The following is a 144,179-nucleotide window of genomic DNA, read 5'->3' as shown; positions in this document are numbered from 1 at the left end:
TTTACACCTTCAGTCTGCATGGATGGAGTTCAGATCTTACAGCATGGTCATTTCAAGGAGGGCTTGTGCCCCAAAGCAGTGCAGCCCTGGAGTCAAAAGCATCTCTCCCAGCCAGCCTGCAGCCAACCTGCCCAAGATGGATCCCTGTCTTCTTCTCCCCTTTCTTCTTCCAAGCATACCTTGCTCTAAAGTCTCTCTTTTCCTGATCAGTTAAACACCCCCCACATCACCATGGCATCCTCTGTCTGTCCAGGCCCAATAATTCCTCTTAGATGGGCCACCAATACCTTTTGTCATGTTAATTCCTCTATCCCAGGTGAGGACCTGACTTGGAAAGGAAGCTTAGCCTGTATTTTTCCACTGGTCTGCAATCTTCCCTTCAATGGTCCAAGTAATCCAAACCCTACCATTTATTAATTTCTATGGGGGTTTTTTTGGTGGTGGTGGTGGTGGTGGGGTTTCCCCAGATCTATAACAATACCCTTACACTGGTAGTACCTTCCAGCTGTAGGCCTTATCTGATTGCTCTGTTTCTAGGAAAGTATTTTGAGTAGTGTAACAGTGTTCTTGGATATGGGTGTGCAATCTCATGTAACTGCTGTAATCAAAGTCTTTTGAGATGTCTTCTGGTGATACTTTTGAAAGACTATTGTGAGACTGTCCTTAGACATCTGTTTTGAACACACGGCTCGACGGTCCTCACTACCGCTCTGTTATATTGCATATATGAACTTTGATTGGCTTACTCCTACAATTTGAATGCTATCATTATTCTATTATATATTTTCTACTAACTATTAGCCTACGTGGTGTGTTTGTTCCTGTGTTGTGAGCATTTGGGGCAGATGTACGTGGGAAAGGACCATACAAATTGAAACAGTATATGGTAAAATAAAAGAATAAATTGTAGCTGATAACTTTCAAAATTTTGCTATATTTGGATGCCCACTTTTCTTTAAAAAAAGCAAAACAAACAATCCTGGCTGTCTTTCGATGGAAGAGCCCCTTCATTTACAAAGTTGTCACTTGCAATCTTTTTTTCTTTAAAGCCAAACACTTGGAAGGAATTCCTAGATAAGGTAGGTGTGGACCAAAATAGTCGTTGACAGCCCCACAATTCACTCATTTCCTAACATAGCTGGCTGTGCACTGTATTTTAGCCTAAACAATAAGGTCATTGTTCGGACAAGAAAACATGCCCAGTTTATTTAAAGGTTAGCAAGACTCGAAAGCTATAGGCACTAGCCAGGTCTTGGCATGCTCGGTTTTTTGTCGTCGCAGGTAAAATGTTCCCCAAATGTCCACAGCTATGTGCAATTGATAGAAATATCATCAGAATCCTACCACACATTCTCAACCCTGAACAAGGCATGGGTTGCTAGCATTTGCACGCACACATGCAAATTGTTGCCAGTGGTCTAGTTCTGACTGTAAGCAGGATGTTGACTTGGTTTGTACATTTTCCCCACTAAGGTCAAGTCTAAAAATACTCCAGAATAGCTTCTTTTTGCACTTCACGAACTGTTTAGCATCCAAGGAGTCTCAGTCTCCCTACAGAAGACATTTCCATGTATTATGGAAAACTTAACAAGGGGCTTTAAATCTGGAGGACATCTGCATTCTTCTCTCCTCTGTAAATCTTTCCAAAGATGTATGCACCTGAATCAAAATAGGATTGAATTAGAACACATTTGGGGAGGGAAGAGAATGTCTTATAATGAATCATGTTCCTGAAGGTAAGAACAAAATTATTTTCTCTATCATGAGATGAAGGCTCTAGTACAATCATAAAAAAGAAAAAGAAAAAGGTAAAGGACCCCTGGATGGTTAAGGCCAGTCAAAGGCGACTAAGGGGTTGTGGCCCTCATCTTGCTTCAGTCTGAGGGAGCCTGTGTTTGTCCACAGACAGCTTTCTGCATCATGTGGCCAGCATGACTAAACTTCTGGTGCAATGCGACAGCATGACAGAAGCCAGAGTGCACGGAAACGCCATTTACCTTCCTGCCGCAGCGGTACCTATTTATCTACTTGCACTGGTGTGCTTTTGAACTGCTAGGTTGGCAGGAGCTGAGACAGAGCAATGGAAGCTCACCCCGTTGTGGGAATTCGAACCGCTGGCCTTCTGATTGGGAAGCTCAAGAGCCATAGTGGTTTAGACCACGGTGCTACCCACATCCCTACTCATCATCTGGAATGGAGCATGCCCTCGTAGTCCTCTGCATGTGCTCTTCAAATACAGAGCACTCGCATAAGGAGTGGAGCCATGAAACTAGCCCTGTCCCAGACAGTTCATGGATGGCCTAGTCCCATTCCTGATATCCTCACTCAGTGCCTTTTTATTTGGCACCTGATGATTCTGTGTCTCCATGCTGAAACCACAAAGAACTTATCAAAAGCATCCTAGCTCTCAGGAGAGGCTGTGCAAGCTCTTGATCAGTGCCTTGACTATTTGGTGGTCTGGATGAGGGCAAGAAGTTTGGCTTGAATCTTGGCGAGACAAGAAGCACTGTGGGCGAGTGGTTTCTGGGTCTGGATGAGGTTACATTCCCTATAAAGGAGCAAGTTAGTGGTCTGGGGTACTCCAACACAGTCACTGGAAGCTCAGATAGCTTCAGTGTCCTTTTAATAGCCTTGGCTGGTGAGACAGCTACAGCCATTGTGTGGCGAGGCCCTACAACCACCCTATTCCATAAGGTGCAAATAACTAGACAACGCACAGCTTATTGGGATTTTGGGATCAAAGAAGGCCACAACTTTATTGGTTACAGATGTGAAAGGTTTGGACATAGGCATTAAGGTAAGCAACGGCACACGTTACTCCTGCCTGTCTGCCAGGAGTGTTTCTAAGGGTGAAGCCAGCGGGGGTGGGGGGTGGGGGGATGCCCTATGACCTACAGTATGTCAAATTGGGGCATCCCCCAAGTGGTCCCTGTTGGAGGAGTGGTATGGCCATAGCCCCCATGTGGGCATCAGACAGGAGTCACTCCTCCTGGATCCTTTTAACAGGATACCCTTACCCATGGAGGGGCAGGCAGGGGCTACAAGCTCCCCTGCAACCAAGACTAGGCTAACCCAATGCCTTAGAAAGTTGTGACTATTGCTATGAGGCGGGAGAAAACCCAAATGGCGGTGCCAATTTGCCAGATGGGAAAAATTCCTGACCGGCACCTGAATCCGGCAACCAGCATTGTCCATAACAAGGTCGTACCATTGCTAAAGGACCCTAATCTGAGGGATGGTGGGTTGGAGAACTGGCGCAGTGAGGGAGAGGCTGAAAGGCCCAGCTGGCCAGGTATTTATCCTTCCCCTGGGTGCGGTGCCAAGCACCGCTATTAGTGGACTGGCACCGCGCCCAAGTTATGCCCCCTGAATGCCTGCCGCCATTCGCCAATTTGGCAGTAGGAGTACTATCCGGCTGGCAATAGGCCGGTTCATAGGGGAGACACGGTGCTCACCCATAAAGCCGCCCCCCCAACCAGAGAGCAAACGGACTTCCTTGACCAGGAGAAGTTACTCATAGTTGTCCGTCCAGTGGTTGTATGGCTTGATTACTGTCATAGGCTTTATGTGGTGCTACCCTTTTCTGACCTGGAAGCTTCAGCTGGTATAGAATGTAAGCAGCCCAACTACTTGTGGGACAACTTTCTGACAGCAAATAACACCTGCACTGGCCAGCCTAGGGTCAAGGTTTGGGACGCGGGTGGCACTGTGTCTAAACCACTGAGCCTCTTGGGCTTGCCGGTCGGAAGGTTGGCAGTTCGAATCCCTACAACGGAGTGAGCTCCTGTTGCACTGTCCCAGCTCCTGCCAACCTAGCAGTTGGAAAGCATGCCAGTGCAAATAGATAAATAGCTACTGCTGCGACGGGAAGGTAAACGGCGTTTCCGTGTGCTCTGGTTTCCATCATGGTGTTCCGTTGTGCAGAAGCGGTTTAGTCCTACTGGCCACATGACCCGGAAAGCTGTCTGTGGACAAACGCTGGCTCCAATTGGCCTGAAAGCAAGATGAGCACCTCAACCCCATAGTGACCTTTGACTGGACTTAACCATCCAGGGTTCCTTTACCTTTTTTTTTTTAAACCAAGATTTGGTACCAGTTTACAAAGCCCTAAACAACCTGGGTCCAGGGTCCTTAAAGACTGCCTCACTCCCTATAGGCCAGATAGACAGCAGATATTGCTGGGGCAGAGCTTCTGGAGTTGCCTCATGCCCCAGAAACCAAATTCCTGTATACTCAGAAGAGAACATTCCATAGTAGCCTCTTGCAGTAGGGAACACTCCCTCAATGGAGCTGAGGAAGATGTTGACACTGTATGGATTTCGGCATTTTTTTTACTTTACCCAGCATTTGTTGAATGTTAATCTTATCTGATTGCCTTTAAGACTTTAATGTTTTACTTGGGATATATGCTGTTCTGAAATTGTTTCCGTTCTAAATCATTTAGCGATCCGTGCACATAATCGATTCATAAATATTTAAAATAGATAAATAAAACAAAACCAGAATCAGTTTAATTGCCGCTGCCGAGAGAGGAGAGATGGCTCAAGAGATATTGACTAATTCTCACGAATTAAAGGATATAAACAAAGGACACTTTTGTACTCACACCATCTTTTCAAGATGCCACACAAAAATGAATGCTTCCAGGTTTTTAAAATTGCATAACTAGCAAGGAAGACATCTGGAAGACTCATCGGCTACATATAATTAATTTTTTAAAAAATGGTCTCAACTGGATAAGCTTCTTCTATTTTAAATTAGATTTATTCTTAAGAAATGAAATGCTGTGTTTGTTTTTAACAGCACCACTGCATCTTGCCTAATGACAGTGATCTTTCCCTCATTTTTTTTAAAAAAATGTTAATGTTGCGTTTGCTAAGTGCATGGTTAGGAGCTTGGAGCACTGTGCCCTCTTTTCTCTCTCTGCTTCTCCTCTCAAAGAAAATTTCACTTTGCCTTTGATTCCTATGTTATGAAACACCTCTTCCCTCCCAATTCCATGAGAAGAGGGATTGGCTGTTAAGCCACTCTGGGAATTGTAGCTCTGGGAGGGGAAGAAGGGTCTCCTAACAACTCTCAGCACCCCTAACAAACTACACCTCCCAGGGAAGCCATGGCTATTTAAAATGGTATGAAGATGCTTAAAATATATGGTGCGAATGTGGCCTATAATTGCACTCAGGGCCGTCTTTACCCAGGGGTGCAAGGGGTGCGGGGCACCTGGGCGCCAAATTCTGGGGGGCGCCAGGCACCCACTGCTGAAGCCACCTAAGCTCTTAACTATCTACCTGTTATGAAATAATAAATAATTTTGATCAAGCTGACATTCAAATCTGGCCACCGCTGCCGTCTCCACCCTGGTCGCTTTCCCCCCGGAGTCCTACCCTGTTTTGCTCTCTCGCCTGCTGTTGGCATGGCTGCTGTGACCCTCTTCTTCTCCTTCCTCCTGCTGAGGAGCTTTTAAAAGCACCCGGATGTGAAGCTGTGCACCTTTGCAGAGCTTGGGTGCCTGGTTCTTGAGGGGCGACGGCAGCAAGACTCAGAAGAGCAGGTCACTGGCGATGCCGCCATGGCCTTGCCTGCAACCGCAGAGAAGTACATCTTGGGTGTAGACATGGGCAGCACTAAATTTGTGGGCACTGGGCGGATCTTTGCACCCTGGCAGCACATATGCTAAAGATAGCCCTGATTTCACTACATGAATTTGCTGGGGTATGATAATAGTAGTGATAATAATTGTATTATTTATACCCCACCCACCCAGCTAGGTTGCCCCAGCCACTCTAGATGGCTTCTAACACATATAAAGACATATATAGTGAAAATAGTGGCAGTCTAGAAGCACCCGTTGTCATTTTTAGCTGCTTGCCACAAAAGCAGCGAAAGATTTCTCCCAGAGAATCACAGGTACTGCAAATAAGCATCACAACGGTTCAAAGTTTCAAATCAGCAAAAGAAATCCGATCTCCCTGTTGCGCGTAGAAATGCCTTAAGAAGTTGCAAGAAAATTCATTAAAATTGTAATAAAGCAACACTGCTAGGGGACACTATTAAGGGGCATAAGATGCCCATGCAAAGTTGGGTTCATATAGGTTTGTTCATTTTAGATGTTAATACCTATTATTACTTCAATAATAGCAAACTAATTGCAAGAAAATGTTAATGATTGGCTTTTTAAAGGGGGGCATAAGAGTGCTAATTACTAACCGTAATCTCTGTGGAAGAGAAGAATTAAGCATGAATAAAATTTGAAGACGTTGCTTTTATTAAGCTGAGTATTGTTCACTGTTGGCCATCGCTGCACAATCAATAAATCCCTGCAATAGTTGCACTGCCTACCTAGAATTGTAGGGCTGGAAGGAACCCTGAGAATTATCTAGTCCAACCTGTGGCAATGCAGGAATCTTAACTAGATCATACATGGCAGATAGCCATTCAACCTCTGCTAAAAACAAACCTTCAAGGAAAGAGAGTCCACCACCTCTTGAGGTAGTCTATTCCACTGTTACAAAGCATGTACAGTCAGAAAGTTCTTCCCGATGTTTTGTTAGAATCACCATTCTTGTAACTTGGATCCATTGGTTTGGGTCCTATCCTCAGCAACATCTTTGGGAGAGTCCTCCAGCAACATCATTGGGAGAGTCACAAAATCCTTTATAGGAGCTTTACACTGTATGGAGACCTTGGTCTGAGTTAGGTAGGTGTAAAGGTAAAGGTAAAGGGACCCCTGACCGTTAGGTCCAGTCGGGAATGACTCTGGGGCTGCGGCGCTCATCTCACTTTACTGGCTGAGGGACCCGGCATACAGCTTCCGGGTCATGTGGCCAGCATGACTAAGCTGCTTCTGGCGAACCAGAGCAGTGCATGGAAACGCCGTTTACCTTCCCGCTGGAGCTGTACCTATTTATCTACTTAAACTTAGACGTGCTTTCAAACTTAGACGTGCTTTCCCTATTTATCTACTTGCACTTGATGTGCTTTCAAACTGCTAGGTTGGCAGAAGCAGGGACTGAGCAATGGGAGCTCACCCCATCACGGGGATTCGAATCGCCGACCTTCTGATCAGCAAGCCCTAGGCTCTGTGGTTTAGACCACAACATCACCCACGTCCCTTTAGTTAGGTGTATGGGTGCTTAAAAACACAACAGTTCACTTCCATTCCAGTGAATAGGGTTGAAGTCATTTCTTGGGTTAGGAATGTAGAGGGGAGGGGAGCTTGGACTTTCGTTTGCTCACTAAGGCACAGAGATCTGTCTGCCCGATCAACTTGCCCATTTAGAAGAAGAATAAAAAAAGGCTGCTAACAAAGCCACATTAGATGTTTTAGCAGGATTACACACACTTGCATTTAACCAATAGACCATAATTATAAAGGCAAGTTCACCTGATTAGTATCAACTTTACATCTTGTTTTCAAACCAAAGCCAAATATAATTAATAGGTATAAAAAAGTGGGAAGGAAAGCACCATCACATTGCCTACAGTGGTTTTCTTCTAATGGGAGCAGATGGAAAATCTTAAGGAACAGGCTTCATTTATATATAAATAAAACAAATCAGGACTAGTGAGCCAGTTGTAATTAAACTATGAAGTTAGCAATCATGTAGGGATACTGCTCCCTCCCAACCCCCAGCCCTACAGGGTTCCTGTGTGTGTCAGGCAGAATTCAGTAAGAGAAAACTTATTCATCAATCGTGGGGAGGAAGAAGAAGAAGAAGAAGAAGAAGAAGAAGAAGAAGAAGAAGACGTAGTGTTTGGATTTGATATCCCGCTTTATCACTACCTGAAGGAGTCTCAAAGTGGCTATCATTCTCCTTTCCCTTCCTCCTCCACAACAAACACTCTGTGAGGTGAGTGGGGCTAAGAGACTTCAAAGAAGTGTGACTAGCCCAAGGTCACCCAGCAGCTGCATGTGGAGGAGCGGAGACATGAATGCGGTTCACCAGATTACGAGTCTACCGCTCTTAACCACTACACCACACTGGCTCTCAAGCTTCTGATGTGTGATTGTTAGGGGCCAGTGGGTCTCCCCCAAAAAGGTGCTCATGGAGAAATCTTGGAATTGCTCTTATCTGAGCATAGTAGTGACTACTGTTCACTGAAAGAACTTCTGATTGCTCATCAGTCTCTCAGCTCCACTCACCTCACAGAGTGTTTGTTGTGGGGGAGGAAGGGAAAGGAGAGCGTTAGCCGCTTTGAGAGTCCTTCGGGTAGTGATAAAGCGGGATATCAAATCCAAACTCTTCTTCTTTTTCTACCTACACTTGTGCTTGTATCTCACAAAGTATATTTCAACAGATCACATGGCCTAATTAGAAGTGGAAGCAACACGTGTCATTTGCATATTCTGCAACAAAGAGACTATTAACATGCAAGGTTTTGTACAAGGTTTATTTTTGCAACTTAGATCGCACACACACACACACAAACACCAGCTCATTTTTGTGTGTATGACCCCTTTGTCTAGGTTATGTGTAAAAACTAAAACTAAATAACTATGTGATTTTAAAAGGCAATAAGAAAATATTGTGATCTAAAATAAAAGTAACTTTAAAAAAAGAGGGTGCCAAAGCAGGACCATGTAAGGAATGGTCTATTTCCCATTTGGGAAAAAGGTTCCCACTGGAAACTGTTTAGAGTGCAATAATGAGTCAGTGCCTAAGGAATCTTATCCCTGCATTATATAAATCATTGTTCATTCTGGAAAATAACACCACCAGCACATGGCATACAAATGCATTTATCGAAAACATGCCAAAACAATTTGTATAATTAGATTCAATTCAGTGAGAAATTTTGCCATTGAATTTGATATACTTTAATACTTGTGGCTTCCTCTCCCTCCGATCATTAATTAGCTGAGAAATTCCTGCAATGGCAACAAATTAAACTCCAGACAGCTAATTCTCATTGATTATTAGCAGCTGTTGAGCTGGTTGCCTCCCCCGCCCCCGTTTAAAAACTTAACATTTGTGTGACACAGAGTGGTCAGCTTTCGCGTCAAGAATGAAAGAAACACTGGATCTTCATTACAATGTTCGAAGAAGTGTTCAACATCCTATGCACATCACCCTTTTAGTCCTTCCTTTGAGCAAATGAACTTTAAAATCCTTCCAATGTGCCGACTCCAACTCTCCCTCCCTTTACACACATTCACGCTAATTCCATTCTGTACAAGTTCAGCTCGTTCCTCAGTTCTTATGCTGTGTGCGTTGGACATGGCCACTAGGAGAGAGTCCATGCACAATGTTCATCACCAGACAGATGTGCCTGCCTCATGCATCTGTACCAATGGGAGAGTGGCTTTGGTGCATGAATTTAAGATGGAACTCTGCCTCTCCAGCTCAATCTGACTGAGTGCAACAGAACCCTCTTTCCCTGATTTCAGTATAGGGCCATGTAGGTTCTCCCACACACCCCAACCTTCATAAACCATATGGATGAGGGCTCTTTCACCTCTACCATTGGTCTTCAAAAGGTGAATATGGATGCAATATGAGGTTGCAACTTAATCTAATATGGGTGGCACCAATAGCACTGCCATCATGCAAACATATGATTTAAAAATTAAGAAATGCATGCTTTGGTTAAGAGTTCTGGATGTGAAAATATTGACTGATCTATGTCGTACGATGTAGTAGGGACCCTTCACTGGTATTTGTTGTCTCAGTACACAGTCAGCCAGATTACAACTGGTAGCAACATTAAGGATTAAGAGAAGAACAGGTTGTAGGGTTACTGGCAAGTATTAACCACTCTCAATTCCAACCTGATAATTGCCACCTGTCCAGATTTTAACTTCCCTGAATTAATTTTAAGATGTATTTTAATTAATTGATGTCTGTTTTTATGCATATTGTGTTGTTTTTAAGATCTTAGCCGCACTGAGCCCAGCCTCGCCTGGGGATGGCGGGATACAAATAAATTATTATTATTATTATTATTATTATTATTATTATTATTATTATTATTAGTGAGTAACATGAGATGACATTTGGAAGGTGAAGAGCAGAACCCCTTATGGCAGGGATGAGTAACCTGTAGTTTTCCATATGTTACTGGACTACAACTCCCAACATTCATGGCTGTTGGCCATGGTGACTGGGGCTGGTGGAGGTTGGAGCCCAACATAACCTGGAGGACCACAGGTCTCCATCCTTGCTTCAGAGAAATTCCTAGATCACCAACCAAAGCTAATAGGGTTGGGGTGTGACTGGGCAGGCCTCCTGTAACACTTCCTTGGACGTCTGATGGTGAAGCAGCTGGGATCATTTGTAGGAACTCCTATGCCTGGGCTTAGAGCCAAGGTGGGGCTCAAACTATTTGGAGCCAAGACAGTGTTTCCAATACTATTCAGATGGCCAATCCTAGAGAACCAGAGGCCATAAAACAAACACTCTTTGTGACCCTTTCCAGCAATCTCTTGAAAAACACCAAAAGAGAGGACTCCTTCAAATGTGTGTAGTTTTTGTGAAATGGGGGTTCACCAAGTTACTCACTCCTATACAGTAATTCCATGGGTTCCATCTTTGGGGTTTGGAGCTAATTATGTCAAGCCATGCAACTTTTGCCACTCTGTATGCTTTCTTTCTCTGTTTGGCACTTATGCTCTCAAGCACAGTAAACTTAACTAAGTCAACATGGTTATAATTTTGATTAAAATATGGTAAATCTCTTGGCAATGTTGTGCAGACACTTGTGCTGTGCAGTGATACAAGCAAATCCTGTCATTGTTCCAAGCTCGGTGGGAAAACTACATTTCATACTTAATTTAAAATCAGGTTGAGAACAATAATCAAAAGCACCAAGATTAGTTTCCACGGAATAAGGCAATATATCTTTTGGGATCATAATCATAATTGTGTTCTCATGAAGCATTTATTATTCTGAAAACCACTATGACATTTATTTACTACCTCCAAATCTAGTAAAATGGAACTTGACACAAAAACTGCAAGAAAGAATACAATAGTTTCCTAATTTAAACCACAGGAATTCAAAGCAGAAAGAGTTTTAATTGTATTCCAATCCTGGTGGGCAATTTTTAAAATAGTTGTTAATCTTTGAAATCTTCTCACATTTTTTTCACAGGCAAGCCATGTTTGTAATATTATACTCTGAATGGTGGTTCCCCCAAGGGAGTGGGGCAGAGGAGATGTTCCCATCCTTGTTTTTGTTCACTCTTGCCCCCCACCATGGATCTTTGCTGCAGCCACCCAGCTCCAGCACTTGTTCCTTGTGAAAATGACTGGATGATTTCCCACCCATTACAGCAGCCATCACTGAATGAGAACTTTTAGAACTCAGACCTAGCACTGAAGCCCTGGCCCCCCATCTGAGATCCATGGGGACTATATATGATTAGTCCAGCAGGCAGGAGGACCCATAGCTCACATGCTTTGTGTGCTGAAGTTTCCAGCCACAGTCCTTGGCATCTCCAGTTCATGCACAGGAACAGGGACCAGTGAAGCCAGCAGAAATCAAAACAGTCGTCAGCAAAAACAAAAGGAACGATACGCAAGGGTATTGACTACATTGACTGGTAGCAGCATGCCAGTGTTTCAGGCAGAAGTATTTCCCAGCCCTACCTGGAGATGCCAGGGATTGAATCTGGGACATTTTGGGCACAAAACTGATGTTCCACCACTGCCATGTTTCAAGTGTGTGTGTGTTTGTTTGTGTGTTGCAGTGGCCACTGAATGTATGACTGCAAACAGCAGCAACGGTAGTACTAAATATGAAGTGGATATACCTGAAGGTGATAAAATACCAGTTTGTATTCTGAGCTAAATAAAAGCTTGCCTTAATCAACACACCCTTAAACAAGAAAATAAGTGTAGCTCCTCCTATTTGAATATGCAAATTTATACTAGCTCTTACTGATTTATTTATTTACCGGTATTTTACTAGCAAGTTAATAATCACATGACACATTTATATACTCTCCATAATTGAGTTCACCTGCTTGGGGTGAAGCTGCCTTATCAGTTTACTGATTTTGTAGGCAAACAGTTTAGTTTTGCTGTTCTGATAGGGAAAGTGGGTCCACGCCTGTTTTTAATTCCCACACCTTTCCTAGGAAGTTGGTGATGGAGTTCTCTGGGAAAGAGCTTCCCCAGTCCTTAGTACGATTCCACTCAGAACAGTGAAACCCATCAAAAGGAACAGAACCCATAAAATAAGCTTAATGATATAGTAAGGATCCCTTTGGCACGAAGCTTAATTAATAGTGTTACTATAAATAACAGCGGATGGCGCTGTAGGTTAAACCACAGAGCCTAGGGTTTGTTGATCAGAAGGTCGGCGGTTCTAATCCCTGAGACAGGGTGAGCTCCCATTGCTCCGTCCCAGCTCTTGCCCACCTAGCAGTTCGAAAGCACGTCTAAGTGCAAGTAGATAATTAGGTACTGCTCCGGTGGGAAGGTAAATGGTGTTTCCATGCGCTGCTCTGGTTCGCCAGAAGCGGTTTAGTCATGTTGGCCACATGACCCAGAAGCTGTACGTCGGCTCCCTCGGGTAGTAAAGCGAGATGAGCGCTGCAACCCCAGAGTTGTCCACGACTGGACCTAATGGTCAGGGGTCCCTTTACCTTTACCTATAAATAACATGCTGGTGAATTTGCCCAAATAAATCTTCTCCCTTACATAGAATAAAGTAAAGGTAAAGGACCCCTGGAGGGTTAAGTCCAGTCAAAGGAGACTATGGGGTTGTGGCGCTCATCTCGCTTTCAGACCAAGCGAGTTGGTGTTTGTCCACAGACAGCTTTATGGGCAGCATGACTAAACTGCTTCTGGCTTGATGGGACACCATGACGAGTGCCAGAGCACATGGAAAAGCTGTACATAGAATAACTATATAAGAGTGTTGTCATGCTGCAATTTCTATGGCTGCCAACAGATGGACCACAGTGTAACAGCAATCTGGGCTTTCAGAGTTGCTGGATCATTGCAGCAACATCAGAGTTGAGAAAAAGGGTACCAGGGTGGCCGAGATATTTGGAGGTTTGGTAAGGTATAAGGGGAGGGGGAGGGTGGCTTTGAATAGGAGTAAGGGGATGCATAGTTTTGACAAATTATAGGAGGATTAGCAATTTGTAAAGGGAGGAGGTGGTGGCTTTTTGCAAGGAGTGAATAGAGGGGGGGCATGTTTAATTTTCCCCAAGGACTTCAACATGTTCTCCCGCTCCCCATTTAATTCTCACAACAAACCATTGAAGTAGGTTAGGATTTGACTGGCCCAAGGTCAGCCTTGGCTTCATGGCTGAGCAAGGATTTCAACCGGGGTCTCCAGGCCCTAGTCCAACCCTCTAGCTGTTAATCTTTTGCATGTCAACAGGACTTAGGTTCTCTAAATCAAACCTTCATATGAACACAAGAGCAAAGTTAATCTCCAGAAATGTGTTTATAGTGGAATAAAAACATCCCAAAATACAGAAGAGCTTTCACTTTTGCAAGATTGAATATACTGCCTTCAGCTGTGCTTGAGGGTCGATTTCAAAAAATCCCGCTGGAAAAATGGTTATGACCATGTGGAGATGGTGGTATTGTTTCAGTGGCTCATGTGCTTCTGGCTTGCACTTTTTATAAAGATTTGAGGAGTGAGGAGTGAGGTTATTACTCCTCTATTATTGTCCATGCCAGGTCGCTCAACCATTGCTACTGTGTCCTTTCTTCTAGCAGATCAAGATGACCAGGTGACAGGAAAAATTGCAAGGTTTTTAGTGGGGGCAATTAGAATAAGATCTATTATTTGATTATTGTTGTAAACATCCCAAATGTATTTTGTATAGTTAAGTGTTTACCTCCATCTTCAGTACATTTTATTTTATTTTATTATTATAGTTAGTGGCTAATGCAAATAAAGATTCCTCTGAGCTGGATAAAAACATAAAGACCCTGATAAGTGTATCTTAACATCCTAACAAGAGCATACGTAGCAGCCTTCTGTTGAGTTGTACTGTTGGCCCCTCACACAACCAGTTATTCTAATTCCAACTGGCAGCAGAACTACAAGATCTTAGGGAAAGCTTTTTCCTTGTCATATTACCCAAGAACCACTTAACTGGAGATGAGGGATGGGGAAATATGTCAGTTTTGGCATCTCTGTTTCCCCTTATCCCAGTCTTCAATGAAGTATTCCATTTCACCCATCAGTTTGCGAAAAGGCGTTTTCGAAAGTCCTCATGAAATGTATTCTCCTACTACGTGCATTGATTGCAAGCATTTTTCTCAAATACAAAGCATTTTGTATGTTGTTTTCATGAGCACATGCCTTTTTATGCACACTCTATCCTAATATATGCATTTTCGCTCACATACCTGGCCAGAGAACTGCATTGCAAAATTCAAAGAAATGCAGATTTCAAATGCCGGCTGAACTTGGTTTTGCATATCAGTTCAGGAAGTGTGTTCTGGTAGGTTTGCCTTTAAATGTGAACTGAACTGAATTTCTCCCCCAACAGTATTTGGGCAGAAATCCTAACTCCATTTACTTGGGAGTAAGTCCTTTTTAAAAGATTTTTTTTAAATTAATTTTCAATTTTTTTTGACAATATTATAACATTGTATCACCTTTCACAAATTTTTAGCTCTTCTGAGCTTTTGACTTCCCTCCATTCCGTCATCTGATTTTTATAAAACACATCTTAGAACCACACATTTATACCGTCTACATTTAACTTAAATGATTTAAAACTTAAAGCAGAAGCAGAAAGTTTCTTCTTTTAAACATTGTGAACTTTACCGCAGCCCAGCTAGTATCTTTATATGTTTACAATGATTATCTATATATTCAATAGATTTACTCCATTCTCCCTGGAACACTTGGTCACTCTGGTTTCGGATTCCCCCCGTCAGCTTTGCCAATTCTGCATAGTCCATCATCTTCGTCTGCCATTCCTCTACTGTCGGTAATTCTTGCTGTTTCCACTTTTGGGCTAATAAAGTTCTAGCTGCTGTAGTAGCATACATAAACAGTTTCTGGTCAGCTTTTGATATTTCCACTTGGGAGTAAGTCCTGTTGAATTCAATAGAGGGTCAATACTAAAGGAAAAACTCAGCCTCCATGGTGACCTTGCATGAAAAGACACATGCAATTGATTGCAAAGATGCAAATTGCTACATTTGATATGCTTGCTAAATATTGGCAAAGCTAAGGCAGGGTGGCCACTCCCCAAATACAACAATCCCATTCACGAAGCTATATGTGTAAATAAATGTGACTCAATCATTCTACACCACGAGAAGGATGATAACCTGCTCCACTCCAGCCCAAGGTGTTTATTAAGGCACGCCAAGATGTAAGTGGGCTGTTGTTGTAGGGTAAAGGGCATTGCGATCCTATGACGTAGCGATGTACTCTTAATTCCCCGCAGCAAATATACAAACCACAGCCTTATATAAAACAGCTCAATAGAGGTAAGGCGGAAACAAGTCCTTCGTTTACAGCAGTCTTACGGATGAAGCTCAACTTTGATTTTTTTTTACTGTGGGAAAATTCCCTGCTGTATTAATAGCTTTCCCTTTTATAGATCCCTCATGCTTAACAAATTGAAAGGCACACTATTAATAGCGATTGCCATGGAAATGGAGGCACCTCTGGGACACAGCATGAGTTGCACTTGGCAGCAGACAGAAGAAGCACCACACAAATGTTTGTGCAACGGAGCCACAGCTTGCTTGGGCACAAACTTTGCAAATGTTTCTCATGTGATGACTACAATTATCATGTGATAGCCTGCTTTGATTATTAAGAAATGATGGCTCTTGATATACAATAACTTTAGATTTTTCATTATAGTATTTTGATCTGATGTATCCAGTCCAGGGACGCGGGTGGCGCTGTGGGTTAAACCACTGAGCCTAGGGCTTGCTGATCAGAAGATCGGCGGTTCGAATCCGAGCGATGTGGTGAGCTCCTGTTGCTCGGTCCCAGCTCCTGCCCACCTAGCAGTTTGAAAGCACGTCAAACTGCAAGTAGATAAATAGGTACCGCTCTGGCGGGAAGGTAAACGGCATTTTCGTGTGCTGCTCTGGTTTGCCAGAAGCGGCTTTGTCATGCTGGCCACATGACCCGGAAGCTGTACGCCAGCTCCCTCGGGCAGTAACGCGAGATGTGCGCCGCAACCCCAGAGTCAGACACGACTGGACCTAATGGTCAGGGGTCTCTTTACCTTTACCTTTATCCAGTGAGACAAAGGGTTTTGTGAATCCATGATTATGCTTAGCTTAAATGAAACTATTCAAATGGCTGATATCTATCTATCTATCTATCTATCTATCTATCTATCTATCTATCTATTTATTCTATCTAATTTTTTATTTAAATTTTCTGTTTTTCAATTTAAAGTACTCATTTTTACATCCTTAAAAGAACAATGACTTCCCTTCTTCTCCTTCCATGTTTCATTTTACATATCATAGGTAAAGGTAAAGGACCCCTGACAGTTAAGTCCAGTTGCAGTCGACTCTGTAGTTGCAGCGCTCATCTTGCTTTCAAGCCAAGGGAGCCAGCGTTTGTCCACAGACAGTTTTTCAGGGTCATGTGGCCAGCATGACTAAACCGCTTCTGGTGAAACCAGAGCAGCGCACAGAAACGTCCTTTTTTTGGGTGTGCTTTCAAACTGCTGGGTTGGCAGGAGCTGGCACAGAGCGACAGGAACTCACCCCGTTGTGGGGATTCGAACCGCTGACCTTCTGATTGGCAAGCCCAAGAGGCTCAGTAGTTTAGACCACAGCGCCACCCACGTCCCTTTACATATCATTGATCCCTGCATATTTTACAGAAGCCATACCATTCAGTTTTCCATTATTACATCCATCACAACTTATTTACACTGTTGAATTTATCTTAATGCTGCCAGCCTTTTCAGCTGTACACACAGTTATTTCTCATATATTCAATAAACATTTTCCATACTTCTCCAAACGTATGTCCTTCTCTTCTTCTGTATGTTAAATCTGCAAGCTGTGCATATTCTGTCAATTTAAGTTGCCACTCTTCTTTGGTTGGAACCTTGCTTCTTTTCCATTTGGGGGCTAACAAAACACAGGCCGCAGTAGTAGCATACATAACAAATGGTTGCTATTATCCATTAGTTGAGCTCTAAGAGAGTAAGAACTCTTTGTCGTTTTTGTACTTACTATAACAAGATGTAAATTTGAATCTTTAATATAGAAAATTATGTCCCGTGCCACCATACAACTTGAAACTGTTTGCTTGAAAGAATAACAGAGTTCTAGGTGTTGAAAAATTCCACTTGAAGATAGTTGAATATTTATTTATTTGGGATATTCATAACATACCCACCATACTAAGCAAAATCATCGAAGCAGCAAACAGAGGGAGGAATATATCACTGCACTAAGGCTATCGTTCCATCAGGGATGATATAATCTTCACACTTCTCCCCCCAACATGCTGTTCTAGGGGATTGCTCAACTCCCCATGAGCCAATTTCAGAGGCATAGGGTGGGGTGGGGAGGACTCAGAACCCCGTCCACTGGGTTGCATTCAACTAAGTTCTATCCAGAGTAGAAATTAATGAACCTAAGACAAATAAGGGCCATTAACTTCATTGGCTCTGCTCTCAGTATGTCTAGCACCGAGTACCACTGACTGTATTTAAGGGTGCGGGGAAGCCCTTTATATGTTCCTCCTATTCTCCAGATGTTTGAACTGCCACCCTGTATTGAATCTCCTGGCCTCAAAATGCAGTAATGGCATGAGAGATTGGGGGGTGGGGCGGATAGTGACCTCCCACTGCTGGCTCTGTGCTACCAGGGTCAAGGTTGGTGAGGTCCGATAGGAATGAGGTTTGGAGCACTCTGGTTTGGCACTGGTGCCGCACGCTGCCCCACACCCATCCTGGCGAAAGAGGACACTGCTTCCACTCCTTCACTTCACTGATTTGTGTTTCAAGTGCCTTTGATTTCAGAAAGCTTTATTGCATCTACTTATATACTGTTTTTTTATTGCATATATATGCTATGTTGTGAAATACCCTCTGTTCCTATCTTGGAGGGCAGCTTGGGGGGTCTGAAAACCATGTAAATAAATATATATACAGGTATATTATATAAGAATATGGATGCAAACTCAAATTATGATGCTTCTCGGTTCGCACTGCCAATCAAACCAAGGTTCCCTGATGCGGATATCCCTATGCAGGCTGACGCGGACACCGAAACCCTGAGTAAGTTAGCTTCTTGGTGCAATTTAGTTCAGTGGCAGACACAGCTCCCCCCTATATGATTCCTTTTGGGGATACAGAGCTTCTCATTCTATAGAAGTAGATGGGGTACACTGGCATGTGGGTTGACACTGGGAGCTCTCACTGTTGCTTGAAATGTAACAGGAAACACAGTGGAGATTGGCCCATATGGGCATGCCCCATCAAACTTACTCTGGTCTACGTCAGCTCCACCTGCCTGCCTTCTTACTTACAGCCAGTCCGGGGGGGGGGGGCAGCTCCCTTCTCCTTACTCTCAGTCCTGCCTTTGTAGAAGTGAGCAGGGTAGAGGATGGATCCAAACCAGAATTACTTGTCTTAACCTGTCATTGGGTCTGGCTCCACCTTCTTTGGGCATCCTTACCTTGTGCCCCACAAATCCCCAAAGAGACCGGTTCCCACTGAGTATACATGAGAATAAAACCACAGGGTGGGATTCCCATTAGTAGAAGCCCGTTGCAAGGACTTCTGCTTGTACAATGGGGCTCCCGCTCCCTCCTCCTCCAGCCATGCACCCTGTGCTAGTGAAATGGACTCAGGGCAATCAGGAGAACCCCAAAAGACAGGGTATGGAGTGAGGGAAGAGGAGGTCATTCCACCCAGCAAGCTGAAACCCCTGCCCAGATGGAACAATTGCCGTAGCATGTCAAGTTCTTCCCATGTTCCCTTCCATGCAATCTCAGGAAGTTCCCTAGCATGGGTTTGTTCAGGTGCAATGCAACATTAAAACATTTTTATTTGTCCAGTTCTTTAGGAAATAGTTTGGTATGGCACTCTGTACTGAAGGTATGAACTGCTGCAATTTGAATGCGGGTTTGATTGGTGTGTTTAATGTGTTATATTTTATTGAAGGAGCATCTCCACCCCCATCATTCTACCCAGACACTGAGGTACTGTGCCGAGGGCCTTCTGGCAGTTCCCTCATTGCGAGAAGCAAAGTTACTGGGAAGCAGGCAGGGGGCCTTCTTGGTAGTGGCACCCGCCCCATGGAACGACCTCCCACCAGATGTCAAAGAGAACAACAACTTCCAGACTTTTAGAAGACATCTGAAGGCAGCCCTGTTTAGGGAAGCTTTTAATATTTGATGAATATTTTGCTGGAAGCTGACCAGATGGGTGGGGTATGAATAAATAAATAAATAAATTTACATTGTTAGTCCCTCTGAACTATCTTGTGGGAGGAAGGTTGGGCTCTAACTAATCAAGACAAGGGCCCATGGGAGAAAAGAGCACCACTCCTCTAAAACCAGATTTAATGAGAAGTGCTTGTTCTTTGGATCAAAACTTAAGTTTTTATGTTATTTCAATATCTAACTTAATTAGTTGACATTTAGAAGAAGAAGAAACCTTCTATAATTGTTATAATTCTGCCTTTAAATCTGTAGAACAACCAGATCAGTTCAAGCAAAAAGCAGATTTATTATGCATTATGTATCCTGGACGCCTTCCTTCTGTTTCATAGTTGATTGAAAATGCAATGTTAATGCCTGTGGCAAACCAATAGATTTTTTTTTTATCAAGCATTACTGCCGTGTAACAAATATACATCTGAAGGGCTAGGGCTGAGGCAGGAATAAAAGGCCCATGCAAACTTCGCTGGCAAAGCATGCATTTTAAATAAAGCCTCAGTGAAGAGTAACAGAGACAGTCTCCATTCTGATTCTGAGTAATGTCTGCCTTTATTCAGCACAACAGCCCACGAGGAAAGTAACAGACAAAGACATACCAGATGAAAAACATCACACTAACAAAATCCTTGTATGCAGGGCAAAAAAATCTTATAATTGCCGACTGATGATATTTGCCTCTGAAAGTATTGGGGGGGGGGAAGACAGTGGGAATGGGTAAGGGTTTTTTGTTTTGTTTTTAAAAAGAAAAAAAAAGTGTGAAAGAGAAAATATACAAAATAATGAGTGGGTGATGATGCTGTGCTTTGAAAATTTTATTCTAATCAAAATATAAGTGCTGTGGTTTGGGTTGTGGAGCCTCGTTCGGTTTCCCCGACTCAGCTCTGAAATGCTTAATCCAGTATCAAACAGCAAATACCGCTTGGCACTGATCCTCCTAAACCCAGACTGAGACCTTTGCCAACATTTCTTGATGAGGAGTGAAATTTGCCCGCATGTTCAAGATGGAATATGGCCCACGCTTATGATGTCAGAATGAGTCTTCCACTTTGGGTTCAGGCAGACTGATGAAGTTAGTCAACCTATGCATCTTTTCATGGCTGTTGTTGTTTTGTTGTTTTTTAAACCAATATGCCTGTTGTCTTTGTCCATGGAGTTTTCTTGGCAGGGATACTGGAGTGGCTTGCCAGTTCCTTCTCCAGGTGGATCACATTTAGTCTAAACTCTCCACTATGACCTGTCCATCTTGGGTGGCCCTGCATGGCATAGCTCACAGCTTCCCTGAGTTATTCAAGCCCCTTCACCACAACAATGAAGGAGCACGCTAGCAAGGTTATGCTTAAAGTTCTACAAGGCAGGCTTAAGCAGTATGTGGGCCGAGAACTCCCAGAAGTGCAAGCTGGATTTTGAAGGGGCAGAGGAACCAGAGACCAAATTGCAAACATGCGCTGGATTATGGAGAAAGCTAGAGAGTTCCAGAAAAAACATCTACTTCTGCTTCATTGACTACGCAAAAGCATTTGACTGTGTCGACCACAGCAAACTATGGCAAGTTCTTAAAGAAATGGGAGTGCCGGATCACCTCATTTGTCTCCTGAGAAATCTTTATGTGGGACAAGAAGCTACAGTTAGAACTGGATATGGAACAACTGATTGGTTCAAAATTGGGAAAGGAGTACGACAAGGCTGTATATTGTCTCCCTGCTTATTTAACTTATATGCAGAATTCATCATGTGAAAGGCTGGACTGGATGAATCCCAAGCCGGAATTAAGATTGCCGGAAGAAATATCAACAACCTCAGATATGCTGATGACACAACCTTGATGGCAGAAAGTGAGGAGGAATTAAAGAACCTCTTAATGAGGGTGAAAGAGGAGAGCACAAAATATGGTCTGAAGCTCAACATCAAAAAAACTAAGATCATGGCCACTGGTCCCATCACCTCCTGGCAAATAGAAGGGGAAGAAATGGAGACAGTGAGAGATTTTACTTTCTTGGGCTCCATGATCACTGCAGATGGCGACAGCAGTCACGAAATTAGAAGACGCCTGCTTCTTGGGAGAAAAGCAATGACAAACCTAGACAGCATCTTAAAAAGCAGAGACATCACTTTGCCGACAGGTCCCTATAGTTAAAGCTATGGTTTTCCCAGTAGTAATGTATGGAAGTGAGAGCTGGACCATAAAGAAGGTTGATCGCCGAAAAATTGATGCTTTTGAATTATGGTGCTGGGGGAGACTCTTGAGAGTCCCATGGACTGCAAAAAGATCAAACCTATCCATCCTTAAAGAAATCAGCCCTGAGTGCTCACTGGAAGGGCAGATCCTGAAGTTGAGGCTCCAATACTTTGGCCACCTCATGAGAAGAGAAGACTCCCTGGAAAAGACCCTGATGTTGGGAAAGATGGAGGGCACAAGGAGAAGGGGACGACAGAGGATGAGATGGTTGGACAGTGTTCTCGAAGCGACTGGCATGAGTTTGGCCAAACTGCGGGAGGCAGTGGAGGATAGGGGTGCCTGGCGTGCTCTGGTCATGGGGTCATGAAGAGTCGGACACGACTGAACGACTGAACAACAACAAACCAATATGATAAAAATGTGCCCCTTTCTACCAAAACATCATGCTGTTATATGTATTAATTAAAAGACTATTGAGCTCAATTGAAAGACATCAATGGGCCTCAATTGACTAATGTGTTTGTTTATGTAGAGATTACAATCCTACTCCACAAATGCCTATGCACTAGTTACAGTGCATAAAGAGCCTGATCCATACCTTTTTCGGAGCATGAGGTAGCTTCTAAAGAAGGAGCAGAAGAGCAGTAGGAGAAGGGAGATAATGAGAGAGAAACATAACTATACAATAGTATGCACCAGATGTACATTTAACAATAGGAAAAGAGCCTGCTGGATCAGGCTAATGGCCCATCTAGTACAACATCCTATTTTCACTGTGGCCAACCAGCTCATGGGTAGCCTGCAAGCAGGGGTTGAACACAAGAGCAATCTCCCCTCCTATAGTTCCCAGCCACTGGTATTCAGAAGTCTACAAACATAGTGGCCTAGAAAAGCCAGAACAGACCTATCAACTTCTCCAACCTAACCATGAAAAGAGGCCCACAAGGCAGCACCATGGAGAGCTCCAACAAAGCAACTTGCTCTGACAGTGTCCACTACCATCTAACTCTCGGGGTGTTCAACTGCCAAGTCTCCTCCTTTCCTCTGCCCATATGGTGATGCCCCTTTCAGTGAGAGAGGGGCTGGTGGCCACTCTTCTCACACACTCCTGCTGCTTCTGCCCTCCACAGTGAGACAAAGAGAGATTATGCCCACCTACCTCTGGGTGACTCTGTTTACACTACATACGCTGCAGCTGTGGAGAGGCAGGAGGTTGAATTTGCTAGCTGGCAAATGAAGTGAACGATGTGTCTTCCCTACTGATGCTGCTTGCCTGAAAAGGAGACACTGGCCATTGTGACCTCATGATGATGACACCTGCCTGAAGGAGTGTCATGGCAACCTGTTTTATGTAACATCTTGCCCGATGAAGCATCATGAAGAGCTTGAAAGCTTGCCACATTTTTGTGACTTTTTGATTGGTCCTAGGTATTGCCCAACTAGCCGATGGACAACAAACATGGATTCTGTGAGGTGTTATGGTGTCTAAGAGACTTATACTGCTAGACTAGAAAGACAAACTTTCTCCATGTTTCAGTCAGCGGTTTGAAGAGCTCACTGCCCGTTTAACATTTGAATGCATGCCATATAACCATTCATTTCTTTTAGAAACCTATTTCAACTGCTTAAATTAATGTATATGTTTCAAACAGAGTTAATGGGATATTTTTAGTTTCAATGTCAGCTGGCAATAGATTGTTTCAATCACTGTTGGTTGGTTGTTTAGTTATTTTCTGTTACAATTGCAAATAAAAAAACTGAAAGGGAGGCAGTATTGCCCAACTAAGAGTTGCAGTCATTCCTATAACAGGGAACAAACTAAATTCAAAATTAAGATGAAATTTAAACATTTAGAACAAAAATCTAAACTAATGGTAAATAAGAGCTGAAATACCAAATGTATATTTTGCACACTAAAAAACTAACAGCTGTGAATATTATTAATGTGGAATGCATAAATTATCCATAATCAGTTCAAGCCTTCTGGGTTATCTGGATCAGTGAGATTATTTCTGTACTGAAAATAAATAGTTACAGGTAGGTAGCTGTGTTGGTCTGCCATAGTAAAAACAAAATTAAAAAAATTAAAAAATTCCTTCCAGTAGAACCTTAGAGACCAACTAAGTTTGTTCTTGGTATGAGCTTTCGTGTGCTTTCAAGGTCTTCATGATGCTTCATCGGGCAAGATGTTACATAAAACAGGTTGCCATGACACTCCTTCAGGCAGGTGTCATCATCATGAGGTCACAATGGCCAGTGTCTCCTTTTCAGGCAAGCAATAGTTTACCGTTATTTCTTGAAGTGAGTTGCTTCTTGAGCCAAAAGAGGGTTAAGTTTTCTTTTGCTGTCTACAGCAAGAATATTGATTTTCATTAAAAGCCATTCTATTAAACATCGGATCTGTAAGATACAGAATATTCTGCTTTTGCTCAAATTTAATATATTTTATTAGATATATGGAAGGAAAACTCAGTTTCCTATTATATGGAAGAAATGATGGATTGCTGTGATAAAATGAATCAGGCAAGGAAAAATGTAGATAAAGGGCATAGCTCAGTGGTAGAACATTTGTTTTGTATGCAGAAAATCCCAGGTTCCATCCTCAGGTAAGACTTTGAATGTTCCTTGCCTGAAAGTGGGTCTGTATTGTTCTCCTCACCTTCCCAATGCTGCAGGTTGCTACTACTTAGCTCATCATAGTGTGGCAGAGCCAATCTGACACTCCCCCCGCCCTCATGCTGGCCTTGCCCCATTCTCTCTCTTTCTCAGTAAGCAACAGAGATGTTCAGGACTGGGAAGTCAGGATAGCACAGCAGCCCCACACCTGTGTAGCACCACTGGTCACTTCTGAGTGTAGACAATATTGAGCTAGGTGGACTAATGTCCTAACAGTAGAAGGCAACTTCCTAAGTTCTTATGAAAATCTGCCACAACATTTCATCATACTCTTTTCTCATGGTTTGATCCTCCAGGCCCCATTGAAATCACGTGATATCTTCCAACTTTGACTTGGAAGCACTTCAAGTAAGGATAGTGATATGCGACATGGCATCAAAACACAAGAGCCAACTTCTGAGGTGAGTGAATTTGTTCCCTAAATATCATTTTGTGCCTCATGTTGCTGAATATATTGAAAATGTAAACAGATGTTGGAGAACTCGTCTAGCTTCTTTGGCTTTGGAAAGAGCAAATGGAATTATTTCTATTTTTTCATGCAGTTCATGTTTTTTGTTTTTGTTTTTTGGATGAAGTTAAAGTGAACCAAATTAATTTTGCCACAATGCTTTAGGCTCTCTTATATGATGCCACCAACTGAGAGCAGATTGAAACATTAAGGGTGAAGGTGAAGGATTTTAAAGAACTGGTACGATGGTGGAAAGGAGTTTCCCTTTCAAATGTTCTTTTCTTGGGAGTTGGGTTTTCTAAACTCAGGCCACCCATAAAACAAGCCATATGATTTTGTTATCATTGGAACCTGACTGTCAGAAGCACAGCTAATATGTTCTGTGGTATCTGGATGCCTCTACATGGCATGATAAGAGTATTATGCAGCAACAAAAAACTTTGACACACTATCCGTAAGAACTAGTTCAGATTCAGGATCCCACAGAACACTCCCTTCCTTACCCACCCTCTGTGGCACTCAGATAAGGGCTACTCAAGGCTTTCAAAATAGGGTTTGAGATTGTGTGTAAGTTTAACCTAAACTTCAAAAAATGTGATCCAACAAGTGCTTTAAATCCATTTTTTTGCTGTAAATCCCATTCCAGCACCAAAATCATTGGGATTAAAAATGCTTAAATTGGTCTGAATTTCACCACTGTGTAAAAATATCAGGGACATGAGCGGCACTGTGGTCTAAACCACTGCGCCTCTTTGGGCTATATCTGGTATACCTGGTACAGAATGTAAGCAGCCCAACTACTTGTGGGACAACTTTCTGACAGCAAATAACACCTGCACTGGCCAGCCTAGGGTCAAGGTTTGGGACGCGGGTGGCACTGTGTCTAAACCACTGAGCTTCTTGGGCTTCACAGTCGGAAGGTTGGCAGTTCAAATCCACATGATGGGGTGAGCTCCTGTTGCTCTGTCCTAGCTCCTGACAACCTAGCAGTTGGAAAGCATGCTGGTGCAAGTAGATAAATAGGTATCACTGTGGCAGGAAGGTAAATGGCATTTCCATGAGCTTTGGCTTCCATTACGGTGTTCTGTTGCACCAGAAGCGGTTTAGCCATGCTGGCCACATGATCCGGAAAGCTGTCTGTGGACGAATGCTGGCTCCCTCGGCCTGAAAGCAAGATGAGCACCTCAACCCCATAGTCGCCTTTGACTGGACTTAACTGTCCAGGGGTTCTTTATCTTTACCTTTATCGGGGGGTGATGACTAGCAAGCTTCTCTCTTTCCTTCTGTTACATCCCGATAGTCTTGGACATAGTACCCGCTCTGGCAGAAAAACCTTTATCTGGCCTGTCCCACTTCAGAATGCAGTGACAATGGAAGTAGTGCATTCTTGAGTGCACCCCAAAGTTCTTCCTATTAAGTGAATGGATGCCTTCATTCCTTTGGGGGAAAAGTAATACCTTGTAGTTGGGAACAACATTGTGGCAGATGAAGTCCAATCTTGTCCTCTGCTCCTAACTCTGGGTGGGGCAGTCTTTGCTTGTAGAGGAGGAGTTGCACCCATACAACACCCTTGCTGTTCACAAATCCTCTTTCTACACACATTACTGCCACCACAATAAACCTTTGCCTTATAATTTAAGAATAACCCAAGAGTCTTCTTTTTCACTAAACCTTGGGAAGGAGGAGACATTGAGGCGATATGATAGCTATCTTCAAATATCTAAAGTGCTGTCACATGGAATATGTTTTCTGCTGCTCTGGAGGGTAGGACCTGTACCTATGAATTCAAGTCACAAGAAAGGAGATTCCAACTAAACATCAGGAAGAAGCTTCTGGCAGTAAGAGCTGTTAGACAGTGGAATGGACTCCCTCGGGAGGTTATGGACTCTCCTTCAAATGGTTGGATGGCCATCTGCCATGGATGCTTTAGCTGATATTCCTGCACTGCAGGGAGTTGAGCTAGATGACCCTCATGGTCCCTTCCAACTCTACAATCATATGGTTCTATAATTCTATTATTGGGGGAGCCAGTTGGCTGAGTGTACACCTGTAACTTGGGGTCTGACACTGGTGTTGCATTCCCAGATGGGATACAGCAGGGTGGCAGTGAGGGTGGGGCTGTGCAGACACACCAATGGAGCTAATCCTTACCATCACCCTGCCGCTTCCAGGTAAGCTGCAGCAACACTTTTACTTAGGCAGAGATCAGTAGTGGATCACATGATGGGGTGGACCCATAGAGCCATCCCATCACATGAGCCACTACTGATGCCTGTGTCATGAATTAGCAACTGTTGCTCATATCTTGGGGGATTTTATCTGCATGTCTTCCCTTGCTCTGGAAATGTGTGTAAAGAAACAGCAGGGAAATAACTGCAGAAGAGCTTTTTTTCTCCTGCACAAAAGTGAACTTGGATATAAGAATGAGATGTCCCTAGTAAAGTCTGGGAAGATTCTGCGCCATCCGTGATTAATCTATCCTACACCAGTCTGCATGATGACCCCTTTTAGATGTTCCCATTGGCCAATTCCCAGAGTTCCAGACATGCCACAAAGTTTTGGCTGGCCAGGAGATTCCAAGCATCGCCAGACTTCTTGGTTTTAGATGAAAGTTGGATTTCCCCTCTCCGCTTTAAAAGTTGGTGGCATAACCCGATGAATACATTTCATTTTCAGCTAGCTGCATGTTTTGAAAATAAAAGGACAAGAAAACAGTGTGGGAAAAATCAGGCTACAGGACGACAAGAGGGGATTAAAACAAACACCCTCTATAGTTCCCATAGCTCAACAGAGCATGTTGTTAGGGTAACTCATAGGCCAGTGCCTCTGAGGGATCCAATCACTGTTTGGCAGAATTAGATTCTGATTCATGCTTTCTTAACTCATACACGTGCCAACGAGGGATGAGAACATTCCATGGGAACTTTATGACCAGTCTCCTCCTTATCAGCTCTGAACCAGCTGCCAGACTTGAAGGTTGTTCGATAATTGAATTCTCCACATTGCACATTAATTTCTAGATCCCGTCTTATCCATCCATGGGCTAAGATTCAAGGCCCAACGCAGAGTAGCATTTTCCTATCCACGCCCGCCCTTCCTGTCTCTGAACTTCCTTCCTTAAGATTTACCCAGAGATCATTGTGCTAAGTGAATTCCTGTCCTCAGCTTGTAAACCTCATCCCCTTGGAACTTGTTCACAAGCTTTGCTACGGCACTAGGGATTTTTATCAATGCTTCCCTACAAGCAAGGTCTGCAACAAAAAGTTGTGTTGTATTCCCAGTCTCTCTTACATGAGTGCTCTCTAGAGGAGAGTTATAGTCCTACTCAGGTAGCCTCAGGAGGAAGGAAGGAAGGGGGGGAAGCTATCACCAACAACATATCACCAGGTGATTGACAGGAGGGTTATCCCATCCACCTGTCTAAGTTGGCCCATGGAGGTGGGAGGAGATGGCAACCAAGGAGGATCAAACTCCTTGCCCATCAGATAATGGGTTGGGAGTCCAGTTCTGCTGTCAGCAGGGAACAACTGCATAATCAGTCGTGTACTTACCTAGCCCCACACCTGATGCCATATAAGACATGCAATGTGGGACAGGTGGGTGCAGCCTCAAATTACACATCTTTGTAAAACACTCTCCCCTAATATATTTTGCATGCTATTTTCATAAATATATGCATAATATTTAGTATGTATTTTTTCACTAATGTTGGGATTTTTTATGCACACTATACCCCAGTATAAGTAGAACTCATTTTACACGCATAAAGTTACAATCACATAAGTGAATAAGTGTAATATGCAAGTTACTTTTATATGTGTTTACTTTTACATAGTACTTGGTGTCTATATGATTATCTTTAAAGGTAAAGGGACCCCTGACCATTAGGTCCAGTCGTGGATGACTCTGGGGTTGCGGCGCTCATCTTTCTTTACTGGCCGAGGGAGCCGTCGTACAGCTTCCAGGTCATGTGGCCAGCATGACTAAGCCGCTTCTGGGGAACCAGGCCAGTGCACGGAAATGCCGTTTACCTTCCCGCCGGAGTGGTACCTATTTATCTACTTGCACTTTGATGTGCTTTGAACTGCTAGGTTGGCAGGAGCAGGGACTGAGCAACAGGAGCTCACCCTGTCATGGGGATTCAAACTGCCGACCTTCTGATTGGCAAGCCCTAGGCTCTGTGGTTTAACCCACAGCACCACCCGCGTCCCTATGATTATCTTTAGAGAGGAGCAAAAATCAATGGAAATCCACCCATGTGCTTCCACTAAAAGTGGGTTGTGGATTAGGCTGAGAACGTGTTAGTGCTGAAGCTGCCTTTTACTGAGTCATCACTGCTTACCCAGTCCATCAGTGGTTCTTCAAGGTCACAAACATGAGATCTTCTGCAGCTCATTGAAATTCTTGTAACTGGAAATGCCAAGGATAGAACCTGAAACCTTATTCACACAAAGGCCCATACGAACTGATCCGGACCATATGATCATCATCGGAGGCCCTTCATCGTGTGCCTCCTCCACTAAAAAAAAAAAGTATACTTAAAAAAGGAGAAGAAGGGGTGACGATGTGGAATGCTCTGTAGAGTTAAATACAGTGATCCATCCAGTCCTACATGCTGTCTCCAGTAATGACAAGAGATTCAGATGTCTCAGAAGATAGGCAGCTAGAGCATGCTTAATTCCCACACTGATCAAAGCTCATACCTACTTTGCTACACTAGTTATACCAAGGTCGGAAGCCACAAAGAACATAGGCACCATTTTTCATAGCAAGTTATTTGTGTGATATGGCTTCCACCTGTTCCTGGCCAGTTTTAACCACACCAAAGAAACTCTCTGAAAAAGTGGAGTGGTTATTTGTGGCCACACTCTGGGTTGTATTCATAGAATCATAGCACCAGCCTTTACTCAGAGAAGACCCACTTAAATTAACAGCCAATATCTCTTGAGTTAGTTGAATATAGCCCCATGTGACTGGAACAGCCACCAACTCCACCTGATGAAAAAGACTCAGACCTTTGTGTCTGATGGACCCTTGGTGACTGCCATTCTTGTTTTGAGGCAGCTAGAATACTGCAATTTTACTTCACATGGGGCAGCCTCTTGTAAATTGCTTGGAAGTGCCGGTCACTGCAGAATGTATTGTACAGTCACTGTGCAGGGGATTTTAGGAGAGCAATGCACAGGAAGACCTTCCTATGTGCACACTGATCTAAGCTCGAATCCTAATCCCTATGCATAAGCCTGGTAGATATTACCTGCTAATCAGTCTGCGGGGGTATAATATCTCTACTTGTAGTTGGTCAAAATGACTGTGCTGCTGTTTGACAGTGGAAATGCCAGGTATTTCACCCTTAATACAGCTACTGGTTTGTGCCAACTCTCTTTTCATGTGCCAACTCTCTTTTCAAATACAGACAAAGGAAGGTTATGTCTAAGCATGCAAATCCTCCAAAATGTACAATGAGAAACAGCAAACCGATACAAATAACTTGCAGTCTACGGAGGTGACCTGATGATATGATGTCAATCCAGCAGATCAGTGGTGGAAATGGAAATTGACTTTAGTTTCCCAGACACCCCATTACTATCCATTCCTTATAAAGTCACAGTACTCTTCTGTAGGGCTCTCATGCTAACAGTCTATAATGTCTGGTATAAGCAAATCTCTGAAACATCATAAGCCTTTGATACAAAAGACATGCTAACATATCCCCCTCAATTTCCTTATTGTTTTCAATACTGGGTGTTCTAAGAATTGGAGAGGATTTGAGTTTATTTAACTTCTACAAATAGATTATCCTGAGATATTTATTTAAAACTTTGGGGTTTATAATCAGCCATGCCCACTGCAATTTGGACATTGTTGACTGTTGGCAACTCCCTATGGCTATTTACTCCAAATCTCCATTAGGCCACAGAGGCACAAATCAAGTAATTTAATGGAACTTGCAGTTCTTGACTAAAAATTTTTGAGAAGACTTTGCTTATAACTTGTCTTGCATTGTGAATTTAGGAAATGGAAAAGCCCCCTAAATGTAATCACAGCTAGAGTAGCCAGCCTTCTTCAACCCCAGTTGTTCTTGGACTCCAGCTCCCATCAGCCCCAACCTTCACGGTCAGTGGTTAGCAATGACAGGAGTTGGAGTGCAACCCCATCTGGAGGGCACCAGATTGGGGGAAACTGAGCAAAGCTGTTGGTTAGGTTGGAAGGGAACATAGATTTAATTCATCATTGAATCTGTGCAGATTAATTTATCTTGCCTCCATGCAAGATTTCTGTGTGGCTAAAATGTAGTTCTGAGCTCCTGAAAAGAAGCAAGTGACACTTAATTGAACATAGCCCTGGTTAAAACAGCACTGATGGGTTTCATTGTTTAAAAACTATATTCTGGAGATGATGGACATTGTGAGGTTTTGGCAGTATCACTGAGTTCCATCTAGTGGCTTGATACCTCTCCTAGCAGTCTATGGACCCAAGCAGGTAAGTAAAGGAATGACAACACAGTGTTGCAGAAAAAGGGCTAGGATTGGTCATCGGTTGGCAATTGGTTATAGGTTGGCAATATGTTCAGGACAAATCAGGGCGGGCTTCATGAAAATTACATTACAGGTGAAACTTGAAAAATTAGAATATCGTGGAAAAGTCCATTTATGTAAGCAATTGTTTTCATTAGCTACTGGAGTTTAATATATGAGATAGACTCATGGCATGCAAAGCGAGATATGTCAAGCCTTTATTTGTTATAGTTGTTTAACCCACAGTGCCACCCACTGCATATTACCTGCCAATTGAGGATTATGCATCTGATAAAGTGGGTTTCAGTCTATGAAAGTTACATCACAAAAAAGTTATTAGTCATTAGGAAGTCAAAGATTCTTTGACTTCTATTTTTGCAGCAGACGTAATGCAGTTACCTTTCTGGGATGTGTCAGGTGCTTTGAGCACTTTAGAATAGAGTTAAAATTTAAGCACAGGACATTGGGAAAGTGATTTGAAAGAGCAAATTGGAGAGAAGGGGATTTCCAAAGATGACGACACTTCTGGAAAAAAACTGTTCAGGACCAGCTTAAACAAATATGGCATCAAGCCTTGTTGATGGGAGCCAAGGAACACAGGGCCATTTCTGTGCTGTCAAATGTCATGACACAAAGTTTCATGAGAAAATGCCTTCTAGCTCCCGGGAAATCTCCCTGTCAGAGCACACCCTCCTAGTTCGACACATCTGCTATACTTCGTGCAGGAATTCATCGGGCACAAAACATAGATGGATTTCTTGGGAATGAGCAAGAGACTTCATATAGATGCTTTTTTTGGGATGGGGAGGGAAGCAAGAAGAACCTTACATGCAACTATTTTTATTTTTGCATATTTCTGAAGCATTCTAAAGAGGGTGATAGATAAGTCTTTTACCACACACCATATCACATCCTCCTCAAAATGATTGAGAAATGTGGATGAAGAGAATCTATTAGAATAGAGAGATAGATGAGCTTTGTACAGGTGAAGGTTTAACATTAGTTTAGCAGAAAACCAACATTTGTCAAGGATCCTTATGGTGGAAGAAGGTAGCACAGCTTTCATTTTATGGAGTAAGCTGAAACGCGTCCTCGCCTATCTAAAAGCCCATTCCTATGAGAGGCTGCATTACTGTAATATCAAATAATGTTTGCAGACTTTTCAAGTGGTGCTGGCAGAGATAGGAATCAATTACAGAATGATGAATTTTAATGTTGTTGATATGAGTTCATCTTAATGGAGGGGGGGGGATATCTCACACAAGACCAGGAAACAGAAGGGGCAGATGGAGCAATGCTCTAAAACTGTGAAGACAGGGGCTACACAACCCAGAGGAAAATGGGGTTACACCTCCACTCAAGACAGGAGGGAGATAAGTGCTGTTAGTGAGGAAGAGTGCCAAGAGGTAAGGAAAGCTGACTTTCACATACTGATTCAATTTAACCGGCCAGTTTTCTGACTGTGGGCTTCCAGTGAACTTATGATTCAGCAACACATGCATATTTAGTCTGCGGGACACTGCCACAAATTATTAATGTGGCAAATAGTTTAAATATCTCTATCCAAAAGACGGTCAGATTTCTAGTTGGAGCTTAAGATTGTTTGGCACTGAATGTGTAATTCTGCGACAGCTCAAAGCATGTTCACTGCTAACGCAGCTCAGATATATCCGCGGACAGATTTTGGCCTTTTGGTCTGTAGAGTAAAAATGGTTTTAAGGACTGCAGAAGTAAATAGTAGATGCTAATATGGTGTTCATCCTAGATCTGTCATTGGAAAGGCTCCATCATCTCACAATCTCAGAGTGCAAACATCTCTGTATATTTGATATCCTTGACGTTAAAAGAGTGATCTGGTTTGTTTAATGGCTCCAAAAGCATCTCTGAGTCTCTGAAGCTAATAGCCCCCATTTTAATTTGTAGTGCCTGCTCTGAGCAGCACCAAGTGAAAAGTTCCAGACCCAGCCATTTGAAAAACTCCTGGCACTGATGTTTAGATCTTGACCCCCTGACTATATTTTGGTTCACAGTTAGCAGCTAGGATACCAAAGAGGATGGCAGTGTTTAGGCATCCCTGCAGCTTCATTCTTCATTAAGGGTCTCCTTTGACAATATACTCCAACAGGCCTGATGTTTCTCCAAACTGCATTCCTGGGCTGAAGAACTATACAGAGGGAGAGCCTCTCTGGAGTAGCTTCTGGCAGGAGAGGTCGGTGAGAAGGGCTGTCACCAGGCACCGAACCTCCAAGTCGTGCAAGTTTTACCCCTCACTGGGAGGTAGGTAGCTGCATGGATGTTTGGGCAGGAGTGCCATATTGACCCCATCAATGCCTCCAACATGTGGGATATAATCCATTGGAGCAGTCAAATACAACATTCCTTGTTTCCCTAGAGTGGGCACAGGCAGGAGGATGTTAATCCAGTCAGTATAACTTCCTGTTCCACTGGTCTGGAGTGTCCTCCCCCTGCATGTGACCAGGGAGATGGGTGTGACCCTGGCTGACTCCATAAAAGAGCCGAGTCACTCAGCCATCTTCTCTCTTGATGCCATGCTGCTCTCCTGCTGCCATTTTGTTCTCTTGATGCTGCTCACTTAATGTATTCTGCTGTCTGCTTGCTCTCAGCCAGCAGCACATGGGCTCAGTTCCCATAAGGGATGAACTCACACTATGTTCTGTAACTACTAGCCAAAGCCTGCCTTCAGGGATGATACTGTGAACTGAATGTGAGTAAACCTCTTCTTACTTTTAAGGAAAGACTCTTGTGTCTTTATTCTTTTAATAGTGATAAAAGGGGACACCAGGAATAATCCATTCTGATCAAGCCAGACTGGATTGCTTAACTAAAGAAATTCAAATGAATCTGCAAACTAGCTTCCTGCTGAATTGAGTGGAATCAGCTCTGCTACATGACTCACTAGTTTGAGTGAAGGAAGGATAATATTTAATTAATATATCATCTCCTACTATCTTTAACATTCCCAACAACAGAGTGCCAACCTCCTCGTTGCCTTGTCCTTTCCCTTCTCCCTCCCTGTAAGTGGCCGTGACTTTGTTGTCTGGAAGCCAGGTACCCACCACTGCCCCTACTCATGGACTGCTAGAAAGGATAATCTGCTGTCTTTGATTTGAGCTTTATGGAAGTCTGAAACTCTGCCTGGTTGGCATGGAATGTAATACAGACTGTACCCGAAGAGTTCCACTCAACTCACCGACTTGGAAGGCAGAGATGGGTGCTTTATCAGAGTAGATTGCAAAATGTTCTTCTTCAGATTGTAGCTAAGGTGCTGAGCATCAAATTTTGGGGAAATGTGTAAATGTTTTGGGCATGACCCACTCCAATTGTGGAGTTCTGCGTGTCACCTCTGCCCTGCAAAGGAGATCTACAGGTGAGTCACATTTTGGATATGGAATCAAAGGCATAAATCTGTGTTTCAAACAAAAGGAAATTAGAATGTGCATCTGGGTGTTGATGTTGTCCATCTGCATTGCATTGCTTTCAGCTGAATGCACATTTAACACATCCATATTCTGATGCAGCTAGTCTTACAGAAACAGCTTTATAAAGTGTAGCTCAAGCGGATTCAGAGCAATCATATATTATATACAATGTCTCATGTGCTATTAGATAACACAAGCATCTGGGGAAGAGGATATGTTTTACTGTTGCATAAGAGATATCACCATTGATATACACTTGAGATTGTGAGAAATGGGTGTGTTCTTTTGGAATATGCCTGCTGGAGAATCTAACTGCTTTCCAGTGCAAGTGCCAAACAATCGGAGCCAAAATCACAGCCATTAAATATTGAAGTCATTGTAGCCATCCAAGAAAAGGGGTCACAAATTCTCTATTGTTCTGTCTGACTTTATAGAAAGAAACTTGGGAATGTCAAACACTGATTACAATTCAAAGAAGAAGAAAAACAATCATAAAAATGATGCCAAATAACACTGTTTTAAAGTCCAGCTTAGTGCTCTTAAATTACAAAGCAGAACTCTTTCTTCTAATGTTTGGCATGCCCACATTCTAATTTTGACTTCTTCTGAAAGGTGGCGATAGCATCTGATGAGTCACCATTGAAATGTGTGAGACCAAATCCCCCCCCCCCCCGTATAGCTGAAACAATCAGAACTCTTGGTTTGTTGTGCATGGCTTGCTTTCGTTGGGCAATAGTGGCATGGTGTTACACTTCCTGAACCATGTGATTGGGGCATTCTATTGGGGAACTTAGATTGAACTCTACATTCCCTCTCAGACCCAGGCTGATGCCCCTGGCACCCAACTCTCCTACTCTCGACATGAACTTCATTTCATTCACCTTTGGCCCTTGGCCCCACCCCTGAGCCTAGAATTCAGCATTTTTAAAATCTGATCTAATACAATGTGTGCTGGGCTGGAGTCTGCACTGTAAGAAATGACAGGCACCGGCACCATTGGTGACAGATGCCCATTGGGAGGAAAATAGGAATACAGGAAGTGGTTTTACATCACGTCAGGCTATGTGTCCATCTGTCAGGGACTGTGCTGAGGAGGGCTGAACTGAGGAGGAATGGTGGAAGCCTCTCCCTCCCCCTGCTCCTGATCTGGATCCTGAATCTTCCCAGGAGCAGGAGGACAGTATAGATTTGGAACAGTGGTTTGCAGAGGGGCATAGTTCAGAAGGCAGAAGCTGGGAAATACTGGATGGGGAACAGCTAGGAGAAGAAACACGGGAAGAGAGAAGGTTAACAGATTAACAGTCTCTGGACAGCATTCACCCCCCCCTTCTCCAAAGCCATGAAGAGCTCAGAAAGTAGCAGAACAGAAACCACAGAGGGTACAAGCTCAAATTACAAGACATAGAAGTGATGTAGATTAATAGGGACGGCAGGGGGTGGATTCCTTAATTGGGAGCACCGCCATTTCGAGATGTGTTCTTTGTTCTCTTGCTGTGATTATTAAAGTTTCTAAATGGTAAGAAGACTCATTTTCCTTTGTTCTGCTTATCTACTGCCAAAGGGGGGGGGGGGAGGAAGCCGATTCCCTGAAGCCTGACATCATCCAGCCCATTCCTGTTTATTGTGACTGGCATTTAGGGCAGACGTGTTTTTCATCACCTACCAAGGATTGAATCCTGGACATTCTGTATGTGAAGCCACCATGGCTTTTGCTTATTAAATTGGAGCACTTCCGAGCCACATGCTTTACAAACCTGCCATTCGCCTTGTTGAGAGTCACCTTCACAGAACTTCGCTTCCAATCGATGCCCTCAGCAGTTCTAGACGGATGGTCTAATAAAATACCCTATGAAGAAAGGCTCTGTCTGTGTTGGCAACCATATGTGGAAGACACATGCCAATACTTTCTGCAATGTCCATTGTATACAGAACCAAGAAATTGATTTATACAACCTCTATTTGCGGAGGAAACCAATTTAACCAGGGTAGAGAGGGTAAAATGGCTGCTAAGCAATGCCAAAGACTTTGTAGCTTATAAAGTAGCTCTCTATGCCTTGGCTAGCTAGGAATATCATGGTAAAGGAACCAGGTAAACTAGCGGTCAACTGCGAAGAGGACTTGGAATTTTCATTTGTACATTTATATGAGAACTACCTTTAATTCTATGTAACAAAGAATTTTAGTCAATTTATCTGTGTTTTTTCTGTATATGCAGTGACTGTTGATGCTTTTGGATGATGCCATGGCCTTTGGTTAGTGCAATAAAAGTTTATGATGGTGGTTGTGGTATGTTTCAACACTGAGATACGCCCCTCTTCAAATAGTGGCATGCCTCAGCAACCAGTAAGTGCAGTGAACAGCATTTCATACATAAAAGTGCTATATAAATGGCAGTTATTTTTTTCTGAAGCTAATTTCGATTACATTCATATGATGGAAAGACAATTCTTCCATGGAGGTGTATAGAAGGCTATTGCCATATCTGGACACAGAGACTGAGTCACACAAACCTTTGTTGCACATGCAATCCAATAAAAATTGTCCCAGGGAAAGGAGTTTTGTTGATTGCCTTGTGTCCCTTAGGACAATTCTGCTTGTACCCACATGCTTTAAACCAGCTTACTAAAATTAAAATTCATCCCCAGCGCAAGTATCTTGGGATGTGTTGTTTTGTGTGCTTGATTGTTATATCCTGTTAGAAATCCTTAAACCCCAACCAAAGAGCAGGTCTCAGAGTTCTGATGGGGGAAGAATGGAAGAATATTCAATTGGTTCCTGTTTGAAGGAAGGATGTGCCTTCAGTAATATAGATGAACATGTCAACAGTCTAAATAAGGGATCCAAACCCTCTTAGGAAAGGGGGGGGGGAATCTTGTTTTTATTTCTGGAAAGGAAAGAGAGATACATTTCACAAAAAGCCTGTTTTCTTTTTGTAAGTCAGCTTCCCTTTAGCTCTCACATCTGGAAAGCATGAAAGGAGGAGGACAGCCTTCTGCCAGGCCAAGAAGTGTAGAGGTGTTTGGAAAACTTCAACCATCCCAAAATGCTTAAATCAGCCAAAGCGAAAGGCAGAACCTGGAATCTAGTCATTCTTGCTGCGGTGTGTGTATGCGTTGCTACAGCTTCCTTTTGAAAGTTAAAATAAAAGATCAGCTCCCCCATAGGACTTTTTTTTTTTTTTTGAGCACATCATCAAGGAAGCGATGATTTTGGCACACAGCAGTTGCTGCCTCTCCTCTCCAGACATCAAATAGCCCCACCACATTGCGCTGGGTGAAGAAACAGGAAGGAGCAAGAACACACAGCTTGCGCTCCTTGTCTCCAATGAGTCAGGAGAGCCGCCTCTGCTGAGGATGGAAATCCTCCACTCTTCCTGTGGTGCAGGAAATACCTGTAAACATCTCGGGGTGTATTCAGCTCCAACAGACAGTAAACAAGACTATGTCATCCACTCCCATTTACCAGAGCCATGTAAGGCAAAAGCAACAATGCGACCTTGAATTCAACCTGAAGGAAAATAACAGTGAAGGAACTGACTCATACGTATCCCCCCCAAAAATCCAAGTAGGGTCAGTCAGGAAGAAGGAAGGAAGGAAGGAAGGAAGGACACCTTGAGCCTACACAAGTCAAGAACATGTGAGAACCAGGAACCAAATTGATTCAGTGGGCCACCCAGTTCAATATCCTGTTAATAACGGTAGCCCGTCCAGGACGCTTTCAAGGAAATGTGTAAGAAATAGTACAGATACAAAAGAAGCTGTGCATATTGCTTCCAGCTTTTGAAGGTCAGAGAGCAAGGGGTGTCCTGTTTATAAAGTTTCTCAGGATGTCCAGCTTGGTCCTGAATGGGTTGACCAAGAGCTGATGCCTATGCACCTATGACAGTTGAAACATGAGGTGGCAAACAGAGGAGGATGGAAAGGATACTGTGAAGTTATGAGACCATTCTCATGACAGTAACACTGGAGGCTGCCTTCTACTGAGTCTGACTGAACCTGAGACCTTCTGCATGCAATGTAGATGCTCTACCACTGAACTATGATCAGCAGCTCCTTATGAGGTGGGCTTCTGCCTTCCCACATTGCTTTGCAAATGTTCATGCATGGGACCAGAATGCTGAAGACAGGGTGGGAGACAGCCATTCACCCAGCAGGGCTAATGTCTAATGTTGCGTAGAAGCCTAGTACGAACGGAGGACCTAAAATACTAAAATAACAGTTCATTTAACAGTCGAGAGAACATTCCCCACAGAAAGTGTGGCAATAAAAATGTAGCCTTTACACTGTAGAATTTTATGGCCTCATAAAACTACAGATTGAATATGATTCTTAGATCATAACATTCAACCATTGTCTAGAATTCTGTTGCCTTTTTGGAGTATAGAATGGCACTGAACAAAGCAAACTAAAATCTAACTGGGGGGCATTTCACGAGCAGGAAGGAAATGTGCAAGTGAGTTAATATTGAGCAGTGCAAAATTACTTTTCTTCTTTTCTTTTAGAAACATGAATTTCAATTAGAGTATCTTAGATAAGATGGGAGGCAAAATGGCCGCCCACACTACGTGTTGACAATTGCCCTAGCCATTCAAAATATCCTCATGGTTATATTTACACATTAATTAAAAGGGGACTGGATGTGTGAGTGAGACAACTAGTCTACAAAGTGTGTGCTGCATATCGCTTCAAGTGTGTGATAAAATACAGAGGACTCAAAAGTGTGGAAGAACATGTACAAGGACCTAGGTTTTGGTAGAATCAAGGCGGTGACTGGAGCTCTTCTGATTTACTTTATATTATGGTTCTCATTTTTGTGAATGGACATTAATGGATATTTCCATCATTTAAAACAAATAGCACCTGGTAGAATTGGGTGTGATTGTGAAGATGCTCTGTTTTTGAAACCTAGCACCTCTTCTTGTACATGAATAGCGTGTAGCACCCGTTGCAGATGATAAAGAATGCTTTTGGCTGTGGCAGTGAGGAGCCCTTTGGCATGTTGGATATCTGAGAAGACTCAGAAGCACACCTTGGTGGATGCCCCAAATTCTCGAGCAAATACACGGAAGCACTCCTTTTCCAAGCTCATCTGAGAACCCACAGAGACAGTAAAGTCCATGCAACAGGCGTATGGTGAGTGGAGATCTGATCATTGGAGGAGGAGGACTATCTGCCTTCCAGAGGCACCAGGAGAAGAATAATCTCTTTCTGCTCTGTCACTGTTAAGATGACTGGTGTTCTACTTCTGTTTTATATTAAGAAGCCGTGTCTGTTCTTATTGGAAACCTGAGAACACAGATGGCGGTATCCCACTGCACATTGCAATCTCTTCTCTCCGATAATTCAATTTGAATCTCTATCCATTTCACTGCCTTATAACATTGTCAAGCTGCTCTTACTGCTAAAACATTTCTCCTGGTGTTCAGCTGAAATCTACCCTCCTATAACTTTAGCTAATTAGTTACAGGTAGGTAGCCGTGTTGGTCTGCCATAGTCAAAACAAAATAATAAATAATAAATAATAATTCCAGTAGCACCTTAGAGACCAACTAAGTTTGTTCTTGGTATGAGCTTTCATGTGCATGCATACCAAGAGCAAGCTTAGTTGGTCTCTAAGGTGCTACTGGAAGGAATTTTTTTTATTTTTTATTTTGTTTTGACTTTAGCTAATTAGATCTACTCTGGCAGCAGAGGACATGTCTTGACACTGTGTTCCACGTGACAACACTTCAGGTCTTTGGAAAGTGGCATCACTCCCACCCACCTCCCAGTTTTATCCAAGCTAAAAGTTCCTGGTCCCTGCCATTTTTCCTCATAGGATTTGTTTTCTGTTGTCCTGGCCATCTTCATCCATCTCCTTATCAATCCATTTAGCACTCCAGACGAAGTCTGAGTAGTGTAGAATAAAGCAATATATATACAGTGGTACCTCTAGTTCCGAACTTAATTCTTTCTGGAGGTCCGTTCTTAACCTGAAACTGTTCTTAACCAGAGGCGTGCTTTCGCTAATGGGACCTCTTGCTGCTGCTGTGCCGCCAGCACACGATTTCCGTTCTCATCCTGGGGCAAAGTTCTCAACTCTAGGTAACTCTTCCAGGTTAGCGGAGTTTGTAACCTGAAGCGTTTGTAACCTGAGGCGTTTGTAACTCAAGGTACCTCTCTCTCTCTCTCTCTCTCTCTCTCTCTCTCTCTCTCTCTCTCTCTGTGTGTGTGTGTGTGTGTGTGTGTATTTCTTGTGCCCTGGAACCTGTGGTTCTGTTAATGAAACCTAAAACCACTTTAGCCTTTTTCACAGCTGCATCACACTGCTGACTCATGTCACTGCTGACTCATGTCCAGTTTGCAGTTGTCCTGGATATAGGAAAAGCAAAAGCCAAGTTTTTGCATTGACTTCTATAATAAAAACAACTAAAAATCCTATAGACGACTGCACATAAACACTTTTCTCAGGTCAGGTTTATAAAACCACCTATTTGTGAACTGTGCCTACTCTCCAACGCTTTGAAGCCAAAATCCAAGACACCATCTTCCCAGATGCCATCTTCCCATTTTGTATCACAAAAGCATGGCAGCCATTTTGGTTGCCGTGATCTCACACATTTTTGCACCGTGGTGCCCCCCTAAAAAAAACAAAAACAAAAAAACTTTTTCAGGTGCATTGTCCAAAAACACACATTTTAGGGCACCAAGCAAAATCACAGCCCTGAAAGTAGCACTCTCTTTTGGGGGGGGGGCAGATCACACTGAGAAATCATGCAATATCATGGCAACCAATTGACTGTTCTCTCGTGGTAAAAATTGGGATGTCCTGGTTTTCCTGGGACACTTATAGGTTATGAGCTAGATCTTGTGACAAGAATTGACATATGAAATGGAAGAATGGTATAAAAGAGGTGTGGGATATAGCTATTAATGATAAATAAACAAGTGCTATTAAGGTAAGATGGGGAATATGCAGGAGAAATGATTTTGAGGTGATACGGAAGGTCTTTGTAGAATTTCTACTTTTAAAATGGAAAGGGGTCAAACCATTGCAAGAGGTGTTGAGATTTTGGGAGGTTGGATAGTTACAATGAAATGGTCTCGGGGGTGGGGGTGCACATTTTTCTTTATTTATTATTATTTTGTTAAAATAATAGTAATAATAATAATAATAAACTTGTGAAGGAGGAAAAAAAAGAATTGACATAGATTGCATTGTTGTCATCATCAGTATTTTGATTTTTTTACCTTGCCTTCACCATACAGGGAACCAGGCAGAGGGCCTTCTCGGTAGTGGCCCACCCCCTGTGGAACGCCCTCCCATCAGATATCAAGGAAATAAACAACAATCTGACTTTTAGAAGACATCTGAAGGCAGCCCTGTTTTAAGGAAGTTTTTAATGTTTGATGTTTTATCGTGTTTTTAATATTCTGTTGGGTTTGGAGCCAGCCAGAGTGGGTGGTGTGTGTGTGTGTGTGTGTGTGTGTGTGTGTATCTGTATCTATAGGTAGGTAGGTAGGTAGGTCCCAGGGTGGGTCACAACAATTAAAAAATACAATATTAAAACAGTTTAAAACTAGTAGAGTTAAGAGAATAGAAGGGGCCCTAAAAACATCTCTCTCAGGTGTCAGAGACCAGGACTGCCACCCATTGAACTTCTGAGGGCAGTGGAACTACCAAGATGGTACCATCTGCCACCAGAGAGGAGCTATAGGGAAAAGGCGCACTTTCAGATGTTTCAGGCCTAAGTCATACAGGGCTTTAAACATGAAGATGGCTTGCCATTCTTTAGGAGATGGGAAACCAAGATGTATTCAAACCTTTCACAAAAGAAGTGTTGGATCTCACCACTGTGTGACCAGAAAAAGGAAAAAGAGTCCAACAGGAGTCACAGATCTGCTGATCTGCTGGGAAAAAAAGGAGGCTTCAGTTCTCTTGTCAGCTGACCCAAGGGAGGGATATAAAGGAGTGGAAATCAAGAGAAGCATCTTTAGATGAGGGTGCAGAGGGAAGAAGTTGGGTATGCTGACCTAGGATTTGGCTTCTGATCTGAAGCATTTCTAAAAAACGTAAGTGGTTTAATAAAAACACCCTGTAACCACAGAGTCAGGAAGAAGCTCCTTAGAGAGCTCTTTGGTGCTTTCCAAGGGTTGGGAAATGCAATGTACCTCCTGTTTATACTTGCCACCAGGCAGTTGATACTGATACCTTTGAAGCTGGTTCAAGGAGAGGAGGATTCGGTGCTGAGAAAGTGACCCGGTGATTTCTCATGTGATCTAAAGGGAGCTGGTCTTCAACCAGTTAGTCAGGACTCATAATTGGATGCTGTTCCAACCTAAGGTGGATCACAAATTTGTTGTTGTTGTTGTTGTTGTTGTTGTTGTTGTTGTTGTTGTTGTTGTTGTTGTTGTTGTTCTTCTTCTTCTTCTTCTTCTTCTTCTTCTTCTTCTTCTTCTTCTTCTTCTTCTTCTTCTCCTCCTCCTCCTCCTCCTCCTCCTCCTCCTCCTCCTCCTCCTCGTTTGCTTGTTTGGCTTTCCTTTTCATAGGGCAAATGTATTTTTTTAATATTAAAAAGTTGTTATTCTCCAGATCATGAGACTAGTTTATTTGAAGTATTAAAACATATAAACATGGAGGGAGGGAACAATCACACAGCCTATGTTTGTTTCTTTTTTTAAAATAGTAACTACTTTCCATTAAGACTTTTCAATTGCAAAACAGCAGTACATTAATCAACATTTCCTACTCTCTTTTCAGAGCCAACAACCAATTTTCACTTACCAACTTTCTTTTCAGAGTTGCCAAAGATTGCAGATTCACCCAGAGCTTTACAAAATATTGAGAATTGCTATTGACTTTCTCCAACAGCAGAAGAAAAAATTGCTATGTTTATATATCTATTTCATTTCATTTCATTTCATTTAAAAAGAAGTGTTGCAATCTGGGATGAAAGGTTGGTGCTGGATCTTAAAAGATGGCATATACAGGTCTGGCTTCCCTATGCACTGAAACCCTGACCCAAAGTTCTTGCAGTTTAAAATTGCCTAGTGAATTCAGGGACTAATGCAAGTATTAAAAAATATCAGAATATCAGAAAATTACAGGTACTCTGACAGCTACTGCAGTACAATCAATACGGTTTATTAATCTTTGCTATTGCAGGCACAGGAGCTTTGAAGGATTTTTATTATTATTATTTTTCTCCTTTTTGTTTTGAAGTTTCATTCCCTGCCTTTAAATTGAATTATCCTCAAGGTGGCTTAGTTTGCAATAATTGCAATCATACAACCTTCACCTGTCAGAGGGGGCAGGTCCCTGAGTTAGGGTTGCCATATTTCAAACAGTGAAAACGGAAAAGTTGTTGAGCTCCTTTTGCCGTTTTTGAGCTATTTTTATGGGAAATCGGCAGTTGCTAGGAATCACAAGAGTTGTATTGTTCATGTCCTGCTTGCAGACTTCCAACAAGCCACCATGAGAACAAGAGAGGCATAGCTTCCCCAGCCTTGGCCAGAGGGTGGACTTTGGTTTTTCAAATTTCAGCTGTGCCCTGTGCAAGCCCAAAATTCAGCAAACACCTCTCCCCCAACACCTCTCACCTTCTGTTCTATTCAATTCACTACTTCATAGTTGTATCCATTGCTAGGGAACCAGTTGCCTCTGCCTAGGCCTAGGGGCAGAAGGGGCTCCTATAGGTGGAAAGGGGGATTAATTTCATATTTTCTACTCACCCCTTTGGCAAAATGTTTCTCTGTGTGAGTTAAATTGTTTTACAAATCCCATGATTTAAAGACCAAACATAGATACTTTTTTAAAAAAAGAAAAGAAAAACTGGAGACTGGCAGTGTTGGGTGGGAGATAGACTCAACTAAAGCTTTGTAATAAATAAACCAATAACGTCCTTAATCAGAGACACATGGAGAGAAAATGGATGACATCAGCAAGGCTGGAACTGCTGCTAGCAGGAAAATAAGGTACTGTAATACCATCTGAATGGTTTGAGATCTATTTGTGGTGATTCAGCATCAAAGCCAGTAGATTATGTAGCAAATATTGAGATTCAGGCTGCAATTCTATACTAACTTGCTCGGGAGTAAGCCCTATTTAGTGCTGTGCTTTTAGTTCTGAGTAGACATGTATAGGCTTGCACCGTCAGTTGTTTGCTTGATAGAACTTTCTTGAATGTGTGTAGTAGAGGGCATAAGCTGTCAACCAACTGAGAGTCTGAGCTGCTATGGGTTTGTCACAGTTTAGGAAAATAAGGGATAGATCTCTGCAGATATTCCCATTCTCAAGAAGAAACTGAAATAAAAACTGTCCAAGTCAGACATTGATTATGCATCTGTTTTATGATGTTGTGCAAGAGCTTACAACAGACTAGGCTATCCGTAAAGAGGTCTGGGGCCTATCTGACTTCCCTATCCCATAAAATTGTCTAGATAAATGCATCCATGCAAGCAACAAATCAACGACTCATATTTTTAATATGTAATTGGCTGATTGTGTTGTGCCAAAAGAACAATAAGTCATAAAACAAGCACAATATATTTACATGCCCATCAGATACAGTCTCCCTTTCCATCTCTGCTACTTTCCATCAGACTACATATCTGGAGCATTTTAATTATAGAGACCCACAAGAAAGGCAGATTTTCCTGACCAACCCAGCACATAAAACTTTCATCTAATCCATTTTTATGTCCTAGAAGAAGAAGAGAAGATGGGCAATCACAGTGCAACAAATAAATATGAAATGAATTTTGATGTTTCCCCAGAAATTCCAAGGCTTTCTTGGTATTGGGGTGAGCAATTCAGAGCAATTAGTAGCCATCCTCTTGTTTCTCCTATATTTTACAAAATGATAATTGTGATGAGACTTTTAGGACTGTTTCCAACAGTGCCCAATCAGTGAGTGGGGGGTGAGGGCTCAGGGTGGCCACTTACGCATCACGAAAGAAGAGAGCATCTGCATAAATTTTGCGTATGCTAATATATAGACATAGCTTATGCTGTGTGGGTTATTTCTCCTGGTTTTTTAAAATATATATAATTTTTATTGAGTTTTCATTTTTCTACTTATCAAATTAAACATTTTACAAACCCAATGACTTCCCTTCTTCTGCTTCCATGGTTCATATTACATATCATAGTTTCCTGCATATTTTACTATAACCATTCAAATCAATATTTTCCACTTTTACATCAATCAACTATTCATTTCTTCTGTTTTTATGATATGTGTTTGAATTGTGTATTTATGTTTATGGTGGCAAAATTAGTGTCTGTACATTTACATTCCCTCAGAACTGTTCCCTCACAACTGTCTACGAAGTGTCATAAAATTCCCCACACTGGTTCCGACTGGTTATAACAAAGAAAATTAATCTTGAAGAGCTAGCTTTTGCTAGCCGTTGTTGCCTGAAATGAATGTGTTGCTAAGAAAATCATGAAGGGTATAGATTTTATACGATTGCACAGCTTTGCATATCCTGCATTTTTTTTAAAAGAGACTCCAGATCCCTACATGGTGATCTAAGATGTGGGATACCTATGTAAACTCTACTCCTACGTGTGGTCCTGAAAGGAAAGCTAATATTTTGCGGTATTAATTGGTCCCCACTGAGATGCCATCATTTGATCCCTCTATGGAAAGTACTACTACTACTTAGGTCAAAACCACAGACCCACTTTAGCAGCCAAGCAAGAATGTCTGTGGTTTTGCTTTAGGAACATGATGAAGCTTGCAACAGCCTTCAAGCAGGTGAATAATCTGACTAAGTCACTGGGTCTACATGCAGCTAGGGGAACAAACCTACTGTGGTTCAGTGCTGAATCAGGACCCAAATTCCTCTTGTATTTCTGCTTACAGACGGAATGACAGAATGAGGATAATTACTTAATTGCTCCTCCCCCTTAATATTCCCCAGGCACCATACAAACTGCCTACACAATTCTCAACAGTGTGGGTCTGTATGATAGCTCTACCCATTCTTCATTCATCTGCTTTCACTGAAGAACCTGCATTCAGATTTCCAGCAATTTTAAATTCATTGGGACCTTGTTTGAGTACCTAAAAGAACGGCACCTTTGTGGTTTCAAGGAGAAAGTCCACATTTTGTCATCCTTTGACAAATCTTCCAGTTGGTGTGGCTCCTCTTCCTAAGGATTATCGATCTCATATTATTACATGTGTATGGTATCACTGCAAGTTTAGATATTAGAGCCAGTATTTAGAGTCCCTTTTTAGCACAAGGAGAAGGGGACGACAGAGGATGAGATGGTTGGACAGTGTTCTCGAAGCGACTAGCATGAGTTTGGCCAAACTGCGGGAGGCAGTGAAAGATTGGTCCATGGGGTCACGAAGAGTCGGACATGACTGAACAACTGAACAACAACAACAAATAGCTTTTTATCATCATGAAAACAAGTTTTAAAATCTACAGGCTGTGCCTATACATTGTTCACATGTATAGCAGGGAATTGTATAGCAAGCCATCCCTTACGGCTTTTCAGTGCCTGCTCAGACAACAACATCCACCATCCCAAACCTCTTACAGGCACCTCCAGAATAATAGTATTTTGCAAGAGGGATTCAAGTGCATATCACAATTAAAGTAGATTAATTGTGTCGTCCTGGTGCAACAACTCCACTTTTAAAAAAGTAAGCAGACTTCTTGCAGTTAGGAAAATGAAAGCATTGAAAAGTGTGGCATGAACAAATGACTAACATTAAGATGTCAAAACACCCGAAAAGCAAATCATGATGAATGTTTGTTGTCATATAGCTGCCCCACAAACAAATCAGAACAAATGCATAGCGCAACCATAGAATCTTTACACAAGCAAATGAGGATGAATGCTCAATAAATAAAGTCATCTGGATGATCACTCTGTCTGCCTCATGTCTATGGCTGATTTTGGTCAACATAATAAAAGAGGAAACCCTTCCAGACTGAATAGATATTGTGATGCAACTTTTATGAGCCTTAGTAATTAAGACTTGAGGTTAGCCAGAGACACGCTGAGATAAGCCATAGAAGAGCTCTCTTCAGAAATGCATGTATGGTTCTAGAATTAAATCTGCAGCAGCTGACTCCAGAACATTCTAACATAGAAAGAGACAAGGCCTTAGCACTGGCTCCTCACGCAGAAACTTCCTCTACCCAGGGCTTTTATTCATCCAGAACTCACTGGAACTCAGTTCTGGCACCTCTCAGGCGGGTGCCATTGCCATTCTAAGAGAACGGGGGAACTGTTCATGGTGAGTTCTGGCACCTCTTTTTCTACAAAAATGGCACAGCCTCTACCAATGCTTCTTCTTCTTTTCTTTTTTTAATGGACTTCATTTTAAGGAAGAGTTCTGCGTAACTCCAAAGCTTATCTACCACATTTTGAAAATTGGTTGGTCTTAGCAGAGATATTTCCCCCCACACTAACTAAAGTTTAAATGTGTGCCCACACACCCGCTGCTGCATTAAGGCTGAAGTGTAAAGAGTGCAGTCCTAACTGTGGGGTATCTGTTCTGGCTGGGATGGGTAGGGGCTTGCGTTTGTGTAGACTTTCCTTTTCTCTTTACTGCACGGATGTTTAGTTTTAAAAATACCCCTTCATTGCTTATAGTGGGATGGGGAGAGAAGCTATATTATATTCCATCTCCAGGCTGTAGATAGGTCCCTCTAAAAATGAATGGGCCTTGGATTCAGTAGACCCAGGACAACCTCTGCAATGGTTCTCTGAAGACGGTTCAGAAACTTCAGCTACTGCAGAATTCAGTGGCCAGGTTGCTCACCGGAGCGACTGCACTGGCTACCAATTAGTTTCCAGGCACAATTCAAAGTGCTGGTTTTGACCTATGAAGCCTTAGACATCTCAAGACTGCAATACCTCAAGGACCACCTCTTTCCTGAGATCATCTTCTGAAGCCCTCCTTCGTGTGCCTCCTCTTTGAGAGGTCTAGAGGGTGGCAACACGAGAATGGGCCTTCTTTGTAGTGGCTCCCCATCTGTGGAATGCTCTCCCCAGAGAAGTTCGCCTGGCGCCTTCATTATACACTTTTAGGTGCCAGGTAAAAACGTTCCTTTTTAGTACCTCAGGTTAAGAACTTTGCTTCAGGATGAGAACAGAAATTGGGCAGCGGCGGCACAGCGGCAGTGGGAGGCCCCATTAGCTAAAGTGGTGCTTCAGGTTAAGAATGATTTCAGGTTAAGAACAGACCTCTGGAATGAATTAAGTATGTAACCAGAGGTACCACAGTATATATATTGTGGTTTGTGTGTTGATCTTTTCTGTGAACCTCCCTGAGACCTCCGGGTGTAGGGCGGTATATAAATTCAATTTGTTGTTGTTCAGTTGTTCAGTCGTGTCCGACTCTTCGTGACCCCATGGACCAGAGCACGCCAGACACACGTGTCTTTCACTGCCTCCCGCACTTTGGTCAGACTCATGTTGGTAGCCTCGAGAACACCGTCCAACCATCTCGTCTTCTGTCATCCCCTTCTCCTTGTGCCCTCAATCTTTCCCAGCATCAGGGTCTTTTTCCAGGGAGTCTTCTCTTCTCATGAGGTGGCCAAAGTATTGGAGTCTCAGCTTCAGGATCAGTCCTTCCAGTGAGCACTCAGGGCTGATTTCCTTAAGAATGGATAGGTTTGGTCTTCTTGCAGTCCATGGGACTCTCAAGAGTCTCCTCCAGCACCATAATTCTAATAATAATAATAATAATAATAATAATAATAATAATAATAATAATGCCTCATTTTGGGGCCTAATGGTGACTATTGCCTCCAAAGAACTAGCAAAAGTAGCTCTATGCCTGGGGAGATACTCATGGGTATAGCAGGGTCTTCTGTTGCAGATGTGCCCCTTCATGGAAGCAGCTCTTCTGTACCAGAGGTAAGGCACTTCCATGCCTTTCCAGTGCCCTCCGGCCATCTGATCTGTGGATTAGTTAAGTAAAACAATAATAAGTAGCATGTTCTCTGCATATATTTTAAATATGGCATGACTTCTCCAAACGTTACATACAATATTCCCTTTCTATGTATGCACTATATTGTGTGTCTGATGTAGAGCATATAGGGAGAGGGGATATGGAATTAACTGTCAGGAAACTTACTCTGAACAAAATATATATCTAGCATCTATATGTTGAATTCTGTTTGGTAAATAGGGACTATTGTTTTGAGAGGAATGTAACCAGCATTCATTATATTTTGACTCAACATGCTTCATGGGGAGTACAGGAAGTGGCGCAGACTGAAATATTCCCCTATGTTATCTGACCTGTAAAAACTTGGCCGCGGTCCAAAGCTGCAGTTTTTAATCACACAACACTCACATTGACTAGGGGCTTGGACCCTAACATCACCTTTTGATTCGGTAGATGTTCCATGTGAATTATGGCAGCAAATAAACGCGGAATATCATTTATCTGTACGTCTGCCTGGAAAGTAAGAAGACTGCTGATATGTTAAGATCCTTTTATTAGCGAACCTCTGCCTATAAGAGTTTTAAAAAGGTGTTTCCCATCTGACCTCTATGTTTTGGAGGAATGGGGTGTAACCAAGAGGGGCTATTTGATGCAGTTAACATCATATATAGAGCAACATTCCTCAGCCTAGTGACTTGCAGATGTTGTTAGACTCCAACTCCCATCAGCCCCAGCCAGCATGTTCAACAGTCAAGGATGATGGGAGAAGTAGTCTGGCAACATCTGGAGGGCATCAGGCTGTGGAGAGAGAGAGAGAGAGAGAGAGAGAGAGAGAGAGAGAGAGAGAGAGAGGGAGAGGGAGAGAGAGAGCTCACAATGAAGTCATTGCTCATGGCAGGAATAGATGGAAGGTTTTATCAGAGCTAGTTCTGAAGTTCTGTTTCCTTCTTTGCATCTCAAAAACACAGAAATGGAAGAGGTAAATGGCATGTCTGTCATTTTGATTAGATGCATGAGACAGGCCTGAACATTCTGCATATCCTGTTCACATCTGACACCATTCAGATACGATGAAAACTTGTGTCTGCTGTCAATTAGCCGTCCACTCCCCACCCCACAAATTCCCTGTTCAGAGGTGAGAGATGTAAGTAGTGGAGAAATACCAGTCACTACACTCATGGCCAATACTCATGTATTTAGAGCATTTATAGCCTGCTTTCCAAATTATGTTAAATTCCCAGGGCGGGGAACAACAGAACAACATATAAAAATACAAGGAAAAAGTACAAACTCATAAAACCGCAAGAGCTCAAAGCCGTCAAATAAAATAGCAAACCACTAAAAGGCACAAAGACACTATGTAAACTGATATGGATGAAACAGGGGATTAAGACCATTCCATCTAAAAACTAGGGGTGCGCATTGGATGAGGATGAATTCTTAGCTAAAGTGGGCTGCCTTGGGAGGACGTAGAGCTTGTCAGAGTTGCAATGAGATGTGTATGAGGCAGTTTGAGTGAAAGGGGTACCTCTGAAGTGTTTCTTGAACCTCTAGTGATCCAGATCATTTTTTTAAAATCCTGGAAATATGTCTGATAAAATCAAAGGCACTACTCCTTATCTCGGACCATAAAAATAATCCCAGGTTAAGTATAGGATTGCAGTCTTAATGCTGTATGAGTGCTGCAGAGAAGCTTCCAGAGAAGAAACAATATCTACGCTGCAATCCTCTGTTTATCCCACAGTAAGCTCTATTGCTCAATGGGCCTTACTTTTGAGTAGAATTGCTTAGAATTCCACGGTTATAGCCATAAATGTTCAGTTGCAACTTATGGAGTTAAACAGTGGAACAAACAGTATATACAGTATAACCAAAAACATACATTTGTGTTCCCTGTCTGAAATGTATTCATTTGGAGTTACATCACGGAGATTTTAATTTGAATTTCTAAGCAGCTATGCTTAGGACTGTGGCACAATCTTATCCTTGTTTACTGAGAAGTGATCCTTGGTATCTGAAGAAGTGTGCATGCACACAAAAGCTCACACCAAGAACAAACTTAGTTGGTCTCTAAGGTGCTACTGGAAGGAATTTTTTTTATTTTTCATTTTGTTTTGACTATGGCAGACCAACACGGCTACCTACCTGTAACTGAGAAGTGAGGTTGCAACATGTTTACTTTAGAGTAACTCTTGCTGAACTCATTTAGCCTTAACATTTGAGTAAACCTGCATAGGATTATGATGTAAGGCCCATTGAATTCCTAGGATCTGCAGCCTTAGACTCGCAACTGCCCTGATTTTCATTTGATATTTGTGTTCAAAGGTGATTTCATGGATAGAGGTCCATTGCTTTATGAAGTACAGCCCTGTCCTTTTGCATATGTATTCAGGGGCAAGGCAGCATTCAATGTAGCTGCAGCCTTATGCACACACAGCCCCCTTTAAATGTAGCTTTTAAGGCCCTGTGTCCAATTCTAGACGTCACCAATTAAAAGGAACTCGGGTAGGTGGAACCAGTAAAAGGTCCTGAAATCCTGGAAAGAGCTGGGCAGAGCACACCATAATGGGTTAAATCAATCAATAACCTGACTCAGAAGTATAAGGCATTTGTGCTGTGCAAGCCTACCCTGTCACTTTCAATGCAAATAAAAACAGGCCAGTTTTGCATGTTTGGCTTTGCATGGCAGAAATGAGTGGGAAAGTTCCCCTCATCTTGAAACCAGCTCTGTTCTTGCAAGCTTTCTTGGAGAGCATTTGGGGGAAAGCCTATGTTTTCCCTGGAAGTTCTCATTCCTGGCTTGTCAACGTCGCTGGCTGCATTCTGACGGTTTTGCGTTTCTGTGCGCTGCAGACAGGGAACAGTATTTTGCTTTGGCTCCGCAAGCACGGCTGAAGTGACGGGGAATGCAAGATGATGTGATGCCCTTTGTTCATGCAGCAGGATGTTATAAACTGCATTGATGAAATTCATACAATTTCGCAGCAATCAATGAGAGGTCCGCTCACCTTCCCTGGTGGGCGGTGTTGCAGCCGGGCATCCAGGACCTCTCAGTGATCCGGCTGGGGGAGGAGGGATGCTGCCCTCATCACGCTTACTCCCGGCCGCATCATGTGCCCAGCTGTCCAATCAGCACGGCCAGGGCAATGAGGCATTGGGTAAGCTTTTGTTTAAGGGAGGAGAGGTTGTAGCCTCTGCCTGCCCCTACTCAATAAGGGTATCCTGTTAAAGGGATCAGGGGGTGTGGATCCTGTCTGAAGCCTGGATGTGGGCTAGGGCCATGCCATCACCTCAACGGGTACCCTGCGGGGTGCCCCGGTTTGACGTATGTCATAGGGCTCCCCCTATTGGTGGTTTACCCTTAGTTAGACTCCCTGCAGATGGGCAGGAGTTGGGATATGGCCTGGTTTTCACCCAATGCCTAAGCCAAACACATCAGTAACCAATAAAGTTGTGGCCTAGTTTATCCCACAAACCTACGTATTCGTCTCCGTGTGTTTATTATCTAAGTGAACTGTGGGGCCCAGGGCCTTGGCACATGATTTCATCAAGATTGAGGGGTTAATGCTAAAGAGCTTCTGCCCATAAGCCTGATATTCTGCAATTGCGTGTCAGAAATCTTAGAGGCTCAGGTCCTGTTCACGTGGTGCTCTTGCTATGATATCTTTCCTTCCATTCCATTGTGCAGATTGCACCAAGCAAACTTCAGCAAACTTCAACTGACTGCCTGGTAATACAAGTCCCAACCTATTCTCATCTCATCCTTCAGGAGGATTTGCCTGTAAATTTTAGCCCCTGCTTTAGTGATATAATGTGGGAAATCCTTTCAGTGGGATTCCTCTGGAGTAAGCATCATGCAGGTGCCTGCCTTGATCACACCTTTAGCTCATGTACGAATTCTCTAAGCCTACCAAGTCCAATATGTGAAAAAAATATTACTGTTTAACCCACATAATTAATGATTCCTGGATCAGAAATGCCAAGGTTGGCACAAATGATGGGATTAGCTCAGTTGTCAAACATTCAAATGCACCTGGTTTGTCTTTTAAAACACTGGAAGGAGCAAACTTGCTGCACTCGTCCTTTTACCTTTTACCGTCAGGTAGGGGATTTCCATTTCTGTTAAATCCTTCCTTTGGCACAGCCAGTGTTGCTCATGCTAGGAATTATTTTCTTTGTCTTTTATCCAGTGTGGGTCTTGATTTCCTCAATGCCATATGAGTCATTCCACCTTCCTTTCTCAGGAAAGTGGAACTCCCTTTTCTGGTGTCAGCGAAAAGAAAAACAAAACAAAACTGGCCAGCCACATGCTACAGGGTTGCCCCCCCCCATTTTCTTCAAGAGGAATTTGGAACAATCTTCTTGAATTTTATGTATTGAGAATTGAATATTATTTCCCCTGGAAGAATTTATCTTAGAGTTGCCATATTTCAAAAAGTGAAAATCCAGAAACAAAAGTTGTTGAGGTTCGTTCTTTCTTTCTTTCTTTCTTTCTTTCTTTCTTTCTTTCTTTGGCAAAGTTGTTAAGCTTTTGAGTTTTTGAGCTATCTTTCATGAAATTTGAAATTTGTCAAAATCTACACTACTGACATGGGCTGCCATACGTCTGGATTTCCCCAGGCATTTCAGTGACGCTGTTTGCGAGGGCTGAATGCTGGTTATGTCTGGGAAAATCTGGATGTATGTGTCAGGTCTGCGTTGGGTTTCTCACGAGTAAGCAGGCATGAGTCCGAACTGTCTTTTAACAGTTTTATTGCCCAAAGCTATTTACAGCGCAGAGTGCTGAAAAACATGACTGTATCAGTCGCTAGCAGAATTCGGCAGTGCCGGTTTCCAGCTGTGACCCCAACATAGGAATTTAGGCACCCCAAAGCTCCGCCTCCCGCCTCCTTTTGACCCCTCTGTGCAACTGGGGCGATGGAAGTGGCGTGCTCCCCTCAGAGCGAATCTCATGAGGCGTGTTGGGGTTCTCAGCAGCATCTCCAAGCCCCTGCCTCGCCTGGCTGCCTCCAGCTTGCCCCTCCCCACTGGAGGAGGCACCGCTCTGCCCACTGGAAGAGGTTTCGCTACTCAGAAGAAGCTCCTGGTACATCTCCTTCCTCTCCCCCCCCCCCCCGGGGCTGAGGGCAGTTCCCTGACAGTATGGTAACCCTATCTTATCTGGTCCAGAATTTGCAGTCAACTGCAGGCTGGCTAACTAGGCTGCATTACAGGCTCATGCACACTGCTGTAGCTTCAGCCACTTGCCTCTTGCCATCTGGTCTCCCTTTCCTAATCCATCCCTTGGCAGGGGGCACATGCATTTAAGATGCCATGCCAACGTTGCCTGCTGTTCTTCTGTTCACCTGTAGCCTGCCGGTTTGCTGCTCAAAGTGTGCTCATCTGTGCCAGACTCAGCAAGCTGTCATTCTGGGATGCTGCCAGTAGCAGATGGTGCGGAGAGGCTGTGTCGCTTACCTGACCTCTCTCTGGTTGAGTCACTGCTGCATACCAAGATGAAGAGAGGTAGGGGGTAAGGCACCAGGGATGTCAGTGCAGTGCAAATGCATCAGCAGGAGCATGGGACTGGCTTTGCCATCTTGTTTGGAGATTATTTTCAAACACTGATAAACAAAGTTGTTGGTTTTTTTTTTAATAGGAGACTGCGGTCATCCAATAAAGTTGAATGGCAGAAAATTTAGTCTAGACAAAAAGAAATACTTCTTCGCTCAGCGACAGAATAATTTGGCCAGAATAAGGAAATTTTGTCCATGGTATGATTATTTCCCACCTAGTCATTTTGACACTTTGGCATCCTATTTGCAAAATTTAACAATTCCAAAATACAGACGCACTTTCACTCTTGCAGGATTGAATATACTGCCTTCGGCTGTACTTGAGGGTCGATTTCAAAAAATTCTGCTGGGAAAAATGTTAGGTCCATGTGGAAATGGTGGTATTGTATCAGTGGCTCATGTGCTTCTGGCTTGCACTCTTTGTAAAGATTTGAGGAGTGAGGTTATTACCCCTCTACTATTGTCCATGCTGGGTCACTGAGCCATTGCTACAGTGACCTTTCTTCTAGCAGATCAAGATGACCAGGTGATAGCCAAAATCTCAAGGTTTTTGACAGGGGCAATTAGAATAAGATCTATTATTTGATTATTGATGTAAACTCCCAAATGTATTTTGTATAGTTAAGTTTTTGCCTCTATCATCAGTATATTTTATTTTATTTTATTTTATTGCTATGGCTAGTGACTGATGCAAATTTAGACTCTTCTGATCTGATCTTCTTCGCACAGCATATAAAGAGTTTGGTACCTCAGGATGCTGGCTGCCTCCCTGGAAAATTGATTCAGAAGCAATGCATTGGATTGTTTGTCTGCATCTCCAGCTATGTTCAACCTGTGTATTTGTAAATAAACTACGGTAAATATTACAATTTCCAGAGGGGTAGCCAGGTTTCCCAGGCAGGCAAAATCTGAGGCCCTGCAAGAGAGGTGAAATAACTGAGATAGGACACAGGTGTTGGGTAAAACCAAGCCAAAACTTTATTAACTACAGCAGAAATTTGGGTTACCATGGCAGTAGGGCAAGGATCCAGTTCCTCATTCCACTCAGCCCTTGCTGTTGGAATGACACTCTGTCATGATTGAGATGTGCCCAAACCCCTTCCATGGGAATCCCCCAGAGTTGAGCCCTGGCATGGTGCAGGCCAACTATCCAGGGTCTCACTGGGTGACCATGTTGAAAGATTCCAGTTGGGCAGAGGCCCTAAGCTGTACTTCTTCCTTTCCCCACCATTCCTAGAGGTGGTGCAATACCAGGTCGATGCATAGTAAGGCCCCTTAGCATCCAAATATCAACCCATATCGGTTCACACCCTTGCAAGAGAAGTGGAGGTAAAGCAGAAGAATCGCTATAAGATTCGCTTAAGAATCGCTTAAGCAAGTACAGATTAGCTGTCAAGGATCACCTCTCCTATCAGTTGTGACAATAACCTCACAGTGGCAGGCAAACTAGGAGAAGCCCATCAAGTGCTTGCTGTCATTAGAACTGATTACGTGAACTCAGCCTTACCCTAAGACTGGTCTATCAGCAACTGCAGTTTAAAGAAAAGGTGAGGTTGGGGCAGACTGGATTTTGGTTGAAAAGTCAGTTTATTTTTTTCCAGATCCATATGAATTTGTGCATCAGCAGCTGTATTTTCCACATTTTCCAATATCTACTTCAGAGGGTTTTCTGCCCTCCTCCCTACATGCTAGATTTTTCATTCTTAGCTTGATCTCCAGTCTTTTCCCACACACAAATATCATTGTAACTTTTTCTAGATGGTCTTCTCTGTAATCTTTACAACTAGGGTTGAGACTGCCAGGAATTCTTGGAACCATGTTTCTTCAAAGGTTCTTTGTTCCTTATTTCTGACTCATCAATTCTTGGCCTGCCGAATACAATGAGATCAGGATCAGGATCCCAGTGAGGTAGCGTCTTAGATGTGTGAGTCAGACTGTGCCACTCTAACACTCATGTGAATAAAATGCCAACCTTCTGAACATCTGTGCCCTGTCTCAATAATTTTTCAATTGCAGACGTCAATAAAAGCTGAAACATCTTTCCATTTGTCTGATGAAGAGGGGTGACAGCCATAGGAAATCCGCAGGGACATTTTTCTACTCCTCCACATATTTTGGGGTTAGAAGTGTTATTGAAATGGAAAGAACAAAAGCAGTTGGCGATGCCAGCCAGCAGACCAAGAGCCTCAGGGTTGAAATGATAAAGGTAGAGAAGCTAAAAACTGGTAAGTGGATTGGACACAGACTTTGTTCAAATCTTAATTTAGCAGTACATTTCCTACTTAACTGGCCATCAAACACAAGGCGTTAAGAGAACGTGTAAAACAACAACATATAAACATGAGTCAGACCATTGGTCCACATTTTCAACTCCAGGGGTGGGGAACCTGATACACTCCAGTTGCGTGTTGAGGTCCCCAACCACCCTCAGAAAATGACTCACACCGCAGACATTAATTTTGGTTTGGTTTTTGGCATAATTTTTGGCCACAACTTTATTAAAATATATAATATGTGAGTGGTTGCATAGGCATTGGTTTAGACTATCTGTCCCACTGGGGACAGAACTGACGACCGTCAGTAAAGGGAAAATACTTTGGGGAGAGAATAGGAGCCGGGGGTCAGACCCAACGATTTGGGATTTGCTCCATGTAACCCTGCATCAATTTTCCCCCTTCCCTCATTATTCCTTTTTCTTTTTTTACTTTAACATCAGCCGTGTTGTTGTAAGGCATTATTTTTGTAAACTTGATTTGAGCACATTGGCAGAGGAGTGTAAATCTAGTAAATAAATACTCGCCCACCCCTTCATTCCTGCTTCATGTGCTTCTCTTTGAAGAAGGGGAGCACAAAACCAGACTGGTTGCTCTTAATCACAAGTGACTTATGAAATGACAGCATTTAGCTAATCTGGTTTAACCGCTAAAGCCTTCCCACAGGAGAATAATGAGTGACTAGACCACCTTCCAGAGCTGTCTTTAATATCCATTCTGAATTCATTAAAGTCTTGTGATCTGAGGAGGACCTTTCGCTGTCCTTAATTTCACTGAGGTTGACTCCACATCCTGGCCTGACAGGACAACAAATGTGTGGGTTATATAACAGAGTCTCTGTACATCTGCTGGAAATGGAGGGCCTTTAGGTATACAAGCTGTCCTGCAGGCGAGGGAAATCCTAGTTTGTGACCCTGAGGTTTCTGCTTTGAGTTTACCCAAAGAAAATTCCTCCTTTGTTTCAGATGTGAGACTGCAAGAAAGTGGTTCCCCAGGGAATGAGTTTTTACATGAGTTCCGTCAGCTTGGAACAAGTTCCCATAAAATATTTTTTGAATGAATAAACCATCTTGCTTCCTACATTAAAATTCCTATACCTAAGGTAAATGAGGCTCTCCTTCCTTTTTTTAAAGAACAAAAATAAAAAGGCTAAGCAATGTGACAATTAACCAAAGTCACAGAGGACCTCGTAAAGAATTATAGAAAAAATATATTGAGAGGATCTTGCCATTCTCTCCCTACCTTGGGCAACTTAATTGGGAAATGTCGAAAGAAAACCACAAAGTAATTTTTTTTTTAATGAAAACATAAATAACATAAATATGAGGGGGGAGAGTGAGGGCAAACATACACACACGGCTGTATTTCTTCTCCACAGGAAATCACTTCCATTTGAAGAGCGTTATCAGGGGCAAAGGGACACATTATTAGTGTGGAGGCAGTTAATGTCCATGATTAGCTTAATCAATTTATATGCCACTTTCCCACAGTGGGCTTTGTGTCCAAAGTGGCTTACCACAAACACCCACTTATTATCAAAACACAAAATTTGGGGTGGGGGCATCTTACAAAACATAGCAAGACTTTAAAATTAGAATAAAAGACAAGAATAAGAAATGCAACGGGGTGCAATTACAGGGGCCGTAGCTTCAGGCTTTGCATGCAGAAGGTCCCTGTTAAAGGATCTTAATTAGCAGGACTGAGTATTATCTATGCGTGAGCCATGGGAGAGATGGTTGGGGTAGACAGTACCAGCAGTGGACAGCAGGGTGGATTGGAAGCACTTGCCTGATCTCCTGGTGGCAGAGTCGCTGCTGCATGATGGGCAAGGCACCAGCAAGGTCAGTGCAGTGCAAACACTGCCATATTGGCTCCACCAGTGTGTTGGCACCGCACCAACCTCCCTGCTGCATTGCTCTTCCCATCTTCCTCCCGATAAACAGCAGTGACTCCCTTGCCAGGAGGTCAAGTGAAAGACACAGCCCCACACTGCTGTCCACTAATGGAAAGTACTAAGGTTAATGCTTTAGGTATAAAGTATCCATGTCCTGAAAAATTAGAAAGTAAAGGGAAAATAGCAACTGATTTGTCTGGGAATGGGGAGGATGCATTGACAAAGTGAAGGGCAGTAAGCATTTACCTTCTACGTAACCGGACTATGGTCAAGGTCTTGCTGGTGACATAGAAAGCCCTAAACAACCTGGGGCCAGGATACTTGGGGGACCACCTTCCCCTGTGTTTACCCAATCATCCCTACAATTGTCAGAGAATGCCGTGTTGAATTAATGGACAAACACCTTATGACATTTCATGATGTTTAAATGACTTTATTGTACACCGTCATGTGTCCCCCTCCATATGAGTTGGCAGGTTACAAATGTTGCTATAAAATAACTTAATTAATAAAGCATCAAATGAAGTAGCTCCTTTAGTGCAAGAACTTCTGACTGCGCAATGCAACTTTCTCCTCTCCCCGTGTGCCACCCCCCCAAAAAAAAATCTGTTCTGGGAGTCCTTCCAGCTCTCCGGAGCAGATTTGGACATGGCACAGGGAAAGGAGAGGGAGGGGAATTTCTGTCGCGCAAATGGAAATCCTTGTGAAAACAGAAGTTTTTAATTGGATGCCACCCTATGGGAGGAATCCAATATTGTGCGCTGCTGACTGTCAGCAGAAGCATTTCAGCTTGCCAGATGGAACGATTCCCCCTTCTCCTCCCCAATACAATGTTTTGAGGGGTCTCCAGACACACATACACATCCTGAGCCAACTTTGGAGGGCACACAGCGGCAGGAGAGGTAGGAAAGCCCCATTGCACAAGCAGAAGTCCTTGCACAGGGACTCAGTTAAATCTCCTGCAATATAAACAAACAAACAAACCGCCTTGGGGGGTCCAAAATGAAGTGTGTGTGCATGTTTTAAATAAAAGCAGGCTCTTCTTTAAAATATTCTTTACATCAAAAGATGCCACCCTGTTAAAGTCCTTCCTTTGTATCATGAGAGAGCCAGTCGTTTTCATTTCCCACCTCTGGTCTTTCTGTGCTGTTGTGCTGGGTGACCCTTACCGTCTCAAGGCCAAGTGACCTTTCTGCATGATTTCTCTTCCGCTTGCCTTTCTTCCCAGCTCCAAATTGAAATGGCCCAGTCCTCTTTGCAATCCACCTTTCCCTTTTATGATTTTTTACCTTCTGGCATTCCCCTGCGTCTGACTAAGCTGCAGCTGCTGATGGTAAAGGGTGGAGATGGTAGTTTTTTTTTATTATACCTTATCGGTGGGCTGATACCGTTGTCTCAAAAGCAACTTCTTAATGGCAGCGAGATCTTTGCAAGTTTCTCATGTTACCAGTAATTTGCTTTAGTTGTTAGGCAAATGTGGCATAAGTGCCTGCCAAACTCCCCCCCCCCAAAGCCACATCAGAGCCTGCAGAGAATGCTTTATGGCTGCCAGTCTCTAAGCTGCTTAATCCATACAGCATGATATACTCGTAGTGCCTCTCTAGTCTGGGCGGCAGGAAAATCACTACAGTACTGCACTATGGGATTGGTGGAGTTTTTGTGCTCGTAACGGAGACTTTGAAACCTGTCAGATTTTAAACCCCAAAGGCCTGCTTGATTTCAAGCCAAGACTCTTTTCCGATAAGGAAGGCTGGTGAAACTTCTCTATGAGTGTAAGTGTCTTAAAGGAATTTAGCAACAGTTCTTTGTGATAATGGAGTTTTGATGTGCAGTCAAGAGACCTATTAAGGTCTGGAATCTGCAAAACTAGCCTATGAGAAAGAAAATATGCATATACACATACATATACAGATCGAGATCTGATAGGTGTCCTTGTGCCTACAGAAGGGCTTTTGATCCTGCAGATGCCTCTGCAGATAGAAAAAAAAGAGGATAGGGCATTTCTGATTATCATTTTCTCACACAGCCTCCAATCACCACCTATCAGCCTTAGAAAACTGGAGGAAACTCCAAAACGGATGTGAAGAACTGCAGGGGTGAGAGTGAATTGCATTCCCTCTTTTTCTATTAGTGGAATAGTCCATTGGTTCAAAAGCTCTTTCCTGTGTTCAAGATCACCAACTGGATTCATTGCCTATCTGTCTGTCTGTCCGTCCTTCCATCCGTCCATCCATCCAACCATCCATCCATCCATCTCTGTCTACTTAATTCAACCCTCACATTTCCTAAACATTCTATGAATGAATGCAACCCAGTCCTGAATCCTGCCTTAAACCATAGACAGTATTTTGGGGCTTCTAAACTATAAATGAGATTGCGAACAAATATGAAATCAATCAAGTATTTTATTAATTATTATCACTGGGTCAGGATTTTAGATAGATGGATAGATAGATAGATAGATAGATAGATAGATAGATAGATAGACAGACAGACCTGGTGACATTGATTTCAAAGAAGCCAAAGCAGAACTAAAGCAGTTTGTCCTCCATAAAATAAAGAGAAGGAGAAAGATAAATTCGGGCTGCACACACATGACACTTTGTTCTAGAATCAGTGGAGCCGAGTACTTCTTTTTCTTCATACTTCATTTACAATCTAGATCTACCGCATATATATCTTTTGTCCCTGAAAGTGCTTCTTGTGGCCATTAGGGAGTCCTGGCCGCATCACTGGTCGGGGGGGGGGGGCATGGCTTAGCGCATTTAAGGAACTGCATGGCCGGGTTCTTGGGAGGGGAGGTTGTGGCTATCACCTGCCCCTCCTCTTTAAGGGTATTCCGTTAAAGGGATCTGGAGGTGTGGATCTTGTCCGAAGACCGGGTAGGTGCTAGGGCCATGCCACAACCCCAGTGGGGTCCCCAGAGGAACTCTTAATTGATGTACATCAACAGGGCTCCCTCTACTGGTGGTTGACCCTTATGGGACTACCTGCATGGCGGGCAGGACTCAGTTATAGTCAGTTCAATTCCATTGCCTAAGCCAATACCACTCACATTCTGTAACCAATAAAGTTGTGGCCTAAATTTGCCCATTAACCTAAAATACTGTGTCCATGTGTTATTATTCAACAAATGGGGGAGGGCTCGGGGCCATTGACATGCAACAGAATATTAAAAACACGATAAAACATCAAACATTAAAAACCTCTCTAAACAGGGCTGCCTTCAGATGTCTTCTAAAAGTCAGATTGTTGTTTAATTCCTTGACATCTGATGGGAGGGCGTTCCACAGGGCGGGCGCCACTACTGAGAAGGCCCTCTGCCTGGTTCCCTGTAACCTCACTTGGAGGAAAACTGGTTCCCCATCCCTGCACTAAATCATGTCAATTAAGGATGTGAGTAAATTAGGGCAAATCCCACACCAAAGTCTGCTGCTCCAGGCAGATTTGGGGCTTGACGTAAATGGAAGTGTCCCAAACTGAAGAAAAGGCTTTTAAAGCACCTTGAGGTGTTTTGGAAATTCAGATATTAAAAAAGAAATGTGTGAACAAAGCAGAAACTAAAATGCCAGGGTGCAGAGAGAGGCCTATAACTGATAGGATTATATGTCTCCTTAGGATGAAGGGCAGGTAATAAATTAAAATTGTAATAAGTAGGAGTAAGAATATGGAAATCCAATGTTGTGTTGTTGTAGTAGTAGTAGCAACTATAGCCGTTTTTTTGCCCACAACAGTGAGCAGGTTGTGGGGGAGAGAGGTGGTGTGGTTAAGTTTTTTTCTGAATCAGGATTTGGATGCTCAGGCAAACTCAACTATTTCCAAAGTGTTTCTCACCTAATCATGCTCTTTTCCAGAGTGCCAAATTGGAGTCTGAAGCAAATCTTGTGGCTGGTGCACAACCTTCATTTCAATAATTCGAGGCCATGCTATATCTCATTTACATTTCTGTTACATTAACAAATACATTTTTGTGTTTGTTTCATCTTTGGGTTATTTTATTTATTTATTTATTTATTTATTTATTTATTTATTTATTTATTTTGATTACAACCTTTTTCCAGTCAGCATTGGATCCCAAAGTAGATTACACTTACATGTCCTCTCCAAGGTACAACATAGGTACATACTGTAGTATTGTTATCATTCTCTATTCCAACATACTCAATTTTTAGCTTCAGTTCTTAAAGGGATGGGAACAGAGCTTCTTGCAAAACATGTTTCATTTTAGCAGCCAATCCTCTGTTTAGCAAATCGACACCAGTTCCAATGACCTTGACAATATTGATGGGGTCACATTTCCAAACGGATAAGCTGTTCTCGAACAATTAGCCTAGTGTGTTAAGCATAGGCCGAGTTTTCTTCAACATTGGGCATGTGTGTCTCTACATCGCCTTACTTCCTTTGCAATATATTTAACCTCCGGGTATAGGGTGGTATATAAATTCAATGAATAATTGTAATAATAATAATAATTGTGGCACTATGGAGGGGGGGAAGCCAATCTATTTATTTCCTCTTTATTCTTCACAAAATGCTGTTTATCAAAGACATTATAAACCATATGCATTTCTTTTTTGAGACACTCTGCTCCCCTGCTCTCCTGATCTATTTTTTCAAGACTGTAATGAAGAGAGCCACTGGACACATTGTTTTCAAGCTGTGGGTGGTTCCTTTTACAAGTCTGAGGGAGAAGAAATGGGAAATTAATAATGTTCTTGTTGACATATGAAACCTGGGGAATGCCAACTGATTAAAATTTCCAGCTGATCAACTGTGCTGCCTTTAACTGACAGATCACTTGATTAGGTCGTAGAAAAGCAACATTGTCAAAATTAAACTGAATAACTATGAGTCCTAAATGGGTGCAGCTATTCCTGTTTAGCAAACAATGTCATTCCAGCTGCAGCATGAATGGCAAGTAAAATATTACTTGCTAGCATGACTTGTACACATATACCTTTCCAGCCAGAACAAACAGCATCTTGGAGGCTGGAAAATGGCACAGGGACTGTACAATAATATGGTCTAGTCCCTAGGTGGCGCTGGACTTAGTGGTTCATGGATGAACTCATAAGGTTCCTTTTCTGCTTTTGCTTAAGAGAGACTGAAATTTCCCCCCCTAGCTTCCTGTCTGGTGTGTCTGCTAAGCCTTCAATGACAGGACTGCCCTGTGGTCTCAGTCCAGATCCATACATACCCATGATTGTTATTTGCAGAAACCTTAATGAGCTGGAGATGCATTCGAGTAGTTCCATTGTCCCAACAAATTTGACCTTGGATTCTCATTATACATGTAGCATCAACAAGCTACAGGGCTGCATCCAGTGGTGGCTCTGTACGGATGGTGCTATTTGGGCACAGTCTGTCCCTTCTCTTATGGGTTCACAGGTCATCCCTGAACACATAAACCCATATTACAATGTGCTAGAACACTTTCTCATCTAAACCAGGGATGTGGGATTCTGTGCACTCCATATCACATCAGTCCCAAGTAGCATCACCAATGGAGGGTCACAGCTTCCCTACGCCTGATGAGAATCCACTGTCACCTCTCTGATGGCCAGAAGCTCTCCAGGATCTCTGACAAGCCTTTCAACTGGAGATGCCATCAAATTGCTACACTTTTCCAATAGCTTTAACCAGTGCTTTTTTTCTCCTAAAGAAATGTTTTGGGGTATTCTCATTTTGACTCAAGAAAACCACCATTTTATAGTTCAAATCGGGGGAAATAAATACAGTAAATGCACAAAAGTACAAAGATTCACAAAATGTTTAGGAGTATGTGTACCCCTGCATCCTCCCTCCCCCAGAATAAAACAACAACACTGGCTTTAACAATGGCATCATTGGACCAGTTCCCAGTAATGCCATAGTTAAAGCTATTGGAAATGATATATAATGGGAAATGATATATAATGAATTGAAAAGGATGTTTAAAATAACTTTTGTAAAGAAAACCAGAAGCTTTCCTTTGGGGAATTATAGGGACAGAACTACCTAAACGGTATAGAAACTTATTCATGTATGCTACTACAGTGGCAAGAATATCACTTGCCCCAAAATGGAAAAAAGCAGAAGTCCCAGCAAAGGAACAAAGGATACAAAAATTTATGGGATATGCAGAAATGGTGAAACTTACCAGAAGAATAAGAAATTAGGTGAGCATTGCTACTCCTATCCAAATTACCTTCTCTCTTCCTTCCAAATGCTGGGTGCTTCCTCCTATCCTTCCTCTCTTCTTCTGGAGTCTCCTCTTGGCTGTTCCACTGCTGCTTTGCCCATCAGTTGCTGCCTAGTCCATCTCTTCTCTCTACTCTGCCCTCAACCTGCGAAGGCTACTGCACTTTGAAGGCTCACCATTGAATTTGGGGTGCCAGGTAACACTTGCATCTACCATCTGCACACACACAGCCAGCTGTGATCTGGTTTTTTCTGACCCTCTCCTGGCCATTGTGACTTCATGAGGATGCTGCCTCCCTGAAGGAGAGAGAGAGACTGGCCATTGTGACCTCATGTTGATAGTGGCCAATGAAGGAGAGAGACTGGCCATTGTGTCCCCGTGCTGAAGTTGTCCACTTGAAGGAGAGGGATTGGCAATTATGGTCTCATTCTGGTGCTGATAATAATGTGAATGATGAATAATAATACAGGGCATTATAGGAAAATAATTTGGGAATTATAGGGACAGAACTACCCAAACTGTACAGAAATATATTCATGTATGCGACTACAGCAGCAAGAATGTTACTTGCCCCAAAATCGAAAGAAGCAGAAGTCCCAGCGAAAGAAGAATGGATACAAAAACTTATGGAATATGCAGAAATGGCGAAACTTACCAGCAGAAGAAGAAATCAAGACAACAAACTTTTTATAAAAGAATGGAAATGGTTTATTGAATATTTACAGATAAATTGTAAACAGATAAGAACATTGACAAGATTATTGTAATAACCTGCAGTTTCCTAAGAGTATATATTTAAAGTGGATGAAGAAATGAGCAAGTTAAGTTGATTTGGATATGCAGAAGATATTAAAAATGCATTTAAGGAACCGCAGAAAGAGGGGGAAGGAAGTCAAGTTTTAAAATGATTGTAAAATTAGTGAAATATATAAATCTGAAAAGCATAAATTAAATAAAAACAACTACAATGGCATCATTGGAATAATTCACTCCTTCAGAGAACAGGATCAAGAGAGAAGACCGGTGAGTAATTATTGTTCCCTATTGTATCCTTGGGTCATGCTTCATGAACAGTCTGAAATAACTGCATTCATTGGGCGATCTTACTCCACCAAGTACCTGGTGATGTTCATTGGCTCATGTTACAATCTGTTTGCACTGATAGACATCCAAGTAGGAAAGTACAAGAATTTCAAGCCCTGCAGTAGTCTGCCACCTGTCATCTCTTGAACCTGACTCTTAGGACTCTTAAAGTCAAGGAAGATAATAATAATAATAATAATAATAATAATAATAATAATAATAATATAATTTATTACGGTCAAAGACCAGCTCGCATAACACAATTGCGACAACTTTCATAAAGATAAAATATACAATTAGAATAGATTGCAACAATAGCTCATGAGTTAAAATTGAAATATATACATACATCCGTACGACTGAGATTGGGCTACCATAAAAATTGATCCTAAGCTGCCCCCAAAAGGGACTTCAGCTTTTCCCTTGTAAGCTATTTTATTCTAGAGGGTTATCTGTGGCTACAAATCTGGGCACAGAATCTGGCCAGCAGCCAGGTCGTCCTGTGATCTTTGCCTAAGAGGAGAGAATTTAGTTTAGACTTGTCTGTAAGATTGGCAAGCCTCTTCGGCAAAGGGTCAATGGTTTCTCTACGAATCTCAGCATAAAAAGGACATCTAAAAATATATATGTTCGGGGCTTCCTATTTCCCCTAATGGGCAGGCGCAAAGTCTCTGTGCGTATGGGACTCTTCCATAGGAGCCTTCCAGAACCAGTGAGAGCAAGGCCGAGCTTCTAGCAAGAGTGAAAGCCCTTCTTGCATTTCTGGATGTGGGGAAATAGAGATATGTTGCTGGAGAGGCTATGTATCTCCCGTTGGTTTTCTGTTGAGTTGCTGGAAACAATGTTCCTGAAAGTTCTCCAGGGCTCATAGTGTGAAGGTTAGTCCACTCTTTCCCCCCTAAATATGCTCTTGTGGCAAGATTAGATGGACATGACAAGATTGTTTCAACACGTGTGTGGTCATTTGGTTGTATAGCTGCTCTAAAGTCAAAATCTGTTGCCCCAAACCAAAATATTCAATAAGGAAGATCTGGCGAAACGGCTTCAAGGAAGTTGTGCAGTGTGACCATCAAAACCTTGGCTAGCTGAAAAAGTTCTGAATTCTAATCCGAGCCTGACTTTGAAGTGCCTTAACCATCCCAGCTGGAGAACTGAATAAAAACAATGGGAAACCTCTGAAAACCAGATGCTGCCTCTGAACCCAGCTTTCGTAGGCAAATAAACTGTTAAGGATACACAACAGCCTATTCTCGAAAGGGCAACAAATACCACAAGGTCATGTATTTAATTTGAAGATTAATCTCTCCGAGTCACACTCCTTCCCACCCTTTACCCCCCACTGTCCTTGGTATCGGCAGATTTAATCAATAAGCGGACCTGCTCTGCTTTCTTCCAGATATTTATAAAGGCGTCCCCTGCCGCGATTGCTGAATATGCTTCCTTCAACACAGCAGGCTCTTGAGGTGAACCCGGTCATAAGTCATTACATTTTCCCAGGCTCTTCCACAACATGAGAAAGAGAGAGAGAGAGATGGGAATATGAGGAAAGGAGACGATTTTCTAATGGGAGCTGGTATGCATAAAGTACTCAGAGGCCAAAATAGCTAAAGGACAATTTGTGACATACTCTTCATGCTTCAAACTTTTCCTTCCACAGACCTTCTCTGAAACCTTCACCACCACTCCAAAACACCCAACATCCTACGCAAAGCCCCATTTTTTCCTTTTCTTAAAAATTAACATAAATATATTTTTAAAAGCCCTGTTTGTCCTATTGTAATGAAATTTTGCCGAGAATAAACACTCCCGCCCCCGAGCAATTTCTCCCTAATGGAATGCAGTTTTGTACAGCATTTTCACAAATATACACATTTATTCTCTGCATTTTTGTACACTTTCTTTGTGAAGAATGATGCCGTAAATTTCAGGTCAGTGTGAATTTCAAAGGAGAGCTGTGTTTCAGCTTGCATATTGGTTTGGGAAGTGTGAACTGAGCAGGTTCACATTAAAACGTAAACTGTACATTTTTTCCACCCTTCCTTAGAATACACAACTTAAATCTTCACATGTTATAAGAGTTAAAGCATATGGTTTCAGCTGATATTCGGATGAATATTATTTCAAGGTTTGGTGTATTCCAACATTCTGACCACAAGGGCATGCAAATTTCTTTGTTTTTTTATTATTAATCTTCCAGTGGTATCCATTACTCAGGACACTGCTTGGCATGATGCAGATGAGACCAGCATTGCAAAGCTATTAAGCATGCAACGGTACTCCGAGTGACAACAATAATAACCAGAATTAAATTCACCCTAAATTCAACTAAAGAGTTTAAATCACAGCGCAGCAATTGTGGCAAAGAACCCGAAGGGCATGTGATTCCGTTTTCAGCTTCAACTCTCAGCAATATGGTTTAATGCAAATGATAGTGTTGGAATGCTTGGATCGTCAAACAAAATGTTGCCTTTTAGCATTAAGAATTATAGCCATTCAAATTAAACAAATGTGTTCCTTGGGTCCTTTTGAAAAACTGTTCTCCCAGTGCAATTGCTAACTCAGAGGTGGGGAGCTGGATTCTCTGGGAAGATACGATCCTTACCTCCCTCACCATCCCATGAGCCAACTTTGACAGGTGGATTGGGCTTCCCACCTGTCAATCATCTGACATCAATACATTGATTTATTTTTTAATAGAAGCATGTCTATGCTGTCATATAAAATATGAAATCTCATTTAAAGAAATTAATTAAAATTTTAAACTACTGATAATCATCAAGGTGACTGGCTAATCAAAAATCGCACAGCTACAAAGGGTTGCCAGTGCAAAAAAGTCCAGGGGTCACCTGAAATTCAAAACGAGGGTGCCTGCCAAATCTCAGCTGGGAGACAGTTCCATAGCATATGTATAGTGCCAGAACAAGTTCACTGCCTGCAGATGTGCCCATTGGCAACTCCTTGATCAGAATCTACTCCAGGGTTACCCAAACTTGGGTCACCAGCTGTTGCTGGACTACAACTCCCATCATCTCCAGCTAGCAGGACCAGTGGTCAGGAGTGATGGGAATCATAGTCCAAAAAACAGCTGGAGAACCAAGTTTGAGAAACCCTGGTCTAGTCCATGAAAGTATATGCCATTCTACATGTGTTAGTGTGAAATACAATTGGGGTGTCCTTTTTTGTGTAACACACCTGTCTGGTTGGGACTCTCCGGAGCAAAATGAGTGTAGCCTAACATCTCCTGGCATCACATTGGGTCTCAACCTTTGTCTTGAAGGTGCCACAATACTCTTTGTTATTGTTGTCTTCTAGTGTTCCTAAACAACTGAGCTGAAACCACAGCACTGGAAATCTGAAGGGCCGCACCTCCAGGGAGAACCTAGTTCCCCGCCATCTTGTTTCAGTCGTTGCTGACAGAAACCCTGCTGACTGCTTGTCCTTTGCCACAGGGTCCATTGACTGGTGAAGAAAACCATATGCTGGCTGTACAGTTGGGACTGTTGAAGAAAGCTAATGGTTTCCAGTTGGCATGTTCACAAGCTCCTGGTATTTAGCTGTGAGCAATCAACATTTTTACCTATTAAAAAAAAAAAAAGGTTTGATGAGGCCATATAAAGTATTACATTGGCGCCCAGAGCAGCTGCAGAGGTCAATAATCTTCAGTTTAACGTGCTCCAGAAATGGGAAGTGGCTCTTTCTGCCAAATAAATTGCTGTTTGTATTTACTTTTTTAATATAAAATTGTTCTCGTCATTCATTGTTAATCGTTACCTTTTTGGCAACAATTTGTGTGTGTTGGGGAGAGATTTTAGAGCTACAAAACTATTTCTTTGCTCTAAGCAGGTGCCTTCACGATAGGCTGCATTGTTCAAATAATTAATAAAGCCTAGCCTTCATTCGTGTGTGTGTGTGTGTGTGTGTGTGTGTGTGTGTAAACCAAAAGTAATTTTCCAGTAACAGCATCCAGGAGCGACCACTGTGGTTTCATTGGTATTCTAGGTCAATGATGGGAAACCTTAGAAACAGGATCAAATGTTGTCCTCTAGAAGAAGAAGAAGAAGAAGAAGAAGAAGAAGAAGAAGAAGAGTTTGAATTTGATAACCTGCTTTATCACTACCCGAAGGAGTCTCAAAGTGGCTAACATTCTCCTTTCCCTTCCTCCCCCACAAGGTGAGTGGGGCTCAGAGACTTCAGAGAAGTGTGACTAGTCCAAGGTCACCCAGCAGCTGCATGTGGCGGAGCAGAGACACAAACCCGGTTTCCTAGATTACGAGTCTAACGCTCTTAACCACTATACCACACCGGCTCTCTATCTAGGCCTCTCTATCTGGCACTGGGTGCTTTCCCCAACCCCTACACCCTATCTAGTGACATCACCTTCCTTGAGTGTTTTTACCTTCCTTGAATGCACCCTTGAATGTTGATAGTGCCACTTGCTTGTATGCCTTGATAGAGATTTCTTCTTCATGGCCAAGTCAGATTGTCTTCCATGAACGCAGTCTTAGCGGTGTATCTGTAAATGATTGTGGAGGCCAATTCTGGATCCACACATCCTTCCACAGTCAAGACAAAGGTTTCCAGTCAGGAGTTGATCATGGTGAGGATTTTCCAAATGTGCCTTCTTCACTCATTTTCGCCCTGAGTTCGTGTTTCTTCAAAGTCAATGATGCCTTTGGTAAATGCTACTCTCCAACTGGAGCACTCGCAGGCCAGTGTTTCCCAATTGTTGGTGTTTATACAACATTTTTTTTTTTTAGATTTGCTTTGAGAGAGTCTTTAAACCTCTTTTGTTGTCCACTGGTATTTCCATTCTTAAGTTGGGAATAGAGTACTTGCTTTGGAAGACGATAATCAGGCATCGGAACAACATGACCAGTCCAATGAAGTTGGTGTTGAAGAATTATTGCTTCAATACTGTTGATCTAGAAAGGCCTGTGTGAATGTGCGCCAAAACTAGCCTGCTGCACAAAGTTGGCATCTACATTTGTTGCTCCAACCTCTTTTGTCTTAGGCCTTGCCCACCGCTGGCATGTGGCCCCTGGAAGGTTACCCAGAAGGCAATGCAGCCCTCGGTCTGAAAAAGGCATCTTCCCACTGTTGTAGTTCACCCAGGACTAGATTAACTGGCATGGCAGGCAAACTTAAAGTGTACTGTCTGAACAAATTGAAAGCTGTTCCAAGAAACTGGTTAGGTATGCTCTTTCCTCGGCACTGCAGATGCCAGGACAGCCATGAAAACCCTTAAGCCGCCATGGCTTCTCACAATATCATGTAGAGTCCTAAATGGGGTGGGGAAGTGTGGGGCAGGAGGAAGAGGGGGCAGCACAGCCCCTCGGAGTGGTACAGCAGGACCCGTGGGGAGAGGAGTGAGGCACCAGCTGCTGCTGCTGTGCTCCTCAGCTCCTCCAACTGGTATGGATCAACACATCAGACTACAGTCATGGTGGTGGCAGGAGGGGCCGAAGTCACACAGGGGACCCTTCGGCAGTCATGGCGACCAACCATAGAGACTATGTTGCTGGCATGGAGGTGCTGCCTTGAAAACATCTGGTAGAGTTGCCTCCTCTGATGTCCAAGGCAGGCTGGTGGAAATTTTATGATGTATCATCTAAGTCTCCTGCATATAACCAAGACATTTGCCAGTACGGTATTGTTACATACTGCGCTTGATAACAACCATTGGGGCAGCTCAGTCAGCCACATCCCTTTCCTGCATTCCTCTGCCTGGTTTCCTATAACCTTCCTTCTCACAGTGAGGGAACCGCCAAAAGGGCCTCAGCCCAGTGTCTGGGCTGAACGATGGGGATGGAGATGCTCCTTCAGGTATACTGGGCCGAGGCCGTTTAGGGCTTTAAAGGTCATCACCAACACTTTGAATTGTGCACTGCCATTGGCAGTATGTGTATATCGAGGGTCTGGGGGAGGGGTGACACTGATGTAAAATAGAAACAGGGCATTTTCCCAGCCAGAATTCACAGGAACTCATTCCCGGCACCTCTCAGTTGTGTGCCGTTGTCATTATAAGAGAACAAGGGAGGCGTTCATGGTGAGTTCCAGGACATCTTTTTCTAGAAAAAAAATAGCATGGAATAGAATGTCCCTATTTTCATCTGAGAAATGTTGCAGGGTATGCTATGCATCTTCTAAGCATCCCACTCCTCTGAACAGAAGGTGGGCTCCAGACTTAGATCCACTGAAGTCAATAGAACTTAAGTCACATGGATTTCAGTTGATCCACTTGAAGTATGGCTTCGCCTATATCTAATCCATTGCCAAACCTTCATTAATGTCATACCTTCATCTTGTGATAAGAAGGTTAACAATCCTGGGCAAACCCCAAATCCTGACCATGAACACTGATGCTCATCTCTACTCTTAGACTCTCAGCTGTCTTTCAGAAGAGTCTGAGCATCCGGCTACGGATTCTTTCCCAACCAAAAGTGAATCAGACAGAATTGGACAGAAGGTGAGTTTGAGCAAGCATCTCCAAAGGCACCTAAGATTGCGCCACGACATGTTGGTATGTCTGTGCATATGTAAGCAAGGTATTTTCTGTTGAACATCAGCCCCTTGGAGTTCAAAGGAAAGCTGTAATGATAGCCAAGGACAAGCTCTAGTCTAGTCAGTGTGGTGAGAGCCAGTGTGGTGTAGTGGTTAAGAGCGGCAGACTCGTAATCTGGGGAACCGGGTTAGTGTCTCCGCTCTTCCACCTGCAGCTGCTGGGTGACCTTGGGCTAGTCACACTTCTCTGAAGTCTCTGAGCCCCACTCACCTTGTGGGGGAGGAAGGGAAAGGAGAATGTTAGCCGCTTTGAGACTCCTTCGGGTAGTGATAAAACGGGATATCAAATCCAAACTCTCTTCTCCTTCTCCTCCTCCTCCTCCTCCTTCTCCGTGTGGTGTTGTAGCTTTTAAAAGCTTCAAAACGCACCACTATGAATGCTACTTCTGGTGGACTGAAAAGATGAATTCCATTCATAAAATTTAATGACTGCCCTGCTTTCTCTTGTTTATGGGGTAGCGGGCGTGAAAAACAGCTCAGTTTAGCTCTGGTGACATATTCATACAGGTCGAAGGGAAACATGCAAAGAGAGTTGACAACCTGACATAAAAAGGGCACAGTTGTTATGTTGCAAATGCAGGCACAAGTTTTCGACGTTGAAAACATTAACATCTGATTCTTGTTCCGCGGGCATACTGTGACTTGCAGGGAAACTGGATCTACCTTTCATACCAGTTCTTTTGAGCAATAGAGAACAGATGACTCAGTGATTTATTACCGGGTATTTATTTGTTTCCTTGTGGTATTCTGTGCTGCCCCATAAGCAAAGTTCTCCTGGTGACCTACATAAAAATCATTCAAAGGGCTATGAACCATAAAACCATTTTTTTAAAAAAATATTTCTAGTATTTCTCTTCTGGCCTTCTTCTTCTCCCAGGGTGGAGGTACATAAACTAATATATAATCACAGAGCAGTACATAATGAGCAGCTCATAAAAGCAACAAAAGCGTAACACAGATGCAACTGTGGCAATTTAAAACAATTACAGTATAAAACTCATCGGAACAGAGATTATGTGGTTAAACTAAATCTCTCAAGATTCATTTTAAAGCCTGGTATGTTTCTTCCTTCCTTCCTTCCTTCCTTCCTTCCTTCCTTCCTTCCTTCCTTCCTTCCTTCCTTCCTTCCTTCTCACATTTTTTGGCCAAATTACGTTACAGAAATTAAGGTGCACATTAGATTTGATGGCGCATTAGACTCAAGTAAATACGGTTACAGCAAACCATAGTTAAGAAAGGCCATGGAAATTTGAGCAGGCACAAATCCATGCCCCTATTTTGATTACTTTACAGGGAACCAGGCAAAGTTACAGGGAACCAGGCAGAGGGCCTTCTCGGTAGTGGCAGCCGCCCTGTGGAAAGCCCTGCCACCAGATGTCAAAGAAAAAAACAACTACCAGAGTTTTAGGAGACATCTGAAGGCAGCCCTGTTTAGGGAGGCTTTTAATGTTTGATGAATTATTGCATTTTAATATTTTGCTGGAAGCTGCCCAGATGGGTGGGGAAACCCAGCCAGATGGGTGGGGTATAAATAAATAAATTGTTGTTGTTGTTGTTATTGTTGTTGTTGTTGTTGTTGTTGTTATCATCATCATCATCATCATTAATCTATGGTTAAGTGCTTGACAAACGTTTCCTCTACATCAGCTTTAAGAAGAAGCATTAGTATTTTGATGGAGTTGGCACTTCATATATATGTAAATACTGTAATAACATACAGTATTAGCTACATCTAACCATTTCCCCTGTTAACTACCCTAGGGAATCCTCACCTTTGTCAACAGGGTTTCAGTTATCTATAGATTCTACCAGGCAATCTTTCAAATGTTCTGAAAAAGGAAGCTTACCTCTTAAGAGCATTCCATGAGTCAGAATTTCCTGGAGCAACAATACAATGAAATTTGTCTGGAGAGGAGGGGGCAAAAGTAGCAAAAAACACCATCATATAATATGAGCATTCCAAGGCCAAATAAAATACTTTTTTAAAAAAAATCACATTAGCTAAAAGGAGTCCCCTAAAGATGATTCCAACCAAGCCAGCAAGTGCTTGTTAACAAGATTTTTTAAAAAACAAAACTGTTCGTATCAGACATTATCTTCCCACATGTTTGGGAGTCATTCCAGATTCTCTGACATGCGGGAAATACTTTGTGCAGAGCACATGGAAAAGGATACTGTTCTCAGAATTCTGGGGTGATGGGTGTAGGCTGATGGGTGGTGAACATAAGTCCTTTTGCTCCACTTGGAACGTAGCATCAAGACTTCTCTTCTATTAATTAAAAAAATGCCCTTCCTTTATCTCTGCATACTATTCTTTAAGGTTGTTAATCATCTAATAATTGCCACCATGTGCTGCTGCTTCTGTTCCAAAAACATTCCCGAAAAACTCTTCCAGATTTTGCTACATGTTTGTTCAAAGGAGATAACTGTGATCAGTGATTTTTTTCGCCATGATGACATATTGAGCAAGAACTAGGGTGAGTAAAGTATTCTGTAACTTTTTTGTGGATAGTGCCATTATAGAGTTTAGACACCAGGTGGAACTGGATTTAGGTGTATGTTCTTGTTTAAGGGAGACAACAAAGTTCTTGTTGCATTCATGACTTAGGTGTTCTCTCAGCTTTTCTGTGACAACCTTCAAACGAAACCCTATGTTGCTCATCTTATCTCTTCTCCATCACTTATTTGCAGTCCTGGCTGGGGTGACTTGAGTTTCATAATGCTATTTTGCTTCATTTCTCCTTCCTCTGTGCCAGAGAGAGGGCAGGAAGGAGTGTTATCCCTCTGATTTGGCTTTGAGACATCAAATACAATCGATTATTAGGTGTCTTTATGAGTCAAATGCAAGCAGGGTCAGTGCTTCCTGCCCTCGCTCTGATTTGGCTTCATGACCATGCCATGTAGACAATCTGATTTGTCTTTGGTGGTATCATAAAGCCAGTACAGAGTGAGGATTGGAAGTGCTGCTCTTATGGGGAGACATTATGTTGCAAATCAGAATTGGCTAAGGTTTGATGTTATAAAGCTAAAGCAGAGGCCTTTATTTCTTGAGGCAGCAGTGTGAAGGTGGAAGGAAGAGGTGGATGCTGGAAGTGGTTTCTGAATCGCATCACAATACTTTCAAAAAGGCTGGCCTGGGGTGGGGGTGAGGCATAAACTGGGCTCCATTTCAGGCTGCAAAATGCCTTGGGTCAGCTTGAGGAGAAAAGAAACAAAGAAAAAAACAGCCATCAGCAGGTAAAGATGGTGGTGTAATAGCTGCAAACAGTTGCGAAAAATGTTTTGAGGTTTATTTTGTGGCATTCATTCACCCCGATCATTACTTTTAAGTTAAAAGATGATCTTAAGCAACATTCTACTCATCATCCATGGTCATTAGCCATGCCACTTGATAGGAGATGGAGTCCAGCAACCTCTTGAGGACACTATGTTGGCTGTTCACACGAGAGCCAGTGTGGTGTAGTGGTTAAGAGTGGTAGACTCATAATCTGGTGAACCGGGTTCGCGTCTCCGCTCCTCCACATGCAGCTGCTGGGTGACCTTGGGCTAGTCACACTTCTTTGAAGTCTCTCAGCCCCACTCACTTCACAGAGTGTTTGTTGTGGGGGGAGGAAGGGAAATGAGAATGTTAACCGCTTTGAGACTCCTTCGGGTAGTGATAAAGCGGGATATCAAATCCAAACTCTTCTTCTTCTTTGCCCTTAAGTGCTATGTGGATGTGGCATACATATTTTTAAGTGCTATATCTATTGAGGAGTTTTACATTGAGATTACCGCTTCAAAAATACTCTGTGGGGAGGGCATGTTGCCAGCCCCCCTGGGAAACAACCAGCTTGCTTCTCAGCCTTGCTTACTACCTTACTCTGAGATGTTTAGTCCCTTAACGCAACACACGTGTTCTTATTTTCATCTGCTGAATGTTAAGAGGCCATGCAAGCTTTACTCTGTCTTTGGCTACCACAAGAGGATTCTCCAGGGACACTGGAAAGCTTTCTTGACTTGAATTGTGGCCTGGCATATATTCTTTAATCCTACACAGGGAAAAGAAAAGTAACTCTTGACAAGAAAAGAGTTTTCCCCACCAGCCCGTTCGGCTGTAAATACCTGACACATTATCACTACCTCTGTCAAAGTTCATCCCTGATAGCTGCTGCAAGTGGAGGAGAGAAAGAAAAGAGTCACCGCTGTTAAGAAAAAGAAGAAGAAAGAGATTAGAGTTGTCCTAATGGCTCACCTCTTAGATGAAGCCTCACACATCACCTGCCTTCAACCCCTGGAATGTGGAATTGCTTAATCCACATGAGAATAACCTCAACAGCCTCTGACAGCCTCTCGCACAGCTTCTAGCCTGCCATGAAAGACTTCAGCAAATGCTCATTTATTTGCACTGAACCTGGAAATAATTCCAATAATTTCTTCCAAACGTTCCAAGGATGGGACAATCAAAGAGACATCAAATGGGAAAAGAATCTTGGGACAAGTCTTTTACTGGATCTACTATGCCCACAGTGCTATAAGTTGACTAATTGGTGCCTAGTTGGTCACGGTTTCTTTAACCTTGGCTGTCCCATCCATTTGTTCAGTTCAAATATTACAGGAAGTCATGGTTAAGGAAGCTTGGCTGTGAGTGATGTCTAAATTGGGAAAACTATGATTTGTGGTGAGCTGGAAAACTATGGTTTTACATTAACTGTAGCTGGAAGGACAGATCCTGAAGTTGAGGCTCCAGTACTTTGGCCACCTCATGAGAAGAGAAGACTCCCTAGAAAAGACCCTGATGTTGGGAAAGATGGAGGGCACAAGGAGAAGGGGACGACAGAGGATGAGATGGTTGGACAGTGTTCTCGAAGCAACTAGCATGAGTTTGGCCAAACTGTGGGAGGCAGCGGAAGATAGGCGTGCCTGGCATGCTCTGGTCCATGGGATCACGAAGAGTCGGACACGACTGAACGACTGAACAACAACATAGCTAGATGCCTTTCCCCCTATGAAGAAAGGTTATTGTGTTTGGGCCTTTTTCATTTAGAAAATAGCACATAGCACATAGTTAAACAATGGAATTCGCTCCCACAAGGTGTAGTAATGGCCACCAACTTTGATGGTTTTAAATGAGGATCCATGGAGGATAAAGCTTGGTCATGGCTTCTGTTCATGATGGGCAGTCACTGAGATTCACAATGCTGTGAGTGCTGAAGGCTGCTCCCTGCAAGGCCTTTTTCCACCTGGCCTAGGGGCCAGGGACTTTTAGAAGACATCTGAACACAGCCCTGTTTAGGGAAATTTTTAATGTTTGATGTTTTATCATGTTTTTAATATTATGTTGGGAGCCTCCCAGAGTGGCAGGCTTCCCGGGGCATCTGATTGGCCACTGTGGAATCAGGGTGCTGGATTGGTTTGTCTTTGGACTGATCCAGCTGGGTTGTCCATATGTTCATATGACCAACCATAGTCCCAACTCTTGTCCAACCTCTTCAGGTCACTAAACCTGGAGATCAGAGTCTTGATATAGAATCATAGAGTTGTGGAGTTGGAAGAGACCCCGAGGATCATCTAGTCCAACGACTTGCAATCTTAACTATAGCATCCATGACAGTTGGCCACCCAACCGCTGCTTAAAAGCCTTCAATGAAGGAGAGTCTACCACCTTCTGAGGGAGCCTGTTCCACTGTCGAACAGCTCTGACCACCAGAAAGTTCCTCCTGATGGAAGATAATGAAAGTAGATGTGCAGATCTACAATAAGGTTTGCTTGGGTGTGTGAAAGCTCAGACCTTGGCTTGACTCTCCAAACTGGAGTGAGACCAAACTGATTTAGCATGGTGTCTTGACCTGAACCAACTGAGTACATGTGTCAGGACCAGGACAAATGCCCCTGATGTGGAAGCTATGTTAAAAGGTGTTAAAAGGTGTGGAAACTATGTGTTAAAAGAAGAAATATGAATACTAGTAAATTAACTAAGAAGGAAGTCCTGAGAGATACTGGCGGAGGAAGAGGAGTGCAGGGGGAGCGCACCGCCCCCAGCAGTGCGATGCCGGTGGGGTGCCATTGCGGCTGCTCCCCTACCTGCCCTGGGCGCCAAGACCCCTCAGGAGCCGTGCCATACTCCCAGGACGTGCGCCACGTCCCCAGGACATGCACCAGCCCCACCCCCGCCTGCTCTCTCCCAGTGCTGGAGCATGAAGCTCCACCACTGCCGAGAGAGTGTTCACATAGTGTATAAGTGGGCAGAGGTCATATGTCTTTCATGTACTTTGTATATAGTGGGTGGCGCTGTGGTCTAAACCACTGAGTCTCTTGGGCTTGCCGGTCAGAAGGTCGGCGGTTCAAATCCCCATGATGGAGTGAGTTCCCATTGCTCTGTCCCAGCTCCTGCCAGCATGCCAGTGCAAGTAGATAAATAGGTACTGCTGTGGCGGGAAGGTAAACGGCGTTTCCGTGCGTTCTGGTTTCCATCACGGTGTTCCGTTGAGCCAGAAGTGGTTTAGTCATGCTAGCCACATGACCCAGAAAGCTGTCTGTGGACAAACGCTGGCTCCCTCGGCTTGAAAGTGAGATGAGTGCCACAACCCCATAGTCACCTCTGACTGGACTTAACTGTCCAGGGGTCCTTTACCTATATAGCCTGTATACGTTTGAAGCAAACCAGGCATCCATAGTAGCAGTAGTAAAGGGATCTTGATGTATACTCAATACTGGGCTCATAGGTAAAAGTAAAGGTACCCCTGCCCATTAGGTCCAATCGCGGATGACTCTTTGGTTGTGTGCTCATCTCGCTCTATAGGACGAGGGAGCCGGCGTTTGTCCACAGACAGTTTTTCCGGGTCATGTGGCCAGAATGACTAAGCCGCTTCTGGCGAACCAGAGCAGCACACGGAAATGCCGCTTACCTTCCTGCCGGAGCGGTACCTATTTATCTAATTGCACTTGAAGTGCTTTCAAACTGCAAGGTGGGCAGGAGCTGGGACCGAACAATGGGCGCTCACGCCATCACGGGGATTCGAACCACCAACCTTCTAATCAGCAAGCCCTAGGCTCTGTGGTTTAGACCACAGCACCACCTGCCTCATAGGCTGCCTCAAAACTGATGATGATCAGGTGTGGTCAGCAGCAATGCTGAAAGGACAGGTAAGGTATGGGGCTTTCTAGCAGCTGTTAGTTGTAGTCAATGTCTGAGCTGGTAACCTTTACAACTAGGTGGAGGCATCCATCAACGTGCCTGCTCATTGACTGCTACAGTGTGAGAAAGAAGCACAAGATCCACTATTCATAGGTTACCCAGGAACAAAGAGTTACAGCAGTGAACCTTGGTTTATTAATCAAGTACCATATCCTTGATGATCCCCTTAGTGCTGCAGATCTTCTCCCACCCCCCCCCTCTTTCATTCAGCATCTGGCTACCACATTCAGGCCAATGGAACATTTCATTTAACTAGATAACTGCTTAAGTGGGTTGGGAAGCTGTCCGAAGCAATGATATTTTTTATCTGGAATTGGAAAAATGACCCAGCACTCAGCAACAATATATATATATATGAGATGAGGGAACCTGTGATCCTCCAGATGTTGGATTCCAACTCCCATCAGCCCCAGCCAGCAAGGCCAATGGCCAAGGATGATTTAGCATGGTCACCCAATCCATGGGTACAAATAACCCATGCATATTTGTACTCTTAATATTTTGGCCCTGGGATTTTTTTTATTTTAATTTTTAAGTTGCATCTCTGAAATTTGATCTCCACTGACAGACGTCATGGTTTCCTGATTATTTAGGGCAGGGCTGAGGAAGATGTTGAACTCCAACTCCCATCATCCCTAGTTAGGACAGCCAAAGGTCAGGGCTGATGGGAGTTGCAGTCCAATGATATCTAGATGACCACAAGTTCCCCAGCCCAGGCATAGGAGGATAAAACTTGCAATAAGATCATACTTCCAATCCTGCCTGCACACTGAAACATTAATTTATGCCTTTGCCTCAAAGAATCCCCATAGAATCATTCTTTCTATAACTATATTTTGGCAGGGAGGACCAAATGTTTTCTGTGCATCTTCCTATGCTTTTCATGCATCACTCAAGGCTGGAGGCCCTCAATGAGTTTCTGGAAAGGACGGTGACATCTGGAGATGTAAATTATAACGGTTGTGTTAAGTATGATTGCTTGTAAAAGCCAAAATGCTATATTATTGTTCTGTGGTGCACAACCAGGCTAGCGTCTGTGCCTCCCCCCCCCCAACTTTCTCAAGGAACTCTCAGAGGAAAATAATGTCTGTATGCCATTTTCTGACATTCTTGCTATAAGATTTAAAATGCCTACTGCTAACTGAAACCAGTGGCATTTTTTTGTTGAAGGTGGTGCCAGAAATATGAATAGATTTCAGAGACTTTCCTGGCTGGTGGTAAAAAAGTATTTCATAGCGATCCAGCAACACAGACACAGACTTTATGTAGTGTTTTCTTTTCCTTAAAAAAAATTTAAATTAAGAAACACCACCCAACACTGCTTTCATCTTCACATTTTTGAAACCACAGGTTAACTTGTGAAATCTGATTTTCAGATGACAATACGTATTGGATGAATGAAAGGAAGGTTTGACAAATGGCTCTGTACAGTATGCACATACTTCTCTTTATGTTTTAATATGTACAACCATAATAAGCATTGAACCGGGGACTGCCTCAGCTAGAGAAAGGATGTTAAATAGGATCATATTGGACTGGCTAAGCTCATGCATTTGAATCAGCTGAAGCCTAAGGTCGCTTTCCTATCATTCACCTGTCCAGTTGACTGTATTTGATGGAGCTGATGTGTGCATAACTCTACCTTGTAGACCATGGGCTTGTGGCAGTGGCCCAAAGGGCCATAAAAATGTGATAAAGTAAACCCCTATAAATATTTGAATATGCTTCTAATAGAGAATTATGGTAGCCTGCTACTTTAAGGAACCGATGATTTTGGCAAGATGCCGTCTCGCACCAAGATAGAAGAACAAGCAAACATTCAATCATAAAGATGCATTCATAAGCTAGAACATAAGTTGATACATGGAAATGGCTACACGTAACACAGGTTCCCATGCATTGCACACTAACAGAATGTAACAATCTCTGAGAATCAAGGTTTAGTTAGCAATGCATATTGCGCATGTGTATTAGATTAGGTAACGTAAGGTAAAAGGTAAGGTAAAGGGACCCCTGACCATTAGGTCCAGTCGCGGACGACTCTGGGGTTTCACACTCATCTCGCTCTATAGGCCGAGGGAGCCGGCGTTTGTCCACAGACAGCTTCCGGGTCATGTGGCCAGCATGACATAGCCGCTTTCTGGCGAACCAGAGCAGCTCACGGAAACGCCATTTACCTTCTCACTGGAGCGGTCCCTATTTATCTACTTGCACTTGTTGATGTGCTTTCGAACTGCTAGGTGGGCAGGAGCTGGGACTGAACAACAGGAGCTCACCCCATCGCAGGGATTCGAACTGCCGACCTTCTGATCGGCAAGCCCTAGGCTCTGTGGTTTAACCCACAGCGCCACCTGGGTCCCTTTTAGGTAATGCACATGTGTACTAAACTAAGATGAGGTAATGAAATATGATTGGTTAAACTGAAATCCTTTTTTTTTGAAATGTTATAAGTACCCCTGCCCAGACCTTTGGGCGGGGTTACAAGTTTGCAAAAAGATTCTACTGTAACCCTTATTGCTTTGCAATAAAGAAAACAAAATGGACTCCAAGCTCCTCTCAAGTCTCCGAGTTTTATTGGTGTAACTCAGAAGAAGGGCATTTCGCCCAATGCAACAGGCTGAACAATCTAAAGAGGAGAAGGGGAGTGTCAGATTCACCACTGCAACCCAGTAAGTCCTTTCTTATTTTTCACTATCCTGGCTCCAGGGTAGCAAAGCTCAACTCAGGACACCTATGAGACATTTGCACAAGTGCCCCTGAAATGCCCCATTTGGGTATTTCTGATTGCTGCTACCAGCGGTTGCTTTCTCCCTACTTGGTTGCAGATGGCGCCTCTACTGGTAAAACCAGCCAGAGAGACACATGTCACCCTATTCCTCCCACCCTCTTCCCAGCGATCAACACAGCAGGGTAAACTTGTGCCAAGTTATTTGAACCCAGCCCTTAAAAAAATATCTTCAAAAACCACCTTTACAAGACAAATAAATATGCAACAATACAACAGTGTTAAAGATCAATACCGCAAGACAATAATACTGCAAGACAATGAAGATTAATCCTGCAAGACAACAAAAACTAAAAGAGCAGATAGTAATCCCTGGTACCTCTGGTCCTTCAGTGCTGAACAGCACCATATTCATGTAGAATAGGGGTAGTCATAATGGTGCCCTTCAGATGGTCCCATCATTCCTGCCCATTGGTCATGTTGGCTGCAGCTGGTGAGAGCTGGAACCCAACAACATCTTGAAGTCACTGCACCGACTACCCCTGTTATTGGGCATATGCCCTGTCACTGAGTTATGGCCATTTCCTGCTGTTCAGAAACAAGCTGGGGGCAACCACTTGAACCACGTGGAAATTAGCCGGGTTGAGTCGGAAAATAACTAGTGGAGCAGCTGCCTATGGACTATGGTGCCTTAGCAAACCAAAACCAGCTTTGAAAGGTTTGAGCAGTGAGAAGTGTGATCTGCATGCCAAGTGACAAGGTCAAAGTGGACAGGCATCTCTTGAGCCCAGAAGAGCATTCAGTGGTATTTGGGGGTCTTCAAAGAATCAGCTGCAGGGTCGTCCTTTCTAATGCCTGCTGAAATCCTGTTCTCCTTCTTCAGCTCTTGTCTATCTTCCCATTCCTGGTTCTCGTTAATCAAACCAGGCTTTCTTGCTAATGTTTGTTTATATTCTCGCTGTCACGGCTATGGAAGACCAGAGGCACGGGGCTGGGGGGTGGGGAGGAACCAAGTGTTTTGGCATATTAAACTCTTTCTCCATTTGTTATTAATATAATTTGCAGAACAGTTACTAGAGGTCCAAAGCCATTCATAGGGGGTTGTGCTCCCCCCCTTTTCTTCCACCAGAAACCACAAGATAATAAGAGGAGGCTCCAAGAGAGGTGTGGATCGCCCACAAGAGGTCTGAGCGCCATCGTGTATTTTTACTGGAAGTCTCCTAACTAGCCAAAACCTTTGGAAAGTCATGACACTAATTTGGCAAGGCACTATCTCTGTCTGCTTCATTGAAAACATCTTAGACAGCATAATAAATAAAATGCACTTCATTTTCAGGGTTTTAAACTTGTCTTTCTCTTGGCCTGCAGTCTGTCAGCAAGCAGAGATTACAAAATTGACTGGAGCTTAGCAAATTTGGTTCAAGAGAAATCAGATAGGTAGCAGGGGAGAGGAGACATTTACCAAGTGTATCCCCTTCCAGCCACCCCTGCGCTGAAGCTTTGCCAGCTAATGCATTAAACACAAGCGCGATGAAGCCCCTGAACCCTGCCATCCACCGGCTTGGAGAGGCTTTGCTCTAGGATGCGCCATTAAAAACGTCAATGGGGACTAAGAAAGAAGAGCGTGGCATGTGTCTTGTAAACTGCTACCACACTAAATTCATCTAGCAACTGTACTCTTTCCAGGACAGAACTGAAACAGGCCCCTTTCCCACACTCCCCCTTGCAATGCCAGAGAGTAATTTTCTGGCACTGCTGAGAGATATGGCCCTTCAGGACCTCATACGTTCTCTGAGTCTCGAAGCCAGCCTGAGACAGACACAGTTTTGCCTGATGCCCCCTTCCATTCCAGATCCTGGATGGATTGGCAGTTGGATTTTACTTCAGCACCGGTGACAAACAGGACGGTATCCGCCACCACACTGGAGGGCAGCAGACAACCTTTGGGGATTCAGGACAGGTTATATTTCATGTATGGCTCTGTCCTCCAACATCCATTTCCCCAGAACCCCCTGGACACTCTCCACCTGGGGCAGCTTCCTCAGTCTGTAAAATGTTAGGGCTGCCCCTGTTGTGCCGCTACTTTCTTCTAGCATCAGCTCTTGTCTTGTTGGTGTGGATTGTGCTACTTCGGGCAAATGCATAAGCTTGTCTGCTCTGATATAGGGCACCTCCTTGCCCTCTCCTGTCTCACTTGATCTTAGTAGGTTCCACCTCAGGCACTTTGTAGAATCTCTTCTGCTTCCTCTCCCTGATGACCATTAGGCATCTTGTCATGGGGCTGATGGGGCTGCTGCTTTCTTCCTGGTTTGCTGTGCAGATGGAAAGATCTGTGGGAGAGGCCCCTTCAGAATTACTGGATGGTGGTGCAACAGATATGGCAGGAATGGAGGACCTGTGGCCCTCTGGGTGTTGCTGGACTCCAACTCCCATCATCCCCAGGCATCATGTCTTATGGTGAGGGATTATGGGAGTTGTAGTCTAGTAACATCTGGAGAGAGGATTGGAGAAGATCAGTCTACATCCCAATCCCAAAGAAGGGCAGTGCCAAAGAATGCTCCAACTACCGCACAATTGCACTCATTTCACACGCTAGCAAGGTTATGCTTAAAATTCTACAAGGCAGGCTTAAGCAGTATGTGGACCGAGAACTCCCAGAAGTGCAAGCTGGATTTCGAAGGGGCAGAGGAACCAGAGACCAAATTGCAAACATGCGCTGGATTATGGAGAAAGCTAGAGAGTTCCAGAAAAACATCTACTTCTGCTTCATTGACTACGCAAAAGCATTTGACTGTGTCGACCACAGCAAACTATGGCAAGTTCTTAAAGAAATGGGAGTGCCGGATCACCTCATTTGTCTCCTGAGAAATCTCTATGTGGGACAAGAAGCTACAGTTAGAACTGGATTTGGAACAACTGATTGGTTCAAAATTGGGAAAGGAGTACGACAAGGCTGCATATTGTCTCCCTGCTTATTTAACTTATATGCAGAATTCATCATGCGAAAGGCTGGACTGGATGAATCCCAAACCGGAATTAAGATTGCCGGAAAAAATATCAACAACCTCAGATATGCTGATGATACTACCCTGATGGCAGAAAGTGAGGAGGAATTAAAGAACCTTTTAATGAGGGTGAAAGAGGAGAGCGCTAAATATGGTCTGAAGCTCAACATCAAAAAAACTAAGATCATGGCCACTGGTCCCATCACCTCCTGGCAAATAGAAGGGGAAGAAATGGAGGCAGTGAGAGATTTCACTTTCTTGGGTTCCATGATCACTGCAGATGGTGACAGCAGTCACGAAATTAGAAGACGCCTGCTTCTTGGGAGAAAAGCAATGACAAACCTAGACAACATCTTAAAAAGCAAAGACATCACCTTGCCGACAAAGGTCCGTATAGTTAAAGCTATGGTTTTCCCAGTAGTAATGTATGGAAGTGAGAGCTGGACCATAAAGAAGGCTGATCGCCGAAGAATTGATGCTTTTGAATTATGGTGCTGGAGGAGACTCTTGAGAGTCCCATGGACTGCAAGAAGATCAAACCTATCCATTCTCAAAGAAATCAGCCCTGAGTGCTCACTAGAAGGACAGATCCTGAAGTTGAGGCTCCAGTACTTTGGCCACCTCATGAGAAGAGAAGACTCCCTAGAAAAGACCCTGATGTTGGGAAAGATGGAGGGCACAAGGAGAAGGGGACGACAGAGGATGAGATGGTTGGACAGTGTTCTCGAAGCTACTAACATGAGTTTGGCCAAACTGCGGGAGGCAGTGAAGGATAGGCGTGCCTGGCGTGCTCTGGTCCATGGGGTCACGAAGAGTCGGACACGACTGAACGACTGAACAACAACAACAACATCTGGAGTTATATACAGATCCACCACTACTGATATATAGGAACAAGGAAAAAGAAGTCATGGTAAGATGAACTGGCTACATCATCTTGAAGATGTATTAGGCCAGGAGGCAGAACCCTCATGTCAAAAATGGGGTCTCCAGGGCAAGTGTCTTCACCCTTTACAGATGTGGGGTGAACCAGGCTTTATGCCTCTATGCCCTGCTGCCCAGTGTGTCAGAGAGATGGAGAAGGATGGATGGGAGGGTAAAGAAAGCCCTCTCCATGTTGTGGTGTACTGGAACAAAACATGGGAGACCAGGGTTCATTAAACCATGAACCTCAGTGTGTGACTGTGGGCCAGTTGCAGTCTCTCAGCCTAGCCTACCTCACAAGGTTGTTGTGAGAATAAAGGTAGTGGGGGTGGGGAAAGAACCATTGGTTACACCTTGAGCTCCTGGGAGAAAAGGTGGGCTAGTTAGGTAAAAACTTATAAAATGAAAACGATCTTTTGCCCTACCACCATCACTGTCAATCCCATCACTGTTTGAGAGGTTAGTGAAGGGTGTGGGAGAATGTGTAGGCTGGTCAGGAAGGTTTTTAGCAATGGACAGTGGGGAAACCAAGAATTCATCTCCAATTCAGAATTTCATTTCAGCCATACCAGGTCTTTAAAAACCTACCTCTCATTTGAAGCAGGCTTCTACAATTCCCTTAATTTCATACTCTAGTCTGGGTCAGAAGAACCTTCACCAGCATCAATTTCTTATCAGTTGGTGGCATTTTTTTAAACGAGAAGCTGTGTCCTCTTCAACCAGGAAAACCACACACACATTTATAAGATGTTCCTAAGCATTGACACGCCCCTTCCCCCTTCCACCATTTCGACCATTTCAGCCTCTGCCACCCAAAAAGTTAGTAACATGAAACACTGAGAAAATCTGTTTCTTGCTCACAACAGGTTTGGGATTCTACTAAACAGTGCACTGCTATCTGATCGAATAGGGATTGTCAGGCGATGGAGAGCAGCTGGAGACAAGGCTGCGGAATGAAAAAGTAGAAAACTTGCCATTTGTATCTGTGTGCTTATTTGGCTTAGTTTTAAGCACATTTATTGGTGCATTAGTTCTGCTCCTAAAGGAAACAAGAGTCCGAATGTAAAATGATACTAAAGACAAAGAAAAGGATGTGGGCTGATTATAAACTCGTACAATTGGGATCTTTCCCAATAATACTCTTACACAATCCCCACTTCCAAGCAGGAAGTGGGAAGTTTCAGGGGCAACAGCACCAAGTTCAAACATTTCCTTTGTATCAAAGAGCACTGGAGACTGAGGGTGTTCTTCAAATATTTTCTTAATTCACAAATACTATTATTTTATTTCATTTAGATTTCATAGTCTGGCTTTCCCACTGAAAGGGAGCCTTATTGCAGCATATAACAAACTGATTGTGTTTTTTTTGTGTGCGTGTGTGCGTGTGTGCGTGTGTGTGTATTCAAAAGATAAATAAAACAACAAAACATTTTTTAAAATGGAGATGAATAGAAAATCAGGATCCAGCAACAGAACCAGACAAGAATATGCGAGCAGGGCATAGTGGAGGCAAACTGGCACTCTTGCAAAGCCACTGAAAAAGTTAAGAACACAAGAGCATATCTTGTGCATTCTCCAACCCTGAGGCTGCACCCAGGTAACTCTAGTTAGAAAGTTTTGCTTCTTTCTCTCTTTATTCAAATGTCAAACTGCTGTTTCTCATGCACAAGCTCTGCAGAGCCTTTGTCTTAGGTCCCAACCCTATTGTCAAATGACTGCTTAGGAGACCATCCACAGTATCCAGGTGGGGTTCAAGAATTTAAACAATTAGGTTAAGAGGCAAGAACGTGCTTCAAGAACCCTACGTTTCTGAAGCTGACAAGAAGGGATTTTAAGAGATGGACCCTTCACTGTGGGATCCTTGCTCATGGAGGGTCATCAAGCTGTCTTGTCTCTCTATAGTATCGGGCTAGTTAAAAGCATTTAATTTTGATAAAACCTTTTTTGGGGAGGGTGTTATTTGCCGATATTGTTAACCTGCATTTTGTGTCCTTTGTCCTGGGTTTCGGTTGGTGCTTTTAATTTGATGTTTTCTACCAGTTCCTTAATTGCATTTTGCCATTTTTATGTAATCTCCCTTGAACTGAAATGTGGAGTAGAAAATGATTGATTGATTGATCAAATGAATAAATAAATGGAAACATTCAGGAGAGACTATTAAAAGAAAAGAGGCAGAACTCATTGAAAGAATAGGTGTATGAAATAAGGATGTGAAAGGTAGAAGAGAATAAGGGGAAAAAATCTGTGTCAATGATGTGTTGGGTGTGTGTGTGTGTGTGTAAAAGACAGCAAAATTGAGACACGGCATATATTGTCAATCTGCCTTTTTCTGGGTGCTTTCCTAATCCAAACGTACAAGGAAACCATGTTTTTCTTTTTAAAAGTGAATCATCTGTGGGTAGGAGAAATTATAGCTTTAAATTATAGGGGTGGTGGGAAAGTCTGTGAATTCAAACTAACTTTACATATTTAATTAGCAGTTTGAGACATGTCAAAAACCTCAAAACCCACCAAGTTCACCCACCCCAACTACTGGTGGGTAAATATATTTAGGGCCAGATGTTGTGTCAGTCAATGGGACATACAAAGACATAACATTCAAAAAGTCCTCATCACACTTTATTCTCCCTGTCCAAAATCCTTCGTTTTATCGTCATCATCATCATCATCACCATCATCATCAGGAAATAGCAACAGTGAAGTCAAAGGAGGGGATACAATCGACTAGTATGAGTCATAGTCGCCACTTGCTCTCCCAGCCACACAGAGATGCAAATGGTTGTAGATGACAGGATCTGGGTCTTGCAAGGGAAGCAGGAAGAATTATACTTTCCCCCAGGCACAGTCTTTTGCATTTATCTCGACTCCATGATTTACTTATTTCTAGTCAGCCTTTTACAGTATAAATCTCCTCTGAAGATGTATGTGGAACTTGTCACTTCTTGTTTTCTGATTTGCTTTGTTTGTGTTCAGATGGTTTTGCAGATGAATGGGAACCCCCCCCTTTTTTTCTTTCTTTCATGAGTTCAAGGCTGCAATCCAATAGGGTGTATTTGAGCTCCCTTTATGGGATGAGAGAGAGAGAGAGATCCAGTGTGGGATCCACTTTCTGCCACAGAAATCTTCAACATCCTGGCTCAGCCAGCACAGGCCAGATCACAGGCGATTGGGGGGGGGGGGGCAGACTAGGAAACAACCAGGATCCAAAGTTCTCTCTGCCAAATGACATCACTCATATTCCCAACTGGGGAGATATTTACACCAGTTCAGGAGTTTGCTTTTATGGAAAACAAAATGCCACTCAACAGGGCAGGATTGCAAAAAGCAACCCACACAATAGAAGGAGGAGTCCTCTGGCCTTATGTCTGCCTAAGAGCCATGCAGATCTTAGAATATGGAGGTTAAGCCGCTTTTGGTCCATCCGTCCCCCCGAAGCTACCTTAGGACTTCAACCCACCTCTGTGTTTTGCAAAAGTGATTATGAAAAGAGAATACTGATTCTAGCTGCAGTGGGATAGTATGAATGTCTGCAACACATCGAGGATATTGGAACATCAGAAATGGATGGAAAAAATGAGGAGATTAAAAGGATATTAAAGTGCATTGCTCAGTATAATTTCAAGTCTCATATTTTCAAGTCTCACAGCTTTGTCAGGGATTCTAACCTCCTCTCCATTCCTTCCTCTCATTAGCGTGGGTCACAGTTCCTGCCTGGCATGTGCTTTCCATAATACATTTCTTGCACACTTTTCAGGAATATTGATTTGCTATTAATTCCCCTTCTCCTCCCACAGCATGCTATCCCAAAGGTTCTCCCAATGCCCCAACACCACCACTTTCAGCAGCTGCGGGGGGAGAAGTGAGGGGAAAGACCCATTGTGCAATCAGAAGTCCTTATGCAGGGCGATAGGGTCTCTTGGGTCGTTGGGAAGATTTGTATGTAGCAAGTTTTGATAGACAGTTCAGGGGTTATATACTCTTGGTGCTCGCAGCGTGAGCCCCTCTTTGCTGCATGCACCGGATCACCCCCCCCCCCGTTAATTAGGCTTGTGTGTTGACCTTGCTATGCCTCTCATGGGGTTGTCTGCTTTGGGCAGGGGTCTGGTAGGAATTTTTCCATCTGGCTGATTGGCTGTTGCCATTTGGTTTTCGCCTACTGCGAAGCAATTAGTCACAACTTGTAAGGTTGCGGTTAGGCATTGGGTATTATGTTGGTTGGTGGAGGGGAAATGGTTGGCTGTGCCTGCCCCTCCAATGCTGCTGCTGTGCAGGGAATTCCGTTAAAGGAATCCAGGGGCTCTCCATGCTTTTGTCCGTTCCCCTGGTCAGGGGCTAGGGCCACGCAAGAGCCACTGGGAACATTAGGGGAGAGGCGAGGGCCCCGGGCCCCTTGACCCCATTCTGTCCCCAATGTGTTTTCCCTTTGCTGACTTCTGCTAAGTGGGTGGATGTCAGTCTGTCCCCAGGAGTGGACAGATAGTCGAACCAATGCCTAAGCAACCACTCACATTTTGTAATTTAATAAAAAAAAGTTGTGGCCAAAATTATGCCAATAACCTTAAACAAAATTCCTGTGTGCAGTGTGAATTATTTGGGGGGGGTGACCTTGGGGACCTCTACACGCAAAATGTCACAATATTATTTGACTATTTCTTAAAGCTGAATGCCTATGGAACCTTTCCAGAGTTTACTCCAAACTTCACAAACATCAAAAAGCATGGCTTTGGTGTGAAATTTGGACTGAAGTCCGTTATCTTGAATACCCATCTCCTTGATTGTAACATAGTCCCACTTTGACTAACGAGCTGGAAAGTAAACATCTTCCTGTTACAAGTCTTTCTCCTCTGCAGGTGTCACCATTAATTTCCAACCAATATCCTCTTCTCACTGAACAATCTCACCCCCCGCCCTCGCTGAGCTGCATCCGTAGTGCCTCCTTCCTGGAAAGGAAAGGAATATACACAAAGGCATCACCGTAAATAGAGGGCTCTTAAAGCTAGGCCAACAGCTTGGGAAAATCCGTAAATGACCCAAGGAAAGCTTGAGATAAAGTTGCCAAACATCTCGTAGAGAAGAGAACCGCCCAAAGCAAGGTATATGAGTTGTTATCTGCAATCAATCTAAACTTTATTACAGTCATAAAACAGCATAAGTAGGTAAAATCATTTAAAATCTGCAAAACATTTTGGAAGGCTAAAAATTATTAAAACAGAAGGTATATATAAAAGACTATAAGAATCCAAAAGAAGCTAAAAGAAGGGTTAGGAGCATTAAATGAATGTGGAAGAGCATAAAAGGTTAGTACAGTCATACCTTGGTTCTCGAACAGAATGTGTTCCGGGAGTCTGTTCGACTCCTGGAACCATTTGAAAACCAAAGCGCATCCTGCAAAGGAGCATCCTGCAGCCAATCGGAAGCCGTAGAAGCTGCGGTGGACATTCGGCTTTCAAAAATCATTAAAAAATGAGAACACTCACTTCTGGGTTTCAATCGTTCGGGAGCTGATGTGTTAGGGAGCCAAGGCGTTTGGCTTCCAAGGTACCACTGTATAGAAAAGACTATAGCTATCTATTTACAGAGCACTCTGATATGAGTGTTTATTAAATCTAGTTTGTGGCATAGGTCATCATCCAATGAATTTTGGGTGCTGCTATGCAGAATTTGGCAACATTGTATGTTGTAGCAGGGTTGGTAGCCATTATGTGCAAATTATTTGGCCCCAACCATTTGATGCAATAAAGTTCTGATCCACATCCATTGCACATTTATCTAGATCACAGAAAATGTTTAAACAACCAACTGCATGTTATGGATCATAAGCACTACTCCATCATCTTATGGATCATGTCTAGCTGTTACTCACCTCTGTACTCCTGGAAAGATTACATACAATGGCAGGATTGGATGTACGCTTATGGGCCTCAGTGGTGTCTTGAATGCAGAAAGTCCTAGGTCCAATCCCCAGCATCTGTAGGTAGGGCTGGGAGAAGAAGGACTCTGTCGAAAACCCTAGAGAGCCACCGGCAGTCATTGTAGGCAAGACTGATCTAGATAGATCTAAGGTCTGACTCATTATATGGCAGCTTCCTATGTTCCTTAGATGACCACTCATGACAGTTGGGAACTGATATCTTGGAATACAGAATGGAGATACTTAGATTTTATAAGAGGAATGTGGCTGGTAGACTTAAGTATATAAAGTAGGACATGTTTTTAACTATAACCTATATTAACCTCTCAAGATCTATATGAAGTCAATAATGCTCCAGCCCAGCCCAAATCATTTGGACCAGAATTGGTGAATGCAGGGTTACAGATCCAGCCCTAGACCATTAAAAGCTTCAGTGAATCAGGGAAAGCCTTGGTGGAGTCTAATCAATTCTGTGCTGCTCTTTGTTAAATAAACTCTTGTTGACTAATAAAGAAACTCTATTGTACTTGGATTGTTGAGGGTGTTAATTAGAATTTATCAGTTCCAATAAAGAAATAATTTACCAAGCATCGGAAAACAATGATCAACTCAAATCACACAGATGTTTAATGAAGGGGAAGATCACACAAGCCTACTCTTGAATTAATTCAGTATAATTGGATAAACTTCATACAAAACATTCAAAAATTTGGACATGGATTGGGTCCAAGGTGGTTCAGGCCACCAGTCTTGACCAAATGTCAACGGTGTCCCCAAATATTATTTACTTTAAAAATAAAACAATAATAATAAATATTTGGGGAGTAGGGCCTATTGTCCCCAGTCTCCACCATGATTTGGAGAACTGTCACTACCACAACACCCTTTCCTGAAACTTATCAGGTTGAGTAAGAAGGTCTGTCAGGAGCATCACAACATGTGGTTTTATATTTTGATCTTGTTCTGTCAACCGCCCTGAGACCTCCAGTATATAAATTCAATAAATAAAATGAATTAATTAATTAATGTGCATAATTTCTTGGGCATAGTGTTTGCTGAACACAGGGGATTATGGGAAATGTAGTTCTCTCAAAACTTCAGTCTTACAGTAATTCAGCTGAAATGAAGTTGAGCTTATCTCCCCCAAAACATGATATAGTTGAGCTGGGCTAGGTTTCTATGTCATGGGCAAAAGCTTGTAAATTCAGATCTCCGCCACACTTCACTAGAGTGGCCCAGTTTTACTCCACGCTTGCTAATCCCAGACCTTCTCTGAACCACTTTAAAACATATGAAAAAGCCTTTGTTCCCTGATAAACAAGGAGCAGCTGAGAGAGAGTCCATGGGCAGACATTCTACATTCTTCTAGAGCAAATGCCGAAGGTTCACGGAAAAGCTTTCTTATCAAGGAGAAATTGCTTTACAACATTGCCAAATTAGGCCCCAGCATGTGAAACAGGGGGAAGAGTTTAAAGCTATTTTTTTACCCCTGAAAATAACCAGTGCCTCTCATTTTCAGGGACCAACGTTACCATCTCTAATTATTAAAACAACAACAGAAACACTACTTGTTGTGTTAAGTTTCAAGAAACGAGAGGCACTGGGTGCGTTTAAGGCCCTAAAAACACATCTCCACATTTCGCTAATTTCCCACCGTTATCAGTTAATATGGCCAGATACTATGGCCACAGACTCTGTAATATCACAGAGTTGATATATGCAGGATGCGGGTGGCGCTGTGGTCTAAACCACTGAGCCTCTTGGGCTTGCCAATCAGAAGGTCGGCAGTTCGAATCTTCACAATGGGGTGAGCTCACGTTGCTTTGTCCCAGCTCCTGCCAACCTAGCAGTTCAAAAGCACACCAGTGCAAGTAGATAAATAGGCACCACTATGACAGGAAGGTTAACAGCATTTCCATGCACTCTGGTTTCCGTCACTGTGTTCCATTGCGTCAGAAGTGGTTTAGTCATGCTGGCCACAGGACCCGGAAAGCTGCCTGTGGACAAACGCCGGTACCCGCCGGCCTGAAAGTGAGATGAGCGCCACAACCCCATAGTCACCTTTGACTGGACTTAACCATCCAGGGGTCCTTTACCTTTACTTTTAACTATGCAGGATAATTAGTTATCGTCATTAGATAACTGGGCTGTGTGCACACCTTATATTTATAGCACATGACTTTCCTCAAAGAATACGAGGAATTATAGTTTACCTCTCACAGAGACCCCTTAGCAGGATTGAGGTTTTCCCATCCCTGGTATATAAACCATGGGACAAAAACAATGTGATGGCCCGCTTAATTATTGTAAGGTATGTGCCCATTAAGACAATGCATTCCTTTCTTTTCTCTAAAAAATAATAATACCCGGAGTCTGAGCTTGGTGCTTCTACGCCATATATCCAATTAACGTTGTTGTTTTTAAAAAGCCAGACCTAGCTGTAACGGTTTTATACAAAGTAATAATTTACACAAGAGGAGCCAAGTGAATGGTACGGGACCCCTTTCAACCTATGTTACAGTTTAACTACTTTAAACACACCCAGCTGTGCAAAGTTCACTCATCCACTTCGGCGTGTGAGCTGAAGCTGAGATAAGCAGTCACATTTTTAATGCATCACCCAGTTCAGCGGAGCAAGATTAAATCTCAAGGCTTTAGAAAGATCTGATATCTATATATATTTTTTCTTTATGACTTACGGTTGCCAGCCTTCTCCCTCCCATATGCCAGCCTGGTTGGGGGGGGGGGAGGTCTATAGGATCTGACCTGAGTGTCTCTGTGCCAATGGCAAGGTGCCAGGTCTTGTTCCGAAGTTGGGACATGACCTCTCTTTTTCACAAAGTACCGCCTGCCCCATTTTCACAGCACAAGAGGGTTTCACACAGAAGGGGGTAACTGGGAAAGGAGGCAGATATGTTTTATAGATATGCTGTAAGCCACCCAGAGTGGCTGGGGAAACCCAGCCAGATGTGGGGGGTATAAAATTATTTATATTATTATTATTATTATTATTATTATTATTATTATTATTATTATTATTATTGGCTCCTTTCTTCAGTATTTAAAATGTTGCTGGAATGACCTGGTGTCTCCAACAACAGGACAATTTGCATCACAAGGGTGTTCTGGATTGATTTCAATGTCTAGCAGGGAAGCTTTTTGGAGAGGTTTGCGTCATTTCCCTAGCACAGGATGCCAACAAACCACTGTGCAATGTACTGGGGGCTGTGGCATGGGGTGGTACGGACCACAGGGGCAGTTGTCCCCCCGGGACAAAATTGTTAGGGGGTCAAAATTACGATTCCCAGTGCTGTCTCAATACAACTGTGTGCTTCTATCGCTGGACTCAGTTGAAAATGGCTTCTCCCTGCGACCCAGAAAGTGACCTCTCCATACAATGGAACTACTCTTCTTTTCTTATCTCTGTGATCTCCTGGGTGACACAGAAGCTGTTAGGCAGTTGAATATGCGTGCGTTGTCAGTTGATTTTCTTCCGTGTGGCCCTGGGCTCTAGCAATACATGCTATGTCACTGCAAGGGGGATTTCACACAAGGGTTCCTGGCAGCGTCATATCCTGTACCACTGAGACAGCAGCATGGCTGCAGATGGAACTGCAGAACTGTGCTACCCAGGAGCATTACCTAGGCAGCATTACAAGCTCCATCAGTTCAATCTGGACCAAGACAGGTGACTCGGCAACCTATCCAACTCCACCCTGGAAAAATGGCTCAGCCCAAAGGCTTCCTCTTCAGTCTGAGCAATTTGTCTCCTAACTAGAAGACCTTCCCAGTCAAAACTCCTGCTCGCTACCCTTTCCAATGGTATATTTAATTGCTGGACCATAATTTAAGAATGTAAGAAGTGCCCTCTTGGATCAGTCTAAAGGATTATTATTATTATTATTATTATTATTATTATTATTATTATTATTATTAATCTTGCTGCCAGGGACAGAAAATAGGTACTTGGGGGATTTTTGGAGACCAAAATAACTGGCCTGCATACCCTCCAACAAGTCTCTGATGAAAATAGGGAAGTCCTATTCAATAATAATAATTATAATTATACCCCACCCATCTGACTTGGCCAACATGTATAAAAACATAATAAAACATTAAACATTAAAAAACTTCCCTATACAGGGCTGCCTCCTGTTGTCTTCTAAAGGTTGTATAGTTACTTATCTCCTTGGCACGGAGGGCGCGTAACTCCATACTCTCCAATATTTCTCTGACGAAAATAGGGATGTCCTAAGGAAAGGTGGAAAATTCTGGAATCAAATCAGAAACCGGGATGGCTTCTCTAAATCCAGGACTGTCCCTGGAAAATTGGGGCAGTCGGAGGGCCTGGGATACCATACACTTTGCTTTGGGTGAAGGGGACACCATTTGCTGTTCAATTTCAGGAAGCAAAGTATCTTGGACTAGCCCTGTGGGGAAGATTTGGCTAAAATGGGGGAGGGGAAAATCAGGAAGTGGGGCTTGTAGAATTCACTAAATCCTTCCCCCACCTTGGCCCAACAGTTCAAGCCTTGTATGTTATTGCTAACAATATAGGACGGTATGAGTTTCCCCACCCCGCTGTCAACTCTTCATTCTCTGAAGATGTTAAATGTTCCTATGAGCTGGGACTGGGAAAGTGGAATCTTAATTAGCAACTGCAAGTCGGATAGAGAGTTTTTCTTTTGCCTGACTTGAGAGAGGGCGCTGGCTTATCCTAAAAGCTAAAGATGAAAAAGCCAAAGGTCATTCCAATCCGGGGCAGCTCATGTGCCCTCTCTAGAGTTCATAAAGCTTTCCAAAGGATCTTTGGATTCTCTGGGATCAAAGGCCTTTGCTAAGCCTTTTGTAGGAAACCTGAACCCAGAAGGAAGAAAATCTTATCAAATTGATGGGTCCGCTCTAAGTAGATGGAGTATGAGAAACTGCAGCAGCCGAAACAGGTATTCCAATTACATGCCCACGCAGTTTAAATAAGTTGTGATGTGCTGCTACAATCTTTCAAATCAAAGAAAGAATATGCACTTCTGTTTATTTTGAACCCTTTCCCCCCGAAAGCGTTTTTAATTATCATTTCTGTTGCAGGCTTCTGAGGATTGTATCCAGCGGCAGCAAATGCACAAGGATGCTTACACACAGGAAACAAAATAGGAAATTCTTTCCAGTAGCACCTTAGAGCCCAACTGAGTTTGTTCTTGGTATGAGCTTTCGTGTGCATGCACACTTCTTCAGATACACACAGGAAGTTCCTCAAACAGTCATACCTTCGAAGTTGAACAGAATCCGTTCCAGAAGTCCGTTCGACTTCCAAAACTTTCGTAAACCAAAGCACGGCTTCTGAATGGCTGCGGGAAGCTCCTGCAGCCAATCGGAAGCCACCCAAGCCCCGTCGGATTTTCACTTGCGGGTTTCGATCGTTTGGGAGCCGATTTGTTCAGGAGCCAAGGCATTCGAGATCCAAGGTACGACTGTAGGCTACTTGCCTCCCCACTGCAGACCAGTGTGCCCCAAAAAAGCCATTTGTGGGGATTGTGGGACTCCCCAAGCAAGGCCTAGAATGTGGGGAAAATTAGACAGAGGCACCTTGAGTCCGTTACTTTGAAAGGATGGGGCTGTGGATTTCTTTTAAACTAAGGGCTCGTCCACATTCCCACTTGTCCTGTGCCTGGAAAACACAGGTTTCCCACTTGCTCTGAGTTTTCTAGGCTCGGGTCCAAGTGATCTCGCCACTGCGCCACTGCTTTTCCCCACTACTCAAGCACAAAATCAGAACAAACCACAATCCGTAGAAAACCAAACTACCATCTGTTTAGATTTAGAGCCAAACCATGGGTTTTCCCGGAGGAAAGCAGTTGGTAAACATAGGTGTGGCTGAGTCCTAAGCTGTGTGAAGACCTAGACTAACCTGTCAATTTTTGTTTTTCTCTTTCATTTTTCAAGTTCATTTTAAGTTCAATTCATTTCCACATCAGTCTATGTTTTTTCTAAAAACAAACAAACAAACAAACTGATGAAACTTCATCAGCATTTTAGTGCGGATTTCTCCTTATACATATTTTGGTATGCAGCTTTCCCTAATATGCAATTTCCTGAAATATATGCATTTTTACACGTATTTCCCCCACCAAACAAATTTATTTTTGTTTACATTATTTGGTTGGAGAACTGCATAGCAAAATTCAGAGAAGTTCAATGGAGAAGCTGCATTTCGATTCATGAATTGTTTCAGGAAGTGGGAATTGGGGAACTTTGCATTAAAATGTGAACTGCTTTTACTGATTGTGATGCTAGCATTTCTGTCCCGATTTCCAGCATTCCTTTACATTCCCACCTCTTGCATTTTGTCATGTGAAATCACAACACAAAATTCCCATGGTTTTCTGAGTTAATAGTGTGGCAAGCAGGGGGTTTTTCTGGAAACAATTAACACAAATATGAGTGCTAAACTTCAACTACAAGTGGCTTTTATGTGATGTGAAAGATCACATAAAATGTAAAAAATTATCAGATCAAGAAATGTCAAGAAAATGGAATAAAGTGTTATCTGAGTGCAGCCTATTGTGATTCATTTCTCTGATTCTGACAAATGGAGAACATTTCAGTCAGAGTATGTATTCAATAAATCAAATCCAAAATTAATTTATATTCCATGACTGGGCTGCTTTGCTTTCGGGTTTCAATTCCTATTCATTTGAATCAATGTGAGGAACATATTGTGATGGCTTCAAAATTCATTTTACATTAATGAGCAAGGATGGGTTTTATAAGTATTCAAAAGCATTTCACACACTTAGAAGGAAAATTGTGCCAGTGCTATAGAGAATCCAAATGTGAGACATTCTCTGTCTCCGTAACATTGAATTGGCACATTAAAATGAAGTTTTTATTTCACAAATGACCACCTGGGATAACTTCAAATAGAGTTTCACACTGTTCTGATTCAGATATTCAGAGTCCAAATAACTTTTTCCGCTCCTGGTATGAAAAGCAATTATTTATCTCTCTCTTGTCCTTTGTTAGCACTGTAGAAAATCACTGAAATTGCAAATTAACCACCTGCAGGTGAACGGCCTTTGAGCTAAGCCATTGTGTGCTTGTATTCCAATGAAATATATCTATGGGCCAGATTCAGCTAAACAGTTGCACTAGCAGAAGTCAGCACAACTAGTCCCACTAGCACAATGGGGTCATTCCCCCTTCTGCTCCCTCTGCATGTCATCAGCTCTGAGGGGGTCAAGAGAATCCCCAGGCCAGGAGGAAGGCAGAAAAGTTTGCAGTGACAGGGTGATCATATTAGCACAAAATTTAATTCCACACTCTGAGATGTCTGCCTTAACTAAGGATTTCCATATGAACCTACCTGGACCCTGAGATCATCTTCTGAGGCCCTTCCTCATGTGCCTGCTCCAACGAGAGGTGCGGAGGGTGGCAACACGAGAACGGGCCTTCTTTGCAGTGGCTCCCTGCTTGTGGAATGCCTCTCCCCAGGAGGTTCAGCTGGTCCCTTCATTATATACCTTTGGGCGCCAGGCAAAAACATTCCTCTTTAACGAGACCTTTGGCTGATTGACATCCAATACTCTGAGAGCCAGTGTGGTGTAGTGGTTAAGAGCATTGGACTCGTAATCTGGTGATTCCCTGCTCCTCCACATGCAGCAGCTGGGTGACCTTGGGCTAGTCACACTACTCTGAAGTCTCTCAGCCTCAGTCACCTCACAGGGTGTTTGTTGTGGGGGAGGAAGGGAGATTGTTAGCTGCTTTGAGACTCCTTCGGGTAGTGATAAAGCGGGATATCAAATCCAAACTCTTCTTCTTTTAAGATGTGTTGCAGATGGGGAGGTTGGTTGGGTTGTTTTTGTTTTGTGTTTTGTGTTTCTATATTGTGATTTTATGTTGCAACCACCCTGAGAACAATGGGTATAGGGCAGTATACAAATGTATAATAAAAGCAATAATAATAATAATAATAATAATAAGAAGAAGAAGAAGAAGAAGAAGAAGAACAACAACAACAACAACAACAACAACAGTCTTTGTTCCTCTTCCATTTTGGAGTTGTCGTTGTATCTATAAGGGTCTCAGTGGTTTGACATGTTCAGATATACCGTACTTTTACATGTATAACACGCCCCCATGTATAAGACGCCCCCCTATTTTTTAAAACACCCAATCAACACTACCCCTTGCCACAGACACCAATAACATGCTGGAGACCATCTCTGGCTCACAGCATCAACCAATCCCACGCCCCCCCAGCACTACCCATGTATAAGACAACCCCCTATTTTAAACATAATTTTTAAGTAATGAAACATAGTCTTATACACAGAAAACTACGGTAATTTCATAGTTTATAACACTGATCGTATACAGCAATAATATACATCATACAGAATGTCAAGATGCATGCCCCGTTCACATCTTACTTTTGTGTGAGGCATATTGGTGCCTTGGGCCATGTTTTAGCCCCACCTACAACAACCATTGGGCCTTCTTCCTGCAGCAACCATGTGCTTAGAGAATCTCCCATGCAAGAGCACCTGCTCACGTGTAGGAGCTCCATGCAACTGGGAGACCTGTGCACTTGGGTGCTCCCATGATTCACAAACCCATACATGCAGACAAGCGATTCTGCATTGGCATTTTTTCTAGGCGACCATGTCCTACTAGCAAAGACTAACAAATTCATTGCGGCATCACCTTTCTTATAAGTATCTATATAGTTGCTGATCATTAGAACAATTCATCACATGTGCAGATAGGAAAAACTGATGCACACACTCCTCTTCAAAGCCACATTAACGCCATCTTAAACGGCTAGCATCCCCCCCCCCCCCCGTTCATTTGACCAAAACACAATGGCAGAAACAAACTGTTCCAGGTAAGGACAACTTTGCGGTGGGGGTGGGGGTGGGGAAGACTTTTACTCCATGGCTCCTTATCCTGAAAATGCACTGACTCAAGCTTGCAGCTGATCTGTTCTGGGAAGTTGCTTTTATTGCTCATCTGGTAACTGTTTAGAGCTTTATGTGAAACAACCTGGTGGCCAGGCCCCTTTAGGGCAGCAATTCATGTCAGAACATTTGCTTTTGCAACCCGCCCCCCACCCCAATCTCCCGTTCGTTTCTCACAGAACCAGTTCAAAATCAATGCGGATGCAGGTCCCTGGTTTTCTGCAGAAGCAAACAAAAGCTACAAAGGACTAATGCACCTGAAGGTTTGACAGAATATTCAGGAAGCTTGTTTTCCCTGCTTTAACTAGAAGACAAAATATATTTTGTTATATAACAGAATGCCCTGTATTATTATTATTATTATTATTATTATTATTATTATTATATTTTATACAATAATTTCACCATCATTTTAACATTTCAATACTTGACTTCCTTCCCCCTCTTTCTGCAGTTCCTTAAATTTATTTTTCATATTTTCTGCATATCCAAATTAACTTAATTTTCTCATTGATAAGTCTACTTTAAATATACCGTATTTTTTGCTCCATAAGACGCACTTTTTTCCTCCTAAAAAGTAAGGGGGGGAACCAGTGCGTCTTATGGAGCGAATGGTGGTCCCTGGAGCTGAATTGCCCAGGGGCCAAAAGCAGATTGTGCTTTTTATTTTACAAAGAGAAAAGGGAGTGTTGAAAGGACCCGCTCAGCAGCTGATCAGCAAGAGATCGGGAGAGAGATAAGAGTCCCCAGCTCCCTTTCAGCCCCGCCCTCCTTTGTTGAATGTGCTGCAGAGGGAGGTTGTTTGTTTCCCCAGGACATGTGACTGGCTGATTAGATTATCTGTCTGGAAACAGTAGAAATGGCTCCCTTTCCTTAAGATTTTTCAGAAATGTGAGTTAAACCCCATAAAAATGGGGCTTTTCCTCTTTGCTTTTCCCCCTTTGCAAAAGGAGCTTTGCTTTTCCCCCTTTGCAAAAAAAGCTGCAAAACCTTTAGCTGATCCTCAAAAAAAAAAACAAACAAAAAAAACCCCTAGGGCTTTTCCCTTTGCAAAAAAAGCTGCAAAACTTTTAGCTGATTCTCAAAAAAGGCCTTTTGCCTTTGCAAAAACAGCAGCAAAACCTTTAGCTGATCCTCCAAAAAAAAAAAAAAAACCCAGGGCTTTTCCCTTTGCAAAAAAGCTGCAAAACTTTTAGCTGATCCTCAAAAACAAAACAAAAAACAAAACAAAACAGGGCTTTTAGAGGAGGGAAAACCAGAAAAATATTTTTTTTCCTTGTTTCCTCCTCTAAAAATGAGGTGCGCCCTATGGTCCGGAGTGTCCTATGGAGCGAAAAATACGGTATACTCTTAGGAAACTGCAGGTTATTACAATAATCCTGCCAATGTTCTTATCTGCTTACAATTTATCTGTAAATATTCAATAAACCATTTCCACTCTTTTATAAAAAGGTTGTGACCTTGGTTTCTTATTCATCCGGTAAGTTTCACCATTTCTGCATATTCCATAAGTTTTTGTATCCATTCCTCCTTTGCTGGGACTTCTGCTTCTTTCCATTTTGGGGCAAGTAACATTCTTGCCGCTGTAGTCACATACATGAATAAATTTCTATACAGTTTGCACAGTTCAGTCCCTATAATTCCCAAGTAATGCCCCTATAACACTCTGTATTATTATTCATCATTCACATTGTTATCAGCACCAGAATGAGATCCTAATGGCCAATCTCTCTCCTTCAAGTGGACAACATCAGCATGAGGACATAAAGACCAGTCTCTCTCCTTCATTGGTCACTATCAACATGAGGTCACAATGGCCAGTCTCTCTCTCCTTCAGGGAGGCAGCATCCTCATGAGGTCACAATGGCCAGGAGAGGGTCAGAAAAAACCAGATCACAGCAGGCTGTGTGTGCAGATGGTAGATGCAAGTGTTACCTGGCACCCCAAATTCAATGGTGAGCGGCCTTCAAGGTGCAGTAGCCGTCACAGGTTGAGGGCAGAGTAGAGAGAAGAGATGGACTAGGCAGCAACTGATGGGCAAAGCAGCAGTGGAACAGCCAAGAAGAAGAGAGGAAGGATAGGAGGAAACACCCAGCATTTGGAGAGGAAGAGAGAAGGTAATTTGGAAAGGAGTAGCAATGCTCACCAGTACTTGTCCCTGTGACAGTCACCCAGAGTCATGAGGCAACTCATGAACCTCAACCCCAAACAATGAAAATTAACTTTCTGGGACACCTGTAGCAACGAAAGGGGAAGGGGTCAGACGGCACCATTGACAAGATGTCTCAAGTCAAATCAGAGACTCCCAAGTCATTCTGTGAACTGCAGGCTTCCAAGCCCCACTAGATTCAAAGGCAGAAATTAAACAGGTGCCGAAGGCTGCAGTCCTATACCGATTTTCCTGGGAACAAGCCCCATGAATTTAATGAGACTTACTTTTGAGTAGGCATATATAGGATTGTAACATAACTCACCCAATGAGATCAATAGGAAACTTGAAGTGCTTCCGTTTGGGTGGAGCACACCCAAACCTTCATTCAAGTTTTGTCTGCAGTATAAAGGTTTGCAGACTTTGAGGGGAGATGACACCCGTAATTTCCAAGATGCTAATATATAGCTTAGTAGTCGGTACCCAGCTAAAATGATATATGGAGGCTGTGGGTCATCTCTTAAGGTGACCACACCAACCTATCATTTGGGCATGGCAAGGAATGATGCTCCATGAGAAGCTTTGCAACAACTTTGTTTTAAAGTCATTCCTCCAGTAACTTGCTGTTGCCCCACTTTTGCAAACTGCAACAACTCCCCTCTAATCTGTTTTGACTGAACTGGGAAAAGGTGAAGATTTTGGGCACAGTGGAGGGTGCCAAGGAACCCTGGTGCAGTGGTACCTTGGGTTACAGACGCTTCAGGTTACGTACGGATGCTTCAGGTTACAGACTCCACTAGCCCAGAAATAATACCTCGGGTTAAGATCTTTACTTACGGATGAGAACAGAAATCGCGCGGCGGCAGTGGGAGGTCCCATTAGCTAAAGTGGTACCTCAGGTTAAGAACAGTTTCAGGTTATGAATGGACCTCCAGAACGAATTAAGTTCTTAACCTGAGGTACCACTGTACAGACAGAATTCTCCATATGATTTGCATTCTCCTACTTCCTTCCAGATCCAAAGCCATGACCCCTTTTTGCTGAAACCGTTTTAGGGTCAGACCAGAGACAAAAGGGCTGGTGTCATTGCTGCCAATTTCTGACTCAATGGGAGGCTATCTCAAAGTGTGGAGGGTTTTTCCCATGAACAGAGTGTACTTTACCCTATGAAACTCGAAGGCAGTATAATTAGCATTCCTACTGGGCAAAAGAACAGCTTTGATTGTGTCTGCATTCACTGGACATTTGTCTGCTATCCAAGCAAACACTGACTATCATTCTATGCACTTGTTCTACCCACCTGCTTGTTCTTAGAAAACCCAGTGCAACTCTTACTCATTCCAGTGTTATTGGAGCAACGTGGTCTCAAGTCAAACCATTTAGCAGCTTGTATTTCTGTAGAGTTCCTGTTTTGTGACTTCTTGTTTTCTCAAACTCTTAATTATTCAGTTCCGTTCTGAGCTTTCCTCAAAACCATATGTAGACAGCATTCCATTAATCTAAACAAGCAAATCAAGGCTGCATTATAGATGTTCTCGTGCAATTTGGCTGCATTATAGATGTCTCGTGCAAATCAAGGCTGCATTATAGATGTTCTCGTGCAATTTGAAGAAAATAAGGCCAGTTCACACAGGTGTTATTCTCGGAGTATGTCAAGTGAATCAGGATTTGCCACACTTCATTGCCTCATATCTTACAGCTGCAGTAATAACAAGAATCACCTCTGATCAATGGCTTTTGCATCTTTGCCCCAATGCATCCTGAAGAGCATGGTACAAAGCCCTTCGTAGGAATAGACACACAGTTGCCTCCACGTGTGTAGCCTACACATGGAGAGAGGCAAGAACCATGGCTATTGAGCTTGCCTTCAACATCACACACACAGCTGCCCAATCTCTGACATCCTGAATTCAGTGTGGCTGTTGTTTGCAGGGCCAGGATGCAGCTACTGTTCTTTCTGAATGTAGACAAAATGTCTGGAGGTGACTGCGATGAACCCCACCCCTCAATTATTAAAATCGTGTCCAAAAGGGTACAGGAGTGGGACCAACCCTCCCTCCAACTCGGTTCGCCTCAAAACAAACCCCTCTGACTTCAAGGACTTATTAGTAATGAGAGCCTTATTCCAGCTTTCATAGCCTGGTATCCTCACTACTCTGGGTTACTTAAATGAACAACCTCTTGCCTACAGTAAAGGGCCTCACTCAGCTCGGATCCCCACTGTCTCGATTTGCCTCACCACTCTGGCAACCTCGTGGCACTCTAGGTTTTCACCATCTAACCCTTTTCTGTGTCACTCTAGGACACAAACTATCACCTCCCTTTCCTCAGGTAAGTTTTGCCCTTTCTTGAGTCCACACCTCTGTGAGATTTGATACCCTGCTGGACCAATAATGACGATTCCTCCTTGGCACCAAAAAGAACTGAACTTTATTTTCTTGAGAACATAGTTGATGTAAAGATTCATGCATTCACAATCTTAGTTGTAGTAATACAGAAATATCTTTCAATCCTTAGTTTCATGTTAAAGTAATCCTAACCTAAACCACCACTATCCTGGCCCCACACCCTTCTTCTTCCCTGTCTCCACACACACACTCCCTCTTCTCAACTGTCAAAACGGCTGTTCCCTCCTTTTAAACCGGGGACCGCCCCGCCCCCAAAGGATGAGCTGTCAGTTAAGTTGAAGGTGGATTAACTCCTTCAGAGCCGGGAGGTAATAACTCCACCACCCAAGGGCCAATCTGTCACAGTGACCATGTATATTCAGCCTGTGACACAAATAGATGAGAAACTGATTGAACACATCATGAGAAATGTACAGAAGCAATCTAGTTTGAATCTGATGAATTGCCAGCTACCCAGCATCCAATTGCGTGAGCATTTCCATTTTTTGAAAGATTGATAAATACAGATGATTTGTTCATTTTTAAACTTTGAGGTAGAAAATATGGATTTCAACTAAATCCTGGTTGCAAAGGTGGGGAGGAAGTGTCTAAAAAAATTGGGGGTGGAGGTACTGAATTTTCTGGTGGTGGGGTACCTTTCAATTGAGGTAGCAGAGAATAAGGCTTTTTCTCTCTCTCTTTAAATAAATACAGTAATACGTTCGCCTTGTCTAGTTCCATTCTGGCGAACGTCCGTAGCAAATCCGGAAGTACTGAAATGGGTTACTTCTGGGTTTGCCACTCACACATGCGCAGAAGCACTAAATCGTACACCTTCCAAGTGTACATTTTAAAATGCAATGCGCTGGGAGATGCTGAATAATGAAAGACATGGCCCTCTGCACCCTGATGCAACATTTATCTTTTCCTGACAGTGCAGTAACTGGTATTGGCGCTGCGTGTCGAGGTCCCCAAACCATCCGTCAAATGAAACACACTTCACACAGAAATTTAAGTTTAAGGTTTCTGGCATAATTTTGGCCATGACTTTATTAAAATACAAATTATGTGAGTGGTTGCTTAGGCATTGGTTCAGACTATCTGTCCCACTGGGGACAGAACTGACATCCACCCGCCTGTGGAAGTCAGTAAAGGGAAAACACTTTGGGGAGAGAATGGGAGCCAGGGGTCTGACCCTCGCCTCTCCCCTAATGCTCCCAGGGGCTCTTGCGTGGGCCCTGGCCCCTGACCAGGGGATACGGACAAGCATGGCGAGCCCCTGGATTCCTTTAACGGAATTCCCTGCGCAGCAGCAGCATTGGAGGGGCAGCCACAGCCAACCCTGCCCCTCCACCAACCAATTAATAACCAATGCCTAACCGCCAACCTTACAAGTTGTGACTAATTGTTACGCAGTAGGCGAAAACCAAATGGTACCAGCCAATCAGCCAAATGGAAAAATTCCTACCAAGCTCCTGCCCCAAAAGCAGACAACCCCATGACAGGCATAGCAAGGTCATACGCAGAGGCCTAATAATAGGGAGGGGGGCGGGTGATCCGATGCACGCAGCAAAGAGGTATATCACGCTGCAAGCCAAGCAATATATAGTCACTGGGCTGTCCATCAACAATTGCAACATAGAAATCTCCCCAACAACACCCAGAGCCCAATCACAGCAGTGGCCATCTATACAATCCCACTCAACAACAGAGGGGTGACTTGTTGGCCCCCACCGCAACACGTGGTCTCCATGAAGGAGAACCCGCTTTAGCTTGGGGGGGGGGGTTATCACAGAATTGAAAGCTAAGATCCCATAGAAAGTTTCCATTTAGAGACAACGCAAAACGGAGAAAGGAATCAAGGATCTCCCCACTTCAAACACTATAACATTCCATGGAGTGGCTCAGACACTCATGAATGGGTGCAGCAGGATGGAGGCTGGCTGCTCTACTTATCCTAGACAAACTTTATTTGGTTGGCTCCTAGCCAAGAAAAATAACCTATTGCAGTCCAAACCCAGCTAAGTCAAACAGTCCATGCTTAATTAAGCTCGCTGTAAGAGTTCTCTGTCCCCACCAAACACCAGAAAGCTGATATTCTCAGCAGGTGAGATTGAAACTGTCCAGGTCTAGCTACCCAGTTTAAACTCCTATAACAGGAGGGGAAAGCCTGAGCTGCAGTGCGCTGCAAATGGGTGTTAATTCTGAAAATGAGACCAGTGGCTACTAAAGGTGTAAGCGTGCATTATGCACAATTGTATCCCAAACAGTCTTTGATGGCTTGTTTTAGGAAATGGTGCCCACTCAAGGTATTTTGCTTTCGGAAGGAGAGCCCAAATGATGCCTGCTCTAGATCCAACTTTCGTTAGATCATTCATAGCCAGTTCCTAAATATTTCCTAATATTGCAGCATTCAAAATTATGAATTCCTTATGTTGCTCATCTCAGCATGAAATCATCTAAAAAAAAAACCTGTAGATTATACTGCTGCTTTAAATAAACGAAAAAAGGAGTACTGTGATCTTTCAAACTGTTTCTTTTCCAATCTTCCTTCCCTTGATCCAACTATCTCCACTAGTTAAACCATTGCACAATATTTTAGCATCCATTCCATCACCAAGGGTATTTTAGGTGTTTCCTGGCCAGTTAGTGGCCAGGGAAATTCTTTCAGTTCTCAACCAATTTCCTGCTGTCGTTATGTGTTCTAATTGAATATCCTTTTCCATGTTCCCCAAAAGACTTAAAGGTGGATCAAAAGGCACCACATATCCAACAACAGCTGCAAAGACCTTGAAAAATCATCTCCCAAAAATTCTTAGGTGTTCATTGCTTTTGACATTTCCCTTTTGTTGAAATGTATTGAAATTACTTATGTAGTTAATTGCATTCGTTTCGACCACAGCCAAGAGTGAGACAGCTAATGCAGGTTTTAGCAGAAGCTGAACTGTAGCAGAAAAGAAACAGAGCTGATTGCAACAAACTCAGGACGGGAAGGAAATCTCTGCCTGTTTACACCCCTACTCAATGCAGAATGTGCACAATTGTGTCTGCTGTTTGCCTAATTTTCCTTCAAACCATTTCCCCGCTTCTAAAACACCTGCACTGCTCTCCGAGTTACACTGTGCGAAAAATAGCTCAGCCTCCATCTCCAATATCGTGTTCCCTTCTAGACTCAGATTTCTCCAGACAAGTCTTCCTAAAGGCTACAACATTCAGGTGGCTTGCTCATTCTTGCATCTTCTTCTGGGGCTTAAAAATGGCACACTGCCTTCTGGGTAACGTCATCACACCCACTATTATACTTGGCTCACGTTCAGTTTGTGATCTACTGCCATGTCCAGAGCCTTCAGAGCTGTGTTGCCGCCCAGCCGCGGATACCCGCATTTTGTATGTGTGTTTTATTTTGTTTTCCCTTCCCTGTGGGCATGTTAGAGGTCAGACACATTCGGCCAAAAGAAAAGGCAGACAGGAAAACATCTGTAGCATGTGTACAGAAGTTTCTCAGGGCTGTCTGTCTGCACGGAGGGATCCAGGCAAATAAACAGTGACACTCTTCAAAAGAGTCTCCCTGTGTTTTCAGACACAGAGGTGTGCAGGCCAAGTCGTGGCTTGATACGGCATAGAGTGGCTCGCCATGGGAGGATATTCTTGTCTTCTTCTTCTTTTTTAATTACTCAGAAGCTTTGGTTCCAACCCCTGTTTTCAAAGGAGTCTGAGAATGAAATATGATTCATGCTGTATCTGTTAAGAGGTCCTATGACTGAGGAGTAGCTGATGGAATACCCCAAACTGGGCCGTGTCAGACAAACAAAGGAAACTGGTTTCATTTCCCCAGAACGGTTTATTGGCTTGGGGTACCATAATTGCTACTACATTGCAACCACAGCTGTGAAAGACGGACAAAAATAGAGGAGAGTGTCAGTATCAGCCTCAGTTAGAGCCGTGTCTTTTATCTTTATTTTTGCATTCCTGGAAAATAAAATTCAAAAAAAAAATAAAAATAAAAAAAAAATCCTTCCAGTAGCACCTTAGAGACCAACTAAGTTTGTTCTTGGTATGAGCTTTCGTGTGCATGCACACTTCTTCAGATACCACGAAAGCTCATACCAAGAACAAACTTAGTTGGTCTCTAAGGTGCTACTGGAAGGATTTTTTTTATTTTTTATTTTGTTTTGACTATGGCAGACCAACACGGCTACCTACCTGTAAATAAAATTCAAGTTAGGGTTTAGCTTTGGCTATTCATTTATTTTTAAGTCAAAAGATGTTTGCAAAGAACCCCTTCCGATTTTTGACAATAGAGATGCAGTGGATGATGTAACAGGACTCAAGAGCCCAAATCTCACACTCACAGAAAATGTTATCATTTAATGTGTTTCTGCCTATGTGCGCCATAAATGTGCTGATGAACTGTTATGCATCATACTTGCCACATTAATCTGTGCTATCATAACAGTAGCCGATGGGAAAATGCCATGCGTTTTCTGAAACTCCCCCCCTTAACCTCTCTAAATGCCATCTGACATAGAGAGAAAGTATAATGAAAAGACCTTTATTAGATTGACCAACAGGGCATCCCATTCATAAAAAAGCAAGCAAGGGAAAGGAGGGGAGGGTGCTGTAGCTGTGACATTCACAGTAGTCGAATAGGATGGGGGGAAATAGTGATTGACCAAAAGGGCTGGAAAATACTGAAACTTCTAATCCAGGTAGATGGATCCACGTTTGATATCAGCAAAAGACCTAATTCATTCTTACAGCCTTTCCAGCCAATCAGTCCAAGTGTTTAGCCTTTGTGAAGCAAAAGGCTAGTCTTTGGATAGCCTTTTGTGAAATGCACCAAATCAAAAGTAATGCAACTTAACATGTAATTGATGAGGATATGTCAGTTTGAAAGTAAACAAATTGGGGGGGGCAGGGATGCGCTTCAGCTCTAGTATATGTTTGCATGTGCCTATATAGAGTCTTCAAAAAACTAAATAAAATCAAGGTTGACTTTTTAGGAAGGTCCATGAGCGTTCTAAGTGAGAAATTGAGAGATACTGAAATGGGCAGGTCTGCCCATCCCTACTTATGTGCAAATAGGAACAGTAGTAGTAGTAGAAGAAGAAGAGTTTGGATTTGATATCCCGCTTTTCACTACCCAAAGGAGTCTCAAAGTGGCTAACATTCTCCTTTCCCTTCCTCCCCCACAACAAACACTCTGTGAGGTGAGTGGGGCTGAGAGACTTCAAAGAAGTGTGACTAGCCCAAGGTCACCCAGCAGCTGCATGTGGAGGAGCGGAGACGCGAACCCGGTTCACCAGATTACAAGTCCACTGCCCTTAACCACTACACCACACTGGCTCTCAGTACATTAAAGGCCTGGATTCTGTCCAGCCAACAAGCAATCACAGTCCACATGCACACATATATGAAACAGAGGAGGATATAAACCTTCTTTATGTGTTTTCCTTACACAGAAGTTCCTTCTGTATAAGAAAATCATAGCATCTGAAGACTTCATGATCGCCGAGAGCTATAATTTGTTCCCCTTCTGTGTGACAGGGCACACGTTGTTAAGTAAGTGATTCCAAGTCACTGACTAGTTACTTTCCCACCAAGGGGGGTCCCAGAGCCGTTGCAACGATCTGTGAGTCAGCGTGAAAAAAGAGCTTTGAGAAATTCCAAGATGGGAACCATATGCTGGCATCCTCCCTTCTGAAATTGTGTGTGTGTGTGTGTGTGTGTGTGTGCGCGCGCGCGTGTGCACTCAGACCACCAACCAGCACACCAATAACTTGCTGGGTGTCTTTATGCTTTTTCAGTTCTTAGCAAGTGCCAGATTCCTCATCTTCTGAACAGGTTCTGATATTGCACATGTGCTGTGTGTGTGTGTGTGTGTGTGTGTGAGAGAGAGAGAGAGAGAGAGGTTCCCACACCACCACAACAAATGTGTTGGAGGAGATACTTGACAAGACCAAGTGACTAACCCCTCTGACACTCTCCCTAGGTTTATCACTTCTGATGATAAAGCAAAGATTCTGCCTGCTGCTGAGAATGGGTTGCATTATTGGGCATACCGCCTTGATTAAATTGTGGCCTATTTAAACAAAGAACAAACATTCAATGCACACACACATGCATAAAGAGAAACACACATGAAACCGTTTCTGATCCTAGGCTTGCGATACAGAAAAGACCCCCCGCCGCTTCGCAGAATGACGTTGGAATATGATCTGAGAATGATACCATCTCTGTCAACCATAAACGTCTGCCATTGATCTTCTTTGCATATGGAACATAAAGGATGAAGCCCTTTCGCAACTCCTCACTGCAGATTACAGCGCTGGAGAGTTTGAAGCAGCAGCACACAGGTTAGCCAGTTCAAATTCCTGTGCTGGATCCTATATTCCCAAAGATCCATAGGAAAGTTCAGGTATCATCCAAGACGGCAGGCCCTACCGTTAGACAGAAGGGAGCAACAGCCGTAGGCAGAAAATGCTGTGGGGCAGCAACAGCAGTTCCCCCTGAGCCGCCTATCATCCCACATGTTGTCACATGGCCCTCTCAGCCCCGTAAATTGGCATAAGGTAAAAAGGTAAAGGACCCCTGGATGGTTAAGACCAGTCAAAGGTGGTCAACAACTATGGTGTTGCGGTGCTCATTGTGCTTTCAGGCCGAGGGAGCTGGTGTTTGTCCACAGACAGCTTTCCGGGTCATGTGGCTAGCATGACTAAACCACTTCTGGCACAACAGAACACCGTGATGGAAACCAGAGCACACGGAAATGCAGTTTACCTTCCTACCACAGTGGTACCTATTTGTCTACTTGCACTGGCGTGCTTTCAAACTGCTAGGTTGCAGGAGCTGGGACAGAGCAACGGGAGCTCACTCTGTCGTGTGGATTCAAACCACCGACCTTCTGATCAGCAAGCCCAAGAGGCTCAGTGCTTTAGACCACAGCACCACCTACATGGTGCTTCATACACAAGAGAGGGGTGCTATCTTGTCACCAGCATTGAGATAAGGTTCACGTGCCAGTCCAGTAGGCTTTTGTTTGTTGAATGCGTAAGGGATGCGATCTTCTTGACTGAGTGATCATTTATTGCAATGCTAAGTTGCCACACTGTGTGATGGCACCTGATTGTGGCATGCCAAAACCAGTTGAAGTCAAGATGCCCCCATACAGGAATGTTAACTGGACAAAACACGGTTTCTGCTAAGTGCCCCCAAAGACTACCACTCTAAAAATGCTAAGTGGGGGGAGGGAGTAAGAGTGTTAAAGGTGAGAGAATTTGTCCTCATTCCCCCTGAACATAGCATAGAGCACAGTTGAAGGTCTACACCTGCCTTCACTAGCCTGGTGCTCATCCAACGTTGCTAGACTACAGATCCCATCATCCTTGACCATCCTGGCTGTGGAGTCCTCTATGGTAGAATTGGTGTTGAAGAAAAGATGATCTTCTGCTACCTTTCCACAGAGTTTTTCCATGGCTATTTGGATTGGTTTTGATGGCTGCTCCCAGAGAATGTGGACATGAGAAGGGGTTTGGACTGTTATATTTGACCACAAACTTGAGTACTATCAAGGTAGGTCTTGTGAATAAGCTTTTGCTGGTGCTCCTGAAATAAGTGAAGCAACCCTTTCGTATAGATGACTTAAACAGTATTGGGTATCCCAAGATGAAAGGACACCATATTGATTCTTTATTTTTTACTAATCTTTTGTAGTCCCCCCCTCAAAGCACAGAGAATGTGCTATTTTTAAAGTCATAAATCAGCATCCCCCTCGTTTTTCTTTTAACAGCGAAATGAAAATGAGCTCATTTTCAGCTCCACCAGAAGAGATTCCCTTCTTAATGTGTTGATTACATACTCGTAAGAAAATGTGGGCAATTATTGCTTGCAGTAAAACCAAATGTAATAGCTGTCGGGGTATTACGCAGAGTAATTGGTCTACAATTTGGAATATTTTAAACAACCATGGAAAAGCTTCTATCCTAATTAAACCTATAGCAAGATGTAAAACTCATTATATAACAGCCACATTAATAAATAGAGGATGTTGACCTTGGAGATGAAAGAAATGTTGATTGTTTCTGCAGGGTAGTTGGGGAGGTGGGAAGGAAACGAATTGTAGGCTTGAGTAAACTGAATGGACAAAATGACAATATATTCGTTTTCTTACCAATGATAAACTGTGGCTGGAAACAGACAGAAACATTCAAGGAAAGCCTATGTATGGCAGACATCTATACCAGTGAACTGAGTGCTGATTTGGTCATCAACTGTTGTCTCTCTCTCATGCTTAAGTCAGCCTGCTTGCCCATTATATATATATATATATATATATATATATATATATATATATATATCACATTTGTTTTGCTTATGTATCTGTTCTTCCCATAAAGAAAGGAAAGAAACATTTTCTAAAACAATGGCAAAACCACTCCAGGAATTTAGGGTGGTGTCATTGTGACGTCACTGATGCTAGCCAGTCGGCACCGTCTGTAGCTGGTCTTTGCAGTAGAATTGCTTAGCTGTTTTATGGAGTTCAGCCCTAGAAAGCATGCATCCTAGCCTCTTCCAAACCAGCTCTGTCGCTTCACAGACAGCTCTTCACTCCATGGAATATTCTTAAGTGTGACATTTTTGCCTGGCAGAGACATTTCACTGAACTCTTCTTGCTTACCTTGAGGAAGGATAGAGATAGCAGGGAATGGGGAGTGACCTTTGGAAAGTTGCCCTGAAGTTTCTCCCATACAAAAGGTGTATATTATCAGGAACCGCTTTATTTTTGTGATTGTAAGTTGTTTTTAACTATTCTGAATTTTGCGTTTTAATGTTGTAACCTGCCTTGGGACCTTAGGGTGAGAGGCAGGTGACAAATAAATAAATAATATCCTGGCCACCTGTTGATGGGTATTAAGAAATTAAGAAGTGTCGACGGTCTCACATGGAGGAATGCTGAGAAACATTTCCACATGGCCATGCTCCATGTACAAACTAGAACATTTGCAGACTGCTTACAACTGGTGTAGAGAACTCCCTGATCCTGAATGGGGTAACTGTGCCCCTGAAGGACCAGGTGCGCAGCCTGCGAGTCATTTTGGACTCACAGCTGTCCATGGAGATGTAGGTCAATTCTGTGTCCAGGGCAGCTTGTCTACCAGCTCCATCCGGTACGCAGACTGAGACCCTACCTGCCCATGGACTGTCTCGCCAGAGTGGTGCATGCTCTAGTTATCTCCCGCTTGGACTACTGCAACGTGCTCTACGTGGGGCTACCTTTGAAGGTGACCCGGAAACTACAACTAATCCAGAATGCGGCAGCCATACTGGTGACTGGGAGCAGCTGCCGAGACCACATAACACTGGTCCTGAAAGACCTACATTGGCTCCCAGTACGTTTCCGAGCACAATTCAAAGTGTTGGTGCTGACATTTAAAGCCCTATACGGCCTCAGCCCTGTATACCTGAAGGAGCATCTCCACCCCCACCATTCAGTGCCGAGGTCCAGTGCCGAGGGCCTTCTAGCAGTTCCCTCCCTGCGAGAAGTGAGGTTACAGGGAACCAGGCAGAGGGCCTTCTCGGTATTGGTGCCCATCCTGTGGAACGCCCTCCCATCAGATGTCAATGGAAATAAACAACTATCTGACTTTTAGAAGACATCTGAAGGCAGCTCTGTTTAGGGAAGTTTTTAATGTTTAATGTTGTGTCATGTTTTTAATATTCGGTTGGGCGCCGAATATTAAATATTATTATTTTTTATATATTTTTTATCCATCAGGTTCATCTGTGTGGGGACAGTTTCCACGGCACTGAGTGCAAGAGGCTCCCTGGAATGGGCTACAGGGTGCTCAGGTTTACTACATGGCCGAACAGTCATATGCAGGCAGCTTCCTGATTTGTGTTGTGTGCTCGTATGCATGCTATTGTGGTCGTGTTAGACCATGTGATGCCCTAGATCAGTGGTTCTCAAACTTTCTTCTCCGGGTCACACTTTCAGAATACAAATTTGCTCGCACCACACTGAATTTTTTTTTTATTGATAAGGAATACACTGGGGAAAACAACAACAACTATGATTGTCCCGAGTCTGACTTGATACTCTTGCTCTCATTTTGAAAAGATATCTGCCCATCTCCTGCAGATATAAACAATAATTTTAATACTATGCTACAGGGATTTGTTTAAATGTTCCTTTGATTGTCCTTGAATCTTCCCAACACAATTGCCGTCCCCTCCTGCCAAGCCAGTGTGGTGTACCTCTCCCTTTGAGAATCATGTCCTAGAACAGGCACGTCCAACAGGTAGATCATGATCCACCGGTAGATCACTGGACACCTGTGGTAGATCACTGGCTCCCCCCAAAGAAGCTAAACAACTTTGGCTCCCCTAAAAAAAGCCCTTTACGGGGCTTTCCTCCTCCCTAAAAAGCTCAACAACTTTGACCTGAACCCCCCAAAAGGGGGTAGATCACTGCCAGATTTTAACTCTGTGAGTAGATCGCAGTCTCTTGGGAGTTGGCCACTCCTGCCCTACAGGGATCTATTATTAATATTCATATTATTATTCTTCAGTGCTCAAGCTCTCTATTAGGCTAGTCTATCCCTCCCAAAAGCCAGCTGTCTGGATGACTGGTTTGCTCGTGGACTGGTTCTAAACATGGCACCGTAAGTCAGTCTCCAACCAGACCGTCTGCAAAATGGCAGATGGTTAGAGTTCAAGCTTAGAACCGCAACAATGCCTACTTCTTACATAACCTCAAACTTTGGGAAGGGGCATAATGTGGTGGTGGTCCCTCTGAAGAAATCTCTCTGCTGTCATCAGATCTCCCACGGCTTTCAATGAGATAAATGGCCTTCGCTCGTGAATTTAGGTTGTCTCCGTTCAGGGTGTTGAGTTTTCTATTTCCTTTGCAGATAGAATCACAAACATTTGGCTGGGTGAGGAAGGGGGAAGCCGCAACCTGAATCCAGGTGGCACACTATATTGCTGTTTCGTTCTTTATCACTGCTATTCTGTGCAGTTCTTTTATTGTTAGTACCCACTTTGAGATCTGAAAAGTTACAGGCTATAAATTCTTCAAACAAACAGCTGCACTGGGGATATAGAAAATGTGCTGTTGCTAAACCCTAGACAGATAGAAGAAGCGGAGAAGAAGCAAAAATGAAATACGCTGTATATGCAGCCTCTGTTGCAGTTGCTGAGGTATTTGGATCGTTTGCCTAGTATCTCTTGCCTCCTCTTACTACCTTTTCCAATTGATTATATAATCCAATTTAAAATGCCTACAATGTATTATTTAGAGTAGTCCTATGTCCATATATATTTATCCAGGCTGGCCCTGTCATTAAAACCACTAGAATGCCTATATTACGCAAATCCAATTGGGAAAAAAACTTGTAAACGTAATAAGCTACATTTTAATATGTTATGTCACGATGATGATTTTGACATTATGAGAAGCTGTATCTAATTCTGAGAAGTAGTTTCTAGTAAATACCTTTACAATTGTTCTTATACAGCCTATTGCGTGTTCAGACCTTTTAACCTCACCCCAAATAAATTCAGACATGACTCAAATTTTGGTTTGGTTTTTGGCAGAATTTAAGCCACAACTTTATTGATTACAGCAAGTGATTGGTTGCATAGGCTCTGGTTCGACAAGCTCCCTGCTCCGTAGGTAGGTAGCGCTGACCCAGGGTTCCAGCATAGGTCAGCCAAGGGTGAACACCTGGATAGCGGAAAGCCGGGGACCTGCTCTATCCACCGTCCAAATGTCCCCCTGGACTCAGGCACGGGCACAACCCCCTCTCAGGGATTGACCAAACCACCCCTGGATTCCTTTAATGGAATACCCTTCACATAGGGATGGCGAGAGCGTTCTCCCATTCCTATCACCTGAACCAGAGCCTATCCGCAACCTTACAAGTTGTGATGATTTGCTACGCGGCAGGCGAAACCCAAATGGCAACAACCAATCAGCCAATTGGGGGAAATTCCTGCCGTGCCCCGTCCCAATGACACATGGTGGCATAGCAAGGTCAAGCGTCCAGGGCCTAAAAGTAGGGAGAGGTGGGCGGGTGTTCCGATGCACGTGCTGAAAAGAGGAAGCTCAGGGTCACATGCATGGGTATTTGTAGGTCCTTTGATCCATTTAGCTTGCGTCCCATTGACGAGATTGAACCCTGCACCGAGGGACCTAATGATTGGGTGTTGTGGCTGTCAATCAATACCACACACAACACAGGGATTTGGTTGCCAGGTCTCACCACAATACATGTCCTCTTTAAGGGAGGCCCCGATTTACGGCCCTGTCATTAGGCCGTGGGAAGCCATCTCAGGCAGCAGTTGCTAAGGGCCAGGGAGCACACAGAATATGTCACACAGCTTATTCTGTAGCCCCCAGACCGGCATGCTGCCATTACCAGTGTTGAAGTAGCATTCAACTGCTAGGCTTACAGACCCTCCAAGTGTCCCTATTTTCCAGGGACAGCCCCATATTTACAGAAGCCATCCTAGTTTCTGATTTGATTCCGCAATGTCCTGCATTTCCTTAGGACATCCCCATTTTCATCAAATGTTGCAGGGTATGGAGTTATTCGACCCCCAAGCCAAGGAGATAAGTAACTATACAACCTTTAAAAGACATCTGAAGGTAGCCCTGTATACAGAAGTTTGCAAAGGTTTAATTTTTAAAATGTTTTTATATGTGTTGGAAGCTGCCCAGAGTGGCTGGGTCAACCCAGTCAGAAACTTCTTAGTAGTAGTAGTAGTACAGTGGTACCTCAGAAGTCAAACGGAATCCGTTCCGGAAGTCCATTCGGCTTCCAAAACGTTCCAAAACCAAGGTGCAGCTTCCGATTGGCTCCAGGAAGCTCCTGCAGCCAATCGGAAGCCACAGAAGCCGTGTTGGACATTCGGGTTCCAAAGAATGTTCGCAAACCGGAATACTCACTTCCGGGTTTGCAGCGTTTGGGAGTCAAAACATTTGAGTCGCAAGGTGTTTGTCAGCCAAGGTACGAATGTAGTAGTATTATTGAAAAAGACATCCCTATTTTCACTGGAGAAATATTGGAGGGTATAGGCTTACCGCCTTTTGTACATCACTGATTGGAGGAAGTGGAGGTGGCGCCATCTTACTTTTGCCTCAGGTAGCAAAATAAATGTTCTGGGCAGCCTTGTCACATTATGTAGGGTATATAGGCCAGCTACTGGACATTTTAATATTGTGATCATAATTAGCCATTTTTCGGCATTGTACATTTCCACAGTGGTTTATATATTGTCAGGCTTAGAACATCTCAGTGCCAAAGTCTCCAATGAAGCAAGTAGACTTAGGAAGGATGGGCCAAAAGAAAGGCATTTCTTATGTCAAGGAAACACTTCAGATAGTCCGACTTGATCTCAGCCTCCCTCCCTCCCTCCCTCTCTCTTAAAAAAAAAAATGAAAATGAAAATCCCTGAGAAGAAGTTTGCCTGCCAGCCCTCATGTTATCAGAACGATTTAACATTGACTTACGCTCACAGAGCCTATAAATCTTGACTAACAGCTTAACATGTGAGGCATTTGATGTGTCTGGGAACCTGCCGTATGAAAGAAATTAGCTGTAAAAAAGGAGCAAAATGCCTATTCCCATGGGAATACTCTGTTCAGCTTCTAATAGATCATTTGTTCATTTGGAAGATGACTTGTTCGTCAAAGTAAAATAGCAGCTTGCTTTTCAAAAAAGAAAGGGGGAGGGGAGAAAAAGGGGGAAGCTTTCTACCACTTTCACAGGAAATGCGGTGCTAAGGGCCAATAGACAGAGCAAATCATCATATTAATTACACGGTCAGTAAACATTTGCTCTCCCATGTTTCTTAAAAGACTTGGATGTTTCCTGAACGGAGACCAGCAGTGGAACTGGCCCCGGTTAGTTGTAACCAATCTGGAAGATGAATGTTGACAGAGCAGCTCCTCAACAGAAGCACAGTCTATTTTAGCAAGAGGGGATTCAGACTGCTTAGGCCAGCATTGTCCAAATGCTAAAAGAAAGACAATGGTGTGGGCAGGGGTAGGCAACCTAAGGCCCGTGGGCCGGATGCGGCCCAATCGCCTTCTCAATCTGGCCCACGGACAGTCCAGGAATCAGTGTGTTTTTACATGAGTAGAATGTGTTCTATTATTTAAAATGCATCTCTGGGTTATTTGTGGGGCATAGGAATTCGTTCATTTCCCCCCCTCCAAAATATATTCCGGCCCACCACATGGTCTGAGGGACGATGGACCAGCCTACGGCTGAAAAAGGTTGCTAACCCCTGGTGTGGGGCTATCCAGTGCTTTTTTTCTTAAAAAAAAAATGTTTAGGGATACTCTCATTTTCCTACTCATATTGAGATACTGCTCCTCAATGAGGCCAAACTTAGATTCACGAAATGTTTAGGGGTATGCGTACCCCTGCGTCCCCCCCCAGAAAAAAGCACTGGGGCTATCCAAATAAAATTATTGTGGGGCACAACCTGAGCACACATGCTCCCACCCACATATTATAAATGCAAGTGGAAAGGGTGGTAAAAGGATGGTAAGGCTTCTTCGTTTTTAAAATATAATTTTTATTTGATTTTACAAATAAAAAATTATAACAATACAATCACACATCTCAACAGTTAAAAGATTCCCTCGAATTTCTGGACTTCCCACCTTCTCCTCCATGGGTCCTTTTGTTAAACATTTTCTCCTGCATCCTTTCCAATAATCTATATTTTATATAACTCCATTGTCTCCATAGTACAAGTGTTATTGCAATCCTGCTGGTGTTTTCATCTGCTTACAGTGGCCTCCAAGATAAATTACAATTTTTCCCTTTCTTTGTCAAAGTTTTGGTCTTGGTTCCTGAGCTTTCCAGTCAGTTTCGCCATTTTGGCATAGTCCAACAGTTTAATTTGCCATTCTTCTCTGGTAGGGACTTTATCTTCTTTCCATCTCTGGTCTAATAGCATCCGTGTGGCTGTTGTCGCATACATAAAAAGTCTTTTCTGCTCCCTTGGAATATCCACACCTACAATTCCTAATAGAAAAGCCTCTGGTGTTGTTGTTTTTTGTTTGCTTGCTTTTTAATAAAAGTTAATTTAAACTTTTTTTAAATTCATTATATATCATTTCCCAGAATGCTTTTATTATCTTGCACTTCCACCACATATGATAAAAGGTGCCTGGATGGTAAGGCTTCAGTCCCAGCCTCACTTACTTGGGAGTAAGCCCAACTGAATTCAGTAAGACTTACTTATGAGTAGACACAATTTGGGTTGTGCTTTTGGACACTGGTGGGTTTGCTTCCTTCACCCACACAAGGAAAGGGAGAGCTCTCCCAGAGGCTACTGTCACATAAAGAAAGAATGGCTCATTTACGGCTGGAGGTGGGTGAATCTGTCAATGCTCGGTTTCTCATCCCCCCCCCAAAAAAAAATTTACATTCAGTTTTCCAAATTTCCATGTCATTAAAAAAAAAAGTCCTCATGAAATTTCTTCAGCATTTTAGTGTGGATTTCTGTCAATATACACATTTCTGGACAGCAATTTCCTCACTGTGATGCCTTTTTGTATATGCATTTTCGTACACATTACTTGGATGGTTAGTTGCAAGGCAAAAATTGGAGAAGTGCAATTTCTGAAGGGTGGCTGGGTTTGGGGTTAACAAAGTGTGAATTAGATATCTCATGAAGCAGTGGCAAGGGCTGAGCAAAACATGAATGACTGATGGTCTGCTCTCTGCAGGTAGTTCTGAAGCACATTTGTTCCTTAAGTTTCTATCTTCAGTCTGATATGGGACTGAAAATGTATTCAAAGTCGTACCTTGGATCCCAAACGCCGCAAACCTGGAAGTGGTTGTTCCAGTTTGCGAACGTTCCTTTGGAACCCAAACGTCAGACAGGGCTTCCACGGCTTCTGATTGGCTGCAGGAGCTTCTTGCAGCCAATCAGAAGCCGTGATTTAGTTTTCGAATGTTTTGGAAGTCGAATGGACTTCAAGAATGGATTCCATTCGACTTCCAAGGTACGACTGTATTACTGTTACTCTGATCATTGTTCTGATTATCATCTATTTTATGCTGATTATTTATTACTATTATGGTGGTGATGATTAATATGGCACTCAAAGTGTCTTCTGAGCGATTTACAAATATGGAACCAAATACAAAACATCAGCACACATAATTAAAAAATGCACAGTCAAACCAAAACACTGAAATAAACACCCACAGTGGAAATTTCTGTGGTAACCATGTGTTAGTTGATCTCTCGAACTCTCTCACACACAAACCTTTTCTTTTATGTACATTATGGACTGAGTATCCTTTGACTTAACATTTCTTTAGCCCTTTCAAGAGTTCAGAGCATTTTAGCTGCATTATCCAGTTGTAATCCTTACAACAACCCTGTAAGAAATAGCAGTATTATTTTCCTCCATATTGCAGATGGAGGAACTGATGGTGTGTGTGTGTGTGTGTGTGTGTGTGTTTCTTGCCTACAGTGGATGTCACACTTGATCTGCAGACTTCCTAAATATTTAGCCACTAAGGGAGAGAGAGGACAAACTTAGAAGGCTGGTACTATTTTATTGGAAAGAATTAGCTGGAGTCTATTGTAGTACAGTGGTACCTCTAGTTACAAACTTAATTTGTTCCGGAGGTCCGTTCTTAACCTGAAACTGTTCTTAACCAGAGGCATGCTTTCGTTAATGGAGCCTCTTGCTGTCGCACACGATTTCTGTTCTCATCCTGGGGCAAAGTTCTCAACTCGAGGTAACTCTTCCAGGTCAGTGGAGTTTGTAACCTGAAGCATTTGTAACCTGAGGCGTTTGTAACTTGAGGTACCACTGTCTTTGTTATGTGACATTTGTAATCAGCCTGCAATACTAGTGAAAGAATGTGTACCTTCCTAAACACACACACACACAGAGAGAGAGAGAGAGAGAGAGAGAGAGAGAGAGAGAGAGAGAGAGAGAGAGAGCACTAATGATGGCAGAATTTGAGAGAGAGAGAGAGAGAGAGAGAGAGCACTAATGATGGCAGAATTTTTTATTGGCCTTTCACCAACTATATTTAATCGCTTTATTTTCACCTCCATTGATGTTTGAACTGCTTCCACGAGGTATTATGGACAATCTGCCATTTCTCCACCATAATTTGAAGAACAGCACACAAATGGCAGCAGATTTATAAACACAGCAAAAGCACCAGAGCTTCCTCCATTACTCTGTCATCAAAGATATCAGCCCTAGGTTGCGCTCTGAGCATTAGCCCATGTAGCCTGATATGAGTTCATGAGCCAGGAATTCAAAACACTAACCAGCTGTGGGAACCCGGGAAGGAGCCTGTCACACTAAATGGTATCCAGATTAGAGCTGTGAGAATTTGGGAAAGCCCATCTCACAAACAAGACTGCTCACTTAGCCCGAGAGGTGAAAGGGAGGGGGGTTTGACAGGAGGGGACTGTGGGAGAGAGAAGAAAATAGTTCTTCGGTCCTTATGGTCTTCCTTCACTTAAAAGTGACAAGTTCTACATTAGCTCTGTAACCGACTTACTGTTTACCAGTACAGTGGTACCTCAGTTGTCGAACTGTTCTGGAACACCATTTGACATCCGAAACGTTTGACAACCGAGGCGCAAAGGGCGGTCTGCAAAGTCAATGGAGAAAATTGGGGAAAAAACACAGCAGAAACCATTCGACTTCCGAGGCGCGTTCAAAAATGGAAGCATTTGCTTCTGTGTTTTCGGCATCCCAAAACCGAAACGTTCAGCATCTGAGACGCTCGAAAACTGAGGTACCACTGTATTTGCTTTACTACCCATTATCATCCCCACCCCCCAATATACATCCTCCTCTGGGGAGCTGCTTTGGACAGCATTTTAGCTTTAAAAAACAACCTTGTGAGGTAAGTTAGCCTGATTGATGCCAACTTGCCTGAGACTGTTGCTACCTCAGCGAGTTTCATTGCTGTGATGTGATTCATACCTGGGCCAGTCTTCTATATCAAAACCAATGACAGACATTGGCTGAGCAGAATTTTAAGAATCCATACCCTCCAACAACCCGCAGATAAAATTGGGGTGCAGGTCTTTTGGGCCCTGCATGAGTCACGTGACTTGCATGAGAGCACAGCCCCCCAAAACTGGCGTCTTTGGGGGCTGCGCTCTCACGGGAGCCCATACAGGATGTCCCAGGATCCAATAAGAAGCCTGGGGGGCTCTGTAATTCCAGGATGTCCCACTAAAAGTGGGAGAGTTGATGAGTATGAGAATCCATACTTCTCAGAGCCCATTTTGGCAACCAACAGATCCCAGACATTGTGTATCAGCCAGAGAAAGGATATTTTAAGTAGAGATGAGGGGGGAATTTGATTGAGTTGGCTGCAAACCTACCAACTCTGCATTTCCTGGAATGGCGCATGAACCCAAAAATAATCGTCACAGAATCATGCAGCCCTCTTTCCAAATTTGCACTTTTCTGAATTTAGCAAAGCAGTGCTCCAGCTCAAAAATACGTGTCGTCGACTCACAACTTGTGCACATTTAACTTGCACAATCACAGATTGCTGCGCTTGGCAACCAGCCAGCTGTGATCGTGCAAATGGAATCCATGAAAGGCAGGGCCAATTAAGATCTTGCAGGAGCTTCCCAGGGCCCAGTAAGCAAGATGAAGACCTTTAAACTTGGAACTGGGGACAAGTTATCATGTTTGTCCTGCTTGAGAAATATGAAGAGCAACAGCTCATCTCTCTCTCTTCATTTTTGCTTTCCTTTTTTTGCTTTCCACATGGGCAACCCAGTTGCAGTACAGTCTCTTTCTGGAAGTCTGATCTGCCGAGGTTCTGTACATATTGAGCCAGCCATGATGTCTGGCATGCAGGTGCTTGAGTTACAGCTAGCTAGCTACAAAGACAGCCAGATTTCAGGCAGGGAGGCTGAGCGAGGAGAGAGACCACCCATGCTGTTATTATACATAAGAGAAGGAGATGGAAGAAGAAGGAGAGACAGACTGATGTGACACACCCACCCAACAATGAACTCCAGGCTTGGGGCAAAGCTATCAAGCTCTCTTTCAATCTGAGTCACTATAATATTTTCTATCCTTCTCCACAACAGAAGGCTGCCCCCTCCACAACTGAAAGCTATTCTCCCCCTGACAGATATGGGATCAAATCCCTAAACAGCCTCGGCTCTGTATACCTGAAGGAGCATCTCTAACCCCATCGTTCAGCCCAGATACCGAGGTCCAGCTCCAAGGACTTTCTGACGGTTCCCTCACTGAGAGAAGTGACGTTGCAAGGAACAAGGCAGGGGGCCTTCTCGGTAGTGGCACCCACCTTGTGGAATGCCCTCCCACCAGATGTCAAGGAGATAAAAAAAAAAACTATATGACTTTTAGAAGGCACCTGAAGGCAGCTCTGTATGGGGAAGTTTTCAATGGTTGATGTTTTGTTGTGTGTTTAATACAGTGGTACCTCGGGTTACAGATGCTTCAAGTTACAGACGATTCAGGTTACAGACTCTGCTAACCCAGAAAATAGTACCTCGGGTTAAGAACTTTACTTCAGGATGAGAACAGAAATTGTGTGGTGGCAGTGCGGCGGCAGCGTGAGGCCCCATTACCCAAAGTGGTACCTCAGGTTAAGAACAGTTTAAGGTTAAGTGCGGACCTCCGGAACAAATTAAGTTCTTAACTTGAGGTACCACTGTACCTCGGTTTTCAAACGTAATCCATTCCGGAAGACCATTCGAGTGCCGAAACATTCAAAAACTGAAAACTCAGTATGGAAAACTACTTACGGAAAACTCAATATAGCATAAACAAAATAAAATAAAAAATTCCTTCCAGTAGCACCTTAGAGACCAACTAAGTTTGTTCTTGGTATGAGCTTTCATGTGCATGCACACTTCTTCAGCACAAAAGCTCATACCAAGAACAAACTTAGTTGGTCTCTAAGGTGCTACTGGAAGGAATTTTTTTATTTTGTTTTGTTTTGACTATGGCAGACCAACATGGCTACCTACCTGTAACTGTCAATATAGCATGTTTGACTTTCAAGGTGAGTTCGAAAACAGAAGCATTTACTTCTGGGTTTACTGCGTTCCAAAGCCGCAATGTTCGAAAACAGAGACGTTAGAAAACCAAGGTACCAATGTCACAGCTAATGTCAGAGCTGTGCGTCAACATATGGGCTCTTCAAGGTTGTCATCGTGAGGCTGTCATCATTAACTTGAAAGCGGACGTTCAAAGGCAGGAGATGTTTCCTGGAGTGGCCTTTTTCCTGGACACTTGGCTATTGACCCTGAACACAGAAGCCAGTGAAAGAGAGAGAGAGGATGCCAGAAGACCTCCAGAGGTTCTGCAGCCAGGGCTATGCGCTCTGATTGATGTTACACCTGTTCAGACCTGTGGGAGCGGAGGACGGCATGCGTCTAATGAAACCCTCATTTGTGACTTCCCCTCTTGCTATAGCTGAGTCTCTTTGGCCTCTAAACTTTGCTCTAGACTTGGGCGGCTGCGGGGGGAGAGGGGGAGCGATGACAAACTGCTTTCTTCTGTCAACATTCTAATTGGCCTGATAATGAAACAAAATAAATACCCAAGTTAGAGGGATTTGAAATCCAATTTATTTTTGTTTTACTCCCCAAAAAAGTGTCTGCTGCATGTTTTTTTCCTGTGAAAATACAATAAAAACAAAGCCATGAAAATAAACACACACACACACCACCCGCCAACATTTCACCAATGAAAATAGGGGGAATAATAATAATAATAATAATAATAATAATAATAATAATAATAATACCCTGCGCATCTGACAATGGGCAACTTCCATCATATATAAAAACATAATAAAACATTACACATTAAACAACTTCCCTATCCTGGCTGCCTTCAGATAGATGTCTTCTAAAGGTTGTATAGTTACTTATCTCCTTAGCTCTGGGGTCACATAACTCCATACCCTCCAACATTTCTCCGATGAAAATAGGGACGTCCTAAGGAAAAGTGGGGGGATGCGGGTGGCGCTGTGGTCTAAACCACAGAGCCTAGGGCTTGCTGATTAGAAGGTTGGTGGTTCGAATCCCCACAATGGGGTGAGTTCCCGTTATTTGGTCCTAGCTCCTGCCAACCTAACAGTTCGAAAGCACGTCAAAGTGCAAGTAGATAAATAGGTACCGCTCCGGCGGGAAGGTAAACGGTGTTTCCTTGTGCTGCTCTGGTTCACCAGAAGTGGCTTAGTCATGCTGGCCACATGACCCAGAAGCTGCCTGCGGACAAACGCCGGCTCCCTCAGCCTATAGAGCAAGATGAGAGTGCAACCCCAGAGTCGTCCACGACTGGACCTAATGGTCAGGGGTACCTTTACCTAAGGAAAAGTGGGACATTCCGGGATCAAATCAGAAACTGGGACTTCTTCTGTAAATCCAGGACACTCCTATTTTCCTATCTGACCTCTTTCCAGTTGAGTAGCTGCTGCATACTGGGATACATACATCATTATATTTCCAGTTACAGGTAGGTAGCCGTGTTGGTCTGCCATAGTCAAAACAAAACAAAATAAAAATTTCCTTCCAGTAGCACCTTAGAGACCAACTAAGTTTGTTCTTGGTATGAGCTTTCGTGTGGATGTATGCAGTATGCAGTAGCAATTCTACCAGAGTGAGGTCAGGTAAATGGCACAGCCGTGCCGCACCATTTGTTACTGACATCCTCTATATGTTCTGTTTACACCGATGCATTGCTTCCGACTCCTCCAGAAAAAGTTGAACCACCTGCGGCCTTTAGTGTGGCAGTCCCTGCCCTGCGGAACACCTTGCCACTAGAGGTTTGGCAGGCAAGCTCCCTGCTTTCTTTCGGACCTCTTTTCCAAACTGCACTGTTCAGTTGGGGATGTGAATGTTTTCTCTTTCTTTCTTTCTTTCTTTCTTTCTTTCTTTCTTTCTTTCTTTCTCTCTCTCTCTCTCTCTCTCTCTCTCTCTCTCTCTCTCTCTCTTTCTCTCTCTTTCTTTCTTTCTTTCTTTCGTTCTTTCTTTCTTTACTGACCCGTCTTTGTTGATGTTTTTACTGTTCTTGTGTTTTTATGTTGAACATCACCTTATTTTATTTTTCCTTTCTTTTAGGAAAGCGTGGTTGCTAAATATTTACACGGAGCAAAAAACAAAGAAATTTAGCAGCCCTCATCCTGATTTCATGTGGGTGAGGGAAGCCTGGAGGGAGAGAGGAATGGTGGTTTGGAGGGAAATGGAGTTTAAAACAAGACAAAACTGCAATGGAGAGGAGAGTTGTGGGAAGGGAATCCTCTTCGAGCAATCAGTTCCGACCTCTGGAAACAATAACCAGTCTCTCTACCAGCCGACTGCTAGTTAGGTAAGTAGGAAAGCAGAAAGGGTCTCACAGAGAGATGTGGAAGTCATAGCTCACATCCATAACCATATATTTAAAGCAACTTTGTAGCATTTTAACACTTCTGGTTTCCCACCAAAGAATCCTGGGAACTGTTGGAAAGAAGGTTCTTTTGATCATATGTGGTGGTCTTGTAGTAAGGTTAAAACTTACTGGGAAATGATATATAATGAAATGAAAAGGATGTTTAAAATAACCTCTATAAAAAAAAAACAACCCAGAATTTTTTTCTTTTGGGAATTATAGGGCAGAACTACCTAAACTGTATAGAAACTTACAGGTAGGTAGCCGTGTTGGTCTGCCATAGTCAAAACAAAATATAACATCAAAAAATCCTTTCAGTAGCACCTTAGAGACCAACTAAGTTTGTTTTTGGTATGAGCTTTCGTGCTTTGTATAGAAACCTATTCATGTATGCAGTGCTTTTTTCTTTAAGAAAATGTTTAGGGGTACTTTAATTTTCCTACTCATATTGAAATACTGCCCCTAAATAAGGCCAAACTTATTCGCAAAATGTTTAGGGGTATGCGTAACCCTGTGTACCCCCCAGAATAAAAGCCCTGCATATATGCGACTACAGTGGCAAGAATGTTACTTGCCCCAAAATGGAAGGAATTGTAAACAGATAAGAACACTGGCAGGATTATTGTAATAACCTGCCATTTTATAAGAGTCTCTGATTGGGAGTCTCTGATTTGACTTGAGACATCTTGTCAATGGTGCCATCTGATCCCTTCCCCTTCCATTGCTACAGGTGTCCCAGAAAGTTAATTTTCATTGTTTGGGGTTGAGGTTCATGAGTTGCCTTATGACTCTGGGTGACTGTCACAGGGACAAGTACTGGTGAGCATTGCTACTCCTATCCAAATTACCTTCTCTCTTCCTCGCCAAATGCTGGGTGTTTCCTCCTATCCTTCCTCTCTTCTTCTGGAGTCTCCTCTCAGCTGTTCTACTGCTGCTTTGCCCATCAGTTGCTGCCTAGTCCATCTCTTGTCTCTACTCTGCCCTCAACCTGTGACGGCTACTGCACCTTGAAGGCTCACCATTGAATTTGGGGTGCCAGGCAACACTTGCATCTACCATCTGCACACACAGCCTGCTGTGATCTGGTTTTTTCTGACCCTCTCCTGGCCATTGTGACCTCATGAGGATGCTGCCTCCCTGAAGGAGAGAGAGAGACTGGCCATTGTGACCTCATGTTGATAGTGACCAATGAAGGAGAGAGACTGGTCTTTATGTCCTCGTGCTGATGTTGTCCACTTGAAGGAGAGAGATTGGCCATTAGGATCTCATTCTGGTGATGATAACAATGTGAAAGATGAATAATAATGCAGAGCGTTATAGGGGCATTACTTGGGAATTATAGGGACAGAACTGTGCAAACTGTATAGAAATTTATTCATGTATGTGACTACAGCGACAAGAACGTTACTTGCCTCAAAATGGAAAGAAGCAGAAGTCCCAGCAAAGGAGGAATGGATACAAAAACTTATGGAATATGCAGAAATGCTGAAACTTACCAGATGAATAAGAAACCAAGGTCACAACCTTTTTATAAAAGAGTGGAAATGGTTTATTGAATATTTACAGATAAATTGTAAGCAGATAAGAACATTGGCAGGATTATTGTAATAACCTGCCATTTTATAAGAGTATATATTTAAAGAAGATGAACAAATGAGCAAATTAAGTAAATTTAGATATGCCAAATATATATATAAAAAAAATATAAGAAACCGCAGAAAGAGAGGGAAGGAAGTCAAGTTTTGAAAGGTCAAAATGATTGTAAAATTAATGAAATGTATAAAATTAGTGAAATGTATAAACTTGAAAAGTATAAAAAAATTCTAATAATAATAAGGAATCCTGGGAACCATAGTTTGCCCTTCACAATTCCCAGCACATTTAACAATCCACAGTTTCCAGGATACATTGGGGTATGCCATGTGCTTTAAATGTACAGTGTCAGTGTGACCTAGGAAGACCAGTGGCTGACTTGGGTCCTATGGTGCCCTGTGTGAGGACAAAATATGGTGATCTGCCCTTTTGCTGTCTTCCCAAAGCCAGGGAAGGAGGCCCTGAACATCCTGCACTCAAGCCTCCGCCCCAAAGCCTAGCGCCTCACCTACAAGACTTTGAGATGGCGCCCCCTCTGCTCAGTGTGCAGAGCATGTGCACTGCTTGCACAGCCCTAAATCCACCCCTGGAAAGGCGAGGGGGCGGCCCCATAGCGCCACCCACTTTGGACTCGCCACAGTCACTCGCCACAGGCATGTGGCCCCTAAGAGATTACTCTGAAGGGCATGCAGCCCTCGACAGAAGAAGGAGATCCACCCAGGGGCGGGGGAAGGGGGTGGAGGGGCAGTGGGGGCGGGCCACCCCGGGTGTCACCACTGGGGGAGTGTGACAACATGCCGGGCGGCACTCACCGCGGAGCCTGCAGTGCACCCGAGCCACACATTTCTCCTGGGAGTGACGGGGTGGCTGGGGTGCCCACAGGCTCCACGCTGCGCCAAATGGTCTGCCCGCCACCTCCCCCTCAGCTGTAGGGCAGCGGAGTGGGAGGATGCAGGCAGACTCCTTGGAGGCCCCACAGAGCGGTCTGCCCCTGCTCGCGCCACCCCAGGCACTCAAATGGCTTGCTCCACCGCTGGGTCCTCCACCCCTGTCCTATAAGGGATATCCTAATGGGCTTCCACACCACAGGACACCAAGATTCAGCCAGGACCTCCATGCTTTCAGACCGTCCAAGTGTCCCTATTTTCCAGGGATGTCCCTGATTTAGAGAAGCCATCCCGGTTTCTGATTTGATCCTGGAATGTCCCACTTTTCCTTAAGAAGTCCCTATTCTCATTGGAGAAATGTTGGAGGGTATGGAATTATCTGACCCCTGAGCCGTCTGAAGGCAATCCTGTATAAGGAAGGTTTTTTTTTTCATGTTTAATGTTCTATTGTGTTTTTATTTATCTTGGAAGCTACCCAGAATGGCTGGGGCAACCCAGTAAGATGTTTAGGGTATAAATAGTAAAATTATCATTATGGAATGGGACGTCATCGGAGAAATGTTGGAGGGTATGTACTTTCGTCCCTCTGCGTAAGGTTGCCAGGTCTCTCAAGGCTGTGGGTGACATTCAAGGGGTAGACTCTGGGAGATCTTGATTAGCACTTGGTAGTTCCCCAACAGAGTGGAGCATGTTCAGATTATATTAAGACTGAGGTCTGGTGGGGAGAAAGGATTATTCCTGGATGGTCAAACCAAGTGCCTGGTTGTTCCCAGTGGGCCCTGGTGGACATGGAGCAAAAAGCAAATGCACTTAAACCAACACACACCCTCCATGGATTTATCTTCTCACCCTTCAAACCAGCTAAGCTGCCTCACCTTGTGGCAGAGAGTTCCATAAATTAATTATTTGTTTTCTTTCATTTGTCGTAGCTCTACAGTGCATTCCGTGAACCTAAGAAGTTGAGAGGAAGATTACTTATTTGCTTTGTGCATTCCATGTTTCTCCTTAGGGGGGGGGAAAAACATCCGCTCAGCTTTCAGATATTTGCAACAATTCATGGTGCACAGGATCTTTCATCCTTGCCAATATACGTTGAAATATGGGCCTGGAAAAAAAAATCCCACAGCAGATCAATGAAATAATATTTACATACTTCAAAGGATACTTTGCCTCTTTTCTCCCCCTTCTTCTTCAGCACTAAGTGTCTTGGATATTTCAACTCTCCTTACAAGTTTTTCTAATTGTATTTCTGCATTTCATGGTTATTTTCTTATTAGCAACATAATTTTCATCTGTTAAGCATTTGCATCCTCTATTAGAAACATCAAAGGCCTATAACATTTTATGGCAATCATCTCCATCAATATCCACCAGAAAGAAAGAAAGAAAGAAAGAAAGAAAGAAAGAAAGAAAGAAAGAAAGAAAGAAAGAAAATGTATCCATATAAAATCCATGATGAATGTAGAAATGAACCCAAGTGCTTGCCTTAAACTGAGTCAGACCACTAGTGCCACAAACCCTGTGCTGTCTACTTTGCAGCAACTCTCTGACACAGGAGTTCTCAGGTCTTCTGTCAGAGACTTTATAATGTGGCCTTAATGGACAAAAAGCATGTGTTCTTTCATTGAGCCAGCATTCCCCTCCAGGGTGCTTCTCAGATGTTGTTGGATTCTAGCTTGCATCATCCCTGACCACTGGCCATGCCAACTGGGGCTGATCGAAACTGCGGTTCAAAATATCTTGAACGCTGCCATTTGGGGAGACAGCACAGAGCAATGATTTCAATGGGCTGTAATAATCTTCTTTAACCTCCTGCTAACAATTCTGTGTCCAGGACAGTGCTCTATCAGCTCCATCTGGTACGCAGGCTGAGACCCTAACTGCCCACAGACTGACTCGCCAGAGTGGTGCGTGCTCTAGTTATCTCCTGCTTGGACTACTGCAATACGCTCTACGTGGGGCTACCTTTGAAGGTGACCTGGAAACTACAACTAATCCAGAATGCGGCAGCTAGACTGGTGACTGGGAGTGGCTGCCGAGACCATATTTGTTGTTGTTTAGTCATTTAGTCATGTCCGACTTTTCGTGACCCCATGGACCAGAGCAGCCAGGCACTCCTGTCTTCCACTGCCTCCCGCACTTTAGTCAGACTCATGTTGGCAGCTTCAAGAACACTGTCCAACCATCTTGTCCTCTGTCGTCCCATTCTCGTTGTGCCCTCAATCTTTCCCAACATGGGGGTCTTTTCCAGGGAGTCTTCTCTTCTCATGAGGTGGCCAAAGTATTGGAGCCTCAGCTTCAGGATCTGTCCTTCCAGTGAGCCTTCAGGGCTGATTTCCTTAAGGATAGATAGGTTTGATCTTCTTGCAGTCCATGGGACTCTGAAAAGTCTCCTCCAGCTAAAGGATCTGCATTAGCTCCCAGTACGTTTCCGAGCACAATTCAAAGTGTTGAATTGCCCTTGAAAGCGCTAAACGGCCTCGGCCCACTATACCTGAAGGAGCGTATACACCCCCGTCGTTCAGCCCATACACTGAGGTCCAGAGCTGAGGGCCTTCTGGCGGTTCCCTCAATGCGAGAAGGGAGGTTACAGGAACCAGGCAGAGGGCCTTCTAGGTAGTGGCACCCACCCTGTGGAATGCCCTCCTATCAGATGTCAAGGGAATAAACAACTGTCTGACTTTTAGAAAACATCTGAAGGCAGCCCAGTTTAGGGAAGTTTTAAAAGTTTGATGTTTTATTGTGTTTATACATTCTGTTGGGAGCTGCCAAGAGTGGCTGGGGAAACCCAGCCAGATGGGTGGGGTATAAATTATGATTATGATTATTTTGCCAAACCAAGGTTTGTTTCCCCATGCCTTTTTATTGTTTTTCATTTTCTTTATAGGGTTAAGAACAAAAAATATACTGTTAGATTTGCAGGCGTGGATCTTCTGGAGTTAATTTCAACTCTTTTTGCTAAGCCCCTTAACCTCAATGGGGCTGAAGCACCCTATCACATGGCAGTTTTGGATTTGCCACACGTTTCTGGATCCAAACTTGATTGGTTGTCTCTAAAGGTGCGCTAGGTAGAGTTGTGTTTCAATTTTCCAGGAAATGGATTAAAGATTTTGGTGAGCTAAATATTTTCCCTAGAATGGAAGGAAATTTGTGAATATTCACTTTTCTTGAGCCTCATTTATGCCATTATTTGGAGGTGGCTTCTTCCGCCTTCAGATTAACCACATGGATGCTCCCAGACAATCAGGGATCACATAGCGAATAAGCTACGTAGGCAATCGGATTTGACAACATGATGGCGTTTCATGGCTTAGTCGCGTGGATGATCATACACACCCAAGGTTTACACAATGAATGGCATCAGAATTTTATTCCCACCAGATCGATTTGGCTGCTTGGCCAATTCACTGAGGACAAGTGAGAGAATGAGAGCACATGTGGGCAATTAAAATAAGTGAATATATTGACAAGAAATACAGAAAAATCACTAAAAATGGAGAGTTCTTCAACACTGTTCAAAAATGTGCTAGAAAACCCCCAAAACACCTACGAGCAATTTTGGCTCAATCCTACAAGTTGTACTTACCAGGTTTTAACAGTAATAAAAATGCAGAAATTCAAATGGCTTGGGCATCTGTAAGCCCCACAATGGCAGAAACATTGGACCAGGATGTATCAACATAGAATAAGAACAGCCTCAGGGACCATTCCATACAGGTAGAACAGGTCTCTTTGCAAAGTATTTGCTCTTTGGTAATGAGAGGTATTTTTTTTTATTGGTTGTTAAACATTGTGTGAGAGCAAATACCCTGAAAAATCCATGCATTGCAGCCTGGATTTTTGTATCATTCCGATGCTTTTGAAAATGCCCCCCCCCTATCATTGAAAACTGTTTAAATTGGTGCCTTTGGACCCAGCAAATATTGACCATTCTGCATTCTGAAGTTTGACACCCACAGTGTAGACCAACTGCCTTTTTTCTGAACATACATAAATAGCTAACAGGCCAACTGTGTTGGGTTTTTTTTGGGGGGGGGGGGACGGGGTCCTCACTGGCCAGGAATGTCTCCATCAGGGTCCAAGATCTGCCTAATAATTATTGACTCTAAAATCAATGTGCATTCCATGTGCATAGCCTTGGTGTGAGCCAATAACACAGTATGTGCATTCCCAAAATCGTTTTAGGCAAGGTGCGAAGTCTAACTTTGGAGTTCCCCTTCTGACTATCGCAGGTGGAATGCATTGCCTAACAAGCCCGCACCTATGTCAGACATACCAAGGACCAGTTCAGTCCCCCTGAAACAGCTCCCCAAATTCCAAGCTGACATAATCTTTTGGCAGTGCTCTGTTCTGGCAATGAATCAATTTTCAAATTATTTTTATTTTTATTATTGTTCTAAAAAATTGTTGCTTGCATATGCCTAATTGAACATTTACTTGCTTGAAACATTTACATATGCATTGCAATCTTGTTAGGATTTTCAGGGTGATGTACTTCAAAAATCCGTGGAGGCTGGTCCATTCACACAAATAAGCCACTGCTTTGATCAACCTCAGTGTGCCTTCAGCCTGCAAACCTCCTCCCCCCCCCCCGGCATGCGCGGCCTGATTTCTTACAAACAGATCTGTGGGTACCATTGTCTGTCAGCTTCCTGCTTCATAATCATAGCATTCATACCCTCTAACATTCCCCAGATGAAAATAGGGACATTCCTCACTGCCCGTCCAACTGACCCCACTCCCCACCCGCCCCCTATTTTTTTGTTGTTGTTGTTCTGCCTGCCACCCACAGAAGGTAGGCGATTCAAATCCCCACAATGGGGTGAGCTCCCGTTGCTCTGTCCCAGCTCCTGCCAACCTAGCAGTCCGAAAGCACGCCATTGCAAGTAGATAAACTGGTACCGCTTCAGCGGGAAGGTTAACGGCGTTTCCGTGCGCTCTGGTTTCCGTCACGGTGTCCCGTTGTGCCAGAAGCTGTTTAGTTATGCTGGCCACATGACCTGGAAAGCTGTCTGTGGACAAACGCTGGCTCCATCGGCCTGAAAGCGAGATGAGCGCCGCAACCCCATAGTCACCTTTGACTGGACTTAACCGTTCGCGGGTCCTTTACCTTACAACAACAGGACTCAGCAGACACACCTTCCAGCTTCCTGAGAAAACCCCTTGATCCTAATTTTATTTTATAAACACACTCCAATAAATAATTTTTTATTTTTTTATTTTTATTTTTTTGCAAATATTTTTTATTAATTTTATATGCGTACAAACCATAAATGAAAAATTGTTTACAGAAGCTATACATTGAAAAGGGGGCAAGATTAGATGTGGACACACAACACATAAAAACTCCCATAAAGGCTCCTTGCACTCGACTCAGCTCTCCCTTTTTTTCACGCCCAGGACTGCCCTGTCCTCTGCATGCAACTCAGAGCCACTGCATCATTCAGTGATGGGCAACAGCCTCTCCCATTCCTCTCCTGCTCTCCAGCAGCCCCTATGAGCTGCCCAAAGTAGGAGGCTGGCAGTGGCGGCCACGGAGAGGCAACGATATGCTCCCTTGCAGTTGCCACTGCTGCTCAGGAAAAGCATCAGTTCATCCTCCTCCCTGAGCTCGGTAGCGGCACTGGTGGGGAAAATAGGAACATTCTTGGATCAAATCAGAAGCTGGGGTGGCTTTCATAATTCTGGGGCTGTCCCTGGAAAATAGGGACACCTGCTGTTGAAGCATGGGAGGGGGAATGGGGACAAAACTTGGTTCTGCCTGCCATTGGCTTTGGCTCCAGCTACTGACTGGGGTTCTTGCCTTCCACCCTACCAATCCCAATAGGCACCAGACACCGCTGATGAAAACATCTGACAAGGGTTTTAAAATGATAACCACAGAGGAGGGGGGAGAACACACAGTGTAAGATGCTAGTCGCGGGAGCTCCTCAGCTTGCAGAAACAAATTGGCACCAGCCAGGCTCTTTGGATGTCCAACCTAAATTAAAACAGAGGCTTTGCAAGGCTCAAGCTGGCATGTATGTCTATTTTACACCTACAAAGGGAGGCATGGCCTGCCAAATAGCAAGCAGAGAGAGCCAAAAAAATAAAATAAAATAGGGCACCTGCAACTCGGAAAGTCTCAAAGGCAGTGGCGTAGCGTGGGTTGTCGGTGCCCGGGGCCATGTGGAAGGGATGAGTGGGAGTGAGGGAAACGGGCTGAGTATGCATGCGCATTCAACTGCATAATGGCGCCTGCATCACTCACCCATCAGATCACAACCGCAGAGGTAAGAAAAGAAGAGTCATTCTGTTGTCTGGAGAGGTCACTTCCTGGTTTGCACAGAGAAACCATTTTCAATGGAGCCCAGCAACGGAAGGGCACAGCAGTTTTGAGGCAGCCCGAAGTGCTGAAATTGTTAACCCCTAAAGTTTTGCGCCTGGGGCAACCGCCCCAGTGCCCCCCCCCCACACACTATGCCACTGCTCAAAGGAGGCATTAATGGAGGTCTCTGATCACAATGCTGATGTAATAGTGCAGCAACACTGCCATGGGCGGAGTTTACATTTGCCTATAGGCATACTGTCACAAAGTAATAATTGAGAACAATCCTCTAACATTTACCATTGCACTTTCTATCTAAAAGCCTCATAGTACTTGTAAACGTTAACTTTGGGCTGTCCATTCAGCTCAGAAGGATCAATAAAATATGACTGGCAATATTTATATATATGACAAGGAAGAGACATATCAGAACATTGTCTGTGTACTGAAAAATATTATTGTGGGGATCAAATGTCTCTTTCAATTAAAACGTAACACCATGATAAGAGGAGGAAGAGGACAACGATGCAAAATGAGAAATGGGAGACCAAATATCTTTTTTCCAAGATTAGCTCTCAAAGCTGAAACAGAATCCAACCTGTTGGCTAAAATTTGGCTCTATTCCTGTTAAAATACCTCCCGCTAATCAGTTCAGCATGTTAGATGTAGCAGCACTAAGGCATATGTCTATGGGGCACGCAAAAGTCCTTGTGAGTGTGCTGTGTGGTATAATGTCTCGCATATTTCATGAGGAAAGCTCAGTAGTAATGCCAAAGAGGCCTGCCCATTCAGCTTTTTTAAAGCTAAAAATCAATGCTCAAAGTTTGATTTGAACAAACATCTCAAATTCGCAAATGATATTTGCTCTGAACACTGGTGCAGTCTTTGAACTAAGCAGCATCTGGAGATTGTGAAGATGTTTGCCATTCTGTTTCAGAACCTGGAGTTTGGCAACATGTAACTCAACGTGGAATGTGTGAACTTGGGGTTGTGCATCTGGTTCATTTTATGGCGGGATATTTCATGAAGATGGAGAGAATAAGAGTCTGGTCAGTTATCAAGTCTGAAAGCCAGTAGAAGGGCCTTGAGTTCATGGCCGACCATCACTTTCCTTGCTATCTTTTACCAGCTTTCTCTTATCTATAGGTACAAAATCACATGTGACCTGGCTGAATGCCAAATTTTGGACATTTGCTTTGCTTTGCTTTGCTCTTAACATGTTTTTATTTAAGATTTCTTGGTTTACAAAATTCTAGTTACAGGTAGGTAGCCATGTTGGTCTGCCATAGTTGAAACAAAATGAAAAAAAACCCTTCCAGTACACCTTAGAGACCAACTAAGTTTGTTCTTGGTATGAGCTTTTGTGTGCATGCACACGAAAGCTCATACCAAAAACAAACTTAGTTAGTCTCTAAGGTGCACTGGAAGGAATTTTTTTATTTGGTTTACAAAAGTATGTGCAATATCTCTTTTTTCAAGTTACATTTTCTACAGATCAGTTTCATTTGTTGAGACATTAGTGTTACATTAGGAAGAAAAGGGGGGAAAGAGGTGGAGGGGGGCACGGTGAGTGGGGCTGGGGCCGGGCAGCAATACAAACCAACAAAGACCTGAAGAGATGGAACAATGCCAACTTCACTCTTTTGGCCAAAATTTTGTTGTTGTTCAGTTGTGTCCGACTCTTCGTGACCCCATGGACCAGAGCACGCCAGGCATGCCTATCTTTCACTGCCTGAAGAAGTGTGCATGCACACGAAAGCTCATACCAGGAACAAACTCAGTTGGTCTCTAAGGTGCTGGTATCTGAAGAGGTGTGCATGCACACGAAAGCTCATACCAGGAACAAACTCAGTTGGTCTCTAAGGTGCTACTAGAAAGAATTTTCGATTTTGTTTTGCCTCCCGCAGTTTGGCCAAACTCATGCTAGTCGCTTTGAGAACACTGTCCAACCATCTCGTCCTCTATCGTCCCCTTCTCCTTGTTCCCTCCATCTTTCCCAACATCAGGGTCTTTTTCAGGGAGTCTTCTCTTCTCATGAGGTGGCCAAAGTACTGGAACCTCAACTTCAGGATCTGTCCTTCCAGTGAGCACTCAGGGCTGATTTCTTTAAGGATGGATAAGTTTGATCTTTTTGCAGTCCATGGGACTCTCAAGTGTCTCCTCCAGCACCATAATTCAAAAGCATCAATTCGGACAAAATAGCCATGATTAAAATGATCACCCTCCCAAAACTAACCTACCTGTTCCAAACCCTTCCAATCTGGATTCCCCCAGCCCAACTTTGCAAATGGCGGAAAAAACTACACTCATTTATCTTCTCACATGAAAAGCCAAGAATAAGCCCCAAATACCCGCACCTCCCCTTCTCAGAGAGAGGATGGGGAATCCCCAACATAGAAACATATTACATCACCAACCAAGTACACCACATAATCCCGTATATACTAGAAGATGAGACAAAGCAATGGTTACACCTGGAAAGGGACACAACTGACAGTTGTTTTGTTTAAAAAAGGTAAAGGGACCCCTGACCATTAGGTCCAGTTGCAGACAACTCTGCGGTTACTCCGCTCATCTCGCTTTACTGGCCGAGGGAGCCGGTGTACAGCTTCTGGGTCATGTGGCCAGCATGACTAAGCCGTTTCTGGCAAACCAGAGCAGTGCACGGAAATGCAGTTTACCTTCCCGCTGGAGTGGTACCTATTTATCTACTTGCACTTTGACGTGCTTTCGAACTGCTAGGTTGGCAGGAGCTGGGACTGAGCAACGGGAGCTCACCCTGTCACAGGGATTCGAACCACAATCACCCCCTTATTGAAAGAGGGAGCCAGCATGTTTAGGGTGGTCCAGGCAGTGGTGCCATCAGGGCAGGATGGGAGTGACAATTTTCTGTTAGAGATCCCTTGTCCGTCCCCCCCAGCACAAAAATACAGTTCCCAAATTTCCCTGAAGAAAGAGAATGACAGTTAAACTAGTTCAGGTATGTAATAGCCTTTAGAGGGGATTCAAATACAGATTTAAGTGGATGTATCTGCCCAACCAAACAACTGCACAGATTTACTCAGCTCTCTTTATCTCAGATTTACTGCAGATTGGGGATTAATTTCTCCAAATCCCCTCACTAGAAATGAACGTTCCTGCCACCCCAAAGAAGTTTCGATTTTCAAGGAGCGGGGAAATGCTATTTGTATTCCACCCAGTAATGGAGAAATACCAAGTTTTTTGGCTGTTCTTTCGGCCCAGGATTTCATTTAGGGGCAGAAATACCCTTAAATGTACTCCAGCTAAGTATGGTTTTGTATTTCTTCGCACATTAGTGTGCATTCCACAGTTCTGGATGCAAAGCTGCACAGCAGGGTATGTAAATAAATGTCTCCCTGGGGAGAATTCACTGGGGCCAGAGTTTTTCTTCTCCAAGCCCAGAATCAAGATGTCTCTCCAAGGGACATGTGAACTACGTCGCCGAAAGAAATTAAAGCATACTTCTCCGACTGCCAGTGAATGAAAACAGCAACATTACTCCTCCACTGAGCATATTTAAAAACCTAATATCCATTTGTTGTGGTTGTTTTAAACACGCTTTAACAATGCTTATTGAGACATCTCCTGCTATCATAGGCACCATCTCCAGGGGGCCCTGGGGCCCTGGGCACCCACAAAACGTTCATTGTGGGGGCCCTGTCAGGCAACTCAACATGTCACTGCTGTATCAGGAGGTTTTTAACATTTAGTGTTATATATTATGTTTTTATATGTGTTGAAAGCTGCCCAGAGTGGTTGGGGCAACCCAGTCAGACGGGCAGGGTATAAATAAGAAAATTATGTATTTATTCTTATTAGAAAGCGTATTTTTCTCCTCTCTTGTTCCAGCTTTCTGCTAGCAGCTGAAGTGCTGAGGATTTCTGCGTGTGCTCAGCCATATCAAGCTGGGATTTGCTTTTAACAGCCTGTTCCACTTCACAGAGCAGTATTTCTTTGCTGAGAAAAGGTCTGTGTTCTTTGTCATCAGTCACCTGTCTCTGGGAGCTGTCACCTCCATCTCCCAACTTAGCAACCGTCCCAAGATAACAACCCAACTTTCTCTTTTTTCCTTTCCTCTTAATCACAACACTTGCTCAAGTAGAAGATTCTCTCCTCCCACCCTCCTTCCTATGCGAGGAAATTGCTCCAAACTTCGCTGGCCGGGACGCTTGAGGGATTTGATTGTTGTAAATTCCAGGACTAATGTGTGGCTGATAATTTAGCAATCTACTTGCTTTTCACAATTCCTGGACTTTTTAGCTTAAAAAACCCCTTATCAAAATTAGGCATAAGCCTAAACAGCTGCCCCCCCCCAATTCACCACCCCATTCACAGTTGATGAAATGTGGGGGGGGCTGTTTCCATTGTGTTTTTGTTTGTCTTTGCGGAGAACTTCTACCTCCATCCCACAATGGCAGGGGTCCCAGGTTCTTCAGCCTCACTTGTCTACCCTGCAAGTACCCATGTTTGCCTATTTTTAATTTCTTCACTGCTACCAATTCCTTCAGCTTCACAGCCACCTTGTAAAGTGGTTAGGCTTGGATGTGAGATGGGATCCAGGAAAAGGTTTAATTTGAACTGGTCTGTTAAGGGGACTCTATATACAAACGAAAATCTGATACCTATATTGGGGGCCTCCACTGGTGTGTCCACATTGCACCGACTTCATTGCAACTCAGCTGCCGGGGGGTCAGGGCAGCACCTCCACCCCAACCCATCATGCCATTCGCTGCTGTTAGGACCCTGGGGGGGCTGCTGGCAGTCAGGCTAAATGGTGAACTAGATGGACAAATTCTCTATGGCAGCGCAGCTTGTCTTCTTCTTCTTCTTCTTCTACTTCTTCTTCTTCTTCTTCTTCTTCTTCTTCTTCTTCTTCTTCTTCGATCACTCATAGCTGAGTAAGATTGTCTTCCATGAACATGGTTTTAACAGTGAATCCATAAGTGACTTTGGAGGCCAATTCTCCAAATGTATGGCTGCACTGAAAATGCCAGATTTGACACCCCTCTCCCTAAAAGGCAAACATGAGATGCATCCCTAAGATCTCCCTAAGATCTGCATCCATCAAAACTTATTTACACTGTTGAATTTATCTTAATGCTGCCAGCGTTTTCAGCTGTACACAATTATTTTCCATATATTCAATAAACGTTTTCCAATCTTCTCTAAACGTATGGTCTTCTTGTTCTCTTATTCTATATGTTAAGCCTGCAAGTTGTGCATATACTGTCAACTTAAGTTGCCACTCTTCTTTGGTTGGGACCTTGCTCATTTTCCATTTTGGGGCTGATCTGCCTAGAAAGAGGAACCTGTAGCATCTTGCTTTCTTTTCAGTAGCTGCTGACCACTTTCTGTATCTGTGGATATGTGATTTCTATTTGATGGTCCTGTTCAGGAACCACAATGAAGCCAGCTTTCACAGCTTTTATTCACTCCATTCAATGAGACTATATAGCTTCCCTAATTAAGGTAAAGGTAAAGGACCCCTGACCATCAGGTCCAGTCATGTTCGACTCTGGGGTTGCAGCACTCATCTCGCTCTACAGGCCGAGGGAGCCGGCGTTTGTCCGCAGACAGCTTCTGGGTCATGTGGCCAGCATGACAAAGCCGCTTCTGGTGAACCAGAGCAGCGCACGGAAATGCCGTTTACCTTCCCGCTGGAGCGGTCCCTATTTATCTATTTTCATTTTGATGTGCTTTCGAACTGCTAGGTGGGCAGGAGCTGGGACCAAGCAGCGGGAGCTCACCCCGTGGCAGGGATTCGAACCGCCGACCTTCTGATAAGCAAGTCCTAGACTCTGTGGTTTAACCCACAGCGCCACCTTGGTCCCCTAATTACTAGCTTGTAAATTGCTCCATATCTGGGTGGCTTTTCCCAGGCTTCAGATATCCTATTTAAGGCTGATCCCTCCCTAGAAGAACCTCTACTGGGAAATGAAGGGGAACGACTGCAGCTGTGAAGTGCCTCCCCATGTCTGACCCTGGGTCAACAGTGGTCTGCTCAGGCAGCAAGAATGACCCAAGGGGTTCTGGAATCCCCCCTCCCTCCCTTGCCTTCTGTAGGATTTTCACAGTTCCACATTTCTATACTGGCACCGTTCTATATCCACCCCCTCAGCGTATCTTGAGAACAATGCACAAATGTGATTCCAATTAGGTCAATAACAAATTCATGAATGTTCAGCCCTCGCCATCTGTCCAGAGAGAGAGAGAGAGAGAGAGAGATGTTCTGTAGATGGTTGCAAGGGGGTGCTGGGTTTTTTTGTTTTTTTTTTTGGAGGGCTGGCCATTATTATGAAGATTCCGCTTGACAAATCATCTGCATAAATAACAAAGATTAAAGGGGCTTTATTGGAATGAAGCAAAAGGCCAAATTAATAGTGGGACTGACTTAATTCCAAACGCATGACAGCCTCACATAATCAATCAATCAATCGGCACCTGCATATTTTAACGCAGTTCAACAATTTCCGCCCCCCCAGCAAAGACTGCGGGAAATGTTTCCATGTAAAGAAATCCCACAAAAATTCCTAAGCCTGTATAAGCATCAGCAAGTCCAGCTGAGTTCAAATGGACTTACTCCTAAATACAGGGAAGCCGGATATTGTTGGACTACAACTTCCCGCAGCCTCAGC

At 43.4% G+C, this 144,179-nt stretch overlaps 2 long non-coding RNA genes across 2 annotated transcripts; one reads left to right on the top strand and one right to left on the bottom strand.

The window, feature by feature from the left end:
- Positions 1-56,032: 56,032 nt before the first annotated feature.
- LOC117043321 lies at positions 56,033-129,891 on the bottom strand. Its single transcript, XR_004426174.1, has 2 exons — positions 129,756-129,891; positions 56,033-56,945 (listed from the first exon to the last, which is right to left on the bottom strand). It is a non-coding gene; the product is annotated as an uncharacterized LOC117043321 (long non-coding RNA).
- On the top strand, positions 128,442-132,227 carry LOC117043322. The gene is made up of 2 exons (XR_004426175.1): positions 128,442-128,676; positions 132,146-132,227. It is a non-coding gene; the product is annotated as an uncharacterized LOC117043322 (long non-coding RNA).
- The last annotated feature ends 11,952 nt before the right edge of the window (positions 132,228-144,179 follow it).

The sequence above is a fragment of the Lacerta agilis genome, chromosome 3, assembly GCF_009819535.1.
Source record: "Lacerta agilis isolate rLacAgi1 chromosome 3, rLacAgi1.pri, whole genome shotgun sequence".
NCBI lineage: Eukaryota > Metazoa > Chordata > Lepidosauria > Squamata > Lacertidae > Lacerta > Lacerta agilis.
Note: the sequence above shows the minus strand (reverse complement) of the source record. Positions and strands in the feature narration are given on the sequence as shown.